This window comes from Equus przewalskii, chromosome 19 (genome assembly GCF_037783145.1).
Source record: "Equus przewalskii isolate Varuska chromosome 19, EquPr2, whole genome shotgun sequence".
In the NCBI taxonomy this organism is placed as follows: domain Eukaryota; kingdom Metazoa; phylum Chordata; class Mammalia; order Perissodactyla; family Equidae; genus Equus; species Equus przewalskii.
The window spans coordinates 3,841,011-3,985,189 of record NC_091849.1 but is presented as its reverse complement, the minus strand read 5'-3'; the positions used below and the strand labels follow the sequence as shown (position 1 = coordinate 3,985,189).

Here is a 144,179-nt window from a genome sequence, read left to right as displayed (position 1 = left end):
AGCCGAACTGGTGGACTCGGTCCTGGACGTGGTGAGGAAGGAGTCAGAAAGCTGTGACTGTCTGCAGGGCTTCCAGCTGACCCACTCGCTGGGGGGTGGCACTGGGTCCGGGATGGGCACACTGCTCATCAGCAAGATCCGGGAGGAGTACCCAGACCGCATCATGAACACCTTCAGCGTGATGCCCTCGCCCAAGGTGTCAGACACGGTGGTCGAGCCCTACAATGCCACCCTCTCTGTCCACCAGCTGGTGGAAAATACAGATGAGACCTACTGCATCGACAACGAGGCCCTGTATGACATCTGCTTCCGCACCCTGAAACTGACCACCCCCACGTACGGAGACCTCAACCACCTGGTGTCGGCCACCATGAGCGGCGTCACCACCTGCCTGCGCTTCCCAGGCCAGCTGAACGCAGACCTGCGCAAACTGGCCGTGAACATGGTGCCCTTCCCCCGCCTGCACTTCTTCATGCCCGGCTTCGCCCCGCTGACCAGCCGCGGCAGCCAGCAGTACCGGGCCCTGACGGTGCCCGAGCTCACCCAGCAGATGTTCGACTCCAAGAACATGATGGCCGCCTGCGACCCCCGCCACGGCCGCTACCTCACCGTGGCTGCCATCTTCCGAGGCCGCATGTCCATGAAGGAGGTGGACGAGCAGATGCTCAACGTGCAGAACAAGAACAGCAGCTACTTCGTCGAGTGGATCCCCAACAACGTGAAGACGGCCGTGTGCGACATCCCGCCGCGCGGCCTCAAGATGTCCGCCACCTTCATCGGCAACAGCACGGCCATCCAGGAGCTGTTCAAGCGCATCTCGGAGCAGTTCACGGCCATGTTCCGGCGCAAGGCCTTCCTGCACTGGTACACGGGCGAGGGCATGGATGAGATGGAGTTCACCGAGGCCGAGAGCAACATGAACGACCTGGTGTCCGAGTACCAGCAGTACCAGGACGCCACGGCCGACGAACAAGGGGAGTTTGAGGAGGAGGAGGGCGAGGATGAGGCTTAAGTTCACACTTCAAAGCAGGTTAGGAAAAGTTGAGAAGGCAAGCAAGGGGGAGGGGGGCTTCCTGGTGAAAATATCTTGGCAGTTGGAGGAAAGAAGCATGGTCTACTCTAGTTGTGTGCGCTGGTTCTCTGGTGCTCTTCACTGTTGCCTGTCATTTTTTTCCTTTTTGTAACATTGATGACATCAATGTAACATTTGAGGTATTTCTGAACTACTGTTGTAATGGCTAAAATCACATAAACGTTTGTGTCCTAATGGTGTCCTCTTTTCTGTCTCCTTCTTGTCTTTATTGAATTCTTTATTATCTATTTAATTGTAACTTTCTGAACACATCATATTGAATTTTTCCTTTAGAAAAGGGAAGGGATAGGTAAAGGCTCAGATGAGTTTACTCTTCCAGTATAGTGAAATTGAGCCAACCGCCTTCATACCCAATGGATTCCCCATCATGGGAGATGAGCCCAAATTTTAAAATGGCTTTAAGTAAATATTTTATTAGTTGAAAGATGCCTACTTGAAAGCACACTAAATGTATTTTCCTGTAGAAATCCTGCTATGCCTTTATTTCCTTTACAAAAAAATTTTTGTTCTATATGCACACAGCACAAAATCCTAAAGGAGAGAGAGGGGAAAGTCTCTTCCTCCTGGGGCCCTTGGGACAGTCTTCCTCCCTGGAAGGCAACCATTCTTACTGTTTTCTTTCTTGCATCCTTGCAGAAGTATTTCATATATCTTCACGCCTATGTAGGTTATTCCCTTTTTTCTTTCTTCATATGTGTTATGATACACTGTTCTGCTGCCTCCTTTTTTTCACTAAACCGTGTATCTTTAAAATACAGAGAGCTTCCCTCCTTTAAATGGATACATAGTATCCGTTATGTATTTGTGCCATCTTTTATTTAACCAATTCCCTACCAATGGAGGTATGGTTGTTTATACTAATCTTATAGTATAACATATAATTGAATGAATCTTGCCACAATGAATCATTTGTGCATATATTACTGTGTATATGAGAATAACTATCCTGTAAATTTCTCTGAGTGGAATTTTCTGTCAAAGGGTATATGATACTATGCCTTTTTAGATTAATGAAATCACCTGTTCTTAGGAATAGCCATAGATTTGTAAATTGTTAATATACTAAAATTCTTAAGCAACTTTTTCTCCTAGTAATCATGTTTATAGTACATTACAAACTATTTGTTCTCAAGTTAACTACCTTTGAATTTATACAAAATTATAAATTCCAGGTTATTGGAAAATTTTCCTTTAAATAGGCAAGCCCCGGGAATTTTCAGTTTATTGCATTCTTACCATGCAGAGCTGGGATTTGGGATTTGAATGCAAGCCTACCATTAGACTCAAACTCAACCACTACAGAAGCCATGGGATTTCAACAAGTGACCTTCAGTCAAGATTATATACTTCTGTAGGATAAATCATACTTTGCCAAAATGGTGCCAATGCTTTGCCTTAATCTGGGCCAGTCACTTTCTCATTTTGGGAATAAAGGTGGAGTGTAAGTTGTAAACAAATGTACAAAACTTATTTACATACCCCTATAGAAAGAAAAACATGAAGAAAACCATAGGTTTACTATTTTTCTAATTTTTAGACAAATTCAAAATTAGAAAAAAATTGCTTTAAATCTGATTGTGTTTATTTCATTCTACTTGATTCCACTCCCACTTAAATGTTTAAAAAAAGAAAAGAAAAAGAAGAAGAAAGGTGAGGGATGGATAAGAGATTTCCATATTAAAGAGGCTGAAGTATATTTGAAAACAATTTTGAAGAAAAGAGTGAGCAGCGTCATTCTAAATAGTGTGAAACTAAGTCAATTCTACCAAACGGCCCTCATAAATGGAACAGAGCAGCAATTCACTTACAAGTATTATATATCATAAGAACAGGCCCTAGTGATGAGCAGGGTCAAACACGTCAGGAGCCGGTGGCTCCTGCTCTCATGTTCCGTATTTAACAGTGAACTGGCAGGTGCCGTTCCTGCTGAGCTGGTGTAAAGCTTCCAACAACCTAATTGAGGGATAACATTGGTTTTAAATGCCCTGAACACTTGGGTCAGCTGCCAGGGCCCCCTGGGTCTGTCCTTGGCCGTGTATTCCCTACAACCTGTCAAACACATGATCAGTAACTTTGGAGAAGAGAGCAATTGCTGCCAGGTGCCCCTTGGCTTCCTGGAAGTGTCGTGCTTCTCTTTTCCACCTTGTGGAAGGGAACAGGCGGGCAGGCACCCAGCAGGCCAGCCTGCTAGCCTGTCAGCTTGTCCGTGTCTGCACACTGTTAGGCCTGCCTCCAGCCTGATTACAATAGTGGGTGCCAGACTGACCAGTCAAGCAGATGCTCTGGGGCAAACCTTTAAAGCACAGTTGTATAATAGCAATATGCTTGTGAAATGCATACTTAGGAAAACAGTCCAAAAGCAGGAAAATGTGCAGGCAACACCTGGATTAAGAGGTACTTTTTTAAACTGTTTCCTTTGCTACATGACCATTGTGTGATGGGATTTGGTATCGGTGGCGGTGGTGACGGTGGTGACGGTGGTGATTGGTGGTAGGGTGGTTTGTGTGTGTGTGTGTGTGTGTGTATGTGTTCCCAATACTCTACAAAGGAAATGTTCTGTCTCTCCCTGATGTGCTCACATCTGGGCAGGCACAGTACCCAAATTACAAGACCCATTGGGATGTGATACCAGATTCATAGGTTGGGGTTAGGGAGAGGGAGTTGCAGTCACCTTGAGGTCATCCCAAGGGGCTGAGAAAGAAGAGGAACCCCAGTGTGCTCCACGTTGGCCTGCACATCGGTCCCCGAGATGACCCAAGACTATGTTAGATTTCACAATTCATGACTAAAACTGTGCTAGATTACTAGGAATTAGAACTAAAAGTAACCTTAAGAGATCATCTAGTCTGACCTTTTAAGTTTGTAAGTAAGGAGACGGAGGGTCACAGACTTGGGTCTAAGATCACGGAACTCTTTCTGTACAAATCAGATCTTGGACCCAGTGTTCTTTCCTCTACAGCTGCATCTGTTATATACAAGGCCACATGAGGATTCTGAAGAAGCGGAAGAAATTTCCGGGCTTCAAGGAAAAACCCAAACATGTCCCTTGGTCCACAACTCAAGCTCCCTGGATGGGTTGGGCACAGATGAAGTGCCAAGCCTTTCATCTGTAACGGTCTCTGTTTGACAGGTGATGCTGGATTTCCTGGTTCTAAAACATCACACACACAATGTCCTACTGCAATCACAGCTGCAAGAAGAATATTCTATCAGGGGATAGTTATTGTGAAAATGAGTAGGAAGTTCATGAAAATTCTTTGGAGTGCTGCCTTTTACACATTTCCGTTTTAGTTAAGATGTGACTTGGATACTGGACAAAGCTACTTGACAACTGCTACAATACTGATTTCTTCCCAATGTCTAAGACATATTCTATTGTGAGGTCATTCTTTTCTAAATGTACCCCAAAGCTGAGGCATTCCCTTGAAAACAAACTCGCTCATACCTTTGTTTCTTAGAGGTTTCCCCTCCGTCCGCAACCCCTCATGTTTTTCTTAAGGCATGCTTGCCAACACATACCCAGAGAAGCTTATTTTGTGCAGTCTATTTCACTCAAAATGCTTCATAGTTGTTTTTTCTCTTAATGAGATATAATTCACATGCCCTACAATTCACCATTTAGAAGAGTACGAGTCAGTGGGCTTTAGTATATTCACAGATGCAACTATCACCACTATGTAATTCCAGAACATCTTCATCATCCAAAAAAGAAACCCCCCCACCATTGGCAGTCCCTCCCCATTCCCATCTCCCTCCAACCCCTGGCAACCACTAATCTTTGTCTCTATGGATTTGCCTATTCTGGACATCATACAATACGCGATCTTTTGAGTCTGGCGTTTTTTACTTAGCATAACGTTTTGAAGGGTCATCCATGTTGTAGCATGTCTCAGTGCTTCATTCCTTTTCATGGATGAATGATATTCCATGTATGCATATACCACATTTGTTTATCCATTCATCAATTGATAGACCTTTAGGTTGTTACCAGTTTTTAGCTATTAAGAATAATGTGCCTAGGAACATTCATGAGCAATTTTTTGTGTGTTTGCATGTTTCTCCTGGATATATACCTAGGAACAGAATTGCTGGGGCATGTGGTAATTCTATGTTCCTAATCATGTTGAGTTCTGCCTAAGGATGGACATGCTTTCAAATTTGCCCAGAAGGACAAGATAGAACAGAGATCAGGCAAACCTCAAGGATTTTGTACTTGTGCACCATATAAAGTCTTAAAATTGTAGAGTTTTAGAAACGGGAGGACTGTAGAGATCTAATATGACCCCATCAGTTTACAAATGAGGAAACAAAGGGTCTTTGCTTAATTAGCAATGTTCCGAGATCACTGTATCAGTTAGGGCTGATGTTCCGCTGCTGGTAATCATGGCTTCTAGTAAAATAGGCTAGTCCAGGCTGTGTAGCACCCCAATGACCTCTTTCTGCTCTATTGATCACTGCCATTGGCTTTCAACCTCAAGCTCTCCTCAGGCTGCGGGATGCTCACCGCAGCTCTGGTCATGATGTCTGGGTTCTAGACAAGAACGAGAGGGAAAAGGGAGGGAAAAAGGCACTTCCGGCTGAGCAAGACACTTGAAAGATCTCTGTCAGGAGTCCCCCAGGGACTTCGATGCATTTCATGGGCCACGTTTCTTTCAGGGAAGGCTGAGAAAAGTAGTCTTTTAGACGGGTGTGTTATGCCCTCAACAATTCAGAGGTTCTGTTAGGAAAGAAGTGGAGAATAGACACTGGATGGGTAGCCAGCAGTTTCTCCCGTAATTAGAGTGGCTAAGAAGTGGCATTAACCCAGATCTCTTGCTCCTCTTCCAGTGTTCTCTGTAGACATAAGTTTGCAAAATGTTCCATGCTGAGAGCCCTCATTTTCTAAAACAGAGAGCTGAAGACTGAGTGATAGATTTCTTGATCCAGATTTCTGAATCAAACTGTTTACTCTCTTGCTTCTAGGCATTTCTAACTTACAGTCAACTGATGGCAGCACATATCCATGACGTCTAGGGAAATTCCTTTCAATGACCTATAATGCAATGTACACGTCAGATTGTCCTGATCCTGAACATTTATTGGTTAAAGTGATGGGATATTTTTTCATGAATATGTTCACTGTGACTTGCAAACCTGGTCTCTGAGAAAGAACCAAGACTACTTTGGTGAATTGCGTGGGAGGAGAGGGCACCAGGGTGAACCATAGGCATGAGCAGCCATGGGACCACCTGGTTCACACAGATGAAATTGTGGGACACACCTGTCCAGGAAGAAATTGGTAGACATCAGAGACTAATGCAAGCAAAGGCCTAGAGGACCAGCCAGTGCCAGGGAATCTGTGGGATGCTCACATCCAGAAGTTGCTGAGAATCTGAGAGGTCAGCTGAGAAGGATGAGCCTTCAGAGGTTAAGACAGGAGGATTCAGGTATTAAGTAGTTTAGATCTTTCAGAGATAATGCTCTGAAGAGCAAACTATACCTAAGTGAGCCAGAATCTGAGAAGCAACTTTTCAGCTTCTGCTCTCTTTTAGATCTCTGGGTAGATAGGCATGATTTTAGGATCTCATTTACAGGAAAAGGGAAGGGAATCAACATTTACCAAGTGCCTATTATGCACTAGGAATGTTACCTTAGAGACTCCAGTGGAGAGTGGAGAGAGAGCCTGATTGTGTCATTTATTAACTTTGGGACCTTTAACAAATAACTTCACCTCTCTAAATCCCTCTATAAAACAGAGGTCCTAATATCTTCTTGAACAGAGGATTAAATGGCATTAAGGTATGTATAGTGATAAGAAAGTGATAATAGCCAGGATTTATTGAACTTGTGCTCTTTGTTACACATTTATCTCATTTTATCCCCTCAGGAATACTGTGTAGTTTGAGTGCTTTTGGTTGTGTCTGACATCAATTAAAAATTTGCTTACAAAGGGTTAAGGTTGGGAAATTACTGGTTCACATAATTAAAAAGTCCGGGAGCGATTTTTCAGGTTTTATCATGACTACATCTGGAGCCTCTAAATAAGTTCCCAGAACTTTCCCCTTCTCTGTTACTCTCTTGGCTCTGCATTCTTCTGTTTTGGCTTCATTCTTTGGCAGGATCTCCCCACAGAGTGGCAACTTTAGGTTCATACCACTCTATTGCTAGAGAGCAGAGAAAAGAAGAACCCAGACTGGCCAGACCTGTGTCATGTGCCCATCCCTGAATCAGTCATGTGGTCAGGAGAAAAGGGATACTGACTGACTAGCCTGGATTACATGACCTCCTAGGAGGTGGACGGGAAGGGCGGAGTGACGGGCATTCTCATCCTTTAGGGAATTGACAGTTCCTAATTAAGTAAATTGCCTCCAAATCATCCAGCTGTAAGTGGAGGACGTGGATATAACCCCAGGGTTTTCTGACTCCAAAGTGCTTGATGTTTGCAATTTAACACCAAAAAAAACTGGTCGTAGTCAATTAAAAAGAGCTATCCAGAGCAGTAGCTGAGATCGAGGACCTGATTCAGAGATAGCAAATCTTCAGAGCTTCCATCTTGCCTACAGGCTCAAGTCTAAATTAAAGGCACTTGACCCCTTTACTTCTCAATATTCTCTTATTACTTTCTGTATGAATCCTCTTCTCCAAATGAAATTACTGCACTTCCCATCTCCCACTTTCACCATTGCATACGCCATTCTCCCTCTCTAGAATATCCTATTTCACTTCTCTTCCCCACCTGCTTTTCAGTTCTTAAAGCCATGTTAAGGTTTTACTTTTCCTGAAAAAACTTTCTTTACTCTGATGCATTATGCGGCACATTCATTGCATTTTTTGTTATAATAAAGCACAGTCCTAGGAGTCAGGCAGCTCAGTTCTGGTCCTGACATTTTCATTTCAATTTTGGCTATTGTTCCTTGGTTCTCCATTACGAGTATTTTTTACTCCACTTTTATCTCCACTACTGACTTATTTGAGTTTATGTTTTTAGTGGTTGCTCGAGGGCTTGTAATATAAATCTTTGATTTACCACCATCAACTTTCAAATAATGCTATCCCACTTCACACATACTGTGAGATCCTAAAAACAGTGTGCTTCCATTTCCCCTCTTGTCTTCCATGCTTTTGTAGCCATATTTCGAAAACTCAACTATACATTGTTTTTGGTTTGCATTAAAGAGTTATTTTAAGAGATTAAAAATTAAGAAAAACATATTTATCCACATATTTGCCATTTTAGGTCTCTTTGTCTCCTTGGATGGATCGCATTTCCTTCTGCCTGAAAAACCTCCTTTAACATTTCTTGTAGTGCAGATCCACTGGCAATGAATCTCTCAGCATTTGTTTGGCTGAAAAAGTCTTTATTTTGCCTCATTTTTGAGAGGCTTTTTTTTTTTTGGAGGAAGATTAGCCCTCAGCTAACTACTGCCAGTCCTCCTCTTTTTGCTGAGGAAGCCTGGCTCTGAGCTAACATCCGTGCCCATCTTCCTCTAGTTTGTACGTGGGACGCCTACCACAGCATGGCTGCCAAGGAGTGCCATGTCCGCACCCGGGATCCGAACCAGCGAACCCCGAGCCGCCGAGAAGCGGAACGTGCGAACTTAACCGCTGCGCCACCGGGCCGGCCCCTTGAGAGGCATTTTTGCTGGATGTGGAACTTTAGGTGGACAACTTGTTTTCTGTCAGCACTTTAAAAATGTCATTCTATAGACTCTTTACTTGAGCTGTGTAAGCCAAGAAGTCATCAAGATTATCAACTTTGTTTCCCTATGTGTAATTTTTTTTTTGTCTAGTTGCTTTTAAGATGATCTCTTTATCACTATCTTCCAGTAGCTTTAACAGGACTTGCCTTGGTGAGGTTTCCTTTATGTTTATTCTAGTTGGGATTCATTGAGCTTCCTGAATCTGTGAGCTTATAGTTTTCATCAAATCCATAAAATTTTCTACCAAAATTTCTTCAAATATTTTTCCATCGCCCTACCTTATTCTGGGATTCCAATTATACGTATTTTAGACTTCTTGACATGGTCTCACAGTTACTGATGATCTGTTTATTTTTTGTTCAGTCCTTTCGATCTGTGCTTCAAAGTTTGACTCCTATACCTTCAACTCACTGATCTTTTCTGCAGTGTGTAATTGCTATTAATCTCATACAAGTATTTTTCATCTAAGATATTATATTTTTAATTTGCAGAAGCTCTATTCGTGTCTTTTAAAAATATTCCGTTTCTCTCCTCTTTGTGTTCATGTTTTCCTCCACCTTCTTGAACGTGTGGAGCATATAATGTACTAGCTGCTTTGTGGTCCTTGTCTGCTCATTTTATCATCTTTGTCATTTTTAGGTCTATGTCTATAACAGATTTTATTCATGGTTATGGGCCATATTTTCCTGCTTCTTTGTAACTTTTCATTGGATGCCAGACACTGTGAGTTCTATGTTGTTGCCTGCTAGGTTTTCTTGTAGTCCTTTAAATGTTGCTGGACTTTGTTCTAGCACACAATGACATTGCTTCGAGTCAGCTGGATGCTTTTGAAACTTGCTTTTAAGTTTCACTAGGGTAGGTGCAAACTATTCTTTGGTCCAGGGATAATTTAACCACACTATTAAGGCAACGCCCATGTGTCATGAGGTGCATCCATTCTAGCTAATAGGAACACAAACCATTCCCAGCCCTGTGTGAGTTCTAGGAATTGTTTGGACTATTGCTTTTCAGTTGTGCTTTCCCTATTCTCAAGTAGTGTCTAATCTTGCATTCTCAAGTTAAAGACTGGAGGCCCACCTGGCTTGGGCTCTCTGAATTCTAATTTCTCTCCTCTCAACTCAGTGAGAGCACCAAGCTCTGTTTGGGTTCCCTTCTCTGCACTGCAGCCCAGAAACTGCCTCCACAGAGTAAATTGGAGCAATCACATGCCAACTTCATTTGTTTCCCTTTTCTCAGTGGTCGCTGTCATGCATTGTCTGATGTCCAATGCCCTGAGAACCATTGTTTCATATATTTTGCCCAGCTTTTTAATTATTTTCATCAGGAGGGTAAATCCTATTCTTGTTGCTCCATCTTGGCTAAAAGTAGAATTCCTCTCTTTATTTCCTTTTGATTAAGATATGTTTTATTGGGGCCAGCCCAGTGGTGCAGCAATTAAGTTCACACATTCTGCTTCTCAGTGGCCCAGGATTCGCTGGTTCGGATCCCAGGTGCGGACACAGCACGGCTTAGCAAAAGCCATGCTGTGGTGGGCATCCCACGTATAAGGTAGAGGAAGATGGGCATGGATGTTAGCTCAGAGCCAGTCTTCCTCAGCAAAAAGAGGAGGATTGGCAGTAGTTAGCTCAGGGCTAATCTTCCTCAAAAAAAAAAAAAAAAAACATATGTTTTATTTCCTTCTATCTACTAATTCTCTTGTGACAATATCTGTCCTGCTTATTTGCTCTTTTATTTCTTTTAGTTTAGACTTATGATTTTTAAATTTTTACCTTTTTTCTGAGTTCTTTTACTTATTCATAAATATTTCTTTTCTCCAAGGATCTCATTTCAGAGTTTTTCTAATTTTAACATAGTTTTCCCCTCATATCTGTCATCCTTTTCTTGATTTTTTCTTTTTTTAGCTAATCTGTAATTTTAGGTTACAGTTTTCATCAGTTTGGATCTATTGTCTTTCTGGCACACTTTCATCATCTGTAGAGAATTATTCAGCCCCTAATTCTTCTTGCTTTTATTAACAGTTTTGTTTGAATTTGATCATGGTCCTTTTCTGTTGCCCATTTTTTAGTGAAATAAGTTTTCTTATAGTTTTAGGAGTAAGAGAAAGTCCAGGATGGTTTAAGAGCTGTGTGGCTCTATAGCTCCCCCTTCTGTTGTTTTCAGAAAGTGATGATTTTTTTAAAAGCAACCTGCTCTGGGAAATCTGCATCAATGCTCCTCCTTCATTTTTACCAGAATCTTCTTTTTCCTTTGCCACTATTAGTCCTATCCTCCGTATTATAGAATCTGCTTCCAGCTGTTTTTCCTCACTCTAGGGCTTGTTCTGAAAGGGAACTTTTCCTTTTTAGGTTGAAATTTCATAGGGTTAGTTTCTTGGTCTGATTTTTTGGTGGGGAGGGGAAGGGAGGATGGTTAAGGGAGATTCAAAACTATGGTCCCACTGCCACTATCTTCCAAGTATCCTAGAATCTAGTCGTTTCTAAAGTCTCCTAGCTTCAATTGTCATGTTTCTATTTCATTATCCATTTATTTCAGCACATATTGATTTGGTACTTATACTATGTGCATGACACTGTGCTAAGAATACAAATATGAATAAACATACTCTAGCCTTCGAGGAGTTTCCAAGCCAGTGGGGGAGACAAATATAAACACAATTAAGTACAACCTGGCTGTGGGAAATGCTGTGAAGTTGTTATGGAAACACAGAGGAGACATCAACTAATTTCTCATTGGTTTGAAATCAGGGCAATTTTCATAGAGGAAGCAACATTTGCATCCTCCCAAATTAGAAGATCAAATGCAAGTTTCGTAATAATGAGAATCAGGCTTCTTGTAGGAGGGCGGACTGATTTAAACAATGGCTCTTGAAGCAGCCAAGATCTGTTATTAAAGAAAATGCAGCTATGTAATTAGCGCTGTCTCCTTTACAGAGCTGCGTGCTTCTCGTCATCATCATTAGCCCGGGTTCTTTTTTCTTTTATTTGTTTTCCTCTTCCCCTAGCAATTTTGACAGGTCTCTGGGAGGAAAACAGCATGGCTGTTACTTGGTGTAGGTTCTATCTCTTTCTCTTTGTAGGAGATGTGCCGCATTATAGCTTTCCATTCTTCTGCTGACAGAGAAGTCCTGCACTGAGCATTTCTGCCTTCTTGACCTGTGACGTTCAGCCCAGCCCCGCACCAGCCCATCACCTGGGCAGGCTCACAGGCTGGCTCCCCAGCTGGCATTTCCCACAGTCATGCCCCTTTGTTTGGACATTCTCATAAAAAGCCAGCAGGTTGATGTGTGTGCTGACACAGGAGGAGGGCCGGCTGCCAGCCACCCCGCTTTTACCCAGAGCAGTCCTTGTGGGCAGGTCTTCATTATACAGCACCAATGTGTGTGTCTTGCTTCTACTCACAAGAATGAGTTTCCCCCGAATTTTTTAGTGTTGAATCCTGTATTCAATTAAGCAAGTTTCAATTTAAAAATTTAAAAAGACATAGAAGATGTGGTTATTTTCTTGAACTAGCAGGATTTCTTCAGTCCATGCTGTGAAGGCTGCGGCCAGGAGGTGAGAGAAAGAAAGGTGTGAGCTAAGGAGGACCTTGTGCTCCATGAGCCCCAGTAGTGGCCATCCTGGAGGGGGAGGCTGCAGGAAGACCTGCCTGCAGCTGGTGACTGAAAGACGAGGAGGAGGAAGAGACTTCGGAGTCCAGGAGAGAGGGGGTCAGCAGCCTTCCCAGGGCCCCTCCCTCCTGTCCTTCTGGGTGCCTGCCACCCCCACGCCAGCTCCCTTAGCCCGTGCCCGGACCTTGAGGCAAGTCACTGCAGGATCACCACAGCTCCTGGCCTCTGGGCAGTCACTGACACCCCCAACTTCTCATCCAGGTGAGGAAATCCTTTTTACAAGATAGTTCCATAAGATGAGGTTAGAAACTTCCTGGAGGAAATTAGAAATGCTAAGGCTTGGAAGCAGAGGACTTGTAAGCTACAAGATTCCGATCCCAACTCAACGGTCTCACAGATTGTCTCGGTGGTGCTGCTCACAGGGCTCGCTCCACTTCCTCTTCCTGATGTCAACCCCGTCTGAGCCCGGCACCGAGCAGACAGACTCAGTCATTCCCGTCACAGTGGACCTGGGATGGAGTGCTCAGTCCCCCAGGCACCAGCTCCCTTCTTTCTCTCACCCCTGGGCACGCCTGAGGCTGGACTCCTGGTCTTGGGCTGCCCTGGGGGTTCTGTTTTTTTCCCTCAGGTATCTCTGGGTCACTGGGGAGGACGACACTTCCCCTCTGGATAGTCAGCATCTCTCTTTGGGGCTTCGAGGCTTCTTGAACAAATCCTTCAGCTGCCTCCATCCTGGCGCTGGCCTGGCGTTCCTCCCCGATCGGTCCTACTTCTGGGCTGTACAGCTTCCCCTCACACAGCTCATCATCCCTGAGAGTTGCAGCTTTTAAGGAGGTCCCTCCCTTTGTCCCAAACGGGCTGGAGTCTGGGCCTGATTATGCTAGAGATTATGGGGACTCACCAGGAGCACCTCCGTTCCTGGGAACACACCGGCCTCCCAGTGGCTTGACAACCAGATTCTTCTCACATCCTAGTTTCCTTATTCATATTTAAACCATTCACTAGGTCTCTAGTTCCTTCTGAGTGGTTTCTCTAGCTTCTAGCTTATACGTCCAGCCATAAGAGGAAAGAAGTCTTTTGCTACCTGTTCTGTCAGTTACTCAGAACATCAAGGCACTCTGCCACCAGGGCCCAAATGATAAGCAGGCTTCATTCCACTTATAAGCCATGTGACTCAGGCAAGTTACTTAACCTCTCTGGGCTTTCATCTCTGCATCTATAAAATAAGAATGATCATTATGCCTGCTCCATAAGGTTCAATTCAAACGCAGCACCTGGAACAGAGCATGGTACAGAGTGCTGCTAGATACTATCAGCGGCTGTCGTCATCATTGTTGATAACGTTAGAGGCAGTGCAGGAGAATTGTTGCTTCTTAAACATAGCCCCTCCCAGGAGGCATAGCTGGAACCCAGGCTGGAGAGCAGGAAGATGGTGACACCACATGGTAACTGAGTGGGGTGGGGCGGGGGAGGGGGTCATGGACACAGGAGTCTTGCTGTGGGTACTCTGAAAGTATGAGGTTGAACCCTATGAGATTGCTGACTGGGGGGAAACCATCCATTTCTGTTGTGTAGCCTGACGTGTAGCCTCAGGCAGAGGAGACCTGGGGCAGTGTGGGCATCTCAGGCCTCCCAGCTCTTCTGACTGGTCCCAGCTCTCCCGATGACTCATCACTCGGGGAGAGCTCCTTCACTGGAAACAGCCTGCTCCTCAGCTGGCATTTTGTTAAAATGCAGATCCTGACCAGATGGGCTGGGGTGGGGCTGGAAAGTCTATATTCCAACAGGCTCCCAGGGGCTGCTGCTGCCGGAGCGTCCTGTGGGGAATAGGGCTCTAGAATGCTGTCGGCAGAGTGCTAGGCATCCCAGCTCTGGAGATCCCAGAGTTAATCTTTCCCTTGCAACATTAGCAAATTAAAACAAAATACAACAAAGCCCCAGAAGGGCCCGTGGTGTCTGCATCACACGCCCCCACTCCCACCTGTCTGGACAGTTTCATCATCCACATTCTTTGCTGCGAACCCACTGAGCCTATTAGAAAGGATTTCTTCCTTCCTTCACTGACCATTCATTCCGGTTACTGAGCACCTGCCATCTAAGAGACACTGCACAAGGAAGAAAAATCCCCACCACGCTTTGAAGTGCAGTTGAATGATGGGGAATGAAAACCTGACCCTGTTACTTCTCCTCTTACAATTCTCTTGTGTCCTCACATTAAAAAGTGCCAGTGCCCTAATATGGCATTTCTAGAACTAGCTGAAAGCAGGCCTATGCCCTCGCTGACAGCTCACTCAGCCTCATACCCTATGGTACTAGAAGCCTGTCCCACAAGCGCCTGCTCAGAGCCGGTGAGCCTGGGCTCCTTCCCCGAGCGCCCTCCCCCTACAAACACTCGTCCCACGTGGTCACTGGTCAGTCATAACCCGCTTGCCCCCTTCAGGATGCAGCTCACCACCACTCCTCTCACAAGCCTTCTCTGAACACCCAGGTGGGCCTCCTACACCCCTTTGGTTCTGATCATTTTATATTGAAATTCTGGTTCTCTCTCCACCGTAAGTTTCTCAAGTGTAGAGAAATGTCTCAGTCGTTTCTCCATCAACGTAGTTTTGCTGAACTGACTTTTAACTACCACACCACCTGGTTGAACTCCTGCCTGCAGGTTCTCCCATCTGAGATGCCCAGGGACTCTGACCTGCTTCTGACTCATTAGCTTCGGCCTCCCAGCAGCTGGCAAAGGGCTGGGTTGGAGACTGCTGAGGAATGAAAAGAGTTCCCGGTGAATGTGCGTCATCCATGGTATGTAACATTTTACAGCCCAGCTGTCAGGACCGAATCCGTGAACCCCTGCAGGACGGGACAGGCTGAGGAGAATACGGAGCAGGCAGGGCACGGAGGACGGGGGACACGTACCCAAGTCTACCATGACCATGTTACACTTAGAAATAGAGCGACTGGGAATTCTAGGTGTGCTCCCACCCTGGAAAGCTCCCAGCTCCAGGTGTAATGAGATGAAAAGGGAATCCAAACGCTTTGCAGCTTCTAAAACTAGTCCTATCTTACTTCGCCTAATGTTTGAAATCGCTAATCTTTCCTCATTGGCAGCTTTTGTAACCATTTCACTCTTATGTCATTGAATTGTTAAAAATCCATTCTTTCTTTTTATGAGAAAGGGGTTTTGGAAAATATTTTATTTTCTTGCTCCTCTCTTGAAATCACAACCCCCATTCAAAAACCACACATGCACACACAAACCAACAACAACACAAAATAAAGACTTTTTTTAAACTTAATTAGGCACATAACCCATTTTTATTGTAGAAAGAAATATATATAAGTAAAACGATCATTTCACCTCGTCCAACCATTCCCAGGTAAGCAGTTCACACCTAGCGTGTATCTTTCCAGATTTATTTCTGTGCACATACACATGCATATTTTTACAGAAATATGATCATACAATGAATACCGTGTATAATGGTACCTTGGGGTCAATTTAGATTTATATCTTGGCGTCTATATAGGTCTGTATCGTTAAGACTGCGTAGCCTTCTGCTGTATGGATGTACAAAATTTCTTTAATTCCTTGTCACTGGACATTTTGTTTCACTAATAATTAGACCTTGTAAACCACATCTTCGTACCTCTGTCTCTGGTATAATTATCTCCTTACGACAAAGGTCTAGATGTGAAATTGCAAGGTTAAAGAGATTATCAGCATTTTTAAGGCTTTGTGATGTTGTCTTGAAGGTGTATCGTTACCTCTTGCTTCCACACAGAGTCCTCTGTGTAGCCGGTGCCCAGTCTGTAGTTTTCTGCACAGGCGAAGCCAGCCTGGCTGCCCAGGACGATGCTCCCGCCCAGTCTGCCAGCCTGTGTGCAGCTGAGCAGCTGAGACATGATCTGGAATTCAAATGTCCTCTGGGCACCACAGGGGCAGTCTGGAATCTCCTGTTCTTCAGGAATATTTTCTCCAGAAATCCAGATGGCAGCAATCCCTCTGCCATGTCTGAGACTCTGTTCTGGTTCAAGGACTATTTTAGTTTTAAACTTCCGGAAAGTTTTCTCTTCCCTGGACTCATGTTTTGCTCTGGAACCCAATTCTTCTTCAGGCGCTTCTCCTGTGCGCCCGGGAGTCTCTGAGTCATCTTCCTTTTCCAAAACTTCAGGCATAATCTCACCTTCTGTTTCTATTAGGATTTCAAATTCTGGGGAGAGGAAGTTGCGGTCCGGAGCTGCACGGTCCACACTACCTGATTGTGTCCAGCCCTGCTCACATGCCAGTCCCAGCCTAGAGTCTCATGCTCCCGGCTGAGTGATGTGCCTGGTGACAGCTGGAGCATGCTTTGGAGCCGAAATAGCCCCAGACTGCAGAGATGGGCACCAGGCTTGAGCCTCAGGCACGGATTCGCCTGTCTCTGAGGCAGGACCTCAAAAAGTGGCTCATGTGGGTAAAAATCATTTTTCCTGGGTAGCTGACTCATAAAAACTCGCAGGCGGGTGCAGCAGGGCGGCTGGCAGCAGAGGAGGAAGAGGCGGGGGGAAGGCGGCGGTGGCTGTCACCGGCGGCACGAGGTGAGCGTCCCGGCCCAGACGAGCCAGCTCAGCGCGCCACCTCCTCCGCGAAGCCAGCGGCGCAGACCCCGCCCGGGCAGCCGCCAAGGGACACGCGGGGAGCCGGTGCGGGGCCAGGGCGGGCCCGGGCCGTGGCCCACCGCCTGACTGGAAGGCACCAGTCCCAAGACATTCTTCTGTCTTATGAAAGAGAATCAGCAAAAATGTAACATAATGGTTTGAGGCCGTCAGCTTTGCAGGGCGAACTTGTAAATCTCCACGAAAGCATCTTTTCAGGGTCATGACGACAAAGGGGTTTGTATGTTGCGGTGTTGGAGTGGAGGGGGAAAGAGACACTATTAAATCTACTTCTGATATTTTGGCATTGCATGGCTTTTGTAATTCAAATGCCTGAAATAAAAACATTTTTTAATTCCAGTGGAAATGACATCAGTCCTTCAGCATCTCCAAGAATACCTGACGTTTGTTTCACCCACTGAGCCATCGGCTATTCTGATCCTTGGCTCTTTCCCATGTTCCCCCAACTCTGGGCCCTCATTGCAAACGTTCTGGCAGTCCTGGCCACGGGGTAAGAGCTATGGTAAATTGGAAGAGAGTTCTGATTTTGAACAGGATGGTAACGTGGTGTTAGCGTGACAGCTTGCGGTGGATAATCTGGTGATGCTGGCAGGACAGATCCAAGGGGCTGGAAACGAATCAGAGAGCTCACCCAGTTCACTCAGCTTTCTAGCTCATAAATGAGCTATCTTGGGTGGCAGCGCTTGGCTAGCACATTCTAGTTTATGTATCATTCGCATTACTCATTTTCTGAAGACTCCCATGGCGGCCAAGTGAAGGGAAAAGGCGAAACTCAGTAAAGCACACCTCGCAGAGGTTATGGAAGGAGCTGGACACAATGTCACAATCCCCATAGGGCCTCGACACTGGCAGGATGGGAAGCCTGGCTGGTCCTTTGCCTCTCTTCCTCCGTGTATCACCGAACAAACAAACAAAAAAGCCTCTAGGCTAGGGTTGAAATTATGGAGCGGGGCTGTCATGGGTTTGCAGGCCAGAGTAAAGGTCAAGCCACCGTCAGGAAGGCTGTGGAAAAGAGAGTGCTTTACATGGACCACAAGTTAGCTGGCATCTCCAGCTCCCACTAACCACGACGACTGTGTCTTCCGTAGTAGCCGGCATCCAGTGTGTCAACCTCAACGCCAGCCTTAGAAGCTGTGTTCGTGCCACCAGTACCCGACTTGGGAAAATCTGGAGTTGGTGAGGTGGCTGCTAGGTTCTTAAAATTTGACCTAGATCTCATTTGGGGGGTGTTTGTGTGTGCATGCGGATATCTTTTTTACCTCCCTTCTCTCCTCACACTCTCTCTTAAGTTTACCCACAGACTTACTGTTTTCACTGTTCTTCCTTCTTTTGTGTATACCTGAGTTTCACTCTGGTTTCATTTTCATTTAGCCTAAAGAATTCCTAATGATTCTGGTCGCCAGTTCCACTGTGTGTGTGTGTGTGTGTGTGTGTGTGTGTGTGTGTGTGTGCTGGGGAGGGATGTCTCCCACACCACTACCAAGCAACTCTCCAACACCAGGTCAGTGTCCTACAATTCAGCTCAATTCTGACACTGTCTACCCAGAGACAGCATCTGTCTATCTCTATCTAGCACTGTCTGCCTCCCTTCTCCACTAAAGATGCCAATGGCAGGTCCAGGTTGGCACCTGTGCTTCTGGCTATGGATTGGAGGTTCCCACAACCCCTCCTTGGGTTTGATTATGGTATGTGCCACTCACAGAACCCAGAGAAACAATTTACTCACTAGATTGCTAGTTTATTGTAAAAGGCTGTAACTCAGGAACAGCCAGATGGAAGAGATGCATAGGGCAAGGTATGGGGAAAGGACGTGGAGTTTCCACGCCCTCTCCAGGAGAAATACTATCCCCAAATCTCCACGTGGTCACCAACCTGGATGCTCTCCAAACCTTGTCCTTTTGCGCTTTCATGGAGGTTTTATTACATACTCGTGATTGATTAAATCATCAGCCATTGGCAATTGATTCAACCTTCAGCTCCCCTCCCCTCCCTGGGGCTCAGGGAGGTGGAAGTGAAATTTCCAACCCTCTATTCACATGGCTGCTTCTCCTGGCAACCAGCCTTCATCCTCAGGTGTGGTCCAAAAGTCACCTCATTGACAAAAGAGGACACATTTATCACTCTCATCACTTAGGAAATTCCAAGAGTTTTAAGATCTCTGTGCCAGAAAGGGGACAGAGACCAAATATATATTTCTTGTTATAAATCAGAATATCACAATTTCTTTAACATTATCTTGTAATGCAGGTCTACTGTGATACACTCAGTTTTGTTTATCTGTAAATGTCTTTATTTCGCTTTCATTTTTGAAGAATGTTTTTACTGGATATAGAATTCTAGACTGACTTTATTTCAGCAACTTCTCTACATATTCCATGTCTCCTGGTTCGCACTGTCTATGATGGGAAGTCAGCAGACATTCGTGTCTTTCCCCATAAGAAACATGTCTTCTCTAGCTTCTTTGAAGATTTTCTTTACCACTGATTTTCATCAATTTGATTATGTTATGCCTTGCTGTAGTTTTCTTTGTGTTTATCTTGCTAGACTTTGTTGAGATTTTTGGATATATAAATTGTTATTTCTCATCAAAGCTGGAAAAAATGTTAGCCATTATATTGTAAAAATTGTTCTGCCCCAACTCCTCTCCTCTTCTCCTCTGGAATTCTAATAATATGTGTGTTTGATATTGTCTCACAGGGAACCGAGGCTGTATTCATATTTAAATCCTCTTCTTTCTGTGCTTCAATTTGATAGCTTCTATTGCCCGTCTTCAAATTCACTGCTTTTTTTTTCATTGTCCAGTCGTCTATTAAGCTCATTCAGTAAAATTTTCATTTCAGATATTGTATTTTCAGTTCTAAAATTTCATCTTATTTTTTTAATTGAAATATCATGCACATACCATAAATCCATTATTTTGATACCTACCATTTGTCTCCTCACTGTGTTCATGTTTTCCTTTAAATCTTTTAACATATTTATAACAGCTGTTTTAAAATCCTTGTCTGATACTTACATTTTTTTATCTGTCATTTCTGGGTCTCTTTCATATTGCCTTGATTTTTTTCCTGATTATGGGTCACATTTTCTTCTTTACATCTCTAGTATCTTTTATTTGAACGTAGGACATTGCAAATGTTTCATTTTTGAGCATTTGAATTTCGTTATCTCCTTTTAAAGAGCGTTGGGCTTTGTTCTCCCAGGTAGTTAGTTTACTTGTAGATCAGCGTTGTCCTTCTGAGGCTTGTTTTTAATCTTTGTTCGGTGGATCTACAGTAGCCTTTATTCCTTAGGTGTGACTTTTCTGGAATTTCTACTGAATGTTCTGGGTATTCACTGAGATATCTCCGTGTGGCTGGTCAGAACTCAAACGTCTCCAGGCCTGTGCAAGCTTTAATTACCCTGTAGTTGCTCTTTTCCCTGGTACTTGCTCTTTGCATGGCCTTGTGGAATCTCACCTGTACCTCACAACATCACAACCTAGCTCAGCCAAAACCTTCAAGGGTATCGTGCAGATTTATGGAGCTATTTCTTTGCTTGTCTTTGCAAAGTCAGCCTCCCTCATTGTTCCAAACATCTGTCTCTGCCTTCTCAGCTCAGCAAGACTGCTGTGCTCTGCTTGGGTTCCTTCTCTCTGTAACGCGGTTTAGAAAGTCTTGCAGGCAGAAAGCAGAAGTGATTGTAGGGCTCACCTCATTTGTTTTCTCTTTCTTTCATAAGTTAGAGTCCCTGCATGTCTATTTTCCAAGGGCTGAAAACAGTTGTTTCATACATTTTATCCAGTGCTCCAGTTGTTTATGGCAGAAGGGTTAGTCTGGTATCAATTACTTCCCATACACTCTTTAATGAAGCTTTTTTTTTGGTTATTATGTGGTAAAAACAAATAGCACATTGGTTCTGGGGAAAGTTTTCCATGCCTTTAAAAAATAGCTGGGCAAAAATAAATAGTGCCTTTTCTGCCTCCGAAGACATGTGATGCCAGGAATTGTTGCCGCAGCAACCATTTGGCACCATGAGAGAAGCCCATCCCTCACTGGACAGGCCAACAGACTAGAAAGAGAGAAAACACCTGGGTCTGTGATAACATCAGTGAGATGATGTAGTTAACTAACTCTGACACTGCCCTAGCTCTAAACTAGCAGTTCTGATTTATTTTGGTCTCAGGGGCCCTTTGCACTCTTAAAAATTATTGAGGACCCCAACAAGCTTTTGTATATGTGGGTTATACCTAACAATATTTACCAGATTATTAATTGAAATTGAGAACATTTTAAAATATGTATTTATTAATCCATTAAATTAAATGGATAGTTAATCCATTATAAAATCTAAAACCCATTACATATTAACACAAATAACACTTTTATGAAAAATGATATTTTATAAAACAAAAATAACAGTGACATGAGTGGCAGTGTTTTATTTTTTTGCAAATCTCTTTAATGCCTGGCTTAATACAAGAGAACTTAATTTTCATATCTGCTTTTACATTCAATCTGTTGTAATATGTCATTTTGGTAGAAAAACGGTAACAAAACCTGGCCTTACCCAGATATGTAGTGGGAAAAGGGAGGAGGATTTTTATTCCTGTTCAGATAATTGTGGATATTCTTCTCTGGTAGTACATCAAAAACTTAACAAGTGGTAGTTCCTTCAAGGTTATTTGCAATGTGGAATCTGGAACTAGCTCCACAAATGTTTTATACTCTATTAAAGAGCTCAGCAAACTTTTCCATAAAGCGTCTGATAGCAAACATTTCCCCCTCTATGGGCCATGCAGTTTCTGTCACAACTACTCAGCAACGCCAGTGCAGCACATGAGCAGCAGAGACAATACAGGGACAAATGTGTGTGGCTATGCGCCAATAAAACTTTATGTACAGGACCTTTTCTGTAACAAACTCTTTGTAAATAACTCCTGACTCCTGCTCTATTACACTGAAATCCATTGGTCCATCTTGCACTTGGAATGGATGATTTTGATCACAGAGATCCCCTGAAAGGGCTCCAGGGACCCTCAGGGGTCACTAGACTGCACTTTGAGAACTGTACTTTACTATTTTTGTTATATAAGTTGTTGTTTGTTTTTACTGAGATATAAGTGACATATAAAATTTTATTAGTTTCAGGTATACAACATGTTGATTCAATATTTGTGCATATTGCGCAATGATCAGCACAGGAAGTCTAGTTAACATCTATCACCACATAGTTACAAATTTCTTTGTGTGATGACAACTTTTAAGATCTATTCTCTCTGCAACTTTCAAACACAATACACTATTATTGACTATAGTCACCATGCTGTACATTACATCTCCAGGACTTATTTATTTTATAATTGGAAGTTTGTACCTTGTGACCACCTTCACCCATTTCTACCACCCCTCACCCCAGCAACCACCAATCTGTTCTCTGTATCTATGAGTTCGGTTTTGTTTTGTTTTAGATTCCACATGTAAGTGAAATCATACAGTATTTGCTTTTCTCTGTCTGACATTTCAGTTAGGATAATGCCCTCAAGGTCCATCCCTATTGTTGCAAATGGCAAGATTTCCTTCTTTTTTATGGCTGAAGAACATTCTCTCTATATATATACACACAAATTTTCTTTATCTATTCATCCATCGATGGGCACTAAAGTTGCTTCCATGTCTTGGCTATTGTAAATAATGCTGCAACGAACATGGGGGTACAGATATCTTTTTGAGTTCGTGGTTTTGTTTTAGTCAGAAATACACAAAAGTAGAATTGCTGGATCTGAGATATGTTTTTTATTGTTAACACCCCTTTCAGTTGGATCTTCTGTTGCTTACAGCCAAAATCATGCTAGCTGATAACTTCCTGGGTACTTTCTCAAGCCAGGTATAGGAACACCAGTTTCTATCTGGGATTCTAGAAAATGGCAAACTCAACCACATCCCCTCCCACCAGTTTGGTGTGCCAGCAGTAGAGGAGAAACAGTAAGATGCATGTCCAGACTGAGAGGTCCGGAGGCAGCGCCTGGGAGACTCACCAGGCCCCAGAACGTTGCAAGAGAGCTTCAGAAAGTTTTCCACGATTTCACTGGGAAGGACAGAGGTAGCTGAAAGAGGGCCCAGAGAACCAGAGTCCTCATTATCTAGACAATGGGTGTATAAGTCAGGTTCTCCAGAGAAACAGGACCAATAGGAGATATATAAAGAGATTTAGTATAAGGAATTGGCTCACACGATTGTGGAGACGGAGAAGTTCCATGATCTGCCATTGGCAAGCTGGAGCTGCAGGAGAGCTGGTGGCATAGCTCTAGTCTGAATCTGAAGGCCTGAGAACACAAAGAGTTGATGGTGTAAGTCCCAGTCTGGGGGTAAAAGAAGATTGATGTCAACTCAAACAGTCAGACAGAGAGTGAATTCTCCCTTCCTCCATCTTTTTGTCCATTCACACCTTCAACAGATTGGATGATGCCAACCCACATTGGGACAACAATCTGCTTTCTTCAGTCTACTGATTCCAATGTTAATCTCACCCAGAATCACCCTCACAGACACACTCAGAAATCATCTTTAACCAAATATCTTGGCACCCCATGGTCCAGTCAAGTCGACACGTAAAATTAACCATTATGATGGGACAAGACAGGATATATCAGCATGGACTTTATAATGGGAGACACAGGGGAATGCGGGTACCTGAAAAGGTGTGAGCAGGGATAGATGACAGTGAAGGGGGAATGCAGGACACCCCTCTCTTGCCTGCTCTGGCATCATGTGCACCTTGTATAATTTAGAATCAACCTCAGAGAGAAGTGGGGAGGATGAAAATCCTGAACTGACTCAAGGTCTCCTGAATTGACAAAGATTAACCTACATTGACTAAGTTGAAGTTGTTTCCATCAAAAATAATAGGGGATCACAAGGTAGAAATTAAGGCCAATTTTAGGAAATTTAGGAAACTTTAGAAATTTTTTCATAAACATATAGTTTTAGTTTATGAACTAAAAATACATGTTCCATAAAAATGGACACCATCAAATCCAAAAATTTTGCCAACCTGATGAAAAATGATATCTCAGTATCATTTTATTTATATTTCTTAATTATCAGTAAAGACAAACATTATTCATACTGGGGGCATTATTTTTAAATCCACCACAGAGCTTTTGAATTCGGTGCAATTAACATTTACAATATAGGATACCCTAGACATAATACTTGGCTTTGCTGGCTATTAAAATCAACAGTGAATACCCCAGAAAAGCTATCAAACATAAGAGAAAGAAAAGCCTGCTCTTAAAGGGCCCGTGCACAAATTCACCCATTCTGGAAACCAACACAAAATCTCAAGAAAGAAAGGTGTGTAGCTCTTCAGTAAAAGGGACTCACATGATTGGCTCTGAGCACATCTCAGAGAGGCAAGAGGTAGCTGAACCTACCTTCCCAGGGACTAAGACACTGGTGGGAGCCATTATTGTGACATAGTACAGGCATGCTGACACTGATGCTGGCAGATGTCATAGGAGTTCTTCCCCTGGCCTGTTAGTGCAGGGGTTTTCACTAATTTAACCCAGCTCAGCCATGGCAGGCAAGCCTCCCTAGTGACTGGCCCTGCCCACCAGCAAGCCCATGAGGAACTTGTGGGCTCATGTAGGCAGGGTGTGTGGGATCTCTGCAACAGGGCGAGTGGGTCTTCCTTGGTGGGGTGGGGTGTGCGCGTGGGGCAGGACTGTGTTGACAGGGTATGTGGGCCCGCAGGCGGTGGTGCTTATCAGTGACAGCAGTCTTGAGCTGCTGGCCTTCTCAAACAGCCACATAGATCAGCCCCACCTTCCAAAGCCTGAAACAATTGCATGCTCCTGTGCCTGGGGCCGGCCCCACCCAGCTGTGCTCCTGAGAGAGCTGCCAACAGCCTTGAAGGCCAGAGGCCTACAGCAATCATGAGCCCCTCAGTCTAGCAACCAGCCATACTGGGGGCCTGACTCACTTAACAGCAAAATAGCAGCAGGCGTGTGCTATTAGACCTTGTAGCCAGCTGTGCTGGGGCTACTTCTGCCCAATAAAGTCAATAAAGGGACCATAACAGCTGCATGCAGCTGAGCCTTACAACCAGCCAGGCAGGGCACAAGCCTAGCCTACCTGTGCACTGGCAGCAAGAGCAACCTCACCACAACAGAGGGGCACATGTAGCCCACACAGGGGAGACCCCGGGAACATTTGGAACTGGTGATGAGAGGGAGGCACACTGCAGGGCCTCAGAAAGCACCTCTTACATAAGGCCACATATCCAAGATCAGGAGAGGTAACCAATCTACCTAATAAACAGGAATAAGCATAGAGAAAGAGGAAAAATGAGGAGACAAAGGAATATGTTCCAAGTAAGGCAACAGGACAAATCTTCAGAAAAAGAACTAAATGAAACAGAGAAAAACAATCTACCTGATAAAGAGTACAAACTAGGAGTAGAATGGATGAACGCAGTGAGAAGTTCAACAAAGAATTTGAAAATATAGAAAAGAACCAATTAGAACTGAAGAATACAATAATGGAAATGAAAAATTCACTAGAGGGAATAAACAACAGAGTAAATGACACAGAAGAATAGATCAGTAAGCTGGACAGAAGAATAGAGGAAATCACTAGAACAGAAAAAAAAATTAATAAGAATGAAGAAAGCCTAAGGGACCTCTGGGACAACATCAAGCACACTAACGTTCATATTTATAGGTGTCCCAGAAGGAGAAGAGAGAGACAAAGGGGCAGAGAATCTATTTGAAGAAATAATAGCTGAAAACTTTCCTAACCTAAAGAAGGAAACAGACATCCAGGTACAGGAAGCAAAGAGAGCACCAAACAAGATAAACCCAAAGAGGCCCACTATGAGACACATTATAATTAAAATGTCAAGAATTAAAGAGAGAATCCTAAAAGCTGCAAGAGAAAGGCAACAAGTTACATACAAAGAAAACCCCATAAGGCTATCATCTGACTTCTCAGCAGAATGTTTACAGGCTAGAAGGGAGTGGCATGATATATTTAAAGTGCTGAAAGGAAAAAACCTACAGCCAAGAATACTCTACTCAGGATGGAAGGAGAGATAAAGAGTTTTCCAGACAAGCAAAAACTTAATGAATTTATCACCAATAAACTGGCCTTACGAGAAATGTTAAAGGAATGTTTTCAAGTGGAAAAGAAAAAAAATAGGAATAAGGAAATTCTCAGAGGGAAAAAATCACTGGTAAAGGCAAATATACAGTAAAGGTAGCAGATCAACCACCAATGAAGATAATATGAAGGTCAAAAACCAAAAGTACTAAAATTATCTATTTCCATGATAAGAGGTTAAGTGATACACATACACCCAAAAAAACGTTAAATATGACATCAAAAACGTGAAGTGTGGGGGAAGGGAGTAAAAGTGTAGCGCTTTTAGTAAGAGGTCAAATTTATGAGACCATCAACTCAATATAGATTGCTATTTACATATGTTAGTATATAGGAACCTCATGGTAATCACAAACCAGAAACCTATAATAAATACACAAAAAAATTAAGAGAAAGGAACCCAAACATAATACTAAAGAAAGCCATAAAATCACAAGGGAAGAGAAGAAGAAAGGAACAGAGAACTACTAAAACATCCAGAAAAAACTAATAAAATGTCAATAAGTACATATATCAATAGCTACTTTAAATGTCAATGGAGTAAATGCTTCAATCAAAAGATATAGGGTGGCTGAATGGATAAAAGAAGAAGACCCACATATATGCTGCATACAAGAGACATACTTCAGACCTAAAGACACTCACAAACTGAATGTGAAAGGATGGAAAAAGATACTCCATGCAAATGGAATGAAAAGAAAGCTGGGGTAGTAATATTTATATCAGACAAAATAGACTTTAACACAAAAATTGTAACAAGAGACAAAGAAAGGTAGTCCATAATGATAAAAGGAACAATCCAACAAGAGGATATAACACTTGTAAATATCTATGCACCCAACATAGAAGCACCTAAATATATAAAGCAATCATTAAAAAACATAAAAGGAGAAAGACAATACACAATAACAGTAGGGGACTTTAACACTCCCCATACATCAATGGATAGCTCATCCAAACAGAAGACCAATAAGGAAACATTGGCCTTAAGTGACACATTAGACCGGATGGACTTAGTAGATGTATACAGGACGTTCTATTCAAAAACTGCAGAATACAGGGGCCAGCCCAGTGGCGTAGTACTTAAGTTCACACACTGTGCCTCAGCAGCCCTGGGTTCACCATTTTGGATACCAGGCACAGATCTGGCACCACTCATCAAGCCATGCCATGGCAGCATCCCACATAAAATAGAGGAAGATTGGCACAGATGTTAGCTCAGGGCCAATCTTCCTCACAACAAAACAAAAACAAAAAACAGAATACACATTCTTTTCAAGTGCATATGGGACATTCTCTAGGATAGATCACATATTAGGCCACAAAACAAGTCTCAATAAATTTAAGAAGATTGAAATAATACCAAGCATCTTCTCTGACCACAATAGTATGAATCTAGAAATCAACTATGAGACTAAAACCAGAAAAGCCACAAATATGTGGAGATTAAACAAAATGCTACTGAACAACTATTGAGTCAACAAAGAAATCAAAAAATGCCTGGAGACAAAGTAAAATGAAAATACAACATGCCAAAATTTATGGGCTATAGCAAAAGCAGTACTAAGAGGGAAGTTCATAGCAATACAGGTCTTCATTAACAAACAAGAAAAATATCAAATAAGCAATCTAACAGTGCACCTAAAGGAATTAGAAAAAGAAGAACAAAGCCCCAAATCAGTAGAAGGAAGGAAATAATAAAAATCAGAGTGGAAATAAATGAAATAGACACTAAAAAAATAATAGGAAAAATATCAACACAACTAAGAGTTGATTCTTTGAAAAGGTAAACAAAATTGACAAACCTTTAGCTAGACTTGCCAAAAAAAAAAAAGAGAGAAGGCTCAAATAAATAAAATAAGAAATAAAAGAGAAGAAATTACAGTGAACACCTTGGAAATACAAAGGATTATAAGAGAATACTGTGAAAAGCTATACCCCAACAAATTGAATAATCTAGAAGAAACGGGTAAATTCTTAGAATCATACAACCTTCCAAAACTGAATCAAGAAGAAACAGATAATTTGAATAGACCAATCACCAGCAAGGAGTTTGAAACAGTAATCAAAAACCTCTCACCCACAGAAGTCCAGGACCAGACAGCTTCCCCAGTGAATTCTACCAAACATCCAAAGAAGGCTTAATACCTATCCTTTTCAAACTCTTACAAAAAATGGAGGAGGAGGGGATGCTTCCTAACTCATTGTACGAGGCAACATTACCCGGATACCAAAACCAGACAAGGACTACACAAAAAAAGAAAATTACAGGCCAATATCACTGACGAATGTAGATGCAAAAATCCTCGACAAAATACTAGCAAATTGAATACACGATACATTAAAAATATCATACACCATGATCAAGTGGGATTTATTCCAGGGATGCAGGGATGGTTCAACATCCAGAAATGAATCAATGTGATGCACCATGATAACAAAATAAAGAATAAAATTCACATGATTGGGGCCAGCCCTGTAGCCAAGTGGTTAAGTTTGCACACTCCATTTCAGCAGCCCAGGGTTTTGCTGGTTCGGATCCTGGGCACAGACATGGCACTGCTCATTAGGCCATGGTGACGTAGCATCCCACATAGCATGACCAGAAGGATCTACAACTAGAATATACAACTACATACTGGGGGGGTTTGGGCAGAAGAAGAAGAAGAAAAAAAGGAAGATTGGCAACAGATGTTAGCTCAGGTGCCAATCTTTAATTAAAAATAATCACATGATCATCTCAATAGATTCAGAGCAAGCACTTGAGAAGATACAGCATCCATTTATGATAAAAACTCTGAATAAAATGAGTATAAAAGGAAAGTACCTCAACATAACAAAGGCCATATATGACAAACCCACAGCTAATATCATTCTCAATGGAGAAAAACTGAAAGCTATCCCTCTAAGAACAGGAACCAGACAAGGATGCCCACTGTCAACACTCTTATTTAACATAGTACTGGAGGTTTTGTCTAGAGCAATCAAGCAAGGAAAAGAAATAAAAAGGATCCAAATAGGAAAGGAAGGAGTAAAATTGTTACTATTTGCAGATGACATGATTTTATATATAGAAAACCCTAAAGAAACCACTAAAAAACTATTAGACAGAATAAATGAATACAGTAAAGTTGCAGGATGCAAAATCAACATACAAAAATCAGTTATGTTTCTATACACTAACAACAAAGTAGCAGAAAGAGAAACTAAGAATACAATCCGAGGCCTGCCCCATGGTCAAATGGCCGAATGGTTAAGTTCGTGCTCTCTGCTTTGGCGGCCCAGGGTTTCGCCAGTTCTGATCCTGGACTCAGACATGGCACTGCTCATCAGGCCACGTTGAGGCGGCGTCCCACATGCCACAACTAGAAGGACCCACAACTGAAATATACAACTATGTACTGGGGGAATTTGGGGAGAAAACAAAAAAGATTGGCAACAGTTGTTAGCTCAGGTGCCAATCTTTAAAAAAAATAAAAGAATACAATCCTATTTACAATCACAACAAAAAGAATAAAATGCCTCGGAATAAATTTAACCAAAGAGGTGGAAGACTTGTACACTGAAAAATATAAAACACTGTTGAAAGAAATTGAAGAAAACACAAAGAAATGTAAAGATATTCCATGCTCATGGATGGGAAGAATTAACGTAGTTAAAAGGTCCATACTTCATAAAGCAAGCTACAGATTCACTGCAATCCCTATCAAAGTTTCAATGACATTTTTCACAGAAATAGAACAAAGAATCCTCATATTTATATGGAACAACAAAAGACTTCCAAGAGCCAAAGGAATCCGGAGAAAAAAGAACAAAACTGGAGGTATCACACTCCCCGATTTCAAAATATACTACAAAGCCATGGTAACCAAAACAGCATGGTACTGGCACAAAAACAGACACACAGATCAATGGAACAGAATCGAGAGCCCAGAAATAAACCCACACATCTATGGACAGCTAAGTTTTGACACAGGAGCTGAGAGCATACAATGGAGAAAGGAGAGTCTCTTCAATAAACGCTGTTGGGAAAACTGGACAGCCACATGCAAAAGAATGAAAGCAGACCATTATCTTATACCACACACAAAAATTAACTCAAAATGGATTAAAGACTAGAAACCAAGAACCTTCTAGAAGAAAACATAGGCAGTATGCTCTTCGACATTGGTCTTAGCAGCATATTTTCAAGTCCCATGTCTGCCTGGGCAAGGGAAACAAAAGAAAAAATGAACAAATGGGACTGTATCAAACTAAAAAGCTTCTGCACAACAAAGGAAACCATCAACACAATGAAAAGACAATCTAACAATTGGGAGAAGGTATTTGCAAGCTATATGTCTGATAAGGGGTTAATATCCAAAATATATAAAGAACTCATACATCTCATCAATAAAAAAACTAACAACCTAATTAAAAAATGGGCAAAAGATCTGAAAAGACATTTCTCCAAAGAAGATATACAGATGGCCAACAGACACGTGAAAAGATGTTCAACATCCTTAGCTATCAGGGAAATGCAAATCAAAACTACAATCACCTCACTCCCGTCAGAAACAAGAAGTGTTGGAGAGGATGTGGAGAAAAGCGAACTCTCATGTGCTGCTGGTGGGAGTGTACACTGGTGCAGCCACTATGGAAAATAGTATGGAGATTCCTCAAAAAATTAAGAATAGAACTACCATATGATCCAGCTATTCCGCTGCTGGGTACTTACCCAAAGAACAGGAAAACAGGAATGCATGAAGATATATGCACCCCCATGTACATTGCAGCATTATTCACAACAGCCAAGACTTGGAAACAACGTAAGTGCCCATCAATTGACGAATGGATAAAGAAGATGTGGTATATGTAGACAATGGAATACTACTCAGCCATAACAAAATGTGAAATCTTGCCATTTTTGACAACATGGATGGATCTTGAGCGTATTATCCTAAGTGAAATAAGTCAGATGGAGAAAGTCAAATACCATATGATCTCACTCATAAGAAGAAGATAAGAACAACAACAACACATAGACACAGAGATTACATTGGTGGTTACTGGAGGGGAAGGGGGAAGAGTGGAGGGCAAAAGGGTTAATAGGGCGCATGTGTCCGGTGCCGGACGGGAATTAGTCTTTGGGCGGTGAACATGATGCACTCTACACAGAAATCAAAATATAATGACGTACACCTGAAATTTGTATGATATTATAAAGCAATAATGCCTCAATTAAAAAAATTTAAAAAGAACAATAACAACAAAAAAATATATGATACTCTAGGATCAGCAAGATGAACCCGTGTGCAGAGAAATGAGGGTTGCTGTTTTTATCTTTAAAGTGAGTAGATTTACAGTTTGTCAAGCATTAAATAGACCATTTAAGAGACGTACTCCTCTGCTCCAAGTTGACCTTCTGCCCTTCTCGCATGTTTATGCCGTTTGTCACGGAAGTTCCTCTGTGTTTTCACGTGCACACCTCCCTGCCTGTGCCTCCTGCTTCTTCTGTTGGAGGGCTGCTGGAAACGAGACCAGGGCACTGGGCTCAGTGTGATCCAGGAGTTTGTTATCTCCAACATCTCTCTTCTCTTTCCTAATCATCCAATAAAATTTACTACTTTGAATCTAGATTCCACATGGACAGAGGTAAGTAATTCTCCACGTGTGCTGTTTCTTTTCTGTATTAAACAGCTTTCGTTTGCTTGCCTGCAGAGATAATACCCATTTATAAATTACTTTTATTAAAAACATAACAGTACACAGGATAAAGAAGGCTATCTCAAATCCCACAACTCTAATGCAACGGTTTTTTATATTAGTATTTAATCCTTGCTCAACTACACAGATATTTTACATACTTCAAAGGCTGTATGGTTAACTCGGCATCTCCCTGAGTGAGCACTGGCCGTCAGTCTGCTATCTTCAGCCTACAAACATGACAAATCACAAAACAACGGTTTTATGGATTTGCATAGACCTTGGTTGTTACAGAATTCAAAAATTGTCACATCCCTTTATTCTACTTTTTTCATTTATTTACTTACTCATTCACTCATTTATTCAACAAATATTTATGGTGTTAGGCAGTAGGGGTACAAACATAAATAAGACAGATGGCGTCCCTGCCCTTAAGGACCTTGCAGTCCAGGAAGGGAGACAGACATCATCATGTGATTTCATACATTTACCCATTGGAGCCATGTATTCATGTTATTTGCATAAGCATCAAAATATAGAATATCTTTTTTTTTAAAAGATTTAATTTTTTTTTCCCCAAAGCCCCTGGTACATAGTTGTATTTTCTTCATTGTGGGTCCTTCTAGTTGGGGCATGTGGGACGCTGCCTCAGCATGGCTTGATGAGTGGTACCACGTCTGCGCCCAGGATTCCAACCGAGGAAACACTGGGCCGCCTGCAGCGGAGGGTGTGAACTTAACCACTCGGCCACTGGGCGGCCCCAGGAATACCTATTTTTTTAAATGACCTTGCTAATTAGGTACAAATGGCCACATGTGTGGCAGCTCTGTGTGTGTTTTGGTTGATCGAGTTATTTCCTTGAGGCTATAAAAGCAGAACTGTGCAAGGGATCTCGAAGACCAGGCGTCCACTTTTGTGGTTTAATCTCCAGACAGCACTCTCTTCCACTTCCTGCCACAGGACAGGTCATCAGATAAAACGCTCTTTTGAATGAGAAAAACAATTAAGTTTTGAAAATGTAAGAACAAGAAAACACGAGATAAAAATAGAACTCACCAGCCTGCTTTACGAAACACATTTTTAACTGGTGAGTTTTTTTTTTACCACATTCCATCCTTTCTGGACTAAACCACCTCTATAAGGAGGAAGTCAGCAAAACGTTAACTGTACCACTTACTCTAGTTTTTAACTCTAGGCCAGTTACAAGGAAATCTATTTTATATTTCAGGTCTAGAACTAACCATTAACCCCTATAAAACTTTTTAAAAAAAAAACTTAAAACCTACAAGTTGAAAGAATAGCACCGTCAACTCTTACATACACTTTCTCTAATTTCCACAGTTATTAACATTTTGCCCATTTTGCCTCATTTCTTGTATATGTATACATTTTTTTGCTGAATTATTTGAAAGTAGATTATCAACAACACAATACTTCATCCTTAAAAGTTTCAGTACATACCTTCCAAGGACAAAGACGTCTTATGAAACCACAATGCCATTGCCACACCCCAGAAACGTATCATCGACCCAATAGGACCATCTAACATCCAGCTGCCACTGCGGTGCCCCGGGTGAGTGTCAGCTCAGCCCATCTTCTTCCTGGAATTAGCTGCCAGCCCTGCTGCCTGGCACTGAGCCCTGTCCCAGCCCTTTCTACAGCCTGTCTGGAACTGAAAGCCTCACTTGGGGCCCTGTCACTGTCCAGAGACTGTGCTAGGCACCTTCACACAGCCGCTCAGCCCTCTGGATGCTGATGGCTTCCCACACCCCTCTAGTCGAGTCCACCGTTCCCCCTCCCTGTGGGTTAGCCCTGTAGCCATGCTGATGCCTCTTGATCCTGACCTGTGGCCACGCTGGAGCTGTCCACTGATATTTAAAATGGCAACTAAAGATGTTAATCATACATAATAGAACTGGCCATGGGCATTTCCAACTTGTTCCTTCCGCATAATGCTACTAAGAAAATTGGCTTTCAGTAGCAACACCCATGAGCTTGAATTTCATTAATATTTATGTCAGAAGAGAGGTGCTCATAAAAACAAAGCGCATTTCAGCTTTTAGTAAAGGGAAATGCTTTGGACTGATGCAGATCAGATTGTTGAAGATGAGGGGGGAGTGGACTGCTTCATCTCTCATTCTCCTCTCTCACTTAATCTCTCAGCCTAAGCCTGTCTCCTGCAGCAGGGCAGGGAGAGCAAATTTGCAAAGTCCCAGCGGCCATCTGCAGCGACCATCAGAGGACGGAACACAATAAGCAAAGACTCAGCACCAGGAATGAACAGGTCATGTGACACAGACGTTTTCCAGCCCTGGTCCCCGTCCTCGTCACTTGCAGGTCCAGGGAATGGCGAGGACTCTGCAGAGCCCTTTGCCCGTGCAGAAGAGATCCTGGTGCGTTCTCAAGGGCACAGGCTCACGTGAATAAGGAGTATTCACTACTGTGGCCGCCAGTAAAGGGGACTTGCTGCAAGGACAGAAAGCCTGAGAGAAAAGGAAAAGGCAGGGAGCGAATAAAAATAGAGACAGGCTCAGGGCTCTGACAGGCGAGATTCTCAATGAGTCTGGTCCTTCAGTGAGCAGAAATATCTCATTTGAAATATAACCCCACCGGCAAGCTTTAGGCTTTCTGTTTTCACCACATTGACGCCCTGACAAAGGGCTGCAGCGTTGTTGACGCAGGAAATGAGGGGAAGAGTAGATACTGGATGCATCCCCCTCCCTCCCTTCTAAGCAGACAGTCCTGGAGGCTGTGTGGTGGTTACCTAGGAAACAGCTTGGATGTGAAACTCCAGAAAATGTGCTGTCAGGCGGCAGGAGATGCAATTGCTGATTTTTTTGCTGGTATTGCGTGACGCCAGGCCATTTTCTTAACCGCTCTGAACCAGTTTCCTCATGTGCAAGGAGGGATAAAATCTACCTCAAACAAGTGTGTGTGCGTGTGTAAAGTGCCTTAGCTGCTGTAGAACATGGAAGGAGCTCAGTGTGGATTTCCTCCCTTCTTTCCTACCCACCCCACAAGCATGTCGCACTTAATAGGCACCATTGAATACATGGGCTATAGACCTGATATAGAAACAGTTCGGGTATTGAATGAGAAGTTAATTCAATTTTTGTAACTGGAATGACATTTAACACAGTAAGAAAGTGTATTATGTGGTGTTAGATGGAAAATCTTTTGTAAATTGAAAAATCATTTAAAAATGCAAATACTTCTAATTTATCACCTTTGTAAACTTGAATTTTTTTAATTTAATGTTTCAGTGTTTAAATTTTTAGTTTAATGTTTTTAACGTTTCATGTTTTAAATTTAAGGTGCACTTTGAACAAGCACAGCTGCACAGCGGAGGTGTAAAGGATCTTATAAATAGCACTCCCTTTTGCTCTGCTCGAGTCCAGACCAAATGAGAGCTGGGCGTGGGAGTTGGCATATCAATGGCAAAATGGCAGTATTCTTGCTTATAAACTCCGTATTCCTGACCGTGCAGCAACACTGGGGCTTCTAATGCCGCTCCCCGGAGCTAGAAAGCCTTTGCACTCCCATCCGCCACAGCACTGGACAACTGATTTTGAAAGGAGCTAAAGCATGCATTCTGATGGTAAGGAGGCGACGGGCTCCACCGTGCAGAACTATATCTGGAAACACGTCCTTCTGTCATTTTCTTAATAGATTTATATGATTATGTTTCTCCCCAGTTTTTTCTGTGGAGTTCCTGTTCATCTGATGTTGGACCTCCAGCTAGTCTTCTGATTTTCGTATCAAATTCTCTCCTATTTCCATCCCCGTCTCTTCTTACTGTACTTTTAGACTTGTTTGACCTTATTTTCTAATGTCTCTTTTAAGTTTTCATTTACATTCTTATATTTTTTAATTTCCAAGAACTTTTTCTTAATTCTTTCTTTGTTTTTTTAATTTTAGCATTCTGTTCTTATTTCAAGGATGCACTGTAATCTCTTATCTGAGGAGATTCATGAGATTTTTAAAAGATGTTTTCTTCTCCCAACACAATTTCCTCCAAGTTTCTTTTTTCTCTTTGTCTGCACATCTGAGCCTCTGTCTTTCATGATAGAGGAGGTCTTCAGGTACCTGGTCATCTTTGGTTGTCTGCTCACTTTTGAGAGAGAGACACCAAGAAGCTAATTGGAATCTCGGGGCCCGTGGATAGAGCTTTTTGACTATAAGATTCACTGGGTGAATAATGGACAATCTGTCTGGTTGTTTGATTGGGGAACCATCAGTGAGAGTACATAGATTGAATGATAGCTGAATACTTGCCTGTGATGGTGAAATTTTATGTGTCCACTTGGCTAAGCTCTGGAGCCCAGCTGTTTGGTCAAACAATAGTCTAGATGTTACTGTGAAGGTATTTTTGTAGACAGGATTCACATTTATAATTAGTTTACTTTAAATTGAACAGATTACCCTTCAAAATATGATGATCCTTAAGAGCAAAAACTGAGGTTTCCTGGAGAAAAGTCCCTTTAAGACTGTACCATAGAAACGCTGCCTGAGTTTGCAGCCCGCTGGCCTGTCCTACAAAGTGGCAGGCCTTATTGGTTCTCTTTGTGGAGAACCCTGACTGATACACACTCCTTTGCAACGTGACTTTGCTACTCTATCAATCGAGGGGTGGAGTCTGATTCTCTGCCTCTTGAGTCTGGGCTTGGCTACATGATTTGCTTCACCAATGGGACATTAGCAAATGTGATACAAGCAAGGGTAGGAAAGCACTTGTGAATCAGGGCTTGCCCTCTCCTGCTGCCGGGGACCCTTTTGCCACCATATGAACATGCGTGATTAACCTGATGGATGATGACAGACACATGGCTGCTGTTCCAACTGACATCAAGGCAACTGCCAGAACTAACAGCGAGTCCCTCACTATACCATCAAGCCTGCCCACCATCAGACACGTGAATGAAGATACCTAGTCCATCAAGCCCCAAATGAACCGGCCCATAACAAAAACCACCCAGCCAACTCTCAAACTTGTGATTAATAATAAATGTTTTGTCTTAATCCACTAAATTTTGGGGTGGTTTGTTACACAGCAAAAGATAGCAGATATGGTCATTAGGTCTTTCTTCTTGAGATTCCCCAGCATATCCCTGGCAGTATCTTGCTCCTTATGCCAGGCTGCCAGCATTCCAAGAGCGGAGTAGCAGCCTGGAGTTTTCAGCATTCAGTGCATAAATATTCACTTAGTCCCCTGAATAAATTAGGGCCAACTATGAAGCTTTAGAGGGAAGACAGTGTATACACAGAAAACCGCCCTCACTTCTGACAAGTACCGCTTGTGGGGTTCCCCAAACCACCCTCAGTTTCCATAATTTTCCAGAAGGACTCACAGAACTCACTGAAAGCTGTTATACTCACGGTAATGGTTATTATGGGGAAAGAATACAGATGAACATCAGCCAAGGAGGGAGACACATGGGGAGGAGTCCAAGAAGGGTCCAAATGTAGAGGTTCCAGTCATTCTCTCCCCATGGAGTCACGGATGTTAACTCCTAGCATCTCTGTGTGACAACATGCACAGGGGATTGCTAACCAAGGACGTTCACCTGAGCCTGAGTGTCCAGAGTTTTTATTGGGGCTTAACCACACCCTGCCCACATGGCCAACCATCAGCCACCAGCGCCTCCTGGAGGGTGAGCTAGTACCTTTACTGTAGCTCCTGGGAGATTTGGGCTGGTACAGTGTGGCCCAGAGCCCTCATCCTAAATCACACTGATTGATGGTCTGCTGGCCAAAGTCCCTAAGCAAACAAAGACGCTCCTGTCAGGTAGGACATTCCAGGGGCCTACAAACCTCCCAGGGCCAGAGGGCAAAGGCCAGACCTCTCTTTGAGTAAGGTTAATTCTTTACTACACAGGCCGCCCCTCGGCCTTTGGCCAAGACTCTGTTACAGCAAAACAGTCATTTTTGTTCAAGCATCTGTATTTAATATAGTATTTATTAGACAGAGAAATAGTGAATTAATTGATTCATCCTAGAAAGCCATTACATACATTTTCATGTTTTTGTATTAAGTTGATTACTTTTTCCCTTCTTGATTTTCTGCTATTCATACTTTATGATAAACTCATACAGAACTATTTAGCACAAAGATTTGCTGTTGGTTAGCTAAATCTGGTTCTTCCCCATGCCAGTCATTTTATTACATCCTGAGGAGGATTTAGTTCAATTTCTTAGTATATTTGATTATCAATATCAGTATTGTTATAAGACCTGTTTACGTAAGGTGGTTACATCTCAACAACATGGCCAGCGACACGCCTATCACAGTGTGGCAACCTGAAAAATAAGCGTCAAAAGATACTGCCACATCACCAGAACCCCACTGGGTCACTGACAATTAGTCCAGTCCCTTAGCCTGTGATGTCTCCCTGAGTGAGGCCACTCAGGTTTGAAGGGTTCCATTCGACCTTGTCGGGTTCCAAAGGCAAGAGTGGTTCCAGCGATGTGTGGCTCCACCCGCTCAGGCATCTGGGGTACAGTCACGCAGCGCTGAACGTCGAGGGTACATTCTGAGAAATGTGTTGTTAGGAGATTTCATCATTGTGTGAACATGCTAGAGTGCACTGAAGGGGAACAAAATTTGCCACCCCAAAATATGTCTCTTTCACATGATGATTATTTTTTTAGGATGGTTATTTTTAAGAAACAAAAGATACAGGAAGTTTTTCTTGTTACCTTCCCTTTAACTGCCTAAAAGAGTTCAAATAAAAAAAGCCTATCTCAGGAAGTGAGCCGTCACCTTAGCACAACATGGACCAGGTGGTAGACAGGAGGAACCTAGAAAAGCCTGCTTGTTGGCTCCCCTCTGTGTCACCTGTTTCTTGTGGCCAAACACTTGTTCTCCAAACATTTGCTCCTCTTCACCTGCCTGAGAACTGCCTTCCTTCCCCTAAGTCCCTGACACTTCCCACCCCCAACATCTTCTTTTGTCTTTAGCTGAGGACAGTATTTAAGATGAAGTCTTTAGCCATTTTGGTGAGATACTTTGCCTGGGCTTCTGCCATGTATACATATTATAATACTTTTGTTTGTTTTTCTCTTGTTAATGTGTCTCGTGTCAATTCAATTCTTAGACCAGTCAGAAGAACCTAGAAGAGTAGAGGAGAATTTCTTCCGACCCCATAGCACTTCCACAAACATAGATGGTATAGCCTACAACACACTTAAGCTATACGGTACTAATTTTATGGGACCTCCATTGTATATGTGGTCTGTCATGGACCGAAATGTCATTATGTGGTGCATGACTCTAACTGGGCTAAGAGACAATATCATCTCTGCTCTGACTCTCTCTCGAGGCACCAATATAAATATTGAATTTCCTTCACTGCATAAACCATTTGTTCGTTCCTTTACCCTCAGTTACCATTCCTCCTCCACGATTATTTTATTTTTACCAAACTTTTCCACTTTGTCTGAAAAGGACGTTAGTTTCAGCCACTGTGCTGGTCTCAACTGCCAGCAGCAATACTGTCTAGCAAGGCCTGGCCCTCCATCCACTCCCGTGCATGTAGGGTAGGGTTACACAGGTGCAGCGCCAGTGGGCTTTCTTGACCACTAGGCAACATGGCTGCAGTCGCTTTTAACCTCAATTTTGCCAGATGAGATAAGGGCCCAGCTCACCACAGGCCCTTAGGAATTCTGACATAAAGATTTAAAAATATACTGACAGTTTCCTGCTTAGGGGTCATCCCTGCTACTGTCACCTGTGCTTGTTGCCCTGGTCCCAGGACCACTGCATCAGGCAGGAAAAAGAAAGTGGAGGTGATGTGGGGGACAATTGTAGAGTAATAGCATCCCTTCCCACCCCGTTCCCCAGATCCCACAGGAAAGTGGAGGAATCTCCCAGTAGGGGTACTCTGCCTCTTTCATGTTGAGCGTGAGCACACACTCATGAAAGGTGTGTAAGCTAGCCCTTCATGCCTTAATCTTTGCCTGTTCCAATTATCTATTAAACTATTTCTCAGCATGAAAGTGTGTTTCTTGATCTGAAGAAATATGACTCAGTGGTCCAAACTGGTACAATACCTTCTATTCCAGTCCTTTTGTAGTATTTTTAGGATTTGTCTCTACCACCGGCTACACAGAACTCAATCCAGAGTAAGTGTCTATTTCTGCCAGGACCCATCTGAGCCTCCAGGGGCTACCAGCATCAGCCCAGCCTGACAGATTTGCCCAGGGCCTTCCCCTGGAGACTCTGCCCCAGAGCCACCTGCAGCCTGTCTTTCTCTTGAACAGATCACCCAGTTGGCATTTTGTGCCTCATAGCGTGCAAAGGATATGTCTAGATTCAGCCCATCTCTGCATCGCTGTTGTACCCACATGCCCACTTATTTCATGAACCTTAATCACCGTAATCCCACCAACGAGTTCATTCCCATATCCTTCCAATCTAACTGTAGCCCCTGTTAAGACTTCACCAACAAGCTTTGGCATTAGGGTGCACGGGTCTCCCATGTCAAGGAGTCCTAGAAACACGTCTCCTCCACTCCTTGAACATTTTACTCACTCATGTGCACATCCCCTTAGGTCCCTAGCTGGGGGTTGGGTCAAGGGACCTAGGCCCTCTTGTCAATGCTTATTTTGATTAGATTGTGGGATCATCATCTCAGGCAATTCCAGTTCAGGTTTCTCATTGTCATCTTTGCCTTCCACCTTTTAAGATTCCTCCAAACAGGGTGAACAAAGCAGATTTATTTAATGCCCTTCAATGTAGGGGGACCATCAGAGGCTCCCATCTATCCATCCAACTTCTGAGAGCACTGCAGTAAGATCTTTATTTTGATCCCAATCAATATCCACTTTATTTATCCAATAATAACTGTTTAAACATTTCTGCCTAACTTGCATGGGTCTCTCAGCTCTCCCCTGTCTTTCTTCCCCATTCTCTTGCAAATATTAGCTATTAGTGGCTTCAGCTTAACTCTTCCCTTTGGTGGTAGCCCAAAACAGCCTGAATTGAAGCTTGTCTCAGCTTCAAGATCCACCCCAACACTCCCCCTTTCATTTTGGTTATCACAGATAACAACCACCAAAGATTGATATTAGCTGGTTTCTTGTTACTTTGCATTTTCTTACACATCCACTGAGCCAACTCCTTAGGAGTTGGAGCCATCATCCCTAAATTCCTTTGGTAACTTTTACCTCCAATCACTAATTGCAGCACAGCTCCGGTGCTATCCCATAGATGATCTTGTGGCCACCCAGGAATCAAAGGTTCATCGTCCTCCACCCTGCCCTCCTTCCTCTTCTTGAACCATATGTTTCAGTGTGTCAGGGTTGGGCTAGTGAATTCCGCTTCTGACACTAACTGTGGAGCATGCAGGTCAACTGGGAAGTTAGAGGGAACAGTCTCCAAGACCATTCTTACTTCTGACAAAAATTGCAAGGTCAAGGGCCCCCAAGATAACCCATAGGTTCGATAATTCACCAGGAGGGCTCACAGAACTTACTGAAAGGTGTTACTCACAGTTGCAGTCTTTTTTACAGGGAAAGGATACAAATTAAAATTAGACAAGGGAAGAGAGTGTAAGGTGAAGTCAAGAGGAGTATCTAAGACAGAGTTTCTGTTGTCCTCTCATGGAGTCAGGACATGTTACATTTCTTGCATCAACGTGTGACAATATGCACAGAGTATTGACAACCAGGGAAGTGCACCTGAGCCTCAGTGTTCAGAGTTTTTATTGTGCTTTGGGTGCATTAGATGTCCCCACCCACACATCCAAATGCCATCATCCCCTCTCCACATGCCTCTTCTCTTGGCCCTAACGGTGCACACTGCAGGCATGAGCTGCCCTTATGGAGACTCAGGGAGAGAGGCTTATATATGCACTAAAAGTGGGTTTAGAGCAGTTTGAGCAAGACATTCAGACATCTTAGGATTTGGAACACGGTCTAGAAGAGGGGAGCAAGCTTTGGATGAACATGACCTCTTGGTTCTAGAATTGTCCTCCATGGGGGATGGGCACAGCCAAAAAGGGAATAGCATGCCTGCAGTTGGAATAGATCCTGTTATTTAGTTAATCTTTTTTTTTTTTTTTTTTCCTGCTTTTATCTCCTCAAACCCTCCCCGTACATAGTTGTATATCTTAGTTGCAGGTCCTTCTAGTTGTGGGATGTGGGACGCCGCCTCAACGTGGCCTGACAAGTGGTGCCATGTCCACGCCCAGGATCTGAACCCTGGACCACTGCAGCGGAGTGCGCGAACTTAACCACTCGGCCTCAGGGCCGGCCCCTTAGCTAATCTTATAACCCTTATCAAAGTTTTAACCAGATTTCCTTCTTTTATCACCATAACTATACTATTACCTCAGATTTCAACTTTCCAGGCCCTAGATGATCCAAAAGGTCTGCAAAAGCATGTTACATCTATAAGCCTAGATGCAGAATCCCAGCCACAGAAAGGCTTTGACCTTCCTTTCTTGCCAGCTTCTCAAGAAGTCAGAACATGAGGCTAGGGGATTGGGAGGACTCTCAAAGGCTCAATTGCTACAGCAGATCACCTGTGGACAATCTTTGTGTCTGGACCTGCGGCTGTGTGGGCCACTCAGCAAGTTTGCCTGAACTCTCACATTTTCCATACTCTGCTTTGGGAAATGACCAGAACTGTGGATAGTCCTACCAAAGACACCAACATCACCACCAGAGAACTAGAGAAGTCCAGCAAATGGTCCTCAACAATTGTCTGGCATTGGAAATGATCCTAGCTTCCCAAGGGGGCACTTTTGCAGTGGTTAGAAGAAACTGCTTTGCACATGTTCCCATAAATGTCTATGCCACCATCAAAAATATTCACTACAAACTGGGAAATCCATCAAATTGCCATTGTCATCCTCACTCTGCCATTTAAGTGTGCTTCAAGCCCAACATCTCAGAGCGTTCTCAACCAGCTCCCTTCAAGCTTCAAATTGTGGCTTTACTCCCCAATTTAACCTTTAATAATTAATCTTCTTACTATATTCCTGAGTATAACTCTTGTTAAGCCCCTGATCTCCAAGAGCCTCAACACCTGTCCGTCTGGGAACACGCTCAGCAAACGATACAGCTAGTCCTTCAGGGCCAGCGAGAATGTGGAAGCCAGTCCACCCCTGACAACTAATGGAACCAACATCATCCTCACAATACCATCGGACCAGAGAGTTCGTCCGTATGAAACAACAGAGGCAATGACCAAGTGTTCATAATTGCCCATTTGTTACCCTTGATCTTGCTTCACCAAACTTTGGTCAAGCTCTCCTCCACCCAGGGCCCATAAATGTTGGATTGCCCCAAGTTTAAACAAGCACCAGGTGAACATTGTCCCCCTAAGAGCTCTGTCTAAGAATATGCTGACAACACAGAAAAACATTCCTGTTGCAAAACAATCTGCCTTTGCACCTGCCCACCCCCACCCTCCTTCTCTCCTCCCTCACAAGTTCCTGCCAGCCCTGCTCACTCCCCCTAGAAAAGAAAGCCTATTCTGTCTGATTTTGGATGTTTACAGATTTCAGAGAACAGAGCATTCTGCCTATTGCAATAGTCTCTGTAATTAAAGTTGCTCTGTATCTAAGTCTGGATGTGTTTTTATTCATCAGTTGGGTCCCACAGACAAGGACGTTAGGTAATTTCCCATGTAGATGAGCACCATCTGGACGTGAAGATGTTCAGTGTCAGAGTCTGGCTTCCGGTCGCGGGGCAGCAGGTGACCGCGTTGGCTGTGACTACAGACCGCAGTGGGCCAGGCAGAGCGGGCATGGTGCATGGGTGTGGGCGGGCGCCTGGACAAGGACGTGGTCTCTTTCAGAACCGCCATATTGCCCACCCCAACCTCCCCGCCCCCTTTCCTGCTGCCAATTCACAATGGAGTTTGCAACCTCACCAGGGCCAGCTCCATCCACTGCCCTGAGCCTTGCTCCCAGGCTCCTTCCCACTCTTCCCGACCCGTCCCCTGCTGTGGTCAGTGGCTGGAGGCCAGTATGGACGTCACTGGCATAACACTATGCTGCTTGGGGGGCTGGGTGGGGTTTGTGCCAGGAGACATTGATCCCTGAAGGCAGCCACAGGGCAGGTTCCGACTGGTCCTCAGATCTGCCAGGACCCATCCATCAGCTGGGATACTGCGACCTTCAGCCCTGCCTGGGGGTGACAGCCTCCCCAGGACCCAGTGGCATTGCCTAGAAGGGGATCCGCTGCCACCCTCCTCCCTCAGTGCCCCTCCCAGCTTTTCAGTCAATCGCCATAACATGGCCGATGCTCTGCGGATTTCCAAGCTCCTCAGCAGCAGCTGCTGGAGCACCAGGGGCTGCAGCTATCTGGTCAGTCCAGAGCTCCTGAACAGTCTGACCACAGCAACCGCTGTTCCAAGGACACGAGGAAGAAAAGGGCTATCCTTCCTGACATTTAGAGGGCCAGGCCATTATGCGATTCCTTCTTTTCCTTTCCAGTTTTGGGAGGTCATCAGTGATGAGCATGGGATCGACCCCACTGGCAGTTACCATGGAGACAGTGACTTGCAGCTGGAGAGAATCAATGTGTACTACAACGAAGCCGCTGGTGACTATTTGAATGTTTTTGCCCAGTCACCCTTGCTTTCCATACTGCTATGTGGCAGACACAATGTACTAGGAACACACAAATGACGAAGAAATGCTTCTTGTGTTCATTTTAAATGTCAGCTGCTAAAAAATACACTTTATAGTTCCTTCAGACTCCTGCATGTTTGCCATGACTAAGCATGCTCATTACCTCTGTTTTTCCAGAGCAGAAAAGCTCCTCTCTTCTTTCACTTTTGTCTCAGATACTGGGATTTTCTCTAATGGATTCTGCAGTGAGAGTCGCAGAGAGCACAACCTTGTCTGTGATCTCTTGCCAACTCCCTTAAGTCTGGCTCTTTTCCCCACAGGTAACAAGTACGTCCCTCGGGCCATCCTGGTGGATCTGGAGCCGGGCACCATGGACTCGGTCAGGTCTGGACCATTCGGCCAGATCTTCAGGCCAGACAACTTTGTGTTCGGTATGTAATCACGGTCAGTGGGCACTGGCTGCGTGAGTCTCCTTCCTCCTGACACTGTGGAGATCACGGCTCTTAGTGTTGAATGCCGAGGTGGAGACCGTGTGTCCACAGACGACAGCCCTGAGTCCTGGCCTAATGCCACCCAGTTCACAGTGGCCACTTCTCTGGTCACTGTCTGGACAGCTCAGAGAACAGTGCCAGCCTGCAGAGGGCTGCTGTAGCCCTCCCACCACAGAGCAGCCTGTGAAGGGCTAGGAACAGAGAGCAACGCAAAGGCTTCCAACAGGAGTGAATAGGCTACTGGTGATCTCAGAGGACCGGTGACAACCAGTAAGCAGTTCAAGAAGCAAAGGCCAAAGGCCGGGTTTGGGCCAGAAGTTGAGACAGCTGACTTGTCCTCTGATCACATTTGCCTTCGCCCCTGCCTAATTGTCCCTAATTTAAGAATACTGAACGCAGACCTGCACAAACTGGTCGTGAACATGGTGCCCTTCCCCAGCGCCAGGCCCTGAGGGGCCCGAGCTCACCTCGTAGATAGAATGGCCTTCCCTACTGCCCAAATGCTAACAGCAGAGCGACAGGAAGGGTGAGACGGTTCTTTGCAGCCCCACAAAGAAGCAGGACAGCGTCATATGAGTCACCAGTATGATGAGGCTGCCCAGAAGCTGACGTGGTCAGAGCTGCATTTATTATAGCTCTCAATCAAGAACAACCCAACTAGTTCTGAATCCAATGCCTGCTACATCATAAAGGACTCAAAATTATGTGTTTTTTTTGGGGGGGGGGGGTGTCCAGGAAGAGACTGGAAATGTTTAGTTAGTGAAGAGAACACTTGGGAGCATGAAAATTGCAGGTATCTGAAAAGTATGGAGATGTCGTCAGCTAAGGAGCCAAACTAGGACGAGTGCTAAACAGTATGTGTGCACAGATGTGGAGGAACTTCCTAACAAGTGTCTGGGAGCAGACACCGTTGGTACCGGCCCGTGTTCCTCTGACACTCACTCTTCCCAGACCCCCTACGGCAAGTCCTGCCTGAACCTCCTTTTTGGAAGGAGGACCTATTCAATGACGGACTGGAGCTGAATATCTCAGCTTCCCTGCCTCTCCGTGGAACGGCTCCGATGACAGTCTTCCTCATCGCTTCCAGATTTCCCAGCGTGGAGCCCTGTGCCCACAGCAGTGACCTGCTCACCAATGCAGCCTCTTGACTTCCTTCTCTTTCCCAGCTCAGTTCCCCACTACTCTCCTGCTGCTTCCCTGTTTAGCCCCTAATAAACTTCCACTCCAATCCCTGTCTCAGGTCTGCTTCTGGAGACCCATCTAAGACACTCACCAAAGAGGAGATGAGGTAGTCGTTTTCTATTGCTGTGTAACAAGTTAACGCAAACTCAGCGGCTTAGCACATCACAAGCATCTTACGGTTCCCGTGGTCAAGAATCTGGCAAGGCAGGTCCTCTGCTCGGGGCCTCACAAGGCTGACCCTCCCAGGCTGCTCCAGCTGGAGTGCAAGGTCCCCTTCCACACCCCTCAGGTGGTGGGCAGAATCTAAATCCTCACCATCGTTGGTCTGAGGACCCTGTTTGCTTGCTGACTGTTGATCAGAGGCTGTTGTCTGCTTCTAGAGGCCGCCTGCCATTCCCTGCCGCGTGGTCCTCTTCACAATATGGTAGCCGCTCCTGCAAGGCCAGCAGGCGAGTGTCTCCACTGCTTTCAAATTCTGGGGTCCTCTTCCGCCACCAGCTGGAGAAAAATCTCTGCTTTGAAAGGGCTCATGTGATTAGCGATGACCCAGATCATCTCCCTATTTTAAGGTCAACGGATTTGGGACCTTAATTACACCTGGAAAACCTCATTACAGCAGTACCTAGATTAGTGTTCGATTGAACAACCGGGAAAAGATGTGCACACACCAGGCCCAGGTGAGTCTCAGGGCCATCTTCGAATCCGGCCTGCCTGCCACAGATGGATAGTTTGGGGAGTGGGAAGAACATGGTCCTTGGAACATCCGGTTCCAATACCTGACACCGTGTTCACACAGTAAGTGATTGTCTACTTACTAGTTGTATGGCTCTGGGCAAGCATTTTAATTTCTCTGAGCCTTAGCTTCTCATTCCAGAAATTGGTGATAATAGTACCTGCTTCAGAGAATCATTGTAAGGATGAAATCAAATAAGATATGTAAAGTCCTTGTCACGAAATAGTGCGACAATCAGCGCTGTAGTGAGCACCCCATGAAGGAAAGCGTTCAAGTACAGGCTCTATGACATCTTGTCGGGAATTCTCACGGCGGGACCAAGATAGATCCATTTTGGAATATCTTTTAATTTTGAAATATATGATTTTCAGGTCCCTTTGACCACAGAAGTCTATGGTTCTACGTGAACATTCTTGGAAGAATTAATATCCTTACTCATCAGAATAAGGCCCTACTTGATTGGTGTTAGATTATTTCCTTGGTACAGACTTTTATAAGCAGCTGGAGCCCATGCGCTCAAACTGGGAAAAAGAATCAAAAATGAAACTTAGCCACCCTTACAATTTCACTTAGGACTAGTTCAAGCTCAGGAAGGTAAATTTGCAATTGCAGGCAGCTTTCTGGGGCAGCCTACAGGGCAGAGGTCCCGTTCTCGCTCCCTCTGACTTGTGCTTCCTGGTTACCTTGTCTTGCTTTCCCATCACTTCCTTCAGCCCAGATGCAATATTGGATGGCAGGTTCTGGTCCTGGCATTAATCTCCCGTCAGACTTGACACTCATTTGTTGACTCAGCTCCTGAAGTTGCTGAGTCGCTTTCCTGCCTCACTTTTCCCCGACTCAGCCTGTGCTCTCCCCACTAGGGATGGCCTCAGCCCGTGCCTGCTTTTCAGCTTCACTTTTCCAGCATCAGTACCGGTATCTCCCTGGGATCCATATGCTTCATTAATCACAAAACTATCCAACCTTAAAAGTCATCTGTGAATCAGGACAGTATACAAGTATTCCATGAGTTAACAAAAATTTGACTTTGAAACACTGTATACACAGAAACTTCTCATTGTACATTGCTCATCTATCCTATCATTCACCAAAAGGCCTAACTCTACCCTCTTCCCTCAAACAGGTACGGCAACCAAGCTGTCCTTGGCCAGTGCGCCCCCTTCTGGCCAACGAGGGAAAATGACTGACCCAAGATGTCTCCTCACCACCTCCCTGGCTTCCCCGCATCTCAAACATCTTCTGAGGTCTCGACAACTAGTAAGGACTGTGCCAGCCAAGCCTGATAGTAAAATTTCCCTTGCTGATGAGAGGAGAGGAGTGGAAGTAACAAATATTCCTAACCCAGAAAAGAAGGACATTGGCAGCATGTCACACAAGCAAAATTTGGTATAATTAAACAACAAATTTAACAAAATTCATCCACCACATATTTGAAATGATGCCTATTACTATTTCTGCACTACATGACAATTAGGCATAAATAATAACTGACTATACATAAGTAGCAGTATTTCTACATAGTCAAATGAAGTATTTCTGGGATCTAGTTGGGAACAAAGGAGGGAGCCATAAGAACAGGAAACAATTTGGGGCTTTCTCTGAGGACTCCTGGTGGCACAACTGAGGCCCCAGGAGACTGGCTTTTTACATATCTTAAATGCTCTAGGCCCAATGAACACTTTTAAAACAGTACCTCAATATTATTTTATAGCTAAAAAAGGGCACTTCACATTTCGAGCGCATTTTTCCCTAGGTATTTTATGAGGCTCGTGGTGGTTGCTCGTTGCACCGCTGCAAAGACCGTCCTCAGGAGAGCTGCGCAGGCCGCGCTGGCGCGGGGGCAGGCACGGGGACACGTCGTGCCACAGGCTCACACGCGGGCAGCCGGGACGGGGCACTGCCAGGGCACCGAGCCCCTCCCGGGAGAGCGGAGCGGGGCGAGGGGGCGACAGAGGAGAGGAGGGCTGAGCTGCCGGGCCGGGACCACCCGGGCGCGCCCCCGCTCCCGCCGCGCCCATTGCGAGCCTCTCGGCAGCACACTTTCAGCAGAGGCAGAGTCATCCTGCTCCGCGCATCTACCCGGCTTCGTCTCCACCCGGAGGAAACGCTGACGGCAAACCTTCCGCGATTGCTCCTTGCCGTGAAAGTGAACGAGAAGGAACCTCGAGGTCCGAGCTTCCGAGACAAGGAGCAGCACCTCTTCTGCACCAGGGCTGGCCCCGCTCAAATTCTTTGGCAACTCAGATTTTTGTGAGAAAAGTGTGTATTCAGAAAATAGGTGGCGAGGGAGGCAGAATGTCAGAAATCGGGGGCCACAGGCTGTCGGTTCCACGGCTCCTCCAGGGGCCAGTCCAGGCCTGTGCCCTGCCCCGGGGCGTGCTCGGCTCAGGACCAGCCTGCGGGGCGTGAGGACCCTCGCTGACCTGCAGACCCTCAGGGTTCGGGTGGGAGGAAGAGCCCCAAACGGGGCCTGCGCTCACGCTTCCAGTTGTGCTGCTTGTTCCTCCCCCGACAGCGCCCTTCCTTGCTGAGGACAACCTCCTGGACTGGAAGTCAGCACGATCATACGGAGGGGTGTACACAATATTATGGGGCACAAAGAAGGGGCATCCCAGAGAAAGGGCATTGGAGCTGAGCTCTAATTTATGGAGAACTCCCAGGAAGGAAGGAAGGAAGGAAGGAAGGATGCAGGAATACCAACTGTGATAGCTAAGATTTATATACCACTTACTATGGGTCAGGTGGGATTCTAAGTACTTTCACACAATAATTCATTTAATCCTTGTAACAACCCCAGGAGGTACATCCTATTGTTATTCCCACTTTACAGATGAGGCAATTGAGGCACAGAGAGGTTAAGTAACTTGCCCCAGGTCACACAGCCAACCACTCTGTCCAGGGCCCCTGCCCTTAACCACTCAGGGACTGTGGGGAAGGGGGCTGAACGAATGAGGGGAAATCCACTCCAGTCATGTGCCAGCCCTGGCCATGCGAAGCGCAGCTTCCTCAAGAATTTGGTATGGCCCAAGCACTCTAGGTTCTGGGGAAATGGTAGCAGTTGGGAGAAGTTTACAGATGTCTGAGAATTTGTGAGCTTATGTCTGATTCAAATCACGGCATAAGAAAGTAGAGTAGTTCTTTATTCCTGATGTGGAAGACAAAAATAATTGAAATTATGTTAAAAAGGAACAAACAGAAACACCCATGAAAACAACCCATGAAAAGGAAAAATAAGGAAGATAACACATCAAACACGAATAGTGGAAAAAATACATCTAGAGAAGAGTGGAAAGACATGCTTGTGTTTTTTAGTATTTTCTAAATATTTTAACTTTGTAACCAGAACATACATATGCATTCTTACCACAATAAGAATATATATGTATATTACACACACATACACATATGTATTTTTCAATTTTGAAAGATCCAGATCGACAATTCTGGTAAAAATACTGCAATACTGGGACATGAAACATTCCAGAAAGTGGCTGAAAAATACTACTATATATTTACTCCAAATTATTATTGTCTGGTGCAAAATTTACCAGCTTTGGTGGAGCTGACATTTGCAAGGTAAATTAAATTGGGGTTGAGACTGTTTATACATTAGGCAGCCTTTTTAAAAAAAGAAGCATCTTAGACGCTTTAAGCAAAATTCCTCCATCTTTGTAAAGAGATGCTTGCATTAAAAGCCTGAAAATGTGCACTCCCAGTGGGAGAGCAGGCAGGGCTGTTTTAGGTGAGTTCTGAGGGAGAGAGCAATCGGGGTGCCTCTTACCCCGGGCCTGCTCTGAGGGCACGAACAGATAGGAGGTGAGACTGTTTCGGAATAACTCAGACAATTTCACTGCTGGGACGGTTCTTGGGTTTCCATTATTCTACAGAGGAAACTGATGTTCTCAAAATTTCAGGACCCCAGCTAAACACATTTCCACTAGACCCTGCCTGGCCCTTTAGAGAGGACATCTGTTACCAGCAGTCACCCACCTCGCAGCAGCACGTGATCAGAGGGCGCTCACTGGAGCCCTCTCACTGAGGCATGAGGGGAGAAAGGGCAGGCCGAGGGAAGGGGGATGCAGAGGCCTTTTGTAAAAGGCATGGCCGCCTTCTACCAGGAATCCACGCCTGCCCTCTCCCGTCTGGATTTTGTCATCATCACTCAAGGTGCCTTCAGGGTAGGGGCGGCTCAAACACTGTCGGTGACATCAGGTCTAAAGCAGGAAATGACATGTGGCAGGAGGATGTTGGCTCCCCTCCCCCATCAAGCTGCCCAACAGCCAGAAGAGCTGCTCCTTCAGACACTGAAGCAGGAAAAAAGAGGGGGAGGAAACCACCTTGTCCCCGAAGCTCCCCCAAAGCCCCCACGCCAGGGCAGGGGAGGGTTGGTGGGCTCCCTTGCCCCCTGCTATTATCTGCACCGGTGCTGTGCAGAACAGCACTGCTGTGTGACGGCGCGGTGGTGTTCTGGGTGCGCACACGGTGGAGGAGAGCAGGAGCTCACAGCTCTCGGATGAGTCACTGTAGGTTGGGCAGGCATTATTTTAAAATCTGCCTGTGCGTGTCTCTGATTATATACTAACAGACAGGAGGGCTGGGTGCTGAGGGAGAGGCGGGCAAATGAGTAAGCAGGCTGGGGTGCATCTGGGGTGCATATCAGGTGGCAGAAGGTGGCAGCCTTGGGAAGAGCATTTGCTGCCAGAATCCACAGAGCAGGCCGTCCTCAGGTGCCTGGGCCTGCTGTAATCAATGCTGTCATTGATTTACTGACTGCACATTCACCAAACATTCAGTTCACAGACACTGTCCTCTTCACAACGTAATAAGAACAGATGTCCATGTTTCAGATACGGTAATAGCGGCTGAGAGAAGTTAGGTCACTTGCTTAACAGCCCAATCAGGACACAAGAGAGTATGCAAATTCCATGAGGGTGGTCTGGCCTTCCACAGGCAGGGAAGTGCCCACCTATTAGGGTCCCTATGTCCCCAGTATCATCCCTTCCAGGTCTCATCCTCTGCTCCTGTTTGACCCCAAATTTCCATTTGAATGAAAAAACAAAGGCCAAGAGGCAATCACCTCCAGAAAATAAATCTTTGTGGAACCCGGTCATCACTGAAGCTCTTCTGGAGAGGTTCTGGAAGGTTCCAGCTGGTCATGAAGAGCCCAAGATGTGGGAGTTGGGGGAAGGGGTTGAGAGAAGTGGATGCTGAGCCCTAGGAACCGGGAACACAATCAGTGGGATGCCCTGTGCAGTGGAGGCCCAGCAGCATGGGGAGGGGAGACTAGAGAGTTTAGGAGACCCATCCCCAGCCTGAGAGCCAGCACCAGGCACTTGCCTGCGTGCTGGGAGGACCCTGAAGGACAGGCTTCCTAAAGCAGGGGTGATGAAGCGGCGAGTTGGTCTGCCTCTCATATATGCCCACTATCAACACAGCAAATAGCCCTAATACCTATAGTGACAGCATTGCCTTGGGTTTTATGGCTGTGTTTTTGCTCCATAAACTCAATCCGCTTTGATATAGAGCTTCTCATTTCCTACGCACAAAGCTGGCTGCTGGGCACCTATAATTATCATCATTTTATAGTTGGAGAAACTGGCCCCAGAGAGGAAAAGGAAGATGCCCTGGGAAACAAGAGTAGGCCCCACATCCCTGCTCACCCAGCCCACTGTCACATCTTCTTTGAGAATAACAAGGGTGGGTCTTACCTCACCCTGACCAAGCCTTTAAAATCCATCTGGGCTTTGCCTTTGTAGAAGGGATCCGGGTGCCCTCACTTACCGGCTTTGTGGCTAGTCACTCTGAGCCTCCTTCTCCAAGCTGTGAGACTGGGATAGTAATAATGTTCACTCTGGAACAGCGCTGTTCCACGGAAGTACAGCGTGAGACACACAGGTAATCTAAAGTTTTCTAGTAGTCACTACTAGTCTAGCAGGCATTTTAAAAAGTTAATAGAAAAGCACTTTGAAATTGGATATAATTTCAAAAATATATCCAAAATATTATTTTGATATGTAATCGAGATAGATAAACAATTAGCACTAATGGAATATTTTACATTCTTTTAACTTACTGGGTCCATGAAATTCGATGAGTATTTTACACTTAAAGCGAGTCTCTGCTCCGACTACGCACGTTTCAAGCGTGCAATAGCTACCTGTGGCCGGTGGCCTCTGGACCGGGCCGTGCAGCGCTATACGGCTGCCGTGAGGGTTAGGCGACAAGGCGTGTGAGGCACACGTACATGGGCTGACCCGTGGCTATTATATTCTGACACACGCATGCACGTGGAATCTTCCACATTTAAGTGGCCTTTACAAGGACCCAAGACCCAAAGCAGACATGAGACACATCCTGCGCCGAGTGACTTCTGCGAGCCCCTCCCAAAGCGACCATCTTCCTCACACGTAGAAGCGAAAAGCCGCCCAACCTGCCATTCTTGCTTTCCTTGAAGACAGCCGCCCAGCCCCTCTCACCTGGGACCCCGACTCCTCCTCACCCTGCACCTCCTCCTGGCGTTTATACTCGCCGCGAATTCCCACCCGGAATAGAAAGAACGAGGCTCGGGGTCCAGGACTGTGCCCAGGATGTGGAAACCCTTAGAGAACAGCTGTGGACTCCAGTGAAAATTCTGGGCTCCCTACTCCAAAAGGGTATTCGACGCCTCTCGCCCTCCCCCAGGAGCCGAGGACCCTGTTTGGAGGCAGCCCCTCCCCCTGGTTCCAGCACCCCGGGCTCCAGCCCTCTTCGGGGATCCAGAGTGGCCCGACTGAGCGCTGGACCCCCGACCCGGGGCAGGGGTGGGGCCGTACCCAGGGATGGGGCGAGGGCGCCTGCAGGGCGTGCCGGCTGCCGGGGCTGGGCGGGCCGGCGGGACCCGGACTGCGGGGCGCTGGGCTGCATCGCCCCCGCACCTCGCACCGCGCCCCGGCTCCCCCTCGCGGTGCCGCAGTCCCGCCGCGCCGCCCCCCGCGGTCCCGCCCGCCATTACGTCACTGCGGGCCGGCGGGGGAGGGGGCGGGTCCCGTCATATAAAGGGCTGAGCTGGGGGGAGGTGGCAGGTCTCTGCGCTCCTGAGTCGGCCGGTCAGCGCTCGCGCACAGCTCCGAGGGCCAGCGCCTCCACCCGCTCCGCAGCCGGCACCATGCGCGAGATCGTGCACATCCAGGCGGGCCAGTGCGGCAACCAGATCGGCGCCAAGGTGGGCGCGCCGCGGGGAGGGGGCGACGGCCCCGAGGGTGCGGGCCGGGCCGGGCCGGGGCAGCGGGTCCCGAGGGCGCAGGCCAGGACTGGAGGGAGGTGGCTGCGGCCCGCCTGCCGGGTGGCGCATTCCTGGCGCGGCTGCCGGGCGGGGCCCAGGAAGCCGCACAACCTGCCACTGTGCGCGCGGCGCCGCAGCTGTGTGTGCTTTTCATCGAGGCCCCTTGAAATCTCCTTCGGACACGGACCTTCTGGGGGACGTAGTTGGCATTTCCCTGGGTGTATTAGTCTCTGAAATTTGGATGGGGCTATGGTCATATTAATCCAGTGGCTTCTTGTGGAGATCAATTTATATATTTTTGTCTATGGTTTTAATGAAAAAATGCAGTGTCATTGGGTAACAGATGTCATGGAGGCTTCTCGTTGGGTTTCGAAGACGTGAACCTTAGATAATTTCCCATCTAGACGTAAAGATGTTCAGTGTCAGAGTCTGGCTTCCGGTCGCGGGGCAGCAGGTGACCGCGTTGGCTGTGACTACAGACCGCAGTGGGCCAGGCAGGAGCGGGCATGGTGCATGGGTGTGGGCGGGCGCCTGGACAAGGACGTGGTCTCTTTCAGAACCGCCATATTGCCCACCCCAACCTCCCCGCCCCCTTTCCTGCTGCCAATTCACAATGGAGTTTGCAACCTCACCAGGGCCAGCTCCATCCACTGCCCTGAGCCTTGCTCCCAGGCTCCTTCTTACCCTTCCCCACCCATCCCCTGCTGTGGTCAGTGGCTGGAGGCCAGTATGGATGTCACTGGCATAACACTATGCTGCTTGGGGGGCTGGGTGGGGTTTGTGCCAGGAGACATTGATCCCTGAAGGCAGCCACAGGGCGGGTTCCACCTGGTCCTCAGATCTGCCAGGACCCATCCATCAGCTGGGATACTGCGACCTTCAGCCCTGCCTGGGGGTGACAGCCTCCCCAGGACCCAGTGGCATTGCCTAGAAGGGAACCCTCTGTGCCCACCCCCGCCCCCCCCCCCCCGCCCCCACTTCAGTGCCCCTCCCAGCTTTTCAGTCAATCGCCATAACATGGCCGATGCTCTGCGGATTTCCAAGCTCCTCAGCAGCAGCTGCTGGAGCACCAGGGGCTGCAGCTATCTGGTCAGTCCAGAGCTCCTGAACGGTCTGACCACAGCGACCGCTGTTCCAAGGACACGAGGAAGAAAAGGGCTATCCTTCCTGACATTTAGAGGGCCAGGCCATTATGCGATTCCTTCTTTTCCTTTCCAGTTTTGGGAGGTCATCAGCGATGAGCATGGGATCGACCCCACTGGCAGTTACCATGGAGACAGTGACTTGCAGCTGGAGAGAATCAATGTGTACTACAACGAAGCCGCTGGTGACTATTTGAATATTTTTGCCCAGTCACCCTTGCTTTCCATACTGCTATGTGGCAGACACAATGTACTAGGAACACACAAATGACGAAGAAATGCTTCTTGTGTTCATTTTAAATGTCAGCTGCTAAAAAATACACTTTATAGTTCCTTCAGACTCCTGCATGTTTGCCATGACTAAGCATGCTCATTACCTCTGTTTTTCCAGAGCAGAAAAGCTCCCCTCTTCTCTCACTTTTGTCTCAGATACTGGGATTTTCTCTAATGGATTCTGCAGTGAGAGTCGCAGAGAGCACAACCTTGTCTGTGATCTCTTGCCAACTCCCTAAGTCTGGCTCTTGTCCCCACAGGTAACAAGTACGTCCCTCGGGCCATCCTGGTGGATCTGGAGCCGGGCACCATGGACTCGGTCAGGTCTGGACCATTCGGCCAGATCTTCAGGCCAGACAACTTTGTGTTCGGTATGTAATCACGGTCAGTGGGCACTGGCTGCGTGAGTCTCCTTCCTCCTGACACTGTGGAGATCACGGCTCTTAGTGTTGAATGCCGAGGTGGAGACCGTGTGTCCACAGACGACAGCCCTGAGTCCTGGCCTAATGCCACCCAGTTCACAGTGGCCACTTCTCTGGTCACTGTCTGGACAGCTCAGAGAACAGTGCCAGCCTGCAGAGGGCTGCTGTAGCCCTCCCACCACAGAGCAGCCTGTGAAGGGCCAGGAACAGAGAGCAACGCAAAGGCCTCCAACAGGAGTGAATAGGCTACTGGTGATCTCAGAGGACCGGTGACAACCAGTAAGCAGTTCAAGAAGCAAAGGCCTTTTTGAGACAGCTGACTTGTCCTCTGATCACATTGTGCCTTCGCCCCTGCCTGTTAATTGTCCTTAATTTAAATATTTACAGCAGGTTCTCTGTTCTTAGTTAAAGCCGGTTGGGTTTTGTTAAACCATCTTCTTGCTCTATTAATAACCTCATATAAACTAAACTTATTTTCTATTTTGTTATGATCCCAAGTGTTTTTGAAGGTCACAGTTATATAGGAAATTTTTCTATAGGTAAATAAGAGTATCTACAAGAGAAGCATCTGCCACTCCAAGACTAGTCCAGAGTCAAAAGGACAGAAGTTGGCATTCCTTATGTTACAGTGTCTAATGTCTCCTTTCCCTGTGGCAGGCCAGAGTGGTGCCGGAAACAACTGGGCCAAGGGCCACTACACAGAGGGAGCCGAACTGGTGGATTCGGTCCTGGACGTGGTGAGGAAGGAGTCAGAAAGCTGTGACTGTCTGCAGGGCTTCCAGCTGACCCACTCGCTGGGGGGTGGCACTGGGTCCGGGATGGGCACACTGCTCATCAGCAAGATCCGGGAGGAGTACCCAGACCGCATCATGAACACCTTCAGCGTGATGCCCTCGCCCAAGGTGTCAGACACGGTGGTCGAGCCCTACAATGCCACCCTCTCTGTCCACCAGCTGGTGGAAAACACAGATGAGACCTACTCCATTGACAATGAGGCCCTGTATGACATCTGCTTCCGCACCCTGAAACTGACCACCCCCACGTACGGAGACCTCAACCACCTGGTGTCGGCCACCATGAGCGGCGTCACCACCTGCCTGCGCTTCCCAGGCCAGCTGAACGCAGACCTGCGCAAACTGGCCGTGAACATGGTGCCCTTCCCCCGCCTGCACTTCTTCATGCCCGGCTTCGCCCCGCTGACCAGCCGCGGCAGCCAGCAGTACCGGGCCCTGACGGTGCCCGAGCTCACCCAGCAGATGTTCGACTCCAAGAACATGATGGCCGCCTGCGACCCCCGCCACGGCCGCTACCTCACCGTGGCTGCCATCTTCCGAGGCCGCATGTCCATGAAGGAGGTGGACGAGCAGATGCTCAACGTGCAGAACAAGAACAGCAGCTACTTCGTCGAGTGGATCCCCAACAACGTGAAGACGGCCGTGTGCGACATCCCGCCGCGCGGCCTCAAGATGTCCGCCACCTTCATCGGCAACAGCACGGCCATCCAGGAGCTGTTCAAGCGCATCTCGGAGCAGTTCACGGCCATGTTCCGGCGCAAGGCCTTCCTGCACTGGTACACGGGCGAGGGCATGGATGAGATGGAGTTCACCGAGGCCGAGAGCAACATGAACGACCTGGTGTCCGAGTACCAGCAGTACCAGGACGCCACGGCCGACGAACAAGGGGAGTTTGAGGAGGAGGAGGGCGAGGATGAGGCTTAAGAACTTCTCAGATAAATCGTGCACTCTTAGTGAACTGTCGTTGTCCTCAATCACGCATGGTCTTTCTATTTGTATACTATGGTGCTCAGTTTTGCCCCTGTCAGAAATTCACACTGTTGATGTAATAATGTGGAACTCCTCTAAAAATTATAGTATTGTCTAAGATATCTATACTAATAAAAAAGCATGTGTCCAGAACTTTGTGGTCTCTCTATTCTTTCACTAAATATTTCTTAAATGTTTCTTGGTTTAGTAATTTTAACGAAATAGCATTTCTAATTTAATATTTTTAATTAATAGCCTTTCTGCTCTTTTAGTAAAGACAGATAAGACGGTTTTTCATCTTCAGTGGCCCAAAGCATTAAAGTAGAGGGATCCAGTAAATGACTCCAGGACTGAAGACATTTGAGGATAAGGTATACCTTCTTCCCTATTTGCTGCAGGTCCAGCAACTCTCGTGACAATGTAAAATCAAGGAACCTAGGCAAGGACTTGTTTCTCTGCTTCTCTTTTAGCAATGTGATAAGTACAAATAAAAAGACCAGTGAAGGATTGTACCTCGCAGATAAAAGTTACAGCATAAAGGTGAAGTGTCCTATAGTAGCAGTCATGAGCAGCACAAATATTCACCTTAGATTTATTGCAAAGTAAAAATCATGATAGAAATTTATTTAAGACAATGGTAGAAATTCACAACTCAATGTTACAAAATCAGATTTAATTTTCGTGTCTATTACAGCTGGAGGCTGTTTTCAGTGCGCCATTATTCGTAGTGGATGAGCGGTGGGTGTGAAGGGAGGAGCGGCAAGCCCGGGGAAGGCAGGTGGACTGAGGGGTGACTCCAGGCGGGGGGAGCTGCAAAGGCAGCAGCAGGCTCAAGCCCCACAATAAAGATCACCAGGTCACCGGTGCTCAGGCACATTTTCATTGTAGGAAGTCTTCTGCTAACTTGTTGAATTCATTTGCAAAACGTAAGTGCAGGTTGTGCTTGCCTTCTGGCATCAGATGCAACCTAAGGAAAAGAAGCTCGTGATCAACGGTACACCATTTAAAAACCTCTTAACTTCCCTCACATTTCATGGAAATCTAAAGTGGAAAAGTGTCACATTTTTTTCATGACTACTACTGGGGAGACAATGTAAGGTACGTGGTATAAACTTTCCCTAAATATAGACTTAGGAGTGAAAGCACTAACCTGGAGGTTGCCCTCACAGTAACGGAGCACACACACTATTTGGGATTGTATTGTGTAATAAATGGTTTGACTGTAAACCTGACTGAGTAGGGGATGTGATTTGGTGGTTATCTGAAAAAAAAAAATCATTTTAATAAAGCTGATTTTAAGAGAGAAGGTTGGAAAGATGATAAAGATTCAAAACATCCAGAATCCACTGGATAAGAACAAGTGAGCTTCTTGGGGCACCCAGGTAGTGGGAAAACCCAAATCAGGATTCACAGCCACCACCAGCCTGCCTTTCAAGGTTCCCAGTCACCCCGTCATTTGTGAACTGAGTGAGTCTGAACACAAGCCACACCGGGGCAGGGGGTGCTCCTCTGGACTGCGAGGCGGCGGGAGCGGCACCAGCCTCCTTTCCTTTGCAGCTGCCGCAACGTGTCTTTTGTGGCAAACCTCCTGGGGTAGTTCTTCCTTCCAATAGGGTTTTGGTCAAACATGGCTGGTTTGCAATTTCCTTAATAAAGGCAGACTTCTCTGAGTTCTAGAGTTTATTTATTGGCTATAAAAGTACAGAAATAATAAGTTTTAAACAAAGCTTCTAAGATATAAGTGCAACTCAGAGTTGTTCTGTCTACAATGACAACTGGACATTAAAAGGACTATATTGGGGCAAAATGCCAGTTAGCCCCTTGCCTAATTCTCTGATCTTTCCTCACCTGGGGGCTGAGAGCTCTGAGAGCCTCAGTGAGCACTAGAGAGAAAGAAGCTGGGAAGAGAGCTGTCCTTGGATGATGTTGGGCCTCTTGCAACTCAACCACGTGTAGGGTGGGGTGGGGGTATGAGATGATCTATTTGAAAGGAAGATATATTGTTGGCATCTTTCTGAGACCCTTGGGAAAGTTAATAACACCATTAATAAAAACTAGAACATTGCAAATTCAATTTCAATGCTGCTCAGAAAAGAAGGATGAGCTGCACCAACCCCAGAGACAGGATCCCAGATTGCACTATGCAAGGAACGGGGCTTGCAGGGATGCTCAAGGCTGCCATGTTTAGGGAACAGAAAAGACCCAGCTGCCAAGGAGGCTGAAAGGTTATAGAAGGCATGACTGGGCCAAGGTGCATCCCTAATGTGCGCCTAGCTGGATTCTGAAGCAGTGACCCCAGCCTGCCAAACCTAGAGGTCCTCCTTTGTGGACAGCCAAGCTGGTTATCACCTGTCCTACCCTATTTCTACGATTAGCTCAGATTCCTAATCAGGAAGGAGAGACACCAGCTGTGAATTCCCTCAGCCTCAGCGCTGTCTGCACTCTTCCTATAGGAATCTCTAGGCCTCAGGGAAATAAAAACTAGGCCTCCTTCATTAAAAACATGGGACATCTGTTCTGAGGCATCTACATCCAGAACTGCATGAGACTCTGGATAGATCAATAGACGGACAGACAGGTAGATGAGGGTATGAAGAAACTGCTCTTCCCCTTGACCTTTTGGGGGTCATTTCAAGGTCCTTAGTGCACCCTCCTCCTTTAGGTCTGTCACAGAATTCACTATACTTAAAACCTATTGTGCATTCCTCTCTGGGAAGGCACCACACCACACAGACATAAATCTGTAGCTGCCAAGGCCAAGCAGCCACTCTACTGCTGACCTAGATTCTCACCCAATGACAAAAGGATCTAATCACACGCACCATGGACAGTGGTTTTCAAACAATCACATTTCCCAGGAAAATTAGTAGAAGTCCCCCAGCGCCAAACACATGGCTCAGCTGGAAATGAACGGGCCTCTGAGAAGGTAAACACAAGCTCCTATTTGCCGGGGCAGGGTCCTCGTTGCATTTGGCACTTTCAGAAAAAGAGATGGGATTCTAGATCTTTCGAGGAATTAAAATATGTCTAATCTCACAGGGTAAATTCAGTAGTCACTTTACCTCTGTGTAATGCAGTCTTCTAGGATGCTCTTTACGGGCGAGGTGGTGAGGAGGAATGCTGGCCCCACGATGCTACCTTTCCTTCCTCAGTCTGACCTCCTACAGCTTTCACTAAGCTGAGAGCTCCAGACAGGATCAAGGCCACAGTAATGTGCTGTAGACTTTTCACTTCACTTGGATGTGATAAAACTCTTATTTTAGTTATGAAGCCTCTTAGCATTTTCATTTTAATTGAAAACCACAATAAGCTGCTGGTTCTTTGTACCAGAATCTCTTCCATGATGGAAACTGACAACAGTGTGGCCAACAGCCACACTGTCCCTTTCAGGCATCCTTCTGAGGCCATCCAAACCTGGCTGCCCACAACAGTCCCTTTTTAGTCTTTAATTCTTTATTCTCTGCTCCTTCTAGAAAGCCCCATCTAAGAAAAATGTAATGATCGGTGGGTAGGCCACAACCTCCTTCAAGCTGGAAAAGCCGGTGTGGTGGGGACGGGCAGATGGAGCATGGCCCCTGAGCCAGCACCCTCTCCCCTCTCAGCCTGAGAGTTTTTCGGGAATGCTACAGCTTGGAGTGGACTCCTTCTTAGCTGTCAGGGTCTGCAAGATGGGTTCTTCTAACTAGTGTGCGGAGAAGAAAGCCTTGCCAAACCTGCCAGGACTACAGGGACCTTGTCGGGGCCTTCTGACACACTAGAAGCTTTCTTCTGGTCCAGCTGAGTGTAACTGGAGGTGCTATCACAGAGTTAAAGGCATGGGCTTTATGGAGTCAAGATATATCCAGTTTAACTAGCACTGGAACTATACTAAGTTAGATCACCTCCCTAAGCCACAATTCCTCATCTGGAAAATGGGATGGTAATAATATCTACCCCATATTGTATTCTGAAGGTGAAACGAGATAATGCATATAAGGGACACAGCATGGGGTCTTTGGGTACACAGTAAGCACTTAATACATGTTTGCTATTACTTTATTATTCTATTTATACCTCACTTTACAATTTACAAAAGTCCTTATGAAGGTTCTAATTATGTACAGCATATGAATGAAATGCTCCAACCTTGGAGCACAATTTATTTACATTTATTGGCTAACACAGCCAACTCCAATTGGGAGATTCTTACTTTAAGAGAGATTTTACAAAATGCCATGGGTAGGATTTGTCTGGAAAGGATGAGACCCAACTCTCTCGGAAACACAAAGGACTAGTCTAACCCTGCTTGGAGTCGCTCCTGTAACTCAGCAATCAGTGGGGTCCTGAGCTGACTGCCTTCCCTTCAATCCCAGCAACAGGGAGTCAGAGATGAGGAGCTGGACGCAGAATCTGGGAGGAGGAGGGGACGGGAGAGGTAGGGAAAGTCACCTGGGGCAGTTAGCAGAAGGGAGGGCACAGCCGCTGCCCCCCAAGCCTGGAGGTGGTCTACAAGAGGAAGGCAGGGCAGCCGGCCCTCCTTCAGTGTCCACAACCCCCGGGAACCTGGTTCACTTTACTACATGGCTGAAAGGAACCTCTGTCACAGCACAAATCTTTTTCACCTAGGTCAACTCACTTCATTCCTGCTCGTGGTGCGGCTCCTACTGACTTGCTGTGGCAGTCTGGGCCATCTTACCACTGGTGGCACCCCTTGAAGAGCCCAGGAAGCTGCAGAGAGAGGCCTCCCTCCCTTCTGTGGTTCAGCGGACAGCATCCAGCCCACTACTCAGACAGCCCAGGCACGCCCTGCAGTGAACCCACCACTAGACCAACACCCTTGAGGAAAGCAGCCCATGGCCTCCCTGCTGTGATGGTCGGTTTTATGTGTCAAACTGACCAGGCCATAGGTACCCAGGCATTTGGTCAAACATTATTCTGGGTGTTAGTGAGGGCATTTTTGGATGAGATTAACATTTAAGTCAGTAGGCTGAGTAAAGCAGACTGCCCTCCCTAATGTGGGGAGCCTCATCCAATCAGTTGAAGAGCTGAATAGAACAGAAAGACCTGCTCCCCCAGTAAAGAGAATTCCTCCTGCTTGCCTGCCTTTGAACCGGGACATCGGCTTTTCTCTGCCTTCAGGCTCAAACTGAAACCTCAGCCCTTTCTGATTCTCAGGCTTTCAGAGTCAGACTGCAACTACACCATCAGCTCTCCTGGGTCTCCAGCTTGCCAAGTACAGATCTTGGACTTCTAAGCTTCTGTAATTGCATGAGCCAATTCCTTATTCCTTACGGTAAATCAATCAGACTGACTCTCTCTCTCTCTGTCTGTCTCTGTGTGTGTACTGCTGAAACTTGGGACAGAGGGCAACTTGCCTCTGACCTACTATCAAGCTACGCCCTGGCTGTGTCCTGGGCCCCTGATCAGCAATGCCCACACCAGCATTCCATCCACACAAGGCAGCTACTGTGTGGTGAGCTCTTACTAAGTCTTAAATGTACACATACTTCCTCATTCATTACCCCCCAAAATATTTTGAGATGATAGGTATTATCACCCCAATTTTACATGCAAGGAAACAGAGGTACAGAAACATACGTGCACTGCTTAAGCGCACACAGTTAGTGATGGAGCCAGCACTCACACTCGGGTCCATCTGAATCCCTGCTGGTGCTCTTCACCACTCCCACTATGGATGTTGCTCAGGCTCCCGAAATACCGATTCTGGTCTCCAGGCAAGATTCCGTTTCCCACATCTCCCCTAGTTGACACTGATCCTAAGGTGCCGACTCTTTGCACACATGGACTTTACCCCTTGTTCTTTCCCGCCTGGTCTGCTCTCTTGTCCGGGCCCCAGAACACGCAGTAGAAGTCCACACCACACTCTCTGGGCCTGAGTCACCAGACAATGACCCCTGCCCATCCACAGAGACCGGGCCCTGTGTGCCTCTCTTGCTCTCACGTTCTCTTTCTTTCAACATGCTGGGATAGTGTCGCTGTGTTCAACAGGAGGAAAATTAAATTCACATGCTAACAGCTGTTAAAAAGGTATAAATAGAGCTGCATAGCCTTAGACAGATGAGTGAGTGGAGAAGGAGGAAAGATCTCAGTCGCCACCTGCAGGATGAGCACACTTACCAGGCAAAGGAAGGGGGTGAGGGATGCAGCGGGATTCCAGGCAAGGTGCTGGTCATTTGCAGCTGGGTCTACAACCCAGATCCTGACCTCTGCTGGGCCTCTAATTCCTGAGATCTGGGTACCTCCTCAGAAACATACTGTTATGGGCTAAATTGTGTCCCCCCAAAATTCATATGTTGAAGTCCTAACCCCCAGGACCTCAGAGTGTGACCTTATTTGGATAAAAGGTCTTTAAAGAGGTAATTAAGGTAAAATGAGGTCATATGGCTAGGCCCTAATCCAATATGACTGGTGTCCCCTAAGAAGAGATTAGGACACAGACACACACAGAGGGAAGCACAGCTGAAGACACAGGGGGAAGACGGCCATCTACAAGCCAAGGAGAGAAGCCTCACAAGAAATCAGCCTTGCCAACACCTCGATCCCAGACTTCTTTGTCTCCAGAGCTGTGAGAAAATAAATTTCTACTATTCAAGCCCCCAGTCAGTGGTATTTGTTACAGTGGCCCTAGCAGACCAACACAGACTGAGCACACACGTGGCTCAGCTAGCAGAGTAGTCACATCCTCTTGTGAGCTGGCTCAGTCCCACGGCTTCCCAGGGCCTGGCCACCCTGACCTCACAGGGTCTGCTGGGTGCCAACCTTTGCTCAATGCAAAGTCTCTGAAAGGGAGCCAGGGCTGGCGTCGTGGGGATGCATGTCTGGACAGGGGACGCCCAAGCAGAGGCTGGCTGGCCAGGCAGGAGGTGAGCCACGTCAGTGCTTTTCAGCCTAGGAGGGAGGGCTGGATGCTAAGGGGACACACAGGGGCCGGGTCTGCTCCCCATCACTGCTGTAATCAGAGCAGCTCTTATTCTATGTTTTATATCTTGGACTTCTGCACAGGAATTTATTAGGAAGAAAGGTTCCAGCACCTAAAAACAAATTTCAAAACCACTGAACTTGAGAGATCTCTAAGGCCTCTTTGCTTCCAAGAGATTCTATCATCTTCTCCCACAGGAAAAAGAGAGAGAGACAAATTAACCTAAGCAGGAAGCAGCAGGCCTGCCAAACAACCCCACCCTTCAGACCGCCATATGTTTCACACATATCTACCTGCTGGTAAAATCTGTGAAGGAATGGCCTGTGTCTTGAAGTTGAATTATAAATGCACCAGGCAAGGGAATGAAGTGTCAACTTCACTGGAAGCTTGCTACACTCTGAGTTCATTTCCTGTGGTCGAAAGGCCTGGTGTGCAGAGTCACAGTAGGACTTTGACGCTTAAGGAATCTGCTTTCTTTTTGTGGGGTTCAAAATAAACCCCCTATATTCTAGGGTTCATGCCCAACATCAAGGGCTATTTTAGCAGAGGAAGATAGTAGGTGTAAAATGCAAGCCAGTTTTAGACAACCATTGCTAATAACACTTTACCTTCAACTCACTGGTTCCAAAGAATATTGCCCTAAGAAAATGACCTTCCATAAAATAGTCTACTGGAACAATTAACATCTGAACAGTAAGGGAATATTTTTCTCCCATATTGATGTATTCTGTTGCTAGGAGATGAGTTTGGAACAGAATTCCTAAATTAAACTTTTTTGCAGACTGATTTTTATTGAACCTGGCTCACTAAGGAAACACACTGCATTTACCAAGAGCATCAGTGTGAAAAACCTGTCATTTCTGAAGCCAGAAGACAGATGACAGGTCAGCAGGTATATAATCCAGGCATCTTACCATCATATTAAAATAAGAGTATGTTTGTCACAGGCAGCTGTGCTGCTGGGGTAAAAGCTCTATATTAGGAGGGAAAAAAATCTAGGATTTGCCATGTACTAGCTATGCAACCTTGGAAGATTACTTAACATTTCTCAGCCTTCATTTCCTCATCTGTAAAATGGGGACACTATTTTTTTCATAAGTTGCTGTGAAGTATAATTAGATATTGTATGTAAGATGCCTTTTAAAATATAAAATACCTTATGGATACCGAAATTATATAGGTTTATGGTAATTGTACTTTATTGTAGAATAAGCAGCATGTCCCCCACATTTAAAAATTTTCCAAGAAATTTGTTTGTTAAAATATATCATGGAATAGTATGATGAGGAGGTAGTGGGGCTGTTTCTGAGTCTGCTTTCTCTGCTGGATTGTGGGAGCTCTCAAGACAGAGACCAGTACTAACATACAGGGCAGGGCTGGCCCAAAGTAGGCATCAGAAATTGGCTAACGGAGGGAAAGGAGGAAGAGAGAGAGAGGGAAGGAGAGAGGGAGAGATTTTCTTAGGTCACTAATAAAGCCAATTTGAAAAGAATTCCATAGAATTCCAGATGTCTTGAGTGATGACAGCTTCTCTGGAATTAGTATATAGTCTCTGACAGGGTCAAGGCTCACTTGGATGTTTATTTTCCAGTTAAAAAAAATCAGGCCACTATCTCCTGGTCACACCTTATTTTCTTCTTCAGGATATGCACCCATTGCATATGAAGGAAATACTGAATTTATTCAACCTTGAATTTTCATCTTATATAAATACCAGCAAAAGCTGGCTCCTGTATCAGCCAAAGTATTTAGAATACAAATGTCTATTCCACACAAAAATGTTAGGGACCGAAGAACAGAATTTCTGCTGAAATGTCTTGTGTGGTTCTCTGATGTCCAAGGCTGGTTGGGGGAAACAAGAATGCAAAGAACAAGTGACATGTCTCTGCTGTTTAACTGAGTGGGCCACTAATATGGCTTATGTTGGTATTTTGTGATTCTGAATAACAGCTTTCTCATCTGGTGTGTAGATATTTAAGGCTGAAATAACATGAAAAGTTTACAACATAATTTTAAGTGGAAAAAAAGCAGGAATCAGAGTTGAATATAGACTATGATTATATTTATGGTAAAAAATATTAGAAAGGAGAAACAAAAAATGGTAATAATGGAAGTATGGAAATGGGTGGCAAGCAAAGGGTGATTTGTTTTCTTATTTTTCTTTTACAAATTTTCTTTACTGGGTAGGTAGTGCTTTTATGACAAACTAACCCGAAAATTCCCAAATTATATAACATTGTTTAGTTAACAGTGATCCCTATAAATCTAAACTGTCACCAGTGTTACAGAACTTGGTGCCGATTAGCACATTTGCCTTCACAGCAATAATAAGAGACATTTCTCTGAGGATTTCTTTCCTCCTGATTATCGGTTACTCACAACATCAGGGCTCCTTGTGCTCCATATTCTGGTGGTACGTTAAATGCAGTTGTGCTATTTACTGACATTGGCAAAATAGGCGCAGGGTAAACCTTAAAGAAGCCCAGCCTTCCTGTTTCTTTTTCTTACAGAGCTTCTCCCACTTACCTCCAAAGCGTCCCAGGCCCAGGGTGCCGGGGTGGAGACTGGACTTACCGTGACTCCCTCACATGTTTGTGTATGAAGTCAGCATGGAAGCGCGGGACGAGGGGATCCTTTTCCCCGTGCACAATTAGGGTGGGGCACTGAACCAGAGGCAGCAGGTGCCGACAGATATTACCTGAAAGACAAAGAGCATGGAGAATGTGCTTTGACGGGACTGTCCCCCAAGGTGAGGAGGAGGCGAGGCAGAGAGCTCCACAATTTCACCTCTCTCTGCACCTCAGTGGCCCCGTCTGTAAGAGGTGGTTTTGATCAGATGGGGTCTGAGGGGCCTTCCATCTCTGACATTCTTTGCGTTTCCTTTTCCATTTCTCTACTGTTTTTTCCTTTTAAAGATCTATTAGTAAACATGCAGTTTTTCCTGATTTAAATTCATGATTCATGTAAAACAGAAAAAAACAAAAAACCCACAACTCTTTATACTACACAGGGGCAGTTTCCAGTTTGCAAAACGATGGTAGATGCTTGGCATCTGAAAAGGTTTTCCCGTGAAACAAAGCCTTAAATGGTCCTCAGGGTCCAGCTAGCCCTCAAAGCTTGTACACCTCACAATGAAAATACAATGTACACACAGTAAACAAGCTTCTCTTCATCCCTCCCACCTCCATGATGCTTCTGAGAGATTACCATGACACCCTCATTTATCATGACATTTCTAAGACACATATGATACCACCTGGGCTCCAGCTCCTGTCCTGCCGTCTCCTGCCTATAAAGTTTTGGTGGCTCCTTTACCACGTCAGCCTCCTCCTCGGTCACACAGGGATAATCTTAGTTCCCTGAGGCGGCCACGAGGCTACAAAGAGGTGTCGTAGCTGAGGCTCCGGGCGCCCAGCTCGTTCCTCCTCCTCCTCCCCCTTCCTCCGCCTGCGTCAGGAAGACGGTGCCGTGGCTCTGAGAAAGCAGGGGGCCAGTCCACAGGGTGCTGTCCAGGCACCTGGCCTCTGCCCTCTCTTCGGTTGGGGGTCGCTGCCTGCTAAATGAGAAGGTGATGGGCTGACAAGGGAAATACTTCTCTAGGTCTCTGAAGCTTCCCTCTCCTGTCCTTGGGACGACACACAACTGCCAATTATATAATCAGACGATTAAAGTCAGTATTACTGAGCGCTCACTATGCATCAGGAACTGTTCCAATGCTTTAATACCCATGAAACACTTACAGTAGTTACATGTGTTAACTCATTTTGTATGTACAGTTATTTGTAAATCAAGTGCTTTTAATATAATATTAACAAAAACCTTTTTTTTTTGGTGAGCAGGATTCACCCTAAGCTAGCATCTGTTGCCAATCTTCCTCTTTCGTTTGCTCAAGGAAGATTAGCCCTGAGCTAACATCTGTGCCTCTCTTTCTCTATTTTGTATGTGGGTCACTGCCACAGCATGGCTGACAAGTGGTGTTGGTCTACACCCAGAATCTGAACCTGCAAACTCAGGTTGCCAAAGCAGAACCCGCTGAACTTAACCGCTACACCATGGGGCCAGCCCCCAACAATAACCTTTTATTAAGCACTTACTCTGTACTTGGTAGTGAACTAAAACTAAACATATATAACCTCATTTACTCCTCATGACAACCATATGAAGTAGCTGTTAGCATCTCCAGTTCACAGACAGGAAACCAGCTTAGAGAAGTAGAGGCCCTGCCAGAATCCATTCCATCAGCAAGCCAAGTGGCAGAGTCAGAATTCACACCAGGCCTGTCTGACTCCAAGTCTGTGCAATTAAACCCTGTGCTAAACTGAGTACCCACAAACTTAGTGTACAATTATGAAAAAGGGCTCCTGTCAAATTGATTAGTACAGAAGGGAGATAAGTAGTTCATTAATAGTCTTTCTGTAAAATGATTTATACACTGCTAGATCCTCTATATTATGACATTTTTCCCTCCCTTTCTCTTTTCTTTAAAAATAGACTTTATTTTTTAGACGTTTAGGTGTACAGCAAAATTGAACAGAAGGCACAGAGAGTTCCCCTATACCAGCTGCCCGCCCCCCCCACAGCCTCCCCCACTGTCAACACCCCCACCACTGTGGTACCGTTTCACAATGATGAGCCTACACTGACATGTCGTCATCACCCCACGTCCATAATTCTCCTTAGGCTTCACTCTTGGTGCTGTACATTCTACTGGTTTGGACAGACGTCTGGTGACATTATCCAGCACTACAGCGTCACACAGAGCATCTACACTGCCCCCCAGACCCTCTGTTGAGTTTCCAGTAGGTGAGCAGTGGGGTCTCGCTGTTCTGCCCATCTTTTAATCTGGTTGTTTGCTTTCTTACAGTTCACTTTGTGTCTGCGGACAACAGTCCTTTATCAGACACGTCTTTTGCAAATACTTTCTCCCAGTCTGTGGCTCTTGAAAGTGTCTTTTGAAGAGCAGAAGTTTTTAATTTTAATGAATACAGAACACATTTTTGAACTGCTGATTTAATCTGCTTCTACCTTTGAATCCTCCTACCTTTCCATTGCTCCCTGCAAGAAGCATAAAAATTTACGCCTCATAACTTTGCCTTCTCTAATGGAGAACTGCCTCAGACACTGTTTTACAGCACTTTTGTCTTAAGAGCTGAGGGAAACACTTTCAAGGACCTATTTCTAGGGTGGATACTGCATTTGAACAGGATATATTTGCTGTTCTGAACTTAAACCAAAAAAGCAACATTTCCAAGTATCCTTTCCATTGTGGAAGTTCTGATGGATGACTCATTCTGGAAACGATTACCTAATGGCTCAAATTGGTCCTTCAATCACAACCATTTTGTAACCGAATGTGCTCCAAGATTAGATCTCAGCTACTTTCTATTCTTTCAGCAATTACAAAAAGAAAAATGAGAGATACAAATGTAAATAGTGATATAAAAACAGACTTTAATTCCGAGTTTCTCTTAAAGATGTCAATTCTTACTGATCAGAAATCATGTTAATTTTTCAGATAAAGACAGGTAGACATCTGTTATGGCTAAAGTCATATAACTTAGTTCTGAAGACGGGAGAAGAACTCAATACTCTCTTCCTCATACTAATTCTGCTGGGGCTAAAAGTCATGAGAGAACGTCCCTCCTTTTTGTCCTACTAACGGAGGATGCAGTGGAGAAACACATCTAAACGTGCAGAAAGGAGCAAATATGTTATGCTACGTTGCAGCTTGTTTGTTTTCTAATTACTTATCCTGGAATTTAGAAAATAAAGACTATTTGAGGCTTCTGGAGAATTATTTCGTCGTCACACACAGAGACTTAGAAGAGAAAATGAACAGCCTGCTAGTAAAAACTCAATACTGTGAACCTTTATCCCTAGAGTCTATCTCTACTTGAAGGCAGATTCATCATCTAAGAGCTCGCACTGAACACAATCAGGAGTGTCCTCTGTTCACACATCAGCCAGCAGTAAGAACAGGGGCGAATGCATTAATCCCTGAGGAATTCTGGAACTTGAGGAGAGCAGCTCAAGCAGGCTCTCTAATCAGCGAGGGAGCCGAGAGACAGTTCATGTAACCTACCATCTGGGAGAAGCTTAAACTGCTTTATGCCGTCCACCCACTTCTCACAGGTTTTGGCGAAGTAGTCATACCCATATAGGGTTTCTAGAGGCTTTCTTGTCCTCTCGCTCCATTTAGAAACATCTCGGATGCCTGAAAAATAGAAGCGTGGACAACAGTTCAGTCTCCTATTAATGAAACATTCCAGCACAGTCCACCTCAGAGCCACGGCGCCGGCCGTTCTTTCTGCCTGGACTGCTTGCCCCAGGCCTTCACGGAGCCCACTCCTCACTGCACCCGGGTTGGCGAGGCTGGCCCTCACCCCCTCCCTCCACCTGCTCTGTTCAGCACTTACACTACTTGGTCGTGTTTTCTAGGCCCAGCGCTGAGCGTCTGTCGCCTCACTGGGAGGTAAGCTCCAGTGTGAGGCACTTTGTCTTGTTCCCCACTGTACCTCCTGGGCCTGGACAGGGCCTGCACAAAACAGGGAACAATACGTCTCACCAGGCGAGTGAGACCACATCTGCATTTCACACTTCTGTTAAAGGTAGAAGACAAAAGAAGATGTCCCTAATTACAGTCATCTGATTTAGACCGACATTACTTAAAAAGAGGCGTTTTCTTCTGAATTGCATTTATGAACATTGAGAAAGGCACACAAATCATTTATTCTAATTTCTGCTACTGAAGAAATAGGGGTGTAAAAAGCTAACTACTAATTTCAAACTATATTGCAGATCATTCACTATCAGGAAAGGAAATAACAGCTTAAAAACCACCTTTAAAATGAATAAATACATTCAATTACTTGGCCCAATCTTTCCTGTATGTCTTTAAACACACAGAGAGAAAGACTCTAACACGCCTGCGCATGTTAAATACTGCTTCTCCAGAGCTTCTAATGCCGTGCTTCTGCTACTCACTACCTCTTAAAGACAGCACGACATTAACGACAGCATTCACATCGAGCAGTAACCTATACGGCACTCCAGACAGGGCCATGCAACTGGCAGGCACCCAGGATATAGGCAGTGAATGGAAAGAACGGAACAGAGGAAAATCTGCTATTTACAGCTACGACTGCCTTCCAAGGAGGGTAGATCCCGCGGTGGACGGTGCCTGCCTTTTCTTCTGCTGACTGGCTTAACTCTGCAGAGGGAAGCCCAGGGGTGAATGCACAGGCTGAGGAGAGCTGAACTGCTCTGCACAAAAGTGAAAAGACTTCAGAGAGGGGTGTAGAGAAGAAGCCTGAAAATTAGGACTTGGGGAGGAGATTTAGGAAGAAGAAAAACGAGAGCTGGAAGAGGGGGAAACGGAGAGGAGCTAGCAAGAGGTCATGAGGATGGCCAGTAAAAAATTCCCTGTAGATATTTCTACTTTTAGCTCTATAGAAGACCCCACCCCCAAAAGGTCCTCCCACAGTGGAACAACTAGATCTTCCATAAAATACAATTTTTGTTGCATTGTTAGAGTTGCAGTAATTAGTGGAAACTAGAGTAGGAATGTGTGCATGTGCGTGTGTGTGTGTAAGAGAATGGGAGTCCTGAAAATAGAGCAAAGAGTGGTGAGACTACTCAGAGGGCAGGATTGCTTTAGGGGAAATCTAACTGTTAGCTGGGGTGGGTGGGTAGAGCTGAACCTAAGATTCCCGGATTAAGCTGAGACATCACGGGCCCCAGCTGGGATTACCCGGTGGTTCCCAAGAACAGCAAATGCAAATCCTCTGTTAAGAGTAAGCAAACATTCAGTCCTGATCAGAGACCACAAAACAATCCGAATACAGAGCTCATGAAAAACCTAGAAAACTGGAGGAGACAGCTTAAGAAATTATGCAGAATAAGTACTACACAGAAAGACAAGAAGATGAATGAGAGACAGGAAGGATGGAAAGACAAGGTCTACAAAGTCCAACCAGTCCCAGAGGAAGGAGAGGACGAGGAGATGGAGGAGATGCCGTATCTGAAGAAAGAACAGGCGAGAAAATCTTTCAGAACTGATAAGAGATAAGAATCCAAGGAAAAAATCAAATATATTCCAAATACGAGAAATAAAAGAAATTCATACTTAGACACAGAATAGTAAAAGAGCAATATATCAAAGAAAAAGATCTAAAAAACACAGAGAGAAGACACATCACTTCAAAGAAAGGAAAATCAGACTGACAGAACTGCTCAACAGCAAGTAAGGCAGCAGAAGACAGTGGAATAAGAGAGAAAATAATTTTCCAGTTATATTTCTGTACTTAGGCAAACGATATTTCAAGAATGAGAGTGAAATAAAGACATTTTTAGGTAAAAATTGAATTGGCTATTAACAGACCTGCCCTTAAAGAACTTCTGAAAAATAACTTCAGGAAAAAGAGAAATGATCTGAGAAGGAGTATCTGAGACGAAGGAAGGAAAGATGGGTAAAGAAATTGACAAACATGTTGGTAAGTGTAAAAACAAACAAACAAAACTCATGAAGCTAATGAGAAAAGAAAACACTATAACATTTCCTTACATTACAATCAGTTGTGTCCATAAAGAAAGCAAACAGACAAGCCACAAGCTGTTCAGCAAAACTACTAAGACAGTTACGAACCAGCAAGGGGTTACTGATCAGATGATCAACAAACAAAACCCAAAACCCCTGCAAATCAGTAACATTGTAATAATATTGGAAGTGGTCCAGTCATGATCTGGATGGAAAGTCCTTGGGTGTCTGTGCTACTGTTACACGTCACAAGGTAGAATTGTTAAACATATTGTACTATATGGATCAAATATTACATAATAAAAATTTTAGATCAATAAAAAGAAATGAAAAGACATGAATAGGTACAGTACAGAAAAAGAAACCCCAGTGGTGCAAAAACACATAAAAAGATTCTCAATCTTATTAGTAATAGGAAAATGCAAATTAAGACCCCCAATAAGATACCATTTTACAACCATTTGACTGGCTAGAATTAAGAAGTCTGATGATTCCAATTTTTTGTTGAGGATGTAAGTAAAGGAATCTCACACATTGCTGGTGGAAGTGAAAATTTAGTTAGAAAACAATCTGTCACTTGTTAACGTGGTATATTTGCATAACAAATACTCAGCCATTTCAAGTATGGACATATACTCTAGAGAGACACTAATACTCATACGCCCCAGAGGATATGCACAAGAACATTCACAGCAACACTGGAAATAGACCTACTGTCCATTGATAACAGAAAGGGAAAGTAAAACGCAACATGTTTGCCCAGTGGAATATGATACAGATATATCAGGAGTGAATCTTAGAAATGTAATGTTCAGTGAAAAAAATGTCATAGAAGACAATCTACGGTATGAAATCACTTTGTATAGCTCAAAAACAAAACTAAATTACAAATTGTTTACAAATATAAACATGTGGCAAAAGTGTTTTCAAAACGGCATAGGGACGATTGTAGGACTCACGCTGGAGGTAGGGGTGCACTGAGGAGGAAGCACATGGACACAGGGAGAGTATTAACCGCAATCTGTCTGCGCTCCACAGTGGGTTCACGGATGTTGTAATTCATATGTGTCATGTGTGTTGCATTATATGTATAAATGTTATACAATTAAATAAAAATTTAATTATAAAATAATGAATTTAAATAAAATATGATATAAGATAAATTTTAAAAATATATTTAATATATCTTATATAATATAAATATTATATAGCTAATTTATATGTTAAGATATAAAAATGCTTATGTTAAATATTTAATATAAATTTTTAATTTGTATATTTATTATTAGTATATTAATATTAGTGATATAACATATTATTAATATATAATATAAATATAGTATTTTAAATTTATGTATTTCATAAAGTTTAAAAGGTTCCCTGTGATAGGAAGGCAAGACCTTTTAAGAATCAAGTTCAGTGTGAAGATATTTTTCTTGCTAAAATGTAAATTCCTCTTCTCGGGACAGCAAGAGATCCTTAAAATTAATTAACTCAGCAAAAGCTGGCATTTGGAGCAAGAGGTATCTACAGGAATGTAAAATCTGGGGCAAGATGTTAGACTCCTACAGGAAACACCTGCATCTCAAGGGGCAGGGAGACCCAGCTGCAGCTGGGACAAGCCAGATGTTCCTACTGAGCACTGTGGTTAGGAACACAGCCTTGAAGTCATACTGACTGGGTCTGAATCCCAGCTCTTGCACCTGCTCGTCCTGTGACCCTGGGCAAGTTCCTTAACCTCCCTGTACTAGTTTCCTCATCTGAAAAATGAGAATTATAATAATACTCTGAGATAAAGAGTAAATAAGTTAGACATGAAATGTGCTAACAACAGTAGCTGGCATATAACATGCAATCAAAAATATTCCATGTATTTACATATTTACTTCTGTTAATTTTATTCAAGAGGAAGCCAGTTTTACCCCAAAGTATAATTTCCACCAAAAATAAGTAGTAATTACATTTCATAGTTAAGTTTCTAAAATAACCATTTGAATCAAACTGTTTGTTGATCCAAAACAGAACTAATTTGTATACAAAACGAAAGTGATATTTCTTTTTTGAGCATGTAATTTGTGCTAAGCACTAGAATCATAACGAGAAAGCAGCTCATTCACTCATCATTAATTGGTGACTTAGTCCAGTAAAAACTGTTTGGAGCCTGCCGAGAGTTAGTCAGATACAAACTTGGATGAGACATGGCCTCGGGCCTCAAGCCTTAGCGTCCAGTCAAGAACTTGTAAACCAGCAGTGCAGCAGATTGCAGTGAGTGTCTCGGGAGAGGCTGGGGGCGGACAGCAGAGGGTCGCTGAGCTCGCATGAGCAATGGGAGGGGGTGGCAAATGGGGGTTTCCTACCAGATGCACGGCTGGATCTAAGTCTGGGCGAAGAGAAGTTGGCAAGCAAATGTGGGAGCAGGAACAGCATGTGCAGTGGCACAGAGGCAGAGAGCCATGCCACGTAACACCAGCTTCAGGGCTTTTCAGGTGACTAAGAAAAGGAAGGGTGTGTGGGGGTTGGGGAGACAGAAGTGGTAGGAGATGGACCTAGAAAGGTAGAGGGTCCTGAGTCACTCAAACTTTGTGAGCAAACCTGAGGAGTTTGAACTTTACTTAGCCAGGAAGCTATGGGAGACCTTGACGGATTTTTAAGTAAGCTATAACGAGATTTACATCTTACCCAACTGCTATCAGAGCAGTGTGGAAAGTAGATTGAAACATGCCTACCTTTATGGGCTGAGAGGAAGGATCCAGGGAGAGAAGTCAGTGATAGAGGAGAGGGAGGGAGAACCAAAGGCATCATGTCCTAGAGGCGTGGGAGGGGATGCACCAGCAGCAAAGTGGATCGGCTTACTCTGCACAAGACACACACTCCTCTGAACCAGGTAGGGACACAAGGACAGGCAGGGTACCTATTAGGATTGGTCACTAAATCAGATTCATCATTTAAGAGGTTCAAGATTCTTTACCAAACAGACTGTAAAGAACTAAGATTCTGCAATACAACATTACCATTAAGTGGCTTACTTAAGTCATAGGAATTGTAGAATAGCTGAAAAAAACGAGACTTGTGATATTCTAGTGCATGGGTCTGTATACTTTTTCCGTCAAGGGCCAGAGAGTAAGTATTTTAGGCTTTGCGGGCCAAGACGCAAAATCAAAGACATTATGTAGATTAAAGGCCAGAAACTTCTGACCCTCATGGCCCTAACTGCCTGTGGTGGCGGGTCTGGGATCCAATAGAAACACACTCAGGACTAAAAGCTACCGGCCTGGTGGGCCAGGCCAGCAGGTGGCGTGGTGGGGTAGCCCAGGTCACTTGCGCTTTTGGCACCAGGGACCAAATGTGCCCTTCTCTCCTCCTGAGAGCCCAGTGGTCTCAATTTGGTCAGCATGCTGGAAGCTAAGCAACTCCTGGGTTGCCGACTGAAATTCCACAACTGGGTGCCTGGTAACTGTCAACAGTCGCCAATGTGCAGGTAGCTACCAGCACAGGCCCTAGGCAGCAACTCTGGGAGCAAAGGGGGAAACGGGGATGGAGGGGGACACCCCAGCTTGGTCTCCAGGACTCACAGTGCTAGCCTCCTCGACTGGTGCCCGGGCTTCACAAAACCAGGTGGCTGGCTGAATTTAGCCCACGGGCTGCAGTTTGTTGGCCCCTGTTCTCATGTCTCTAAAAACCTCAAAGATAAGCTTGAAGGACAACCTTAAAAAATATGAATAACACAAAAATTCTTTCCCAAAATATAAGGTTTCATATATGAATACAGTGTTCCATTTTAGACTCATGTCATTTTAAATGAGGTTACGAATAACATCAACTCGTCTTTCCCTGAAGCTCACTATCAGTAGTAGGAAATGTAAACACTGATTTTTCTTAGCCTTTTCCTGAGTCATAAAAGTGTCACTTCTGGAAATAGCTTTAAAACACCAACTGGTTAAATCGCATTACTTTTGTGAGAACTCATTATTCTTCCTACATCAGAGTTAAGAACTGGAAGCTGTTCAGATATGACTTGACAATACAGATCAAAATAACACATGAGAAGGGCAGAGTGAAGAGGAGATGCTACTTGTCATGACACCTCCAGTTCGGGGAACCTACCCTGATAAATCATTTCATCTTCGTCAGTCACATAGGCGTTGGCTCCCCAAATCACCATCTTGCGGATGTAAGACGGGTACTTTGCGGCTGCGATGAGAGCTGTTATACCACCGTCACTCCATCCCAGCAAGGAGACCTGCTTAAACTTCAGAGTCTGTGATAAACACAGTGAAACACACAGCACAGGTTATCGCTTCTCTCAGCTAAAAGAACCTGATAATCAGTAATTATCAGAATCAATACAGCTGTGGGGTTTGGAGTATCAATTGGCAATTAAAGAAAAATCCTAGAGTCCACCATTTGATGACATAAATGTTTTCTCTCAATTAGTTTTGGTGTATATATAACTGTCATAAAAACCTAACTACATAGTATTGTTTTGAATTATGAGGGAACTGCATTTTCTGGTTGGATAGTCTCAAGGAAGTGGAAACAATGGAGGTCACCTGTACTTGACATGGCAGATGTTTGTGTGCACGCACACCTGAGCAAAGACTTGGAGAACAGTTATGTACATTAGAGATGGAAACTTGAGATTTGCTAGATGAAATGAAGTCACTGCCTCTGGAAAAGCCACTGACTGCAAGTCTGGGAAAAACGGGCTAGAGGCGGGCTGGCATAGAATGGTGTCATGGGGAGGTGATGTTAGTCCTGGGGTAAATCGACCAGGCTCTGAATAAGTGTTCGAGAAAAGGAACAAAGATTACATCTGAGAGATGCTGCCTAGGAGTAAAAATAGAATGACTGGGAAAATTAAATGTAAAGAATTAACAAATATCAGTCCAAGATATTTACTGATAGGACTATAAATTGGTATAACTACTATGGATAATAATTTGGGACTATCTTGTAAAATGAACTTTTGCATCTTCTATAACCCAGCAAGTCATCTTCTAAATATGTATGGACAACAGAATGTTGACAGCACAGCAGTTCTTAGTTGCAAAAAAAAGCAACTTAAAAATTAAGTTATTTATCTACCATTGGAGATAGGTGAAATAAGACAATACATCTGTAAAATAGAATATTATGTGCCTATCATACGACTTACATAAACTTGTATTTATTGACATGGAAGTATCTCTTTGACAAACTGCTCAATGAAATAGTAAGCTGGAAAAGTATAGCATGATGCCAGCAATATAAAACTGTGTATTTATACATGCAGTGAGACTGGCCAGAAGGGCAGAGCCTCAAAGTCTTGATAGTGCTATCTCTAAAAAGCTGGATTGTAAGATATTCCTACTTTCTTCTTTACACTTATTTGAACTCTCTGAATTTCTGTAGGAATCACATAGTATCACTCTTTTAGAAATAAAAAACAAAACAAAATAAATGAACACAGGCCCAGGCACGCTCCTTCTCCTGGCCTCTTCCCTAAGAGACTCACCTTCATCAAATCAATGGCATCCTTTGCATCCCTTTCAAAAAAATCCACTGGGAAATCTCGATCTGGGGGTCTGGAATGTCCGTACCCTCGAGGATCCCAGGCGACCACTGTGAAGAGCTTCTTGTTTAGGTTCTTAATCTGGGGTCCAAAATCAGTCTCTCCACTTCCTAAAAATAGCCACTTAATTACTGTCAGGCTTTCATTGTTTCAAACATATTACAGTTAAAACAGAAATAATTACAACCTTAAAACAAAGTAACTATTTTCTACTCAAAGTTAGACATCAGAACGTAAGCAGTAAAGCAGCCTTGCAATGATGGAATCCACTAACCCAGGAGCTAACTGCCTTTCCTGGTGGTGTACAGACCTGCCTCTTAACTCCCCCTAGTGGCTACTTTGAGGAGAGAGGCCTTGATTCTTCATTTGGTCCTGTATTTTTTCAGCACTTTTGATACTTCCTCAGCTTAATTTTTTTTTAAGAAAACAAATTCGTGAAACTGCATAGAAATAGACTTACCAATATGATATGCCTCTGGGCTATTTTTTCTTTCTTTTTTAAATGACTGTTACAAATGAGAGAAATCCCAATAACATTTGTAGACAAATTTATGAGATTTGGGCTAACTTATTCAAAGTAGAATTCTAAAATCCCAGATTTTTTTAATAAACTAATGTGAATAGCTCTGAATATTTTATTTTCTGGCTATAATTAGACACCGGAAAACTAAACTAAAACAGTGAAATGAGGGGGGAGGGCAGGGTGTAGGGAGAAGAAAACAAATTAGTTTGTTGAATTAGAACAGTACAAAACAGCATATGCTAACAAATAGAACTACCTTCTTGAGCCTGTGGTAGACTTGACTGGCAGTCCCCAGCCCACCCATGGAGTCCTGGCCACTGTGTGCACACAGCCACTGCACGTGTATGAAAGGCCAGACCCTCAAGGAGCCCAGTCCAGGGGCAAGGCAGTATTTTATTTATTTATTTTTTTGTGAGGAAGATTGGCCCTGAGCTAACATCTGTCGCCAATCTTCCTCTTTTTGCTTGAGGAAGGTTGTCGCTAAGCTAACCTCTGTGCCAATCTTCCTCCATTTTATGTGGGATGCTGTGACAGCATGGCTTGATAAGTTGTGCATAGGTCAGCACCTGGAACTGGAACCTGTGAACCCAGGGCTGCTGAAGCGGAGTGAGCAAACCCAACCACTACGCCACTGGGCCAGCCCAGCATTTTCTTTTTAAAGCCTGCTTGATTTCTAAGGACTCACAGCTCAGGCCATAAATGGATACTAAACATCTTGCTTGAATAACTAGCTATTATTAGAAAATGTCTTTCAAGATGGTACAGGATCATTTAATAAGATACACCTTTCTCAATATCAGGTAATTCAGAAACCCAAGCCAAAAACACAAATGGGTTTCAAGCTCATGTTATTGCTGTGACACTCGAAGCTTCTCTTATGCTCCCTGAACTGGAGAAACTTCCACATAGGAAATACGCTGAAGGAGGGGCAGGTGAGAAGGTGGGAAAAGAAAACAGTCTAACTCAAGACCAATTTCAGAAATAAGAAGACACTAACTTTCTGGCACACAGGTATACATTTGAAGACCAGTGACAAGAATACTTAAATCTTAACAAAATTATTTTAAGGAATATTTAAGGAATAATTACCACTATATGACACCTGAGAAGGAAACACAACAACACTGGTTGCCCATGGGGAGGGGAACTGGGTGCTGGGAGCAGGAGACTGGGAGAGAGAATCTCACTGGTTGATTTTTTGATTTTTGAATCAGATTAATGTTTTACATAAACAGACATTAAGTTGTGGAGTGTTTTATGCCTGGATAATGATCACAATAGTTGTGAAATAATGGAAATCTAAGCGGTAAATTCTTCATGGCTTTTACAGATAACTTTAGTTCTATCCCAGCCACTGGAGTAAATGTCCTCCTTCATTATAATAGCTTAAGGGAAAAAAGATGCTAAATATTATTTAGACAAAGATGCTTCCATAGCTACAACGGTACCACAGTCAGCTGAGGCTCGGTCAAATGGAACCAGGAAGTAGTTGAAAATTTTAGCATTTTACTTTTAGGAGAAAGAAGAAAATCATAAGGAAATAAGTATATATTTGGATTATTTAACTAAATTAAAAATAAAACAGCAATACTCAAACCCTTAAAACCAAGTATGAGATGTCCTGGGATCGCTGGAAACTCCCCCTGGACTTGCTACATGTAAACGACTTATCTGTAAAATGAGATTGAGTCTAGCTGGCTTTACTAGGCTCCACTCATGCCAATCTAATAATTTTGCTTTTCAAACAGGCTTTAAACTAAGTTTTGTTCTTACATCTTATTTTAATTGGACACATAATCAACCACAACTGGGTGATGCTTCTAGCACTGAGAGTCTCTCATCCTGGAACCCCTCAACTCCAGGCAAACTGGGATGGTTGGCCACACACTCATCTTCTACCTACATCCCTTTCCTTGACCCCTCTCATCCTCCCAAATTGTAGGCAACTACACAGTATACTTTCATGGGAAAAACTGAGCATTTAAGGAATAAAAAAATATGTATAGTAGAAAAGTATCTTTCTAAATGACCTAAATTTGATGGCAGAAAATATTACTTAAAGCATTTCAGTAAAGCACTAAAATAATCAATACTTGGCATCTACTATTGTGAATATATCATAGACTACACAGCACGCAAGAGCATTCCATTAAAACACTTCCAGACCCAACATTCCAGGAAGCAGCAAGACGGCATGCTCGCCCTCTCCAGTCCGCTGATAATGCAGGTGGACACCATTCACAGCCACTCTGGCAGAGGTTACTGAGGTGCTGGAAGAGAAAAACCCCAGCCCCAAAGGAAAATTACTTAGCAGTACAAATGTAATATGACAAAACTGCCCTTTTATATACACGAGTCAGCTCCAGTACCCTCCTCAGGCTTCCTGGATTATTTCTATTTGTGCTTTGGTTTTCCAAACCTAAAAAGGGACATGAGTTTGTATCTTCCTTACTAGTCTGCAGATCTGGACTGTGTCTTCATGTTTGAATATCCTACAGCACCAGCCCAGGGCTTACCCTACAAAAGCACTGAGCGGCTTGCTGAAACCAATGGCCATACAGCCCCACGGGCACATGCCTGGTGAGCTGGTGCCAGAGCGCAGGCTGCTGCGAGAGCTCCAGAGTGCAGGCTGCTGCGGGAGCTCTATACAACGAAATGCGAGGGTGAGCACCACCAGCACAGCCCCTGAAGCCATTTGTCTCGACGTGAGCAGGCCTAGAGGAGCTACCTGGACCTTCAGCTGCCTTGGTGTCATTCCCAAGGATGAGGTTGGCTCAGGGCTCATGGGGGAGGCCTTGATCCCAAGGCAGTCCTTTAGGCATATGGTGTCTCGTGTTCTCAGGCCAGCTGCAGAAGGGCTGCAGTCAGGGAAGCCCACCTACACCAACATGGCCAGACTGGTTTTTAAGATGCTGAAATGTGTCTGGGTTGATGGTTAAATAGCCGAGTCCTTAAGCTCCCATCTCAAGAACCCTCCCCCTGCCACTCATCCTTTTTGGCCCAACACCTCCCGTGACACAGCAACTAACTGGACATACTTGGACAGGAGAGGGCCTCAGGCCAGGGCTACTGCCAGGGCCTATTCCGACTGAACGATGCGTGTGCCATACCAGGTGTTCTGCTCTATTACCCTCTCCTCAGCTGCTCTTCCAGCAGCTCCAGGACTATGCAGAGATACACAGCAACAGAGCACATACAAGGCCCCTGCATCAGGCCCAAACAGCCTCCCCACCAATTTCCTAGATGGCTGGGTGCCACGAGGAAGGGCTATTATGGCATACCAGGACAGATGCTGAACAATGTACCGAATATAAGTACATCAAGTCTTAAACAACGCACAATTTCTGGAAAATATGACAGAATCGGATGGTAATGAGGCCTGACATGACTATAAGCTCATTATCTACAGAAATATTACGAGGAGCAATAATAAAGCCACTGAGCAATGGGACTGTCATATTGACACTGCCACGTTTACTTACTATTAATGTCCTACTCCTCCTCTGAGTGATTTTTATTGCTAAGATGGTTCTAAGGTCAAGATAAGAGCAAACAGTACTCTACTAATAAACATTCATTTCAGCAAACGTTTGTTTATTGACATATTTGTTTTGCTCACTGTCCAGGAGGAGAGAAGATACACAGAGATTCACTCTGCAAACCCTCAGGGAGGTGTAGATTGGGACTGAGGAGAGAAGAGCTTGAGGCACACAGTTGGAACAAAGGTTATCAGTATTTCCTGTGTTCAACACAAGGAATGAGGCAGCTCCCTGAACAGAGATGACCAGCGTTTGCACAGCTCATGTTAGTGAGAATGTGTACCTTTATTACTCTCGTGCCCTAAAGATCTTTGAGGGGCTCCTTCCCTCGCAGCAGCAAGGACATGCTTGTAAAATTCAACTGTGCAGTGAGCATGTTATGTGCACTGACAGGATCCGCTCACCCCAATCCTTCTCACCGTGCAAGCCAGGGGGTTTTCGTGACTGGGTGTTGCCGACTCTCACTGTCTGCATCTCTCCAGGGGCCCAGGGGCCTGCCCTAGGGCACTGGCTTACAGGGACTCCCTTTCCTTCAGCTTTCACGATCATTCCAAAGTCTCTCCTGCAAAAAACCTCTAACTTCCCTCTGTACTTTCTCCATCTGTGTTTGATTCCCCATTCCAAATTTCTTTTTTTCTCATTATCCCTATCCCATATTCTTCTGTATGCCTAAGAAGAATACAGAAACAAAACCAGGTAGTCCAGAATCGGGCATAACGAGAACTCAAGGGAAGAGTTATTAAGGCAGAACACTTTGCAGTGGCTTTAGAGGAGAGACAGAGATCATCTCAGGGTCTGGTACATATATCTTGGGAACAGTGAAAAAAGCAGCATTTGAGATGAACTTCCAACAAGGGCAAAATTCTGAAAAAAGAATGTGGAGGGGAGGGTGCTTCTAGAAGAAACAGCATGATCGAAGGCCCAGGAGCAAGGGACGTATGTGGGGACAAGGCAGCATTGAGCCTGGCAGGAGTGCGGGGCAAAGAAGGAGCAAAGGTTGGGGCCGAATGGTGCAGAGTCTGCAGCCAGGCTGAGGGAAAGAAAATGTGCCCGGTGCTTTGTCATCAAAGGCCTGTATGTCAGTCACCACACCACCTCTGCCTCATCACATCAGCCTGCCCCTTGGGGTTAACGGAGGCTGCCAAAACCCTTCATTAGACTCCAGGTTGGGGAAACAGGACAGAGGACTGTTTACAAACAAAAGGAAATCAATTTCAAAGATAAAAAAAGTTTTATTTAAAACAATAATAGAGTTATTGAATGATTTATTTTCACATAAGCTCATTGAAATGAGTACGGCATTTTTTCTCAGCTTATCAAGGGGCCCCTCAGACGTCAGTCAGGCCTCAGATAAACAGTGTTATGTGTATGCTGAAGGAAAATCAGGCTGCAGAGCCCGGGCCTTCAACAGCCTTGGCATGAGCTTATTACTCGAAACACATTCAAGACCAAATTTCCCCAAATCTCAGGTAGGAAAAATGAGAGAAAACTTCAGAAAATTTAAAGAACAAAGATGAATCCCTCTCTTCTAGGCTGTCAATTTGTCATTTCCACCGCTTTCTTCCTAATAATCGCTTCTCTAGCCCAATCCTGGGAGACTTATCACTCAGTGACTAGGGCAGAGCCCTGGCATGTGCTCTCAAAAACACTAAGTCCCTAATGTACTGTTCATTCATTCATCCACGTCCTGAACACCTACTTTGTGCTGGGTGCTCCATGCAGCTTGGAAGCTGGCAGGAAAGACAGATAAATAGACCCACAATCAGCAGGTACCAGGCAGTTCGCCAAGTATTATGACAGAGAAGTTAGGGGTGGAGGAGACCCTAGGGGTATAGGCCGCAGACATCAATTCACCAGCTTTCACCAACATCTACACAGCCACCCACTTCGCCCCTTTGGATGACAGCACTTCCTGCCTCCCACTTATCAATGGGGCTCAAACCTAGATGTGAATCATCTGGCAGCCTTTTCAATCTCTGGATTCCCAGCCTGCACAAAATGAAATCTCTGGGGTGGGATCCAGGCAGCTGTAGTTTTAAATTCCCCAAGAGATTCCAATAGGTAACCAAGGCTGAGAACTATACAGAGTGAATTTCTTGGACGAGAAAAAAAAATCCTGTCTCCCACTTAAAAACAGCCTGTAGGAAGGCATGCTCAGCTAGGAGGGCTATGTCTTACTTCCTATCTGTCCTTGACTCCCTCTTTCCAGGAGGGTGGACAGGCAATTTTGTGAAAGGGAAGGAGGTCAGGAGCAACACAACAGCTATGAGTTCCTGATTGAGGGGGCTGAGCTGCTCCCCTGAAAGACAGACAGTTTACTACTGGGGGAGGCAAGCAAATAACAGCTTGGGGCAAATAAAGTGGAACATTTAGTTTAATTATTAAACCAAATAATGCACTTTACTAAGGGCTTCCTTATCTCATTCATTCTGCCATGTGATGCACATTACACTTCACTTAATTTTACCATCGAGGGACCTGAGAACAGAGAGTTTAGGTAACTTGCCCCAGTCACACTGCTAGTAATTTGCAAAGTCAAAATGAGTATCTGACACCAGAGCCTTTGGCATTTTCAGTTTGCTTAGAAATAAAAATGGGGCCACTTAATAAGATACATCCTCACTTTGAAAGTCCTACATATTCTCTATGTCCTGTTTATTCAGCTATGTCTTTTGTATATTTTTGCAAAGTAACCATTAGCTATAATAAAGTATTAGCTACCCCCAGGGCTTGGAGTTACATGAATTTTGATGATTTATTTTTACATCTTTTATACATTGTATCACTAGACATTCGTGTTTGTAACATTACTAATTGTACCTACTAATTACTTAGTTGTTATTACCTCAGACCTTTTACAATCATTGTCTTAAATCCTCACAACAATTCTGCAAGGTGCAAGGCCCAGAGAGATTAAGTAAGTTGCTGACATTTGCACAGCTAGTATGCGGCAATGCGGCCATCTGAACGCCAAAGTGCATGTTTTTTCTGTAACCTCACGGCTGAATACAATCCCCAACAGGACTCCAGCACTGGGGCCACACTCACTTGCCTGCCAGACAGAAGGTGGTGGCAGGCACCAGGGGAAGGAGGCTCTCTGCTTCCCCGGCAGGGCATCCCAAGGGTGAACTCAGAAAACACCTTCAGGAAGATGGTCAGTTTCCGTAAATCACTAATATTCTAACTGTACGCAGCATACAATTTCGGCTGGAAAAGGCTTTTTTGACCTGGTACTGGAACAAACGACTTTACAGATTATGAAGTAAGAGTCAGAGTTCCAAACAACAGACTTACAAACAAGTTTTTGGAACTCTCACCTCAACTGCAGGTCGGACACTGGCTGTTCTGAAGCGGAGGTTTCACAGGAGCGCACCTGTTTACACTGAGCTGCAGCCTTATTTGGGGATTAAACAATACCCCCGTGTGATTTCCCTGTCAGGACAGCTTGGAACTGTATTTACAAAACCGCAGTTCAAAATCCAGAGAAACCTGTTTTTCAGAGACATTTTAGGAGGAAAGATTTGCACTGCTAAGTGGATGAGTCCTTCCCGTAACCATTAAAAAACCTACCGAAACCTTGACATTGGTACAGTCATAGTGACCTTACTTTAATCCCTTTCTGCAAACAGGAAATTGGATAAACTGCCATTTTTCCATGCTGATCTATATAGCTGAGGACACTGACATTTTTCCATGTGTTTCGAAACAGTCCTGAATATCTTCTAAAAGTTCTAAATAAAAAATAACCTAAGTCAAATATGAAACTCAAGAACTAGTCGATCATGATATAAAAATTTAAAGCGTGTCAGGTTTTCTTCTTCTGAGTTTTGAGAGTGTCCACATCGGGTCAAGAGGGGTTCTAAGTGCCAGGTGGCTGGCTGGCACCGGGCCTTTCCCAGTCGCGAACCGCACTGACGCGTCAGCAGCGGACAGCACGCGTGCATGCGTGCGTGTGTGTGTGTGTGCAGGTATGCAGGAAATAAAGTACAGCAAGCTTCATGCTGCTCTATCTGCATCTTCCCTCTAGGGCGTCTGGGGACCAAGGGCCACTTTCAAGACAGTGGGCCGGAGCTCAGGCGTTCTCTGCGGCGCGGTTTTGTCTGAGCGGGCGGCAGGGCCGGGGGGGCGCAGAAGAGGAAGGGCAGCCTCTTGAGCATCTGCACAGCCCTACAACACGAGAACCTAGGGGGCTGTGCCCCGGCTCCCGAGGTGACGCTGCGCGCCCACGTCCCGCTCTGCACACCACTGGAGGCCCGGCCCGCGACTACGGCGCGAACGGGCCACGGGCCTTCTCAGGCTCTTTTCTTCTCCAGGCTGGTGTCTGTCCTAAGCAGCAGAGGCTGCTGCCCTGAGCGTGACCAGCCTGCACAGGGCAGCGGACTAGCAGTGAGGCTGCGGGAGCGCGCTCTGCCCTGGCGGGGTTGCGGAGCCACCGCGGGGTCCCCGGAATTGCCCTCTCGGCGCTCCGACCCGGCGGCTAGGGCGCCCAGATCCTCTACGGCTGCCGAGGGGCGCGGCGGAGGCCCACGCACCGCAGGAGCGACACGCCCAGCGGCCGAGGCCCCGCGCCCGCCGGCCTGCCCCCAGGGCGAGAGGAGCCAGGCCGCGCCACCCGGCCCTCCCCGCGCAGCCAGCCCGTCCCCGAGCGCGCCCCCGTGGAGCCAGCGCTCCCGGAGGGGAGCGGGCGCCATTACCCGAATGCGGCCGCGGGCCCCACCCGGGGCACGTGGATCCCGGGCTTCGCCGCCGCGAGGACGAGCCGCAGGGCGGCCCAGCCGCCCAGCGCAGCCACCATGGCTCCAGGTCGCGCCAGCGTCGGGAGCGCGCATGCGCCGGGCTCTACGGGTCGCCCTGAGCCCGCCGCGCCGCTCGGAAGCACGCATGCGCCAGGTCGCCTGGCCGCCGAGCCGGGAGCTCGGCCGCCGCGGCAGCTGGGTTCTCGCTGATGAGTGACAGGAGCGGGGTTCACAGTCCCACTCGTCCCCGGCCGCAGATTGTCTTCTCTCGGGGTGCAGCCCAGCGGGCGCCGCCCCGCCGCTGCCCGTCGCCGCCTTGCCCGGGCGGTTCCGCGAGGCCGCCGCGCCGTGCGCCCCCGGGCGGGGTGGGGCGGGGCGGCCAGGGCCTCCTCTGCGTGCTGACGGGGCGTGCATTTGCTTCTGGTGATGGGAGTAAAGCCTTTCTTCATCCCACCGCACACCCGTTAGGATAGCTGTTTTCAGAAAACTCAGAAATTCCTAAGGGTTCGCCGGGTTGCGGGGAAGGTGGGGCGCTGTGCGCCGTTGGTGGGATGTAAGATGGTGCAGTGGCCGTGGAGATAGCCCCGGGATTGCTCGAGACAGTAACATGGAATTACCGTGAGAGCCGGTGATGCCGCTTCTGGGGATATACCCAGAACAGGGTCTCAGGGGTGTGTCCCCCCGTGTTCACAGCAGCATCACTCACAAAGCCCGACGGGGGAAGCCCCACGGTCCGCTGACGGATAAAGGTGTCGATAGTGTGCACACGTCCCATGGGATGCTGTTCAGCCGTGAAAGGAAGGGGATTCTGACACCTCGCGCAACATGGATGGACCCTGAGGACATCACGCTCGGTGAACCAAGCCAGTCACACAAGGACGGACGCCGCACGATTCCACTCTTGTGAGGCCACCACGGGAGCGACGTCTGCAGAGACGGAAAGCGGCCTGGCGGGGGCGGGAGCCCGAGTTGAACGGGGACGGTTTCAGTTTTGCAAGATGCAAGGAGCTCAGCGATGTGAATGCATTAGTGCCACGAAACTACACTTAAAAACGGTTAAGATAGTAATTTTATATTTCACCACAATTTTTTTTTCTTTTCCAGACCATATAATTCAAGCTTTGTAAACATTATCTGCAATTGATTCAGTGGAGGAAAAACTGCCCCGTTACTTCTGGCTGCAGTTCCGCCTGACCTTGACTGGAAGCAGTGGCGGACTCGTGGCTACTGTCCCGCCTTGGCTTGAGCTGTTCGAGATGCCGGCAGCTTCCTTGCCTGTTGCTTTATTTCCCCTCCGGGAGCCCCTTCTATTGTAATAGTCCCGCACGCACAGCGCTTTTAAGTGTCACCGCCATGCAAAGCTCTGTTGCCTAAATATCCTCACTGTCCCATGGGAGCTTTTGAGCAGTAAAGGCAGCTTTGGCTTAAATATGGAATCTGAAAAAAATATTTATATTCTCTCAAAATAAATCTATCACCTCAATTTCCTGCATAGAAGGAAAGAGAAATATATAATATTCCAGCTGATTACTATCATTTGGCTTTCAGAAATCTTTGGTGGGGGTCAACATTTCCTTATTTTTTCCTGAAATGTTGATTGGGATTTCTTGCCGGAGATGATGAGAGTTAAAAATAATTGTCCATATGATTTTAACACCAGTTATCGTACCGGTAGTAGTCAAAAGTGGTAGCACTGTGAGGTTTTAGGTTGTTGGTGTTACACTTTAAGTACAGTCACATGCTACATAATGATGTTTCAGTCAACAATGGATCACACATATGATGGTGGTCCCATAAGATATAATGGAGCTGAAAATTGCCCATCGCCTAGTGATGCTGTAGCTGTCATAATGTAGCACAACCGCCTAGTGATGCTGTAGCTGTCATAATGTAGCACAACGCGTTACATCACGTGATGCTGGGGTATACAAACCCACTGCACTGCCAGTCATATAAAAGTATAGTGCACACAGTTACGTACAGTACATAATACTGGATAATGATAATCAATGATGTTACTGGTTTATTTACTATACTACAATTTTGTGTGTGTGTGAGAGGAAGATTTGCCCTGAGCTAACCTTTGCTGCCAATCCTTTTTTCCTTTTTTGCTTCAGGAAGATCAGCCCTGAGCTAACAGCTGTGCCACTCTTCCTCGACTTTGCATGTGGGATGCCGCCACAGCATGGCTGATGAGTGGAGGTAAGTCTGTGTCTGGGATCGGATCAGTGAACCCCGGGCTGCCGAAGCAGAGCATGCAGAACTGCTGGGCCATAGGGCCAGCCCCTGTACAATTTTTATCATTATTCTAGAGTGAAAAAGTTACAGTGAGCTAAGGTTTATTATCGAAGAATTTTTCTTAGAGATTTAGTGTAGCCTAAGTGCACAGTGTTTATAAAGTCACAGAAGTGTCCGGTGATGTCCCAGGCCTTCACATTCACTCACCACTCACTCACTGACTCACCCAGAGCAACTTCTGGGCCTGCAGGCTCCATTCGTGGTAAGTGCCCTATACATGTGCCGTTATTTATCTTTTATACCATATTTTTACTGTACCTTTTCTGTGTGTAGATACATAGTACTTGCCACTGTGTTAGTTGCCTACAGTATTCAGTACAGTAACACGCTGTGCGGGTTTGTACCTAGGAGCAGCAGGCTGTACCACAGAGCCTGGGTGTGTAGTAGGCTGCACCATCTGGGTTTGTGTAAGTGCACGCTTTGATGTTCGCACGACGAAATCGCCTAACGACGCATTTCTAAGAAGGTGTATCTGTCGTTAAGCGACACATGACTGTATACACTTACTAACTCGTCCTTTGTATCTAGCACTATTGTGCAGTTTAAAAAAGAACTACTATTTTTGTACCAGGCACCCTACGATGCATGATGTTATTTTAATCCTCACGTCAACCTTATGTCCTATTGCCCTCTCTATTTAAAGATGAAGAAATTGAGGCTAAGAGAGGTTAGGAAGCAGGCACACAGCTAAAGAGTGGCAGAGGGAAATTTAAGCCTGCTTGACTTCAGAACCCTGGGCTTGGATTACTACGTATTACAGAACTCACTGTCGTAGAACTAGCCCTTTAATGATTTCTTTGTAATCCCATGCTTCTTAAACCTTGACCATATAAACACCTATTTTTATTTACATTATTTTATAATTAGGAAAACTTTTCTTATAAATAACACACATTAAAATGTAGATCAAAATACTATTTAAACATTTTGTGAGGAAGAACTCCTTTTCTTATTCCTGAAGACCTAACTTCATATTATGGACCCAAAACAAAGATTATGACCTAACAACAAGTGGAAAACTTGCCAAGTAAGACTGTGAGAGCCGGAAGTGGGTCTTACTTACCAGCAGCAACCTTAGGATCTGAACTTCAGACTTCCTTCCTTTCGTAGTCTGTGTTGTGTAACTTAATTAATTCTGCCCAAGACTAGTGTTTTTGTGGTGCTTGGGCCTTGTGTTGAAACTCCTCAGAGACAAATCTGGTTCTTTTCAGCCCAGCTTTTAGAGAGTGGGGCTGAAGGAAAGGCCTCCGAGCCATGTGTGAAGGACGGCAGTGCTGCAGGCTCTCAGGGCAGCAAGTTTCTATCCTGAGAGCCAAGAAGCACTGTCTAGAGTTTCTCCTCTTCTTACCATCAGCCTCCTCGCTCCTGCCCATAGCAGGTGGGTGAAAGGGGGTATGCCAGTCTAAGTGGTAAGGTCAGCGGAGAATCCAAAACTGTTTCCATTATACAAGCACACATTTCAATGGCTTATGTTTGATGTATAAAATTTTATTTTAAAATGTTCATTAAAAATACCTTCCACTTTTACTTCTTAACATTGATCAATTGCTTTGGAATTTAGAGAATTTAAAACACTATTAGGACACATTTAGAAAAGAAATCACACGCAGCCCCTCAAGCAAAGCCTGGGACCCTTTCCCCTCCAATCTGCCTTCAGGTCTATGGGATCTAATTCTATGTGGCAACTAAGTAGTGCGGCCAGATATGTGTGAAGAGAACTGAGGTTCATCACTTGATAGCAGGGCTCTTCTCAACTGGCACAATTTTGCCCTTCCGGGGAACATATGCCAATGTCTAGAGACATTTTTGTTTGTCACACTGGGGGGATGCGAGGATGCGGGAACAGTACTATTGGCATCTGGTGGGTAGAGGCCAGGGATGCTTCCAGACATGCTATAATGCACAGGACAGCCCCCACAACAAAGAATTACCCGGCCCAAGAGGCCAATACGGCTGAGGTTGAGAATTCCGCTTTACAGTCCCACTTCAGGGTGTGTGTGTGTGTGTGTGTGTGTATATCTGCTGGGGCTGGAGGGGATTTAGAATCAGAACCAGCAATACAGGTATCAACCCACCAGACACCAGAATCGGTTCTGTCAGCCGGACTGACCACAGTGCACTCTTCTCTCCCGCCCTCCTGGGAGGGCCAAGCACAGTGGCATACCCTATCTGTCTAGCAAAGTGCTGGCAGTGATGCTAGATGGCCCGGTCAGCTTCAGTCTTCTGGTCTTCTAGTTGTTTCATTCATTCCTGGGTTTCAGGTTGGCTTTGAAAGGTTGAGCTGCTAGAGGCACAATTACCAGACTCTGAAGCTGTCCTTTTTTTTTACATCATAGCACACAGCAAAAAGTGAAAATATTTCTACAGTACCCTGGGGTAAACTGAGGAAGCTGCTCAAGAGTGATCAGCCCTGAGTCATCGCCAGGGGTCAAGAGCTAATATTCCCTGCATACGTGCTCCCTCTTCAGGGCACACAGGTTGGGAAAGTGCATTAAGTATCAGAATGCTATGAAAGAACTTAAAAACTTAATCAAGAATTTTTGTAGTCATCACAATTAGTAGCATTTCCTTGCAACAACTGCCTGGGAAATTCTGCTATTTTTGTTCTCCAGTTTTCCCCCTTTTAGTACTCCTTCAAATCCCTTCAGTTAATCTATGGAGTGGATATTGCATGTAATTCTTGAAACCTGTAGTGACTGATAGAACAACGGATACTGAAGTTAACAGATCCTATAATTTTGGAATGAACTATGGTTGTGATACAAAAAAACCTATTTGAAGAGAACTTACAATTTTACTGTACTTTGATTGTAACAGGAGCCTAGATGGAGAAGAGAGCGCAAAATAAGAAAGTTGATTTATTTTACATTCTGGGAATTTTTTTTTCTTGCTCCAACAAAACTCCAGGAAACTGAATGAAGAGCATAATGGAAAGTTATGGAATGAAGTGAAAGAAAATGATCTTTCTCAAATATCTCTTCTGATCCTTTCAAAAGCCAGTGAGGCTTCTTTTTTGACTGGGCCCTAGCCATTAATACGTCTTCCTGTTTAGTAGGTTGCTTGCTATAGATTTCCTTTCCCGTTCTGCTATGAAATGCAGGGGAATAACTTTTATACAACACAGAAACCCCATCAGTGAGGAAAGAATTCTGAACAGTTTGAGGCAGTACTCAGTAAGTGGGTTACTCAGTAAGTGAAGAGGTTACTTCCTGGGGCCAGCCTGGTGGCACAGCGGTTAAGTGCACACATTCCGCTTCGGCGGCCCAGGGTTCACCGGTTGGGATCCTGGGTGCAGACATGGCACTACTTGGCACGCCATGCTGTAGCAGGCGTCCCACGTATAAAGTAGAGGAAGATGGGCACGGATGTTAGCTCAGGGCCAGTCTTCCTCAGCAGAAAGAGGAGGATTGGCAGCAGTTAGCTCAGGGCTAATCTTCCTCAAAAAAAAAAACAAAAAAAGAGATTACTTCCTGCTGCCAAAGCCCCTTCCAGAGTCAGTACTGGCTGATGTGTATCAAGTGGTTCAGAAGGTCTATTCTTGAACACTGGTGGAGCGCGTAGGCCAGCTTGCCCACTGTGGCCCCCTTGTTGCCTTCCCTCATCAGCCACCTTTGCAGCATCTGGTAAACCTTCTCTTTTAGTCCGTCTCGCTCATAGTCATGGTCAATCTCATCAATCTGAGATTCAGTGAAGCTCAGCTTACGGGCACAGTTTTTCCAGTGCTTTCCCAGATTTTCCCTGACTGGGTCCAGGTGTTTATCAGTCAGACTAGTCATATTATCTGCCAAATAGAAAAGAACAGAAAGCATCAAGCTATAACCCATTTGAACATTCTAGCTTCAAAAACCTGTATAAAGCATTCTAGGAGACAGTGAAAAAGAGAACTGAATTCCACAGTTGTCGAGTCATTGGATGATACTTTACGTGTCTGCCAGCCCATGTGGAGCTTTGCTGTGCAGGGAACCTCTTCTCCTAGCAGATGCAGCTCCGCGCCACAGCTGATGGCTTTGGGAACAAAACCCTTGCTTGGCTACTAGGCTGTTCTATCCAACCTTAGCCAGCAGTCCTGTTTATACTAGACCTTTCTGAGGTAAAGGGGGAAAACACCATTTTTGCTCCTCCTGGGCATTTTCCACTTACATCTGGCCAGAGTTAAGGTCACCCAACTCCTTGACCCAAAAGTTTACTTTCCTCTTAATCAAGGAAACCGAGCCCATGAGGTGTGAACTCATTCAATTACAATGCCTTCTCCTTGTCTTCAAGGGATGAGGTAGCTATACTCTTGAAGGTCTATTTTTGGCTTTGTCCCTCCCCTGCCCCACGGGCCGTCCTCTCTGCTCCTACAGCCATAACCTCTTTCTTTCTACTGGTCCTTCCCCTTAGGCCTTCATAAAAACAATAAAAGGAAACAGATGGCTTGATCCTCATCCCAACTCAGGAAGCTGAATATAAGGAAAGAGACATCTCATTTTCCCCCTCAGCTTCCATCTTTCCTCAGCTCCCCACAGTGTGGCTTCTGCCATCACCACGGACATCAGCAGTCCAAAACCTCCCAAGGTATTTCCCTAGTTTTGTCAATACCTGTCGGAGCAGGACCCTGGGTTTCAACAGATTCTCAAAGGTACCCTTGTCACTCCAAAAGTGAGGAACCTCTGCTCTAGGTATTTTAAAGACTATCCTTCAAATGGGTTAGTTCAGGGATTGACAACTGTGGCCTGTGGTGGCCCGCCTGGCCGGATGCCTGTTTTCGTAAACAAAGTTTTATTGGAACTCAGCCACGCCCATTCCTGTACATATTGTCTTGGGCTGCCACTGCACTACAATGTCAGCTGAGTAGTTGAAATAGAGACCTCGGGGCCAGCAAAGCCTAAAATATTTATTATCTGGCACTTGATAGAAAAAAATTTGCCAATCCTGGGGTTAATTAGAAAGTTGTGTTCTTAAATCACACTGTTTTGGCCTCATGACTACTATTCCCAGATTGTATTTTGGGACCAATGCTATGAGCCTGGAGAGTAAGACCCTATAAGAGGAAGCCCTCTTATGTTCACAGAGGTGCTGTTGAGGGCATAGTCTTCTATCTTTTACAGAATCCCTTTTGATGAGGACCTGAGGAAGCGCTCTCTCCTAGGACTGAGTGGTGATATTGATGATGATGATGATATTGTTTAACACTTTTATAGCTCTTACTATGTGCTAGTCAGTGTTCTAAGCTCTTTATACGTACTGACTCATTTATAATTTTCACAACAAATCCTTAAATATAATTATCTCCATATTAAATATAAATAAATTACAAAGGAATTACATTTATGTGGGAATTACAGAGATACATGTGGGAAACATGGGACAACTTTCAGGGAGAATAAGCAGAGAAATTTTAGGATTCCACTATATCCCTCTCAACAAGTAAGAAAGTTCAAGGTTGCTAGACAATGGGTCCTTAAAGGGTATCTTACCAAAGATATCTTGGTACTTAGAAGCTGGCTCTTGCTTCAGGTTCATGTATGTGCCGTCCAGTAGTTGGGAAGTCATTCCGCCAATCTCCATATAATTATAGTGTCCAATCTGAATGCCAGTGCTGTTGCAGATGGTATACTTTGCAGACTCATCTGAATAGAGAGAAACACACAGCTAAGTACATCTAGATTGAAAGCAAGAGGAAAAAACCCAACAAGGTAAAGGGGAAAGGCTTTACTCCAAATGTTTAAGTTAAATTATTTATGCTATGACACCCTTTGAAATTTTCTTCTTTAAAATGTGGCTAAACCACCTCACATCCATTAGGATGGCAACTATCAAAAAACCCAGAAAATAACAAGTATTGGCAAGCATGTAGAGAAATTGGAACCCTCGTAGGCTGCTGGTGGGAATATAAAATGGTGCAGCTACTGTGAAAAACAGTATGGTGGTTCCTCAAAAAATTAAAAATAGAATGACCATATGATCCAGCAATTCCAGTTCTGGGTATATACCCCAAAGAATTTAAAGCAGGAGCTTGAACAGATATTTATACACCCATGTTTATAGCAGCCTTATTCACAATAGCCAAAAGTGGAAGACACCCAAGTATCTATCAACAGATGATGGATAAACAAAATGTGATCTATATATACAATGGAATATTACTCAGCCTTAGAAAGTAAGGAAATTCTGACACATGCTACAATGTGCATGAACCTTTAGGACATTGTGCTAAGTGAAGTAAGCCAGTCACAAATGGACAAATACCATAAGATCACTTATATGAGGTCCATAGAGGAGTCAGATTCCTAGCGACAGAAAGTGGAAGGTTGGTTGTCAGGGGCTGGGAAGAAGGAGGAAAATGGAATTATTGTCTGATGAATACAGACTTTCAGTTTTGGAAGATGAAAAGAGTTCTGGTGATGATGGTAGCCCAACAATGTGGTTTTCGTCACAAATGGTATTCTTTGGCCTATATAAGATAAGAAATAAAAATATCCAAGACTTATTTCTTACCTTCAGAAAATAGCAAGTACGTAAAAGTATATAAGCAGATACTGTTACATCAGAGATTGGGTAAAATGGGAATACTGTGATTCAGGTCACAGTGGAAATGCCTACTTGTTACAAGAACCTGTAACCTAACACTTGTGGGCAGCTGCTGTGAATCCTACCCAAACTGAAATATGCCCGGGACAAGTGGTCTGATGAAGACTATTCCATGGTGGCAAGTTGCCGCTGAAGACTCCAAACAAAGACTCCTTTGTTACCTTATAGACTACAACAGACCTAATGGCTGCTTTATTTTCAGAAAAATAAAAAGAAGATAAGGTCGTGACTGAAAGGTCTGTTTACCTCTTGATGGGAAGGAGATGAACGGAATGGTGGGTGTGTTTCCCAGGAGGTTGGTCTCAGGCACTGGAGTTTTATGCATGCTTGACATATGGCTTGGATTTGCCCCATACCTAGCTCTTGGACCTGCTGTTCCCAGATCCAATGGTCTTGTTCCAAAACCATGTGGACTATATGATCCATTGTGCCCGTATGATACGTGGGGTTGGCTGGTTAGCCCCGTTGGTTGGTGTACTGCATTAGCATGACTGTTTGCACTGGGATGAGTTAGGCCTTTAATCCCTGAGTTCTGAACATTATCATAAGGCCTCTGCTGTGCAAAAGGGTCATGGGAGACCCTTCGTCTCCTTTCCTCCTCTCTATTGTAAGCCACGTTCTGTCTGGGTTGCTGTTTTGTCTGCCTGTCCATGCGGCTGCCATAAAGATGGTAGTTGGCTTCCTCCTGGAGTTTACTCTGCAGGCTGAGCTCATTCTCCTCTTGCTGGTGCTCTGAGGCGGGAGCAAACCAGGACTCCTCCACGGGACCCATCCCGAGTCCCTGGGAACTGTGCAGCGAACTGGGCTGTTCTGTGGCTGAGAAGAAATGATCAACATTGGAAAGAGTTTCATGAAACATTAAACAGTAAAATGAAACCTGAGCACCATCATGAAGCTGTACCTCCGACAACATCCTGAAAGCTTTGAGAACAAGTAAAAGCACTTACTAGATGGTCCTCTTCCTACAAGTTATATAGATAATAAGTGGGAGCTCCTGCCTGGCAGTGAGAAGGCACTAGGGAAATTATAGCAAGTGACAGAAAAGTGGGTGTCGGAGGAATGACCCAGGAAGAAAGGGACTCGTGCTGGAGCAGAGAAGGTGGTTGCCTCCTTGGTGTGATGCAGGGCTGCAAAATAAGAACAGCAGCAGCTCTGTGCTAAGCACCCTCCATGGATTTCTCATGCTTTAAAAGCCCTGTGAGAGTAAGAGCAATTATCATCACACTTGGATGGACGAGGTTTACAAGAGGCGAAGTAATTTGCCCCAGATCAGGGTTAATAAGTAGCTTTGACATCCTGTACGCTGCCTTCCCCTTTGTTACAATGAAATCCCTGCCTGAAGCTGGACGCACCGCTCTGCTTGTGCTCTGCATCCAGTCACCTCTGACCTTCTCAAACACTCTGCTCCCACATATGTCCCCTTCTTTTTCCTGAATCGTCACTTTCTCCCTAGCAGACATATTAGGTCTCTTATGCCAAAGATACTTTATGACTTTGATATACACGTTGCTACTTAATATTTCAAATATACGTATCTTGACTCCTGAATATATTATAAACTCCTTTAAGGTAGGTGTTACATTATATGGCTTCTTCCGTTTCCCATATGGTCATGAATAGTATTTTAGAAAGTAGAGGGAATGAATGAGCAACTGATTTTCAATCGTAGTATGTTACCTGAATTTGACCTGCTTGGAGGTATTGCTACACAATCAATTTGGAGAGACTGCATTCTCTTCACAAGCGCACTTTGGTCTGGATACTCTTTCTATAATTAAGAGCATAAATACACACTTTAGTATAAATAGCAGAAAATAGTTCCAGAAAATTATTATAAGAATGAATCTTTTTAGAAGGTAGAAATTTCACATAGCTCTTAGAAGCTGTAAATATTTTTAAAAAAAATAAACATTTTTGGAGTCACCCTGGTGGCAGAGTGGTTGTTTGCTCACTCCGCTTCTGTGGCCTGGGATTCACAGGTTCAGATCCCGGGTGAGGACCTACACACTGCTAATCAAGCCATACTGTGGTGGCATCCCACATACGAAATAGAGGAAGATTGGCATAGATGTTAGCTCACTGACAATCTTTCTCAAGCAAAAGGAGGAAGACTGGTAATGGATGTTAGCTCAGGGCCAATCTTCCTCACCAAAAAAAATAATAAATGTTTTTCCCAAATAGCCAAAACAATCTTTAAAAAGAACAAAGTTGGAAGGCTCACACTTCCTGATTTCAAAACCCACTACAAACCTACAGTAATTAAGGGGCCGGCCAGGTGGTGTAATGGTCAAGTTCACACCCTCTGCTTTGGTGGCCCAGGGTTCGTGAGTTCAGATCCCGGGCGCGGACCTAGCATTGCCTGTCAAGCCATGCTGTGGCAGCATCCCACATAAAATAGAGGAAGACTGGCACAGATGTTAGTTAGGGCCAATCCCTCCCCTCCCCCAACACCCACAAAGCTTCATTAATCAAAACAGTATAGTATTGGCCTAAGGACAGACATATAGACCAATGGAACATAAAAGAGAATCCAGAAATAAACCCTTGCATATATGGCCAATTGATTTTCAACAGTGGTGTCAAGATCATTCAATGGGGGAAAACTGGATATCCACATGTAAAAGAATGAAGCTGGGCCTTTATCTTTCAACTTATACAAAAATGAACCAAATGGATCAAAGGTCTAAGCTTAAGAGCTAAAACTATGTAAGTATTAGAAGAAAACAGGAGAAGAGCTTCATGACATCGGATTTGACAATGATTTCTTAGATACGACACCAAAGGCACAGGCAACAAAATGAAAATAAACTGGACTACATCAAAATTAAAACCTTCTGTGCATCAAAGGACACTATCAAGAGAGTGAAAAGACAACCTACAGAATAGGAAAAAAATTGGAAATCATATGTATCTGATAAGGGATGAATATCCAGATTATATAAAGAATTCAACAAGAAAAAACAAACAATCCAATTCAAAAACGGGCAAAGGACTTGACTAGACATTTCTCCAAAGAAGATACACAAATGGCTAATAAGTACATGAAAAGATGCTCAACATCATTAGTCATTAGGACAGTGCAAATCAAAACCACCATGAGATATATACCACTCCACACTCTTTAGAATGGCTATTATTAAAAACAAAACTAAACCCACAAACTGAAAAGGGTCGGTGAGAACGTAGAGAAATTGGAACCCTTGTGCATTGCTGGTGGGAATGTAAAATGGTACAGCTGTTAAGGAAAACAGTTTGATGGTTCCTCAAAAAGTTAAGCATAGAATTATCGTACAATCCAGCAATTCCACTCCTAGGTATATACCCAAAAGAATTTACCTGAAATATCCTGAAAGCAGGGACCCAAAAAGATACTTATATACAATGTTCATAGCAGCACTGTTCATTATAGATAAAAGGTGGAAACAACCCAAGTATCTATCAGCAGATGAATGGATAAACAAAATGTGTTATATCCATACAATGGAATATTATTCAGCCTTAAAAAGGAATGAAATTCTCATACATGCTACAAAATCAATGAACCCTGAAAACACTATACTAAGTGAAATATGCTAGACACAAAAAGACAAATATTGTATGATCCCACGTCTATGAATTACCTAGAACAGGTAAATTCATAGAGATAGAAGGTAAAATAGAGGTTACCAGGGCCTGGGGAGAGGGAGGAATGGGGAATTGTTTAATGGGTACAGAGTTTCTGTTTGGGGTAATAAAAATGTTCTGGAAAATAGATACTGGTGATGGTCGCACAGTACTGTAAATGTACTTAATGCCACTGAATTATACACTTAAAATGGTTAAGATGGTAAATTTTATGTTCTGTATATTTTACCACAATAAAAAAAGAAGCCTTTTCCCCTATAGGAGTAATAATACTCATTAGAGAAAATATGGAAAATGTAAAGAATTATACTTAAAGAAACCTACACAGAGTGCCTTCACTCAAAGGAAAAATTAACATTTTGGTATTTCCTTCAAGTTTTTTTCCTAATCATATTTGCATTTTGCTCTTAACAGAAAGCCTGCTACATAGATAGGTGGTCAAAAATATTCACTGAATGAATATATGAGTGATTTGGGAAGAGAATGACAGAAGACAGTAATTATGTACATACTTTGTAGCATTTTGTTTACTGCTTTTTACTTAATATGATAAGCATTTTTATGTTAATTTGTGAAAGCAATTTTTTATAGTTATTTTTATCACACAAAATATATAAATACAAATTCCTTTTAAATGACTCAAACTGTGCAGACTCCACACAGAGCAACATTTCAATGTCATTCTTTCCAGCCCCCACTCTCTTCCACTTCCTAGAGGTAATCCTTATCCAGAGTGTGTTGTGCATCCTTTTTTTCTCTCTCTAGGCATTTGCATATATATTCTGAAAATAGACATATATATATTATTTAACATCAAAAGGATCACATTCTAAGTATTGTATTTTTTTTGAAGACTGGCACTGAGCTAACATCTGTTGCCAATCTTCCTCTTTTTTTCCCTCTCCAAAGTACCAGTACCTAGTTGTATATCCTAGTTGTAAGTCATTCTAGTTCTTCTATGTGGGATGCCACCATCAAGCATGGCGTGATGAGCGGGGTTTGCCTCTGAGGCCAGGATCCAAACCGGTGAACCTGGAGCCACCAAAGCAGAGCACGCAAACTTAACCACTTGGCCACAGGGCTAGCCCTCTCAGTATTGTTTTGTGACTTATGTTTTTACTGACAACAAGCCTTGAAGATATTTCCATGTCATTATATGTTAGTTTCTACCTCTTTCTTTTAAACGGCTACAGAGTATTCTGTAGTTTGTATGAACCATAATTTAAGGCATCTACTTATGGACATTTGGGTCATTTCCAATTTTTTACTCTTACAAATTAAGGTGCAAGGAACTCCTGGAGCTACATCTTTGAGCATACATGTGAGTAGGATAGATTACTAAGAGTATAATTGCAGCAAAAGAGATGTGCTTTTAAGGGTTTGATAGATGCTTCACCTTCAACTTCACCGATTTACACCCTTACCAAGACTGCCCGTTATTCTGCATTGTCACCAACACTTGATATCATTAGTCTTTCAAAAATGTCAATCAAATGGATGACAAATTATAACCAATTCATTTTGCTTTTCTCTGCCATTGAGGCCAAATATCTTTTCCAAAGTTTGTTGGTCAATGATATTTCTTCTTTGAATCATCTGTCTGTATTCTTTGCCTATTTTTTCATTTGGGTTATTTTTTGTTTTTGATTTGTAGGCACCCATGATATATTCTGGATGTTAATCATTTGTTAAACACAGTGAAAGTATTTTCTCCTTTTCAACTACTTTTTACTTTCACGAGGTCAAATACAATAATCTTTTCCTTTGTCTCACGAATTTCCTGTCTAGCTTAAGAAATATCCATAGACCTGATTTTGGACTTGATAGCAGACACAGCATGTGTGCCCCTCAAATTCCTCTTCAAGGAAGGATTTGCTGCTTGGTTGCAAGGAGTTCAGTCAGTAAACAGACTCCAGCTGTCGGTTCCTTCAGTCTGCTCAGCTGCCACGGGCTGTCTCACTCAAGGCACTCCCCTCCTGGAGAGCCCACACTCAGTGACCAAGACAGGTAAGGCTGTAAAGGCCTGGCCATTTCCCACCAACATGGGACAAGCCCAAGGGGCAACATGTGCTCAGAACTCCACACCTGCCAGGTTGCCAAAGAGCTCTGTCAGGCATGACTGCCCTTTGACTTCTTCCTCTGCTCATTCCTTGCAGCGCAATCTCCATCTCAGGGGCTCCTTCTGGAGAACCCAACCTGCAAAAAACTATTCTCTCCTATTATCTATTTGATCCTTGTTCTATTACTGAACTGTTTTAATTTCCTTCTTCAAAATTTTCTTGGCTATCTTTGTACATTTTTTTCTTTCACATAAACTTAAGAATCAGCTTGTTGAGTTCCATAAACAACTTGGTTGGGATTTTAATTAGGACTGCAGTCCGTTTATGAACTACACTGGAGAGAACTGGCAGCTTTGGCGTATCGAGTGTCCCCATCCCTCACCACACTCCACCACTTGTTCAGACTTCTCTGTCCTTCAGTGAGGTCTGCCATGTGTGCCGGTCTACAGACAGGCAATATTACCTCTTTGCATTTTAATTTACATTTCCTTCATTACTAGTTAAGGTTGTGCACTTTTTTGGTATGTTTATTGGCCATTTAAATATTCTATTTTGTGAAATGCCCATTTAAATATTTCATTCACTTGTTAATTGGTCTATCTTTTCCTTGTTGATTTATAAGGTTTTTCTAGATGGTATGTACTCAAGTGCTTTGTCAGGTAACGTGTGTGCCACACTATCTTCTCCCATTCTGTGGCTTGTCTTTCCATTCTTTTAATGGTTTCCTTTGATGAATAAAAGCTCTTTAATTAATCAAATTGATCAATTTTTATTATTAAAGTTAATGCTTTTGTGTCTTAGTGAAGAAACCATTCCCCACCCTGAGGTAACAAAGAAATTCTCGTATATTTTCCAATAGCTTTATAATTTGTCTTTCACATTTATGTCAGTGATCAACCTGGAGTTGGTTTTTTGTCTGCACAAGGTAGAGTCCAATTCCACATTTTTTCCCCATGTGGATACCAAACTGTCTCAGTAGCATTTACTGAAAAGATCATCATTTCTTCAGTGCTCTGTAGTGCCATCTCTGTCAAAACCAATATACGTGTGGATCTGTTTGGGGGCTTTCAATACCCTTCCAATTGCCTCTGTCTACTCTACACCAATAACATTCTGTCTGAATTAGTACAGCTTTACAATAATTCTTGATAAGAATCTGATAAGGCAAGACCTCCCTCACCCCTAGTCTTGTTCTTCTTCAAGAGTATCTTGGCTATTCTTGCTCCTTCTTTACCTGTCCATATGGATTTCAGAATTAGTTTGTCAAGTTCCAGTTCCCCCACCCACTTACATCTTCTTTTTCAAGTTTGGGAATCAAGGTTATGCTTGTCTCATCAAATGACTTTGGGAGAGTTCCCTCTTCTCTATTTGGACAAATTTGTATAAGATTGGGATAATCTCTTCATTGAATATTTGACAGAAATCACTGATGAAGCTTTCTGGTTGTAGAATTTTCTCTGTGGGAAGATTTTTGATCACTGATTCAATCTCTTTTAATGGTTACAGAAATATTCAAGTTTTCTATCTCTGAGTTAGTTTTGTTAAGCTATACTTTTTTTTTTAGAAATATGTCCATTTTCTCTAATTTTTAAAATTAATTAGTAAAAAGTTGTCCATAATATCTTCTTAATACCATTTTGATGTGTGCAGAAGCTGTAGTAATGCCTCCTTATTCATTATTTCAGTCTTCACTCTGTTTTTCTTGATCAATCTTAGTCAATTTTATTAGCCTTTTCAAAAAACCAACATTTAGCTTTTTTGATCCTCTATTAGCTGTTTTCTGTCACTAATTGATACTCTTTTCTTTATTATTTACTGCTATTTTCTCTAGGTTTATTTTGCTAACTTCATCAAATGAATGCTTAGCTAAATAATTTTTAGCCATATATATATACACATACACACACATATACATGTATATATATTTTATAGTATTTTAAGTATTTCATTTGCTCAAATTTGTTAATCATATTCTTCAATTCTATAACCTTACGGATTTTTTTTGTCTATTTGTTCTATCAATTAAAGAGAAACTTGTATTAAAATCTCCAATTATGATTGTGGATTTGTCTATTTCTCCTTTGAGTTCTGTCAATTTTATTTTGAGGCCATGTTATTAAGGGCATATACCTATTTAAACCTGTTGTTATCTTCCTGGTGAACTAAGCCTTTTAACATTATGAAATATTCTTGACTGTTTGTAGTAATGCTTTTTTATTTTCTTGGTTTGCACTGGTTATCTCCCTTCTATAGTGTAGGTCCCTCGAAAGTGTGGCAATTCTTGACTTTCTGACTTCTTTATTTATTCTTGTATTTTAAAATGTTTCTGTCTGTTTTATTTACAGTAGTCTCCTTTTCATGCTTATTGCGGGATGCTGCTGTAGGACTCATACAGTACGTCCTGAGTGTGTATTTAGGGGAAATCTTTGTTCCTTTTGGCTGGTTAGTTGATAACCAGTCTCTTTGTTTTTGCTGGCAAACATTCACCCTGAGCTAACATCTGTTGCCAATCTTCCTCTCTCTCCTTTTTCGTTTTTCCTCCCCAAAGTCCCAGTACATAGTTGTATATTCTACTTTTAGGTCCTTCTAGTTCTTCTATGTGAGGCACTGCCACAGCATGGCAACTGACAGATGAGCGGTGTGGTTCCAGGAGCAGGAACCAAACCTGGGCTGCCAAAGAGGAGTGCACCCAACTTTAACCACTAGGCCATCAGGGCTGGCTTGGTAACTGGTCTTTATACCAAACTCACTGCTTCAAGCCCAGGCAGATGTTGCTCCCATCTGTTGCTTAGCACAAGGGAAATGGGAGGAGGAGCCAACTTTTATAACTGGCACAATCATGTCTCCCAAAGGACTGTCCCTGCCAACACCCCAGGTGACCATACTGTTTCTTCTATACATTGATCCATGACTTGTTCCTCCAATAATTCTCCTTCAGTGTTATGTTCTGGGTTAGCACTTTTTTCCCTTTACATGGTCTTAGCAGATGTAATTCTGTTGGCTTTCTATACTTTGAGAACTCCTCAAAATGACTGATCCACCTATACTACTTCCCATTATCTTCTAGTGACATTGTACTTTTGTTTTCATATTGCTATATATATTTTCTCCTGTTTCACTAGTTTTGGTGGATGAATGGGTCCAGCATGCCAACTTGATATCTGCATAAAATTGTTAATTCTGTTGTATGCAGTTACCAAGCTAGCTTACCTCAAATCTCAGCAACAAATTATATTGCTTTTGTTTTCATGCTTGATAATAGATATGCTTTGATATGTTAAGATTTTGACCACCTGTTGTAACAACCTACCTTTAAACTCTTCACATCTTCTTCTACATTTTCTTCTAATTGATCTAAGTAAAAAGGCCTGAAGTTTTCTTCAATGCCTATATGAAAAAAACAGTACTTTAAGTTTCTTAAGTACTTGCTACAATAAAATTAAAATATCAGTAATCTATTATTGAATTACTTATCTTAATCTGTCTGCAAAGTGGTAAAATAAAAATGTAAACACCAAATCCCTGTCTTTGACAACGAGACTAACAAAACGAATAACTAGGTAGACAGAACAAGGGTTAGGATAACAGTGGAAACCAAGGGCTCCTGCCTGATAGCATGTAGTTTCTCTGGCTGTGGCACAAAGCCCTGTCTATGTGGGTTCATCTCCAAGTGAACAAAGATGGGTGGGTTCCTTGTTTCTGTCACTCTGGCATCAGATTATTATAGGATGGGAGACTCAGAATAAGGATTTGGTGTAAAGAGTCAGAGCTGTTAGCCTTAAAAAAAAAAAAAGGCAACTTCCACTTCTGATAAGATGGAGATGTACTTTTCCTTATTTCTTCTGCTAAGTACAATAAGAACCCATAGATATTATATATAAAACAAACATAAGGAGATTCCGAAAGGAGGAGAGATGACAGCTCGGGACTTGGGATCTGAGGAAGACAGAGCAGCGAGATCACTGTGTTTTCTTTTTGCCTCAAGGATCCCAGACTTGGAGCTGAAGAAGCTGGCAACCCAACAAAAAAAGCCATCAAAAGCCTATTCTTTCTAGCCAGAGGACTCAGCAAAGGGCAGCCTAGCAAGACAGAAAATCTTTGGTCAAGAACTGCTGTACTCCAGCCAAACACCACAGAAAATACTGTGGCCCCACCCTCACCCCTACTAATGAAGGCCAAGTAGGAGCTGAGACTTCCAACCGCGTGGGACAGCAACAGTGCTGCAACACCCCACCAGGGTGATGTCAGAGAAGGCCAAACAGGAAGCCAGGGCTCTCCTTCCTGCCAGATGGCAACAACCCCCTCCACTCTTGTGGGGTCAGTGGACTATGAGGCAAACTAGACTTGCACCCTGATCTTGCAGTAATAAGACACCTCTTCCCAAAGTGTCAGAGGAGGCCTAGTGGAGAGCCAGGACTTTCACCTCCATTGGGGTGTCTATGGAGTCCATATGGACCCCAGTGGAACCCCCCCCCCCCACCAACCATAATGAGGACAGGTGTCAATAGGGCTGAGTGGGGAATCTAGATTTCTACCTCCACCTGGCATTACCAAGTTGCAGCCACCCTTCTAGTGCCAAAGCAGTGTCAGAAAAGGCAACTAAAAGAGAGGCCTAAAGAAGATACAGAATCTCAAAATATAGTAAAACAATTTATAAGTTTCGATAGAAAAATCACTCATCATCAGAAAGATCTCAAACTGAAAGAAAAAAGACAATCAATAGATGCCAACAGTAAGATGACAAACATGTTAGAAGTACCTGTCAAAGATTGTTACAGTGCCGCAATAAAAGCGCTTAATTAACGGGCTGGCCAGCAGCACAGCAGTTAAGTTTGCACACTCTGCTCCGGCAGCCCAGGGTTCGTGGGTTTGGATCCTCGGCACGGACCTACACACCACTCATCATGCTAGGCTGTGGCAGGCATCCCACATACAGAAAGTAGAGGAAGGTGGGGCTGGCCTGGTGGCATAGCAGTTAAGTTTGTGTGCTCCCCTTTAGCAGCCCAGGGTTCACTGGTTCAGATCCCAGGCGTAGACCTACACACCGCTTATCAAGCCATGCTGTGGCAGGCATCCCACATATAAAGTAGAGGAAGATGGGCACAGATGTTAGCTCAGGGCCAATCTTCTTCTTCAAAAAAAAAAAGCTTCATTAAGCAATTAAGAACAAGTTTGAAAGAAACAAAAAAGTAAAAAGTCTCAGCAAAGAAATAGAAGACATAAAAGAAATTTCAATAAAACTTTAGAACTGAAAAATATGATAAACCAAAATAAAAAGCTCAGTGGGATGAGCTCAATAGCAGAATGAAGAAGACAGAGAAAAGTCAGTGAGCTAAAAGAAAGAACAACAGAAATCACCTAATCTGATTGAGAGAGAGAAACTGAGAAAAAAAATGTAGAGAGTCTCAGGGACATGTGGGACTACAACAAAAGATTTAGTATTTCTGTCATCAGCATCCTGGAAAGAAAGGAAAAAGACAGTGGGGCTGAAAAAGTACTTTACGAAATAATGGCTGACAGCTTCCCAAATTTGGTAAGAGACATAAACCTACAGATTCGAAAAGCTGAGCAAAACCCAAACAAAATAAACCCAAAGATCCATACCAAGATAAATAATAATTAAACCTCTGAAAAATAAAGAGAAAGAAAGAATCTTGAAAGCAGCAAGGTACACCTTACTTATAAGGGAAAAAACCAATTCAAATGACAGAGGATTTCTCAACTGAAACAATGGAGCCAGAAGGAAGTGGCACAATATTTTTTAAGAGCTAAAAGAAAGAACTGTCAACCCAGAAGCCTACACCCAGCAAAAATGTCCTTCAGGAACAAAGAAGAGATCCAGACATTCTCAAGGGAAGGCACACTAAGAGAATTTGTCCCCAGCAGACACACCCTAAAAGAATAACTAAAGAACGCTAAAGAAAAAGGCAACGATAAAAGACACCTTGCAACATCAGGGAGGAAGAAATAACACACGTGGCATAATAAAAATTACTATCTGGTCCTTCCCCAGGTTTGCTTGGTTCACAGTAGGGAGCTCCCCAAATCCCTGAAACCTCTTAAGTGACAAGAATGTCTTTTCTATGGTGATGAGATGGCTCCTGGCTCAGGGTGGGAGGGGGAAGGCTAGACACCTTCAGGATGGAGGCTGGTCACCAGGAAGACCTAGCCATGATTATAGGGTTGGAACTTTCAGCACCACCCCCTGACCTCTATGGAGGGAAGGGGACTGGAGAATGACCAACGATTTAACAAATCATGCCTACCTAAGGAGCCTCCATGAAAACCTCTAAACAATGGGGCTTGGAGAACTTCCGGGTCGGTGAATACACTGAAGTGCTGGAAAGTGGCATGCCTAGAGAGAGCACAGAGGCTCTGTGGCACACCCCCCAATGCCTTGCTTTATGCATCTCTTCCATCTGGCTGTTCCTGAGTTGTATCCTTTATAATGAACAGTAAATGTAAGTAAAATATTCTCCTGAGTTCTGTGAGTTGTTCTTGTAAATTATCAAAGCTGAGGGGATGTTGTGAGGACTCCCAAATTCATGTTTGGCTGGGAAGAGGTATGGGTAGCCTGGGCACCCTATCTGCATCCAATTTCTGAAGTGGGGACAATCTTGCAGCAGGACCAAGCCCTGAAACCTGTGGAGTCTGACGATGACTCCAAGCAGTTAGCGTCAGAATTTAACTGAATTCCAGGACACCCAGTTAGTGAGACGTCTGTCAGAGGCAGTATTACAAAAAAGACACCACAACACAATAATCAAAAAAATGAGTAAATATAATAGGCTTTCCTTCTCCTTTTGAGTTTTCCAAACTATGATTGACAGTTGAAGCAAAACTGTAACATTCTCTGATGCATTCTAAATGTGTGTAGACAAAATATTTAAGGCAATTATATACAGGGAAAGGTAAAGGAAAGTAAAGAGAGTAAATTTTTTATACTTCACTCTAACCAGTAAAATAATGACATCAGTAGACTATGATAAATTATGTAAAAATAATGTAATACCTAGAGCATCCATTAGAAAAACTATACACAAAAATACAATAGATAAATCAAATTGGAATTCTAAAAAATGTTCAAGAACCCACAAAAAGGCAGGAAAAAGAAAACAAAGAAATGAAAAACAGAAAGAGCAAACACAAAACAAAATAAAATGGCAGATATGATCCCCAACATATCAATAATTACATTAAATGTAAATAGTCTACAAACACCAATCAAAAGACAGAGATCGGCAGAACAGATTTAAAAAAGTGACCCAACTATATGCTGTCACAAAAAACTCACTTCACATATAATGATTACAGGCAGCTGAAAGTAAAAAGGGAAAGATATATCATGTAAACATTAATAAAAGGAAAGCAGGGTAACCATATTAATACCCAATAAAGTAGACTTCAGAGCAAAGATTACCAGAGACAGAAAAGGACATTTATATAATGATAAAAGGATTGATCCACCAAGACAGAGCAATCCTAAATGTATATGCACCAAACAACAGAGATGCAAAAGACGATAGAGCTAAAAGCAGAAATAGACAAATTCACAATTGTAGTTGAGGGACTTGAACACCCCTCCCTCAACAACTGAAAGAACAACTTGACAGAAAGTCAGTGAAGATACCGAAGAACTCAACAATACCATCAACTAACAGGATCTAATTGGAATTTACAGAACAATCCACCCCATAACCATAGAATACCCATTCCTTTCAAGTGCCCACAGGACATATACCAAGATACACAATATTCAGGGCATAAAATAAACCTCAACAAAGTTGAAAAAATTGAAACACACAAATGTGATTTCTGACTACAGTGAAATCAAGCTATAAATCAGTAACAAAGATAAGAGGAAAATGTCCAAACTCTTGGAAATTAACCATCACACTTCTAAATAATACATGGATAAAAGAGAAAGTCTCAACAAAAATAAAAAAATGCTTTAAGTGAATGAAAATAAAAACAATATAGCAAAATTTGTGGGACACAACTAAAGCAGTGCTGAGAGGGAAATTCATGGCATTAAATGTATGAAAACAATAAACATTAGAAAAGAGAAAAGGTTTCAAAATCAATAATCTAAGTTCCCACCTCAAGAACCTAGAAAATAAAAGCAAAACAAACACAAAGCAAGTAGAAGAAAGGAAATAATAAAGATAAGAGCAGGAATAAATGAAATGGAAAACATAGAAACAATAGAGGAAATCAATGAAACAAAAAGCTGGTTCTTTGAAAAGATCAATAAAACCAACAAAGAAAAACAGACGACACAAATTCCCAATATCAGGAATGAAACAGAGGGCGTTGCTAGAGACCCTGCAGATATCTAAAGGATAATAAGGGAGACTACAAACAACTCTACACACATAATTTCACAAGTCAGATGAAATATTCCATTTCCTCAAAAAATACAAACTACCACAACTACTCTGATATAAAACAGATCATCTGAATAGCCCTATAACTATTAAGGAAATTGAACTTCATAATTTAAAAACTCCCAAAAAAGAAATCTCAGGGTAAGATGGTTTCATGGGAGAATTCTACCAAACTTTTAAAGAATTAACATTAATTATACACTTCTAGAAAATAGAAGAGGAAGGAAAACTTCTCAATTTATTTTACGAAGCCATTATTGACTCTGACATCAAAACCAGACAAAGATAATACAAAAAGCAGAAAGCTATAGAGAAGTATCCTCATGAATATACATGAAAGTCTTAGCGAAACATTAGCAAATGGAGTTCAGCAATATACAAAAAGAATTATACACCATGACCAACAGGCTTTATTCCAGGGATGTGAGGCTGGCTCAGTATTCAAAAATCAACTGATGTAATTAATCTACCACATTAACAGGTTAAAGAAGGGAAATCACAGCATCCTATCAATCAGTCCAGAAAAAGCATGTGACAACATTCACCATCCACATTCATGATAAAAACTCCGAAATAAGAGGAAGAGATATGGTGAACTTCCTCAAGAAGACAGAATCTATGAAATCCCCACAGCTAACATCACACTTCCTGCTCTCCCCTAAGACTGAGAACCAAGTGAAGATGTCTGCTCTCGCTGCTCTTATTCAAGATAGTGCTAGTTGTTCTTCTGTTAGCAATAATTTTCTATGACTCTCTTACAAAAAAAAATGGACTTAAGATACACTTAAATGTAAAACTGTAAGAATTTTAGAACATAAAAGAAAATCTTTGGGATCTAACCCTGACAGTGTTCTTAGACTTGACACCAAAAATACAATTCATAAAAAGAAAAATTAATAAACTAGACTTCATCAAAATGAAAAACTTTTACTCCATGAGAGACTTTGCTAAAACGATGAAAAAACAAGCTACAGATTGGGAGAAAATATTTGCAAACCACACATCTAACAAAAGAATAGTACATAGAATATATAAAGAACACTCAAAATTCAACAGTAAAAAAGCAAGCAATCCAAATGGAAAATGGGCAAAAGACATAAAGTGACATTCCACCAAAGAAGATAAACAGATGGCAACTAAGTACATGAGAAGATATTCAATATTATTAGCCATTAGAGAAATGCAAATTAAAACCACAAGGAGATATCACACTACATACCTATCAGAATGGCTAAAATAAAAAATAGCAACAACATCAAATGCTGGCAAGGATGCAGAAAAACTGAATCACTCATACATTGCTGGTGGGACTATAAAATGGCACAGCCACACTGGAAAACCGTTTGGCAGTTTCTTAAAAACAAAAAACTATGCATGAAACTACCATATGACCTACCTATTTTACTCCTGGGTATTTATTCCAGAGAAATACTTGTATTTTTGTGTATATTATACACAAAAACCTGTTACATGAATATTTACAGTAGCTTTATCCTATTAGTCCAAACTGGAAACAAACCAGATTGTCTCCTTCAAGGAGTGAATATGCAAACTGTGGCAACTCCACATCATGGAATATGACTCAATAACAAAAAGGAACGAACCACTGAGACACACAACAACCCGGGTGAATCTCCAGAGAATTACACTGAGCGGCAATCCCCAAAGGTCTATCATGATGCTGTTTATGTAACATTCTTGAAATGACAAATGACAGAAATGAAGACTGGATTAGTGGTTGTCAGAGGTGAAGGAGGCAGTCATTTCGGGAGGGAAGTGGGAGTGGCTAGAAAACGGCAACTGGGAGGGACCCTTGTGGTGATGGAAATGTTCTGTATCTGACTATATCAATGTCAGTATCCTGGTTGTAATACTGTGCTGTAGCTTGGCCTAGTTTGGGGAAACAAGGTAAAGGGTCCATGGGACATCCCTGTGTTATTTTTTACAATTACATGTAAATGTACAATTATCTCAAAAATAAGAACTTTAACTTAAAAAAAAAAAAGCGAAAAAGGCATGAGAGAAGAGAACAAGATAAGCCAGGAGAAAATTTAGTCTGACTGAGCAAGTAAGAAAACCAGCAACTAAATCAAAGGACCCTCTAATCCTTTGGTGGTTGTGGTAAGAGGGGCGTTAATTCTCTTTTCTCATGGCAGGAATATGTAGAGAACATGCTTTGTAGGCTCCACAGTGCCTGCCTACAATTTATTTCTTCCTAATCTGATTCTCTTCTTTCCTCTGCCTCTTAGCAAGATCTTGGGTAACACGGGGGGATGGGAAGAGGTGCAAGGATGTGACAAACAGTCATGCCCCTTTCTTTCTCCCTCTACTACAGGTCCAATCCAAATGACAATATACATTTCCAAAGATGCCAGCTACAAAAGGGAAGAAAAAGAAATAAAAGAAGCTAAGAAAAAGAGGGCCGGTGGAAGCAATCCAAGTGTCCATTGACAGATGAATGGATAAACAAAATGTGTGATATACATATCATGAAATACCACTCAGCAATGAAAAGGAAGAAATTCTGACACATGCTACGAGAGGGATAAAGCTTGAAGACATTACGCTCAGTGAAGTAAGCCAGCCACAAAAGGAGAAATACTGGATGATTCTTCTTACATGCGGTCCCTAGAGGAGTCAGACTTATAGAGATAGAAAGCAGAATGGTGGTTGCCAGGGCTTGGGGGAGAAATGGGGAGTTGTCGTTTAATGGGAACAGAGTTTCAGTTTGTGAAGATGAAAAGATTTTGGAGATGGATGGTGGTGACAGTTGCACAGCAACATGAATGTACATAATGCCACTAAACTGTAAACTTAAAATTGGTTAAGATGGCAAATTATGTTACCTATATTTTAACACAATAAAAAAAGGTAATTATGAAAAAAACGAAACAAGAAGGCCTTGTATGCCTTCATGCTTTTGGGAGGAATGGGATCTTTTCATTGAACAAAATGTTTGAAATGTAGAAAATCAGTTTGAAATTATAAGTAAAGTGGAACTCTGTTTTCTGAAGACTCACAGCAGTTCCAGGCAAAATCTTACTGGGAAAATTGCAATGTAGGACGTATCCTACACAGGTGTAAAAGATGCTCTTACCAGCAAATGTTGGCCGAACTTCTGGATTTGCCTCCCAGCAATGCTTCATGAGGCTGATAATCTCCTTTGGGCAGTACTCAATGATGTCCTCCACGTTCGGCCTGTTCCCAGATTTAATGCAGATTATCAACTGCTGCTCACAGATAGCATCTATAAAGCAAAGAGGAGTTTAAGTTGAGACTTTCAGGTCCTGCTCCTCTCATGATGACAGAACTCAGACAATGCCACTTATCTCTCTCTGCCTAGGGTATGCTTTTAGTATAGCTGCCTCATCTGATAGGGGCAAATGGCCACAGTGACCAGGAGTTGGTGTGTTCCATTGCAGAGACAATCAAACAACAATTTAGATGAAAGACAGAACTCCCAACAAAGCTGCCTCCTGTTAGAACAAATGGATTATGTGGATAAAGCCAATGGCATTCTCCAGATTTTAATACAGAGACAAATATGGTATAGCTCTTGCCGTTAAGGAGCTCAGTTTAATGGGAGTGACTTAAAATAGAGAGTGGTAATTGCTATTCAAGAAGTAATTATAAGTGGTTCTGGTAACACTAGGTCAGAGAAGGCTTTGTTGAGTCCAGGAAAATACGCAGGAGTTATCCAGGTAAAGAATGGGGAAGGAGGACTCAGAGAGGAGGATTCCAGGCTAGGGAAGCAAGATATGAATAGAGTGGAAGTTCCAAAAATCAGGATGCATCCTAGAAGGTAGAAGCAGTTCCGTATAATTGTACATACTGACTACGGAAGGAGAGGTGAGGAATAAGGCTAGAGAGAGAAGCAAAAGGCAGACCTTAATGGGCCTCGTATTCCATACTAAGGAATTTGAACTTTATCCTGAAGGCCACAGGGAGTCTTGGGAGAGTTTTAAACAGGTAAGTGAGATGGTCATATTTGCCTTTTAGGATGCAGTTTGGCTGCAGTGTGAGTGGCGGACTGTACGAGGAGCCGAAAGCAGAAATACAGAGGGTTTTAACCAAATAGAGGCCAATGGGGATAGAGGGAAGTGGATGGATTCAAGACGTATCTTGTTGAATCATACATACACCTTAAAGTCATAGGTTTTGATGTCTGATTGGATGTGGGAGATGAGGGGCAAGGCTGAGTCTGGGATGACTAAGGTTTCTGGTCAGATTACTTGGTAGATGGATGGTGATGCTATTTTCTGAACATATTAGAGGAGCAAAGCAGACTGGGCTACAGGGAGAGCATTTAGAAGATGAAGTTGTTTGGAAGAATGTTACTTTGGAGGTTCCTCTGTACATGTAACAGATCTGACCAACAGGTATGTGTATATCCAGGCCAGGGCTAGAGATAAGAGATGAAAGGCATCAACAAAAAGGTGATCATTAAACCACAGGAGCAGATAATCACCTAAGAAGAATGGATAGGAAAATGTCCATTAGTTTAGGCACTTAACAAACTGAAGAATGACTACTTGTGTATCTGCTCTCCTGCACGAACCATGTCTTTCTCATCTTTATATTCTCAATTCCAATTAAAGTACCCACAGTAAGTACTAAAAAGAAGTAATTCTTGAATAAAATAAGTGAATGTATGTAAGTATAAAGTGTATATCTTGTAGTATAAGAGGCTAAGTCCTAATAAGCAAAAGCAAGCAAGCTTTCCTGTCCAGGAAGAATCCTGGAATTTACAGCACTTCCCAAGCTTAGACGCATTATCTAAGTAGGATGACTCCTACTTGTCCTGTGATCCTTGATTCCTAAAATGAGATTACTCATTCCTTCAAAACAACTTACTGAGCACCTGCTATGCTGCGGGCACTCTGTGTAGATGCTGGGGAAACAGCAGTGAGCAAATCAGATGTGCTCCCAGCCCTTGTGGAACTTACAGTCTGGTAGGTAAGACACATAAAATGCACAATCAACTACAACTCTTAACCGATTTCATTGAAGACCATTATTTCATTTAACGATTTTGATTAATACCCAAATCTCACCCCTCTACAAATGTCTTACTTTCATATGGCTCTTTATTTGCAAATATTGCCCAAAGCACTATGGCAAAGCTATACACATCTGACTTCTCTGAGGGCTTTGCGTTGACGTCGTTCAGATGCTCAGGGGCCATGTAGCAGAGGGTGCCACCATTTTTCTTAGAGGTACTGTTCAGTTTCCGCTGCTCATTGTGTTCCTCCTTAGTCAGTTTACTCCACGTCTTAAAGGAAGCAACGCCAAGATCAGCTATCTACAAGAGACCAAACCAATGGGATTGTTCTGTGAAGGCTACAGGCAAATCAGATTTAGCTTTAAATTTTGGGCTTATCCAGTAGACATGAGGTACAGGGAATCTTCTAGAAATGGTTGCACTAGATAGGTTTAAAACAGCTACTTCTGAACAGACTTATGGAAACTTTGTGTTTCTCCAGCCATCTGGAAAATCTCCCCTAAAAAATGTCCATGTGAAATTCTGTTATCTCAGGTTTTTTGTTTTTGTTTTTGTGAGGAAGATTGGCCCTGAGCTAACATCTGTGCCAATCTTCCTCCAGTTTGTCTGTGGGACACCGCCATAGCACGGCTCAATGAGCGGTGTGTAGGTCCACATCTGGGATCTGAACCCACGAACCCTGGGCCACCAAAGCACAGCATGCAAACTTAACCTCTATGCTACTGGGCCAGCCCTATCTCAGCTCTTATGCAATAAAACCAAGGAATTTGCTGGGGGCAAGGGGGAAGAGAGGAAAAGCGGAAGACCTTTCTGACATGAACAAGAAAACATGTTTATTCTAATTCCTCATTTACTCTGCATAAGTTTCTCAATTATTTCTGAGCCAGGGAAAAAAACGGTATTTTCTTCTCAGCAGATTTGTATAGCAGATGATGACTAGGTACGGCACCTTCTATTTTCCAAATGGTGTCCAGAAGCCCATGGATGCGAATTTCCAAGGATTCCAAAGACACGTTGAGGATAAGGACTGTGGTGCTACTTGTTTAGAGTTGGTAACCTGAACCTAAGAGAAGACAGGATGGGAAGAAGGAGAAAAACTGACAAAAAAGCAGAGAGAAAAATACTAAGGTCAGACACAGAACAAAGAGGGAGGTGGCAGGGCAAAATTACAAAACAATACAGTTAAGAAGAAACCAAAGCTGACAGTTTCACTTTTGCCTCTAGGAATCCAAGCATTTGAGGATGAATTCTGGCATTTTATTATCTAAAATCCACAGACTCTAATCCAGAAGATAAGAGAGAAGTGATTAATGTAAAGAAAGAATCTTCCTTTAAAGACAGACAAATAAAAATGCCCAAGACTAGAATGCAGTTTAGAAGCAGAATCTTCTGTAGAGGACGCCTGCGTAAGCACTTCCTCAGTTCTTCCCCCCAACGCCACTTCCCCTTTCAGATTCTTGTGCTTGGACTCCTGCTGCCAAAGCCAATGGGATATGATGCTCCGCCTAGTTAAGTCTGGCTCTTGAGTGAACAAAAGAAAAATCTCTTTCCCTTCTTCCCTTTACCACAATGAAAAGAGAGTTTTCAAAAGGAAACTGATAAAAAAAATGCAGGTGAAAGTAAACGAATAAATAAAAAATATAAACTCTATCAAGTCTGTACCTTTCTTTTCAATCCCTGATAGAGCTTTTCAGCAGCACCACCACCAGTTATAAGATGAGGAATGTCTTCCTGACCAGCTACCATGTCCAAAAATGATGTACAGTGGAGAATTAAAACGAAAATTGCCCCAATTTTCGATGAATCTTTAGACTGTGGTTTTACCTTAATGTGAAAATCGCCGTCCACGAGGATGTTCTCAGGCTTGAGGTCCTTGTGTATTACACCTTCACCATGTAAGTAGCACATTCCTTCAATGGTCTCCATAATTATCCTTCCTTTCACAGAAAGGGGGATACTGATCTAAAACAAGTGATATGAGGTCTATGAAATGAAAAGGCAATCAACCAGGCCAAAGCAACTGTTTCATCCAAGAGAGTAATGGGGAAACCGTCACTGGGTTTGCTTCCAATGCTGCAGTCACTGTAAAACAAGCCTCCTTTCTTTAAGAAAGATTTCATCCCAGGTGCTAAGAGTATTACTGCTGTGTTTTGTCAGAGTAAAAATAAAACTTCTACACCAATATTGTAATATATAAAAATGCTATAAAATTAAGCTCCTTGAGAAAACCCTATAGTTATTATTATTATTTAGGATGTATCCTTACTACCTAGCGTGGTGCCTGGAATGTTTGTTGAATGAATGGATAAATAAATATCCAAAAAAACACAAATATGCTCTATGGTATACTAATATGACATGCTACTATATTAAATATGTGAATAATATTCATGGAAATGTGTGTATGAAATAACTAAGAGAAAAAAGAATATAAGGGAATGTGTTCACACTGATTACAAATATGCAAGAATTAATCTATGAGATAACATGGTGTTAAAACAATGCTGGAGTGAATTTCATATCTGTTTGGTGATTTAGTATCAGATATTTCAGGTTTTTGTAGAGTGTCAGTTCACTCTTACAACTGTATTCTAGTTATGTGAACATCAATGTTAATATAGATGATATCAGTTTTTAGTATAGTGGTTAAACAATACTTTTGCTTAACATTGAAAAACCAGCAACAAACTCTCCCTCTCTCGCTGTTTCTGTGTATGTGTGTATATGTGTATATGTGTGTATATGTGTGTGTGTCTGTAGTCCCTAGTTTACAAACAGGCTGTTTCCTAAAAATTTATATGTACGCTAATCGTTTGAAAACAGAAAAAAAATTTAAATGACAGAAGTTAGATTTCCAAGTCAACCCTTCAACCATATTTAACTCATAATGGAGCTGAACTACAGTATTAATAGCCTGATTACCATAGTACAAAAAATAGCAGAAAAAACTTTCCCTTCTTCCTTGGTATACCTTTGGACTTAGGAAAAAATTCTGATCAAGCAAAGTGGATTCCCTTCTCATCCCTCTCTCTGCTTCTCTCTGTTACATCCTCCTGACTTTTTTCCTGAGCCCCAACTGGTGCACTCATCTTTGGCTGATCCCACAGAATGCCTCTTGTCCCAAATAACCACCTCCCAATCAAAATACCTACCTACTTCATGCAGCTGATCTTATCTAGTTTTGGGGAGAAGAGCAATCTGATCAAATTACAATTCAACGTGTATAAATGATCATCTTTTATCCTTCCCATAGGTACTTGTGAGAGATGTCTGTGATTTAAAAGAAGTGACATAGCTTCAGGCAGTTGGGTTGAGGAGAAGAAGGGGAAAGGGGGAATATTTGCCATAAAGGCAGTCATATCCCTCCAATCCCACACACAGTCTGTGCTTTGGCTAAATCCAGTTACTTGCCGTTTCTAAAATTTGGCATACTCTCGTTCCTTTGCACCGGCCAATCTCTCTGCATGGAACATTGATTTCATAATTCTCTGCTTCGAAACCTCTACTCGCCTTTCACACTTTGGCTCAAGCATCCTCCTTCTGGAATCCCTTCCTATCTATCCCACGCTGGAGTGAGTGCCTCTCCTCTGTGTCCCCACAGCACACCGTGAGGATGTCTATCAAACACCATTACACCACACCGTTCACTTACTTATCTGGCCCCCTTGACTTGTCTGGGTCATATTTACTATTGCTCCCTGAGCAACCAGCACAAGGCCTTGCTCTTAATAGGTACATAAACTTTTAAAAAATGCTTTAAAGTTATTTGGTTTTGGTAAACAATTTTTATTTTCCTGTCTTACCTATCCAGTGTTGTTGCTTCTAACATTCTATACTTAACCTATAAATTTCTTAAACGATATCAAAGTACAATCTTTAACATTCCATCTTCTCATACAGTCACTTATAGTGTACATCCTTCTATCAATCAATCAATATTTAATTGTTATCCATTACGGATACACCCCAGGTCAGACCATGTGCTCTATGAAGACAGTGCCCATCTCGTGGATCTCAGAGTGGCTGACAAAAGCCAACTACAATACTAAGACATAGAGGGGACCCTCCAACTAAGGGATACAGACAATTGTCTGCAGGGATTGAGAGGAGGTGAGACCACTTTCTGGGCAGAGAAAAGTCAAGGAAGATTTAATGAGGGATTGACTTCAGAAAATCCAAAATATACAGTAATTCACAAAGGGATTATTTTATACCAACAAGCTACAAAAGAATACCACGATAATAACGACACAGACAACCAGCACCCAAGTTGCTGGGCCTGGAGGGTGCACAGCAAAGCCCTCTCTACCTCAGCTTTCAGCACACGCATCAGGTTGCCGTTCGTCATGTACTCCATCACGAGCGCGTAGTTGCCTTCTTCTATGATGATGCCCAGGAGCTTCACCACCCGATCGTGTCTCAGCCTGTGCATCATCCTGCCCTCCTCGAGGAGGGACTCGTCATACCTGGGGAGGGACAGGTGCTATTAAGACGGGCGGTGTTAGCCCCTTTTAGCTTTGTGCCCCCAAAATACGCACGACACACCTTGACACATCACATCGCACATGCTTCTGTCATTACTTGTGCATGTACTCATCTCTTCTAGGCATGGACCACAAGCTATAGAAGGCAGAGCAGTTTCTCGTTGATCTTTATAGTCCTCCTTCCCAGTGACTGGAAGGGAGTGTTCAAGAAATGTTCAATCGATGAACGAATGAAAGAAAAGTAAATGAACAACAGCAATGAAACACAGCCTGACAAAAGGATTGTGTTGGACAGTATATCAAAAACTGCCGCCTCTCTCTGCAACCACTCTGGCAAGAAGAGAGAGAAGTAAAACAACTCCACCAATTGCTTTGAAGAGAGGGTTCCCAGAGCTTCTAATTAATGAACTACCCTTTTTTTTTTTTCCATACTTAGGGCTGGTCCTCACCAAAAATGTAAAGAAAGTAAACAAGTCTATCTTCATTGATCCCTCTCATTTTCTTTTCATTGCCTCCCTTATCACTCTTTATCTCCTTCTCTTTCTCTAGTTCTTTCCCTTCATTTCTCTCCCATTATTTACCAGCTGTGAGCTCTTCACTAACCAGCCTCAGAATCCTCATCAGTGATGTAGGGATCATAATAACCACCATGCAGGGTTATTTGACATGAAGCCTGTGTGCTGACCCTTACACCACGGTCCGTCTCCTCCTAAAGCCTGCGCTCTCACCCGTGGCCCCGGCCTACACCTCTGCGATAATGCTTCCCACGGCCAACCCATCATGTGCTCCACCCACCTCTGCTCCCCACTCACTCGGTGCGCTTGGGCCCTGTGTAGACCTTTTTCAGTATTACGAGTTCGTGGGATCTGTTCAAACACAAGGACACCTTTCCGAAGCCCCCGCTGTCTAGAAACTCCTGCTCCAGGAAGTCGGTAGATTTCATCTTAATGTCATCCAAGGACATGATTGGTTTCCTTCTGAATACTCAGAATGCCCAAAAATGCACCACTTTTTCTTTTCCCTCGGAGCTGTGCCCTGTAAAGAAAAGAAGAGGACATCTCAGTGCAAAAAAGGTCATCATTCAAAAACTTATGGAAAGTTTCACCACAAGCTTAGCGCGCCTTTATTTTTTGAGGATAGATTTACAGTCTGTAAGATGAACTGTTTTTCATATTTCCAAGAATCACAGAACACCACAACTTTTATTCCTTAGACTTTCATTTCTGGCAACATTAACAACAAGAAAATTTTAAAAACTCTCTTGCTACAAATGACCTATACAGTCATGCGTCACCCAACGATATGTTCTGAGAAACGCGTCATTAGGCAGCGTCGTGTGAACATCACAGAGTGCACTTCCACAAACCTAGATGGTATAGCCTACTACACACCTGGGCTATGTGGGACTAATCTTCTGGGACCACTGTTGTATATGCAGTCCATCGTTGACCAAAACGTCGTTGTATGGCCCATGACTGGATATGTCGGACAACATAATGCAAACATCCATTCAAACACATACCTAGGCTCAGTACAAAGGAAAATAACTCCAGAGACTGAAACAAACGGCACTGGCCCACATGGTGGCTGCTATGGACTGAATGTTTGTGTCCACCCCAAAATTCATAGGTGGAAGCTCTAACTCCAATGTGATATTAGGAGGTGGGGCCTTTTGGAGGTAATTAGGTAATGAAGGTAGAGGCCTGGGAAATGAGATTAGTTATAAAAGACATGAGAGAACTTGCTTTCTCTCTCTCTTTCCACTATCTGAGGATACAACGAGAGAATGGCCATCTGCAAACCAGGAAGCGGGCTCTCAACAGACACTGGATCTGCTGGCACCCTGATCCTGGACTTCCAGTCTCCAGATTATGAGAAATAAATGTCCAATGTTTAAGCCACTCAGTCTATTTAACTTGTTAGAGCAGCCAAACTGATTAAGACAGTGGCCCTGTGGGGCACTGCCAACCTTGACATCCAAAGGTCAGGGTTTAAAACCCAGCCAAGGACAGGAGTTGAGGTCAGGGCATGCAAGAAAAGAGGGTTGGCACAAAGACTCCCCCCTTAACATGGCACTCCTCAGCGTGCTACCCTTCAATGAAAGGATGGACTAGAAAAAAAGCAGTCCACTAGCAAAGGAACTTGTTTGTCTTAGACTGGGCACGAGGTATAAAAAGAAGTTTTCATGTGACTTCATCAGCTTGCGCCTGTCTTCAAATAGATTTGGGTTTTGAATTTACACTCCTCTTAGGGCCAGGATCCCCTAAGCTGATAACTTTTATATAGAAAGTGGTCACAGGCTGATGACATCCCTGTGTTGTAAGGCTAAAGTAAACAAAATACCTTCAAGCCAGACCAGACAAGATTCTCGCAAATGGAGCCTCTTAACATGAGCTCCCTTTCCAAAATTATATTAACACAAAAGAAAAAGTTCACCATGAGCCAGATCCAGCAAATACAACAAAAAGCAGCATTAGGCACCAAAGAACTTCAGGGAATTAAATAACTGAATATTCTTAAAAAATAACAGGTTTAAAATAATTATGAACAAAAGAAGGAACTGGAAAAACTTAATAATGCACTATGCAAAAAGAATAGGAAGATATAAAAAGGATGAGAATTTGGAGAATGTGTGTATTAGTACTATGAAGTATACAATGTACACAATCACAAAACAGAACTATTTGCCTCATCCTTCTTCCCTTCTTTTCTTGCATTCATTCATTTTCCCCAAACTGAAATGAAGAATAAAAATCCAAGGTGGACCACAAGGAGATAGCACTACACACCCACCAGAATATCCAAAATTAAAAAGGCTGATACCATCAAACACTGGCAAAGATATGAAGCAACTGGAATTCTCATACACTGTTGGTGGGAGTATAAAATGGTACAACCACTATGTGAAAGGTCTGGCAGTTTCTTATAAAACTACACACACATCTACACTATGACTAAGCAATTCCAATCCCAAGAGAAATGAAAATATATATCCCAAAGACTTGAGCACTGTTCATAGCAGCTTTATTCATGATAGTCCCAAACTGGAAACAGTTATCCAGCAATAGGAGAATGAGAAAAGAAAACTGTGGTATAGTCATACAATGGAATACTACTCAGCAATAAAAAGCGACATGACAACGTGAGTGAGCTGCAAAAACATCATGCTGAGTAAAAGAAGCCTTATACAAAAGAATACACTCTGTCTCACTCCATTGATGTGAAGTTCTGGAACAGACAAACCAATCTATGTTGGAAAAGAAACAGTTGTTGCCCAGGGACAAGGTGACAACTGAGTGGGATGGGGCCTGAGGGAACTTTCTGCAGTGATGGTGATGCTCTGGCATCTCAGTGGAGGTCAGGGTTACACAGGCAGAAGCATTTGCCAATATTCAGCAAATGTACTCTTAAGAATTGCAGGTTAATTTCACATCAAAAGAAAAATCCGTAAACGTATTGAACTCTAGTTAGCAGTATGCATGCTGAAATATTTAGGGGGAAGCATACTGATATCTGCAGTTTTCTTTGCAGACAGACTGGTGGAGAGAGAGAGGGATAAGCAGATGGACAGTTATATGATAAAGCAAGCAGTATAAAATAATACAGACGGTGGATATATGACAGTTCACTGGAAAATCTTTTATTTTTATTTTAAATTTTGTTTCTACATTTTTATTTATTTTCCCCTCTACCCCTCACCCAGTTTCTCCTAATAGTACATTTGTCAAAACTAAGAAACCAACATTGGTACATTACTAATAAGTAAACTCCCTAGTTTATTTTGATTTCACTAGTTTTTCTACTAACGTCATTTTTCTATTACAGGATCCAATCCAGGATACCACATCACATTTTGTAGCTCTTGATTTTTTAATTTTTTTTACCTTTTGACGCACTCCCCCCAACCCCACTGCTGGCAACCACCATTAGTCTTCTGTTCTCTGTATCTGAGCTTGTTTCTTTGTTTGTTTCTTTCTTTCCACATATAAGAGAGATCATACAGTATTTGTCTTTCTCTCTCTGACTTATTTCACTTAGCACAATGCCCTCGAGGTCCATCCTGGTTGTCACAAATGCCAAGATTTCATTCTGTTTTACAGCTGAATAATACTCTATGGTGTATATATACCACATTTTCTTTATTCATTCATCCACCGATGGACACTTAGGTTGTCTCCATATCTTGGCTACTACAAATAGTGCTGCAGTGAACATGGGGTGCATATATCTTTTCCAGCTAGTGTTTTAATTTTCTTCAGATAAATATCCAGAAGTGGCATTGCTGCATCATATGGTAGTTCTATTTTTAATTTTTTGAGGAACCTGCATACTGTTTTCCATAGTGGCTGCAACAATTTGGTCACACCAACAGTGCACAAGGGTCCCCTTTTCTCCACATCCTCCCCAACACTCATTATTTCTTGTCTTTTTGATAATAGCCATTCTGACAGGTATGAGGTGATATCTCATTGTGGTGTTGATTTGAATTTCCCTGACAATTAGTGATGTTGAGCACCTTTTCACGTACCTGCTGTCCATCTGTATGTCTTCTTTGGAAAAATGTCTACTCAGATCTTCTGCCTATTTTTTAATCTGAGCATCCGTTTTTTTGATGTTGAGTTGTATGATTCTTTTTTTAAGGATTGACACCTAAGCTAACATCTGTTGCCAATCTTCTTCTTTTCCTTCTCCCCAAAGCCCCCCGGTACACAGTTGGATTTTCTAGTTGCAGGCCCTTCTGGCTCTGCCATCTGGGCCACCACCTCATCATGGCTTGATGAGCAGTGCCATGTCCGCGCCCAGGATCTGACCTGGAGAAACCCTGGGCAGCTGAAGTGGAGTGTGCAAACTTAACCACTCGGCCATGGGGCCAGCCTCTGTATGGGTTCTTTATCTATTTTGGATATTAATCCCCTATCAGATATATGATTTGCAAATATTTTCTCCCATTCAATAGGTTGCCTTTTTATTTCGCTGATGATTTCCTTTGCTGTGCAGAAGCTTTTTAGTTTGACATAGTCCCACTTATTTTTGCTTTTCTTGCTTTTACTTTTGGTGTCAGATTCAAAAAATCATAGGCAAGATCTATGTCAAGTTTACCGCCTGTTTCTTTCTAGGAGTTTTATGGTTTTCAGGTCTTATGTTCAACTCTAACTCATTTTGAGTAATTTTTGTGTACGGTGTAAGATAGGGGTCCAGTTTCATTCTTTTGCACGTGACTATCCAATTTTCCCATTACCATTTTATCGAAGAGACTGTCCTTTCCCCATTGCATATTCTTGGCTCTTTTGTCATAAATTAATTGGCCATATATGTATGGCTTTATTTCTGGGCTCTCTATTCTGTTCCATTGATCTGTTTTTATGCCAATATCATACTGTTTTAATTGCCATAGCTTTGTAACAGAGTTTGAAACCAGGGAGCGTGATGCCTTGAGCTTTGTTCATCTTTCTCAAGATTGCTATGGTGGTTCGGGGTCTTTTGTGGTTCCACACAAATTTTAGCACCATTTGTTCTATTTCTGTGAAAAATGCCATTGCAATTTGTATGGGGATTGCTTTGAATCTGTTGATTGCTTTGGCTAGTATGGACATTTTAACAATATTAATTTTTCCAATCTGTGAGCACAAAATATCTTTCCATTTATTTGCGTTGTCTTCAATTTCTTTCCTTAATATCGTGTAGTTCTCAGTATAAAGGTCTTTCACCTTAGTTAGATTTATTTCTAGGTATTTTATTCTTTTCAACACAATTGCAAATGGGATTGTTTTCTTAATTCCTCTTTATGATAGTTCGTTATTAGTGTACAGGAATGCAAGAGATTTTTGTGTATTGATTTTGTATCTTGTAATGTTACTGAATTGGTTTATTAGTTCTAATAGTCCTTTGATGAAGTCTTTAGGGTTTTCTACATATAATATCATATCTTATGCAAACAGTAAGTTTAACTTCTTCCTTTCCAATTTAGATGCCTTTTATTTCTTTTTCTTGCCTAAGTGCTCTGGCTAGGATTTTTAATACTACCTTGAATAAAAGTGGCCGGAGTGCGCATCCTTGTCTTGTTCCTGATCTTAGAGGGAAAGCTTTAGCTTTTCACCACTATGATGTTAGCTGTGGGTGTAAAATCTTTTTAATTTGCACTTTGAAACTGTTCATAATAAAAGGTTGGGGGGGGGTTAAAAAAAGTACCTGGAGGGGTTTCTGCAAATGCCTAGGCTGACAGCAATCTCGTGCAGCGGCCTGCTGCAGTCTGGCTCAGGTAACCAACCTTCTACACCTTGTACAAAGACTGTGAGCACCTGGCACTCCGACAAAACTCACATATCAGCAGTGTAGACAATATTATGGACCATCTTCCTGTGATACGAGACATTGCCAAACAAGAGGAAGTACCCTCTAGAAAGCAGCATGTCTGTGGGGCAGACAGAGGAGGTGAGGGGAGCTGCCCAGATAAAGGGCATAAAGACTGAGGAGAGAGGGGTGAGGCAGACACTGAAGGTGAGGTAGTGGAAGCCATAATAATGGTGGGAAAAGCACAGGCCTTTCTCATGTGAGCATGAACTCCAGCTCTGCAATTTATTAGCCCTGTGACATGGGCAACTTACATAAGCCTCAATTACCTCATTTGCAAAAGGAAATAATAATGACTGCTTCACTGGACTGGTAAGTATTATATGAGAAAAAAGTATGTGAAAAACACATTTATTTCCTGCTTTTTGATTCTTGCTACGGTTGGCCCAGCTGCCCACATTTACCCCGTTTCACCGGGCTTTGAGAATGCCAATGCATAGCTGGGGTCACTCTGCTCTGCAACTGTCTACTGACCAATCCCTGTGGGAACAGGAGGACGGAGGGAGACAGAGTAATACGTCCCACTCTTCCTGGCAACCCTCTTAGGGCACATTCTTCTCCTGGCTAGATGCCGCTCACCTTCCAGGGCTCAGCAAGAAGTCATTTCTTCAGTCTTCCATCCTAAGTCTTCCCATTAGACATTTTCACAGCACCCTGTACTTCTCCCCTGAAACAGGGAAGACAGCTATAATTTGAGAATTATTTCTAATTATGCTCACAGAAGGCAGAAAACTATCTTGCACACTGTCTACAGTGCATAGAAGAGAAACTGACATACGGTGGTTGAGCATTAAACAGATATATATTTTTAAAAAAGGACTATTTAGGGGCCGGCCCTGTGGCCAAGTGGTTAAGTTCACACACTTTGCTTCAGCGGCCCAGGGTTGTGCCGGTTCAGATCCTGGGTGCGGACATGGCACCACTCATCAAGCCATGCTGAGGCGGTGTCCCACGTGCCACAACTAGAAGGAACCACAACTAAAAATATACAACTATGTACCAGGGGGCTTTGCGGAGAAAAAAGGAAAAGTAAAATCTTAAAAATAACAAATTTTCAAAAAGGACTATTTAATTGTCCAAAAATAAAGGATATAGTTAAATGAATTACAGGACATTCATAAGATGGAATATTATATAGCCATTCAAAATCATAGTCTGTAAAAATAAGATACATATATCCACACACACACACACACACACACACACAGACAGTTGGCTAGGTATACATATAGATGTATGTACAGAGAAACAGACATAATGAAAGACACCAAAATGTTAGTAAGGATTATATCTGGATGATAGAGTGATTTTTACTTTCTTCTTTACACTTTTATTACATTTTCTAAATTTTCTACAATAAATGTGAATTACATTTATAATAAAAATTATTTTTTAAACAGAATAATCCCTTCACGAATAGTTCTTTATTCTTAGGAATCAAATCTAAGATGCTGATAAAGATTATGTACAAGGATGTTCCTAGTAACATCACATATAACAGCAAAAGCATATAAAACAATTTACAAATATAGAGGAGAGAATAAGTTATTGCTCATTCATACTCTGAAATATATCTATCAGTTTTTAAAAATGCTGAATATGAATGTTTAATAACATAAAAAAATGCTCACAGAGTGAAGAAACAGGAAGAAATTATAACTCTGCCTGTCCACTTGGGTATAGGATTTCAAAAGCTTGAGGAGGAGTTCCATTTGGCATCTCTCCTTCAGCCCAGGCCTTGTCTTCTCAAATCTGCCAAGACCGGCCAGGATGTGCAGTGCCTCCAGCAAGCATGACGGCGCCCGGGGAAGGGGCCTCCAGGCGGCTCCACAGCACCTTGTGAGGCTGGTTCCTGACCCAAGTCAGTTCTCCTTACAGTCATGCAGTTTCCTGGTTTACTCTGATCTTAATCTTATGCATCTTTTGCATGGTTTCCAATGATTTCTTTTGTTTTTACTGTTTTTTCCCACTTTTTACCAATCAACAATTCAACTTCATAAGCACTAAATAGGAAGGCCTTGTGAGAGGTTTAGACACCCAAGAGTCACTAACACACTGAACAAAGGCAGGCAGATGAGCACACCACAAAGCCATGTTTTAATGAGTAATTAACGAAGGCACACTTGCCTTTTATATCATATTATGATAACTAATTTCAACTAAAAATGTAATTGTATCCCTTTTAATGGATTTCTTAACGTTTTTGCATAAGTGGGTATTAATTCAGGGACTCAGAGAAGCAAATTTTTCCACTGAAATTAACTGAAAATTCCCAAAAAATTCACATATTACTTTCTAAGGTAGGTAAGTCTATATATCAAAATATTTATATCTACATTCAATTTTATCAATTATACCTCAATAAAACTGAGGAAAAATAGAAACAAATAATAATTAATACCAAAAAACTGGACAGAATGAACTTCTGATACTAACAGCCAGGACAGTGGCTGGAGGTGGGGAACGAGAGGAGGCACAGGAGGTTTCAGGAGTGGCGGCAACGGGTCTATTTCTTCACCTGGATAATGTTCACTTTGTGATACGTCATAGAGCTGGACAGCTATGATCTGCGCACTTTTCTCTGTGTTATACTTCAATAGAAACGTTTTTTAAAAGGTATCCATATTTACCTTTCAGCGGTAGAGGACTATTTTTTCAATTTTCTAATGATGACCACACATAATGAGTCTGACAGAAAATGTTGGTTGCCTACCTATCACTGTCTTACCTGCTAATAGAATTCTCATTTTACTCAGGTATCCAACACAGACTTCTCTAAGAATCTCTGATTAAAACAGCTTGATGCTTTGCCCCAGATAAATAAGAGGTCTGAGCAAGCAAGAGCCAAATGATGAGCAAGAGACAAGACTCAAAGCGTTTAACCATGCACTATCATGTACATTAGCCCAGGATGACTCCGAGAGGTAAGTTTTATTTTCATCATTCCAATTTACAAATAAAGAAAAAAAAATTAGAATTTAAATGATTCACCTGAAGTGGTAGATCTGGAATCGAACCCTTGCCTCTTCACTCAGACTTCCACTATCAATTCACTAACACGTGCTACTTCTCTAGTTAGCAAACAATAAATGTCTGGGTTAAAATCAGATGCAAAGACCTAATCTTACAGCCTTGCTTGCCTACATTAAATGAGTATGCTATGGTCAGAAACACAGGGAACGTACAGACTAAATTTTTAAAACATACTCAAATATACTGTTCAAAATCAATATTCTACAGGTTAAAACAATCATTTTTGCCAGAGTACAATATCCAATGCACATCATGCTATTTTTTCCAAATTTTCAGATTACATTGGTGGTATTAATGTTATGGATTAATAAGCACTACATAATAGTTTGCCACTTTGGAAGTTGATATTTTGGGAATTTTTATTAATTCTCATTAATATTCACAATCCTGAAAGTACAACATATCGCTGGTGCTCAATATAGTGCAGAAAGGAAAATGAAAATTATAGTTAATCATTATTGCTGTTTTACCAGTAATACTAATGATGATACACCCCAAATTTTATTTTAAGTAAGCTTAATCTTTCCTTTTTGTGTTTAGATGAGCTGCAGGTTTCCACATTTCTCATTGACCACAATTTCCTCTCTACTCTTCTACCTACCTGGTGGTTACAAAATGGAGATGAAATCACTCTACATTCCAAGGTTCACTCTGTGCCTTGATTTCCTCCAGTGTAAATCAGTGAAGAATTAAAAGTGGTCTAAAGACCAAAGGACTTTTGCAAGTCAAACAGCCTCAGACTCTGTCCAAGATAAACACGAGCTCTGCGCAAAGGGCCAAATGATCAGGAAGACACAAAGAAACGAAGAACCCCTGCGACTCTTTGTGGGGTTTTGTCAAATGCTTAGGAGGAGGATGTAGCTTATCTTCTTCATAACCCTGAAGAGAATCTGCAGCACTTCATAAAAGCAAATGCCACTAACCACCGGAGAAGCCGCCTATACTTACGACGTTCATCCCTTTTGTCGCTGTGGCTGTTGGCCCTTCTTTCCCATTTGCCAGCCCACGTCCAGGATTATGCGGAAAAGCTTTTGATTGTCTTTGCAACCCGCTGCGGCCCCAAGTGCAGCAGTAAAAGGGCCTTTCAAAGGGCTGGTAAGAAGTCCCAGCCAAGAGAAGATAGCTCTCTGTAGATACCCAACGCTATTACGGCAGGAGCATCCACTACTGCATCTCAACGACACTGCCCACCATCTCTACCCAAACACCACCACCAAAACGAGGTTCCAAACTCACACCGTTATCGTGGAGCGAGGGCAGGCGTCTGCCATTGTACGGATTTACACCTAAACCTCAGAGAAGCAGCCAGGCCGGGGCTGGGACAGCCAGCGGCCCCGGGCCCGACTCCCCGGAAGGCCGGGGCCACCCCCAGCCAACTGCCGGGAGCGCCCTGGGCGCCGCCCACCACCGCACGGGCCACTCACAGCCCGACTTCCGGGAGCACAGCCGGAGCGCTCCCCGCCCGACTTCCGGGCGCGCCACGGCCCTCCACCGCCCGCACGCCGCGCCAGGAAGCCCCGCCCCGCCCGGAAGGCGGAACGGCGGACCCGGCCGCCGCGGCCGCCGCCGCCGCGCAGACGCACCCGAGCGCGACTTACTTTCGTTTCCGAGGCGAACTTCCTCAGGCCCCGCGAGCCGAGAAGCGGCGGCGGCAGGGGCAGGGCGGGTCCCGCCGCCGCGGCAGCACGCCCGAGCCGGAGAGGGGGTCCCTGGAGCCGGAGCTCGCGGGCTCGGGAGACCGGGCCGCAGAGTGGCCGTCCGGCTGCGTTCACCGCGCGTGGCTCCGTGGCCTGCGTCCGGCGCGTCCAGCCGCAGCCCGCGCTCGCTCCCTCCGGGGTCGTCGCGTCGGCGCGCCTCGGGGGGTGGGCCCACAGGGACCGCCGCGTCGGGAGCCCGCGTCCGGCCCGCGCCGTTTCTCCCCGAGCTACTGAGCCCGGCCGGCGGGAGGGCGTGGACTGCTCGCCCCGCCCCTGCCCTGCCCGGGAGGAGGAGAAGGAGGAGGAGAAGGACCGCGCGAGCGCCCGCCCCCGCCAGCCGGGCCTGGGACCCCGTTTTAGAAACCCAGTGATCTGTCAGCCTAGGGATCGCGGCTTCACCTTGGTTTAAAGCGAAGTGGGAGGCCCGAAGAAAAGAGGAAATGTCACCTGGTCGTAGGAACCTCCGCGGGGGGAGAGGCAGCTTGGCCCCGGGGAACACGCTGGGTGAATTACCCAGGGGAATGCGAGCTCGCTGTGGACCCCGCTGGAACCTCAGGCAAATTACCGTTCTCACCTCCGTTCACCTGTAAAGTGGGGATAATAACATCTAGTCTGCGGGGCTGCGGAGGAAGAGATGTGGTATTTACTTTGCAGCCCCTTCAAATGGTGATTGGGCAGTCTCAGGCAAAATGGGAAATGCTTGCTGTAGTGTTATATTGAAAGCAAATTATATGCTCAGCATGGTTGCATAGTGTAAAAAGATGTATACATCAAGAAAATGAGAAGCCACAAACTGGGAGTAAATATTTGCAAAAGACGTATCTGATAAAGGACTGTTACCCAAAATACAGTTAAGAACTCTTAAAACTCAACAATAAGAAAATGAATGACCCAATTAGAAAGTGGGCAAAAGATCTGAACAGACGCCTCATGATACAGATGGCAAGCATGTGAAAAGCTGCTCAACATCATAGGTCATTAGGGAATTGCAAATTTGAAAAACACTGAGATACCACTACATGCCTATTAGAATGGCTAAAATCTGAAACACTGACAACACCAGATGTTGGTGAAGATGTGGAACAATAGGAATTCTCATTCATTGTTGGCATGAATGTAAAATGGTACAGTACTTTGGAAGAATGTTTGGCAGTTTCTTAAAAAGCTAAAAATGGTCTTACTATCGATCCAGCAGTCAGATGCCTTGGTATTTACCCAAGTGAGTCGAAAGCTTATGTCCACACAAAAACCTGCAAATGAATGTTTATAGCACCTTTATTCGTAATTGCCAAACTTTGAAGGCAGCCAAGGTGTCTTTCAGTAGGTGAATGGACAAAAACACTGTGATCTGTCCAGACAATGGAGTATCATTCAGCACTAAAAAGTGAGCTGTGAAGCCACAAAAAGACGTGGAGGAGATTTAAATGCTTATTTCTAAGTGAAAGAAGCCAATTTGAAAAAAACCATATAATGCATGATTCCAACTATCTGCCATTCTGGAGAAGGTAAAATTTTGAAGACAGTGAAAAAAGTCAGTGGTTGTCAGGGTTGCAGGGATGGGTGACTAAGTGGAGCAAAGGGGATTTGTAGGGCAGTGAAACTATTCCGTGTGATACTATGATGTGGATACATTATATGTTTGTCAAAACCGGTAAATGTGCAACACAGAGAGTGAAACCTAATGTAAACTATGGCCTTTTGTTGATAACGTTGTATCAGTGTCGGTTGGTTGATTGTAACAAATGTACCACACTGGTGTAGGGAGTTGATGATGGGAAAGCTGTGTGTTGGGACAGGGGACAGACTGTGTAGGAACTCTGTTCTTTCCACTCAGTTTTGCTGTGCAACAAAAGCTGCTCTAAAAAACAAAGGTTATTATTTTAAAAAGATAAACATGTACTTAAAAGACGAAAGGGGTACCTATTCGTTCAACAAACATTTCTTGGCTTGCCAAACAGGTACTAGATACAAGAGTATCTGGTGGTAGAAACAAGTGATTCAATAAATATATACAAAGCACCTGTTTTAGGCACTAACGACTCAGTTGTGAATAAATCAGACAAAAACCTCTACCCTTGTGGAGCTTACATTCTAGTGGGGAGGTAAAAAAATGAAAAAAAATAAATGTGTAAACTATTATGTTAGAAACAAGGTGTGAGAAATGAGATAACTGGAAGGTTTTTGTCCTGAGCATAACTTGAAGGATGAAGTTGCTGTATACTGACATGGGAAAGAATAGTGAGAACAACAAGTTTATGGAAATGTCAGGAGTTCTTTTTGAACATGTTAATTTAAGGTGTCTTTTAAACATCCAGTTGGAGATGTCAGGTGGGTAGGTGGATATATGAGTTTGCAGTTCAAGGAAGAAGTCCAGGTTAGAAATACAAATTAGGAAGTCATCAACATGTGGATGGTATCTAAAGTTATGAGGCAAGATCATCAAGGGAGGGAATGAAGACAGAGAGGAAAAGAGGTCTGAGGAATGACCCTGAGGGCCTCCAATGTTTGGAAGTTGATGAGTTGAAGAGAAGCCACCAGGGAAATGGGGAAAACAGGTCAGGGTGGAGGGGAACCTTAAGAGACTGATCAGTTGTGCCAAATGCTGCAAATGTATCAAGTAAGATGTGGACTGAGAATGCACCGTTGGGTTTGGTTAACATGGAAATTGTCAATGACCATGAAAATGTAAGTTTTAGTGGTATAGTGGGAGCAAAAGCATCTTTGGGGTTGTTTGTTGTTATGCCTTTATCCCAACTCCTAATGACCCTGTGGACAGCAAAGCAGAGCCCTGCCTGATCTTTCTGCGCCATCCTCTCACCTTCTGGCACTCTATCAGCTTCACTGCTATTCACGGGTTTTCATGGCCAGTTTTTTCAGAACGAGGTGGCCATGCCCTTCCTCCTAGTCTGTCTTAGTCTGGAAGCTCTACTGAAACCTGTCCACCATGGGTGGCCCTGCTGGTATTTGAAACAGCAGTGGCAGAGCTTTCGCCTCACAGCAACATGCAGCCGACACAGTATGATATCTGACAGCAGGTGGTGTGGATCCCTGACTGGGAAAAAAACCCAACCACGGCAGTGAGAGCACTGAATCTTAACCACTAGACCACCAGGGCTGGCTGTTTGTAATAGGTTCCAGAAAAAGCTAGAGGAGGTGGGGAGAGAAAAATGAGAAACTGTGAGTATAGTTAGGTCTTTAAAGGAATTTTTCAGAAAAGGAAATGAGATTAATAGGGTAGTAGCTGGAGAGAGAAGTGGGGTAAGAATATATTAAAACCTCATATTTATTCCAAGAAACTTTACAGTCCATTGGAGAGGCAATCATTCCATAAAAATGGAGATGTTATTTAATAAGGGTTATGATAGAGGTATGTACCATGTGCTATGGCAACCAGAAAAAGTTCTACTTGAGAGGATAATAATTCTACTTGAGAGGAAGAGAATCAGGAAAGACTTCACAAAAGAAGTCACACTTAGGTTCAATCTTAAAGTATGAGTGGAGGAGTTCCTATTCTGGTCTTCAAGAACGTATAGAATGAATCCTTCCATTGAAAGTAATAATGGAATATGGGAAAAATATACAAAATGGCTGTTTGAAGGCACTGGAGAGCATCTAACACAGGGAAGACGCAAGAAGCTTCCGTCCTGGAGCAGAGGAAACAATATGAAGTGGCTCCATTTTCATTCACCACAGCTTTTCTCTGAGGGCATTTCTCATTCTATGCAAGGGATAATAGAAGCCGAGCAGAAAGTAGCCATCTCACTGGTGGAGGAATTTGGAACTTGAGGAGCAAAATCTCAGAAATGAGGGAAGTATAGAGAAGTGACCCCCAAATCATCCATTGAAATTACACCCCAGTAATTAGCTGATGGTTAAACCACACACATGTAGGGACAGACTCCAAGAAACCCAGCAGGCAAGAGCGGCCCAGAAGCTAAAAAGCTTCACAGGATTTTCAGTAGCTTCATAGTTGTAGAGAGAGGCTGGGATTCAAGCCTTGCCAGACTGGAGGGGTCTTGGAAATACCTCAGGCTTTCCATTGATACCTCAGATCACTAGGAGTCGGAACCATGCCTGTCTTAGCCTGCGTAGGCTGCCATAACAACATACTAGAGACTGGGTAGTTTAAACATGACACATTTATTTCTCACTGTTCTAGAGGCTGGAAGTGTGAGGTCAAGATACCAGCATGGTTGGTTTTTGCTAAGGCCTCTCTTCCCAGCTTGTAGCTGGCCACCATCTGGCTGTGTGCTCATTCACATGACCTCTTCTTTGTGCGTGCCTGGAGAGAGAGCAAGCTGTCTGGTGTCTCTTCTTACAAGGACACATGTCCCATCATGGAAGTTCCATCCTCATGACCTCATCTAAACCTAACTACCGCCATGAGGCCCCATCTCTAAATACCATCACATTGGAGATTAAGGCTTCAACATATGAATTTGGGAGGGAGACACAATTCAGTCCATAGCAATGCCCTTGAAGGAAGAACATGGACCAGGAATAAGAGCAAAGTTGAAATAACCCAGCTTTAACAAAGACCAGCTCTAGCCAATCTAAATGGAACCACGGTAATTTGGTAGTAAACTATTCACTTGCCATAGGACACTTAACCCTTTTTGTTAAGACATCACTCTGCACCTCTACACTTTCTCATAATGTCTGGCATCCAATAAAAAAGTATGAAACATGCTTTAAAAAACTAGAAATTATCAAAAAACAAAAGAAGAAAAGACAATAGAAATAGCACAAGTGATTCAGATATTAAGTAATCAGACAGGGACTTAAAGTAATTATAATGAATGTCTTAAAGAAAAGAGATGAAAAGATGGAGAAATCTCACCAGAAATCTGGAAGCTATTCAAATAAAGTCAAATGGAGATGACAGAACCTGAATAATATTGTACTTGAAGTTAATCAAATAGATGGGTTTAATAGAGAAGAACAATGGATTAGTGAATTGGAAGATAGGTCAGTAAAAAATATCCAGAGTAAAGAACAGAGAGAAAAGTAGATGGGAAAAAAAGCACCAGAGGGCCAGCCTTGGTGGCCAACTGGTTAAGTTTCATATGTTCTGCTTTGGCAGCCCAGGTTGGATTCCCAGGAGTGGACCTACACTGCTCTGTTAGCAGCCATGCTGTGCTGGCAGCCCACATACTGAAAAATAGAGGAACATTGGAACGGATGTTAGCTCAGGGCAAATATTTCTCAGCAAAAACAAACAAACAAACAAACAAACAAACACAAGAGACACATGGGATGTGATGAGAAAGTCAAATATTTGTGCTATTGAAATACCAGAGGGAGAGAATGGGATAGGAGAAACATGTGAAAAGTTGCCAAAGATTTTCCAAATGTAATGCAAAGCACCAAACAACACATTCAAGAAACTCTACAAACCCAGATAGGATAAATAGAAGAAAAACCACACCTAGATGTAGTACAGTCAGGCAGCTGAAAATAAAGGCAAAAAGAAAGTCTTAAAAGTGGCCAGAAAGGAAAGACGTATCACCCTTCAAGACAGTGTGAGCAAGACAGATGGCTAATTTTTCAACAGAAATTGAAGACAGTGAATTGTCATCTTTAATGTACTGACAGGAAAAAATATATATTCTAACCTAAAATGCTCAACCTAGCTAAAACATCCTTCAAAAATGAAAGCAAAATAAACTTTTTTTTCAGATAGACAAAAGCTTAGAAGATTTATTGCCAGGAGAGCTGCGCTACAAGAAATACTAAAGGGAGTTCTATATGCTGAAAGAAAGTGATATCAGAGAGAGCCCAGAATGACAGGAAGGAAAAAAGTATACTGGAAAGGGTGAGTACGTGGGGATAAATATAAAGAAATGCTGAATGTTCAGGACAATAATGATAATGCCTTGTGCACTTTAAAACATATGTAGAAATAAAATATATGATAATAGTACAAAAGGGCAAGAGATGAGCAAATGGAATGAAACTGTCCTTAGTTTCTATTCTTTTGTGAAGAGCTAAAAGTACTAATTTGTAGAAGACATATCTCAAAATAATAGCTTGATTTCTACAATATTCATATGAATGTGTAAGTAAAAGGCTAATGTAGGGGAAAATGGAATAATGTAAAACATTTGAATAATCCAAAATGAAGCAAGGAAGGGAAAATAAAGGAAAACAAAGACACATGGACAAATAGAAGGCAAATAGCAATGTGGAGACTTGAATTCAATTATATCAAAAATAAGATTATACGTAAACAGTTTGAACACTCCAATTAAAAGGTAAAGAATGACATGCTGCAGAAAAATACAAAACCTAAGTATACACTCTTTAAAAGGGCCACATTTTAAATATAAGAACAGAAAGTTTGAAAATAGAATAATGGAAAAGATATATAGTATAATCATCAACCAGAAAAAAATTAGTGTAGCTATTCTAATACCAGACAAAGTAGAATTGAAAGCAAGACATATTGCATAGCAATAAAAGGGTCAATTCAACAGTATTTTATCACAATGCTAAGTCTGTATGTACTGAATAACATAAAAAGATGCTCACATAAGAAAAATAAGAGATAGAGCCACAATAATAGTTGGAGATTTTAACAAATTTCTGTCAGCAATGGATAGGAAAAGCAGACAGAAAAATCAGTAAAGATATAGAAATATTTGAATAACCCAAGCAACCAAACTGACCCAGTTGACATATGTAGAAAACTAAATTCAACAACTGTAGAATGTTCATTCTTTTAATTGTACATGAAACATTTACCAGAATAGACACTACCCTGTGTGATAAAGCAAGTTTCAACAAATTTCTAAGGATTGCAATTACACAGAATATGTTCTCAGACCACAGTGAAATTAAACTAGAGATCAATAACAGAGGGGCTGGCCCAGTGGCATAGTGGTTAAGTTTGCGCACTCCTCTTCAGCAGCCTGGGGTTCACAGGTTCAGATCCTGGACGTGGACCTATACACCACTCATCAAGCCATGCCATGGTGGCGTCCAACATACAAAGTAGAGGAGGACTGGCACAGATGTTAGCTCAGGGACAATCTTCCTCACCAAAGAAAAAACAAACAAACAAAAAGCAGAAGGATAACTAGAAAATCACTAAATATTCAGAAATTAACCATCACAGTGATGAATAACCAATGGATCAAGAACATATTTTTTAAAAGACTATAAAATGTTTTGAACTAAATGATAATAAAAATATGTATGACAGGGGCTGGGCCAGTGGTGAAGCAGTTAAGTTTGCACGTTCCACTTCGGTGGCCTGGGGTTTGCCAGTTCGGATCTCAGGTGTGGACCTATGCACCACTTGTCAAGCCATGCTGTGGCAGGTGTCCCACATATAAAGTAGAGGAAGATGGGCATGAATGTTAGCTCAGGGCCAGTCTTCCTCAGTAAAAGAGAGGAGGATTGGCAGCAGATGTTAGCTCAGGGCCAATCTTCCTCAAAAAAAAAAAAATACATATGACATATTTTTGACATTTTTTTTTGCATGAGATAAAGCCAAATCAGTTCTTGGAAGGATATTTCTGGTTCTAAATGCATATATTATAAAATAAGAAAGGTGGAAAATCTATTATTTGAGTTTTTATCTTAAGAAGGTGAAAGAAGAACAGCAAATAGAACTTAAAGAAAACATTGTAAGATTCTGATAAATATAAGAAGATAAATCATTGAAATAGAAAACAAACATACAACAGAGGAAATCAACAAGAACAAAAGTCAATCCTTTGTAAAGATTAAAATTGATAACCCCCCCAGAAGACTGACCCAGTTTAAAAAGAGAAAGAGAGCCCACTGATATCAGTAATGAAAAGATACCAATACAGAATTTTAAAGGATTAAAAAGAAAATAAGGGATTACTATTAACAACTTTATGCCATTAATTTGGCAATGTAGATGAAATGAACACATTTCTTGAAAAACACAACTTGCCAAAACCAATCCAAGAACAAATAGAATATTGGAATAGTCCTGTATCTGTTGAAGAAATTGAATGCATCATTTAAAACCAAAGAAAACACCACACCTAAATGACTTCACCAGTAAGTTTTTCCAACCACTTAAAGATGAAATATGCAAATCCTACACAAACTTCTCTAGAGAATAGAAAAAGAGGAAACTTCTCAAATTTTTTAATAAGGCCAGCTTAACCTCGCTAGCCAAACATGACAAGTACAGCACCAGAAAAGAAAATTACAGTCCAATATATCTCATTAACATAGATGCAAGCAATTCTGAATTAGATATAATCAAATTGAATCCAGAGACATATTAATAGGATAATACATCATGACCAAGTACGTTTTATTTCATAAGTGCAATGTTAACACTCAAAAATCAAAGTAATTCACCACATTATAGAAAAAAGAAGAAAATCATACGATCTTACCAGAAGATTCATAGAAAGGATTGATAAAAATTCAAGACTTATTCATGATAAAAACTCTCAAGAAACTAGGAATAGAAGAGAACTTCTCCAATTGGATAAAGAATGTTTGCAAAAACCTATAGATAACATAATTAACGATGATTAAACACTTTCCCTTCAGGTCAGGAGAAGGGCAAGGAGGCCCAGTCTCATCACTTCTTTTCAAAATTGTACTAGAGGTTCTAGCCAGTATAATAAGGAAAGAAAAGAGAATGACGACATTTAAGTATTGGAGTGAAGAAATAAAATTGTCATTATATTCAAATGACATGATTATATGGGTAGACTATTCAGGAGGGTTTAAAACAAACTATTAAAATTAATAGGCAAATTCGGTAAAGACATTGGATTCACGATAAATACTAAAAATCATTTGTATTTCTGTATCTAGCAAGAAGCAATTAGAAGATGAAGTTAGAAAAGCAGCAGCATTTACAATGTCATTAAAAATAGGAACTAATACAGTGAAAAATATGTAGGCCCTCTGCAAAACATTCCCAAGATATCTAACTAAAGGAAAAAATATCTAAGTGAAGGAAAGGATTTTCCCTGTTTCTGGATTGGAAGACTCAATATTGTGAAGATGTTAATTCTCCTAAAATCAATTTTTTAAAAAAATTTTATGGATTGTGCTTTCAATGTCATGTCTAAAATCTTGTCAAATTTAAAAACAATATAGCCAATCATATTCCTAGCAAAGTGAGTTCATTCAGGAATAGCAGAGAACTGCCATCTGAGACAAGCAAGCTATGGCACCCATAGGTAAGTCCAGAAAACATAGGAGAGGGGCTTGCATTAATGGAGGAAAGGAGGGACTTGGGAGAGGTGATTCTGAATGAAACTTCATTGGAAGAGAGTGAGAGTTCGGGTGGTGATGACTTCTCATTGGCTGGGCTATTTCTAGGCAAGGAGGAAATCTTCTAACCTCTTTGCCAAAGTCTATAAGGAAGATTCTTCCTGTGGAGTCTGTGAACAATGGCAAGTGATGATGTGTGAGAGCTCTCCTGTCTGGTCCTCCCAGCCCTGTTGTAAATGAGATTTCCTTTATTCACTTTCACAAACTCTCTATCTCAGCCCAGGTCATGAAGATGTTTTCCTATATTTTCTTCTAGAGGTTTTATACCTGTATGTTTTACCTTTAAAGCTCTGATTCATTTGAGTTAATATTTACATAAGGCATGATGTTTAATTTAAATCAAATCTCTCTCTCTTTTTGAATATAGATGTCCAATTGTTCTAACACAATTTGTTGTAAAGATATCCTTTGAGTTGCTTTTCCACTTACATCAAACTTCAGTTGGCACACACAGTTTTAGTGCCACATGCAAACAGCATGGAAGTTATTACTCCCGTTATTACCACGAGAAAAAAGGTAAGCAATCTGAAAATCAACTGCTTCTTTAGACTCAACAGAGAATTGAGGTCAAAAGACAAACTTCCACCCTGAAACCTGTGGAGACCAGAGAACACAGAGCCTTGCAGCCAATATCAGCATACCTGGAGCAGGGGCTGCCAAAGAGAGAACTCTAGGACCACTAAGTGGTGATTTTGAAGAATTGCTGGGGGATGAGCGTGGTTTATATTAAGAGTGAGAAAATACTGAGGGCTGAGTCTTAGGGCAGCCCCCACACTCTCGTGAATTTTACCACCAGGAATACCACCAGGTTTTCAAGGTAAAGAACCAACAAAAATCCCCTCATGTTTTTGGCAAGGAGAGGGGGAAATAAATAATTTTGAAATACACCCAGAGAGTTTATCATATCAAAGACCAGCTCTCCAAGGGAAACAACTTAACCAGAGCCTATCTTTGCCTGGAAGAAGGACTATCAGGCCACTGAAAATTGAAAGACTGAGGTTTAATCATAAGGTTATAAAATGTGGGGCCAGCCTGGTAGAGTAGTGGTTAAGTTTGTACTTTCTGGTTCAGAGGCCCGGGGTTTGCAGGTTTGGGTCCCAGGTGTGGACCTACATACTGCTTATCAAGCCATGCTGTGGCAGGTGTCCCACATATAAAATAGAAGAAGATGGGCACAGATGTTAGCCCAGGACTAGTCTTCCTCAGGAAAAAGAGGAGGATTGGCAGCAGATGTTAGCTCAGGGCTAATCTTCCTCACCAAAAAAAAAATAACAAAAAAACATTATAAAATGTTTCCCCTTCTTCACACATTACCACCACATCAAAGGGGTTTCAGTATAACAGTGGATTACAATGGAAAGAACTGCAAGATACCAACTCTATTTGAGGAGAGTTCTTAATGAAACCCAGAAACAACAGGAGAGAGGAGGAAAAAAGAGGAAACTGAAGCCTCTGGCGCCTACAGCTATAGCCAACATTAAACACAGCCCAATTCGTGGGTAGATTAACATAAAACTTCAATCTAATGACCTATTTGCAACATTTACTATTATCTTGTCCACCATGTCCACTGTCAACAAAAAATCACAAGGCATGCTAAGGTCAAGAATAAAGACAGTCCAAAGAGATAAAGCAAACTTCAGAACCAGACTCAGGTAAGAAAATGTTTTTGGTACTGATACCAGAAACTGTTTTGCTTCTGATAGGGAATTTAAAATAACTATGCGTAATATAGTATAGGCTCTAGAGGGAATAGTAGACAACTTTCAAGAACAGAGGGCTAATTTAAGTAGAGAGATGGAAACTGTGAAAGAATCAAAGAGAAATGCTAGAAATCAAAAACACGATGCTGGGCTCATCAGTAGACTAAACATGACCAAGAGAAGTGAGCTGGAAGAGATGTCAATAGAAACTTTCAAAACTGAAATGCAAAGAGAAAAAAAAATGATGATAAATAGGACAAAATAGGGGGCCAGCCTGGTGGTGCAGTGATTAAGTGTGCACGTTCCACTTCAGCAGCCTGGGGTTCACCGGTTCGGATCCCGGGTGCAGACCTACACACCACTTGTCAAGCCATGCTGTGGCAGGCATCTCACATATAAAGTAGAATAAGATGGGCAGAGATGTTAGCTAAAGGCCAGTCTTCCTCAAGAAAAAAATTTTTAAAAAATAGGACAAAATAGAGCCAGCTCTGATAGCCTAGTGGTTAAACTTTGGTGTGCTCCACTTCAGCAGCCCAGGTTTGGTTCCCAGGTGCAGAACCACACCAGTCGTCTGTCAGTAGTCATAGTGTGGCAGCAGCTCACATATAAGAACTAGAAGAATTTACAACTATGCACAACTATGTACTGGGGTTTTGGGTGGGGGAAAGGAAGAAAAAGAATGAAGATTGGCAACGGATGTTAGCTTAGAATGAATCTTCCCTGGCAAAGAAAAAAAGAGAAGAAAATATACTCCAGAACTGTGTAACTGTGGAACAATTGTAAAAGTTATAACATAGATGTAGTTGAAACATCAGATGGAAAGAAAGAGATAAAAGATCAGAAGAAATATTTAAAGTAATTAGACATAAAATTTTCTAAAATTAATGGCATACACCAAACTGCATATATGAGAAGCTCAGAGACTTTCAAGCAGGATAAATACCAAAAAATATACATGTAGGCATATCATATTCAATGCAGAAACCCAAAGATGAAAAGGAAATCTTGAAAGAAGCTCAAGTTAAAAAAAATAAATAAATAACTTTACCTAAAGAGAAACACGCATAAGAATTCCATCTGAAGTGATGTCAGGAAAATTGCAGAGTGGGGAGCTCCGGATTCATGTCTTCTCACAAAAACATTTAAAAGACAGAAATTGTCAGAACCAATTTTGTGAGAACTTATCAAAGATTTACAGCATCCGAGTTAGCGCAGAATCAAGAAGAGGGCACTTAGCAATGGTAGGAAGGCTGTGTGGAGATTTTGCGTGCTCTTTTCACACTCCTCCCCAACTGTTGCAGCAATCTTAAAGCTGGAGCAGTCTTGAAGTGGCCTTGGTCTTAAAGCAGCAACAGTTTTAAAGAAGCAGCAGTCTTAAAGTTGTGACAGTCCATGTTCCCATGGGACTGTTTCCTTGGTTCTGAGGGGAGTAAAAGAGACCTTATTTACAATTGATTGTGCTTATCTATTCTAATCTGAATGGGGGCTACCTGAAAGACTGACACAAGTCACTCCTCACTGTTTCATCTAATTCAGAACCCAGGTGAAAATCTGGAAAACACTGTAAGGTGAATTGGTCACCCAGGACAAAACATTACTGTGCAAACATACAATAGGCTGCCTAATGGAAAAGCTGGAAGGAATTTCCCTGGAAAATCAGAATATTCAAAATTAACCATGTGTGGTGGGTAATTTAGAAAGCCACATGCATGCAGAGCAAGATGCACACTCAGTAAAGACCTGAAAAGATACTAAGCTTTCACCCAGGGATGATACCCTGGCACACTGCAAGTCTGAGTAAATTTGAAGGTGAGCACAGGCACAGAGCCAATTTACTAAGACTGGGTGAACTCCTGGATTTCAAAGAAATGCCTGTCAAAACATTAGCCTCGCATAAGCTAAGAAACAGAGACTTCAGTGACCACATAAACAAGGAGTACAGTCATTGTAATACCACTGCAGGAAAGCCACCAAACAACTACAGACTTCACAAACAGAACCAAAACCAGAAACCCAGAAAACCTTGGAGAGGGGAAGAATCTATTTTCCCAAGTTACCACATTATAATAGTCAAATGATCAGTTTTCAACAACAACAAAAAAATCACAAAGCATTAAAAGAAAAAGAAAAGTATGAATCAATCAAAGGAACAAAACAAAATAACACAAACTATCACTGAGGA

At 43.3% G+C, this 144,179-nt stretch overlaps 4 protein-coding genes, 2 long non-coding RNA genes and 1 pseudogene across 23 annotated transcripts in view; 3 read left to right on the top strand and 4 right to left on the bottom strand.

Annotated features, from left to right (window-relative positions):
- LOC103556319 (tubulin beta-2B chain) overlaps positions 1–1,267 on the top strand; it is a 3,551-nt gene extending 2,284 nt beyond the window's left edge. The window contains exon 4 of the mRNA XM_008528370.2: positions 1–1,267. This exon is cut by the window's left edge and continues 49 nt beyond it. Coding sequence (XP_008526592.1) covers positions 1–1,012 — 1,012 coding nt within the window. The 3' untranslated portion in view covers positions 1,013–1,267.
- The window catches only part of LOC139077212 (uncharacterized), a 29,354-nt gene extending 4,894 nt beyond the window's left edge, over positions 1–24,460 (bottom strand). The window contains exons 1-2 of the long non-coding RNA XR_011529531.1: positions 24,394–24,460; positions 23,242–23,333 (exon numbers count right to left, since the gene is read on the bottom strand). This is a non-coding gene — a long non-coding RNA (uncharacterized lncRNA). The remainder of the gene's footprint in view (positions 1–23,241; positions 23,334–24,393) is intronic.
- On the bottom strand, positions 15,776–22,857 carry LOC103542903 (programmed cell death protein 2 pseudogene; annotated as a pseudogene).
- Positions 24,461–53,706: 29,246 nt separating the features above from the next.
- Positions 53,707–57,855, top strand: TUBB2A (tubulin beta 2A class IIa). Its single transcript, XM_070584989.1, has 4 exons — positions 53,707–54,042; positions 55,321–55,429; positions 55,778–55,888; positions 56,597–57,855. The coding sequence occupies exons 1-4, from the start codon at positions 53,986–53,988 to the stop codon at positions 57,655–57,657; spliced, it is 1,338 nt and encodes a 445-aa protein (XP_070441090.1). The 5' UTR covers positions 53,707–53,985; the 3' UTR covers positions 57,658–57,855.
- Positions 57,856–58,293: 438 nt separating this feature from the next.
- BPHL (biphenyl hydrolase like) lies at positions 58,294–90,626 on the bottom strand. Of its 2 annotated transcripts, XR_011529854.1 has the most exons (8): positions 87,465–90,626; positions 81,398–81,501; positions 78,652–78,818; positions 77,262–77,415; positions 71,038–71,156; positions 70,704–70,835; positions 67,196–67,319; positions 58,294–58,669 (listed from the first exon to the last, which is right to left on the bottom strand). XR_011529854.1 is itself a non-coding variant. In XM_070584990.1 (7 exons), exons 1-7 carry the CDS (start codon positions 87,953–87,955, stop codon positions 58,582–58,584), a joined length of 1,260 nt encoding a protein of 419 aa, XP_070441091.1. In that variant the 5' UTR covers positions 87,956–90,626; the 3' UTR covers positions 58,294–58,581. The 2 variants fall into 2 exon arrangements, 1 of the variants encoding a protein (XP_070441091.1); XM_070584990.1 differs by lacking the exon at positions 71,038–71,156.
- On the top strand, positions 88,427–108,536 carry LOC139077385 (uncharacterized). Of its 2 annotated transcripts, XR_011529855.1 has the most exons (4): positions 88,427–88,561; positions 89,624–89,708; positions 101,790–102,008; positions 106,047–107,217. It is a non-coding gene; the product is annotated as an uncharacterized lncRNA (long non-coding RNA). The 2 variants fall into 2 exon arrangements; XR_011529856.1 differs by lacking the exon at positions 101,790–102,008 and having other exon boundaries at positions 106,047–108,536.
- On the bottom strand, positions 91,272–131,279 carry RIPK1 (receptor interacting serine/threonine kinase 1). 16 transcript variants are annotated; one of them, XM_070584976.1, is made up of 12 exons: positions 130,917–131,253; positions 126,865–126,952; positions 120,747–120,969; positions 119,760–119,916; positions 117,275–117,412; positions 115,522–115,750; positions 113,546–113,695; positions 105,372–105,448; positions 98,055–98,145; positions 96,624–97,193; positions 95,264–95,416; positions 91,272–93,585 (listed from the first exon to the last, which is right to left on the bottom strand). In XM_070584976.1, the coding sequence occupies exons 3-12, from the start codon at positions 120,896–120,898 to the stop codon at positions 93,299–93,301; spliced, it is 2,004 nt and encodes a 667-aa protein (XP_070441077.1). In that variant the 5' UTR covers positions 120,899–120,969; positions 126,865–126,952; positions 130,917–131,253; the 3' UTR covers positions 91,272–93,298. The 16 variants fall into 16 exon arrangements, with proteins under 16 accessions (XP_070441077.1, XP_070441088.1, XP_070441084.1 ...); XM_070584987.1 differs by lacking the exon at positions 126,865–126,952 and adding an exon at positions 118,603–118,720 and having other exon boundaries at positions 120,730–120,969; positions 130,917–131,055; XM_070584983.1 differs by lacking the exon at positions 126,865–126,952 and adding an exon at positions 118,603–118,720 and having other exon boundaries at positions 130,917–131,055.
- Positions 131,280–144,179: the final 12,900 nt, after the last annotated feature.

Excerpts from the sequence above, each read along its gene's own strand:
- TUBB2A (XM_070584989.1), top strand. The coding sequence starts at position 53,986 with ATGCGCGAGATCGTGCACATCCAGGCGGGCCAGTGCGGCAACCAGATC. Across the intron at positions 55,430-55,777 it reads GTACTACAACGAAGCCGCTG|GTAACAAGTACGTCCCTCGG; the intron begins GTGACTATTTGA and ends TTGTCCCCACAG. Across the intron at positions 55,889-56,596 it reads GCCAGACAACTTTGTGTTCG|GCCAGAGTGGTGCCGGAAAC; the intron begins GTATGTAATCAC and ends TCCCTGTGGCAG.
- BPHL (XM_070584990.1), bottom strand. The coding sequence starts at position 87,955 with ATGAAGAAAGGCTTTACTCCCATCACCAGAAGCAAATGCACGCCCCGT. Across the intron at positions 81,502-87,464 it reads GGGCCCGCGGCCGCATTCGG|CACCTCAGTAACCTCTGCCA; the intron begins GTAATGGCGCCC and ends TTTCTCTTCCAG. Across the intron at positions 58,670-67,195 it reads AAACATGTGAGGGAGTCACG|GTTGCATCTGATGCCAGAAG; the intron begins GTAAGTCCAGTC and ends TCTTTTCCTTAG.
- RIPK1 (XM_070584974.1), bottom strand. The coding sequence starts at position 120,898 with ATGTCCTTGGATGACATTAAGATGAAATCTACCGACTTCCTGGAGCAG. Across the intron at positions 117,413-119,759 it reads TGCGTGTGCTGAAAGCTGAG|ATCAGTATCCCCCTTTCTGT; the intron begins GTAGAGAGGGCT and ends CACTTGTTTTAG. Across the intron at positions 98,146-105,371 it reads AAGATGTGAAGAGTTTAAAG|AAAGAGTATCCAGACCAAAG; the intron begins GTAGGTTGTTAC and ends TCTTAATTATAG.